This window comes from Stenella coeruleoalba (genome assembly GCF_951394435.1).
Source record: "Stenella coeruleoalba genome assembly, chromosome: 2".
NCBI classification, from domain to species: domain Eukaryota; kingdom Metazoa; phylum Chordata; class Mammalia; order Artiodactyla; family Delphinidae; genus Stenella; species Stenella coeruleoalba.
Genome location: NC_137147.1, coordinates 8,482,085 through 8,626,263, shown reverse-complemented (window position 1 = coordinate 8,626,263; position 144,179 = coordinate 8,482,085). Strand labels below are relative to the sequence as shown.

The 144,179-nt window shown below is 47.2% G+C and overlaps 1 protein-coding gene across 2 annotated transcripts; it reads left to right on the top strand.

Annotated features, from left to right (window-relative positions):
• Positions 1 to 79,659: 79,659 nt before the first annotated feature.
• On the top strand, positions 79,660 to 127,638 carry TUNAR (transmembrane neural differentiation associated intracellular calcium regulator). Of its 2 annotated transcripts, XM_079913471.1 has the most exons (3): positions 79,660 to 79,773; positions 80,049 to 80,366; positions 125,224 to 127,638. In XM_079913471.1, exons 2-3 carry the CDS (start codon positions 80,355 to 80,357, stop codon positions 125,407 to 125,409), a joined length of 198 nt encoding a protein of 65 aa, XP_079769597.1. In that variant the 5' UTR covers positions 79,660 to 79,773; positions 80,049 to 80,354; the 3' UTR covers positions 125,410 to 127,638. The 2 variants fall into 2 exon arrangements, with proteins under 2 accessions (XP_079769597.1, XP_079769598.1); XM_079913472.1 differs by lacking the exon at positions 80,049 to 80,366 and having other exon boundaries at positions 79,723 to 79,773.
• Positions 127,639 to 144,179: the final 16,541 nt, after the last annotated feature.

Sequence of the window (144,179 nt, the reverse complement as noted above, 5' to 3'; positions counted from 1 at the left end):
CCCCAATCCTCCTTGTTCCTGTAGCACTCTGTCCCACGTTAGACATCATTCATTCATTCACTTATACATTGACTCTCAGTGAGTCTCCTGAGCGCTTGGTCTGTGCCAGCCACTATGCTATACACTTTTCCTCTGTCATCTCATTTAATCCTTTCAACACTATGAACCTGGTATCGTAAATATCTGCATTTCACAGATGAGCAAACAGAGGCGCAGGGAAGCCAAAGTCACCCAGCTCGTATGTAGCAGAATCTGTGGATCATGTGGTCTCACCACGGATCCCAAGTTAGCCCCCTTGTCTAGCACCTCTTCTGCCAGATCCTGGGCTGCCTCAGGACAGGCACTGTCATTCAGGCACCCAACATTCATTCGACAAGTATCCACTGAGCACCTCCTGTGTGCCAGACCCCATGATGGTCACGGCAGCTCTGATGGGCTCCATATGGCCTGCCGCTCCTGTGGGGTGCCTGGCCCCGGGCTTGGCTTCCTAAAGGATGCTCTGAGGTTTCTTGCTGAATGGCATGGCTGGTAACACTATGTGAGAAGCAGAGTTCAAAGCTGATGATGGCTGCAGATATGAGGGTGATGCACAAGGGCCGTGCTGCCCATCTGTGGGCTCTGCAGACACTGGAAAGAGGAAGCTGATGGGGGCAGATGGGTGTTCAGAGACAGGGAGGCATGGTCTCATTGACAGGGCCGGGAAAACCAAGGTGAGGATGCAGGAAGACGAGCCTCACTGCTCCAGATTGGCCCAGCGTGGCTCCCTGAGGCCTGAATCCAGACTGCAAATCCCGCCTGCCACAGAAGTGGGTTTGAGACTGTGCACATGGCTGGCCCGAGTCAGCCGCCTGTCACCTCCTCTTAGAGCCCAGCCCTGTTCACAGAGTGAAGACCTGGGAGGCAGACGGTGGAGAGGCGGACATGGAACCAGGCTCCCTTCACCAAGCCCGGTTTTGTTTGTGCATCAGAGAAAGGAGTTACTGCCTGGCTGTTGTATCTTGCAGGTTGGTTCCTTCTAGAAGCTTCAGCTGAGGGCTCTAGAAATTGCTGCATGAGGCATTGGGCTCTGGGAGAAGCATGAGGGGGAGAAAAACAGGCCCCAGGGAAAAGACAGACCTGTGCGCGGCTTGCCCTGTCCCCAGGCAGGAAGGCCACATGCTGTTACTGATGGGTAAGCAGAGCACCAAGAGGACCCCAGGCAAGGAAGGACGGGCCCGCTGTGCTTAAGGAAAGCTTCCCAGAGAAGGTGAGATTTGAGCCGGACTCAGAAAGGGGGGGGAGGTTTGACAGACTGAGAAGGGAGTAGGTCATTTCAAATAGTGGTGCAGACGTTATTCTAATAAATTGATCTGATAGTGGCATAAAGCCCTCTGCTGCCCCCAGTCTTCCCCCGCTGGGTTTCCTCTCCCAGGGAATGGACCTGCCCCCGCCGACCAGCCACCCTTTTACCTCCAGAGTTAGCAAATCTTCAAGGCCTATCCAGTCCACCTTCTTCATGGCTTTCAAATTTTCTCCTTCTCTCCATTTACAGCACCACGGACAGCTCAGGCCGCCAGCGTTTCACCACCAGACCCCTGTCACAGCCTCTCAGCCCCACGCAGTCATCTTTGCTTTCCTCTGGGTTCTCTTAACACTTGGAGCTTATGTCTATTGTTGACTTTATCACATTGCATTTAGTAGTTTTCCACGTCTGGGAGCTCCTCGTCCCTTTATCTCAAGGGTAATATCTGGCACATAATAGATGCTCAGTAAGTATCTGTTGAAACCACTCGGTGTTGGCTTTCAATACTGGACATACGGTGACCCAGCTGAAAGTTAAGGCCACTAGCCAGGGGGTTTCTCCAATTCATCTGACTCCCAAAGGGTACAGACCTACCGCTTCCACTGGCCATTAAACTAGGCATTTCCATGACCAAAATGATGGGGCAGCAGCATTTTGAAAGGGGCTAGAGGAAGGCAACATCATCATGAACCCCAATTGCGGGTGAGAGAGAGTAAGTGATGATGATGATAGGTAGGGGCCTGGCTGGTACAGTGTCCTGGTGTAGGAATGCACAAGCCATAAGCATGCAGATTTCATTTACCTCCTAGAGACTCTGCTATTTTGCAAAACTGAAGAAGAACTAGCGGGGCTTGGGAGACTTAGCCAGCTTCCAAGACCTAAGAATAGCAGATGGCATGGTACCCTGAAAAGAACATGTAATTGGGACTCAGGAGACCCAGGTAGGGATTCTGGCTCTACTGTGAGCTGCCTATGTGGTCCCAGTTGCATCTATAGCCAGGTACTCACTCCAGCACACGCTCTTGCACTCGCTAAGGGATCCCCAAACATGCGGCTCAGACTTGCTTGGGAGAACTGCTTTCCTGTGGTTTCCTACACTCAGGCAGCAGTGGATGGGAGCAGCAGTGATGGTCAAGCTAGCCTGGGTCTGATATTTAAAAAGTAGTAAGCAGGTGATACAGCCTGCGGTTAGCACATTCCATCCACTCTCCACTCCGGCAGTTTCAGGCTCTCCACCTCCCACGCCCTGCACCAGACACACAGCATCCCTCAGCCTTCCCTACTCCCACACTGGCTCTCCATTTCTTCTGCTGTGACCTCCAAGGTTCCCCTGCTCCATCCTCATCCTGTTCTTGGTAAACTCAGAGCATTCTTCAAACAGATTCCATCAATGTTTTGGGGGAATGGCCTTGCGTTCTTGGTGGAGTCCAATGTGCACACCTCAAGCAGTGGAAAGTTTCACCTATATTGGGAGTTTGGTCCTCTGCCCCTCCTTTCTCCTGGGCGTGCTGTGCAAGCCCGTAGTAGGCCCAGGGAGCATTTGCCGCCTGGCTGAAAAGCAGCGATCCCTGCTGAGGCCAGACCCTGGGACAGAGCCAGGCCTGCCCAGTAATCACTCTGCATACATCCACATGGGGGGCAGCAGGTCCACCCCATCCCAGGGAGTTATTAAAATCTTGGGAAGAGGAGCAATTTTTGAATGTTTTGCAACACTCAGCGTTTACTTAATTTCACTTGGCAGGAGTCTCTGGTCTTTGGCTTAAGAGAGTCAAGCATTCTGAAAGCTTCCCCAAGACAGACTCTGAGAGGAGTGTGGGTCTCCTCGAATCCCTGCGGCTCCATCAGGATGCAAAGGGAGACCCAGGAGACTGCGCAGCTCTTTGGGATGAAAAAGAGAAACGGAGAGAGACAGACAGACAAAGAGACAGAGGAAGGCAGAGAGACTGATCGACTTAATTGCACCTTGGAATTGTTGTAAGAGAGCACAGCACCTGGAACTAAAGTGGGGTGTAAGTACTGGTCCCCTTACTCACTGGCCGTGAGACCTTGAGGTATGTTACTGACCCTTCTAATCCGTCAAATGGAAAAAGGATGATCTCCTTCAAGTGTTGCTGGCAGGATTCATTAAGAGAGGGTGGCACTTGGCAGACTAGAAACGGAACACTCAGAAGCTAGTCCAGCAGGCAGGTGGATGTCAGCATCGCTGATGGGGACTCAGGGCATCAGGCTGGATCCTGAGCCCAGAGACCGTCTTGGTCAGGACCGCAGGCAGACAGAGCGTTAAGGCAAGGAGATGAGATGAGGGATCAGAGGCCAATGACACAGGACAGTGGTCCCGGGTTGCTCGTGTCAGGGCAGAACCAGAGGTCAGGATTCATGGTTCTCATCATCCCCGCAGAGAACAGACCCTCAGGGCAGGCTCGATGCTGCTCCGTGGCAGCGCAGGGGCAAGCAGGGCTGAGACACAAAAGGGCGGTCGGAACAAGCCCCTCCCGGAGAACTGAAGACCCCACGGGCAGTGAGGGGCAAAGCACCGGGCTCCCAGGCTGTGATCCTTCTACCTCTCTGTGTCTCTGCGTCTGCCTCTTCCTCCCGGCTTCCTCTGCCACCCCGTCCTGGCTCAGGTCCCAGTGTCCGTCACATGGACCATTACAACTCCATCACTGGTCTCCCAGCCTGCAGCCTCAGCTGCCCCAGCTTCTTTGCAACAGCTCTCAGTGGATCATTTTAAAACACACATCTCAGTATATGCCCTACCAGGCTGAAAACCTTCGAACGTGTCTCCCCCCAGAGCAGTTTCCAAAGCGGTGTTCCAGGGCACCATAGCTCCTGAAGAATGGTGTTTCTTGGAACAAAGGTTCTGTGCCCAAATTATATTGGGAATTCTGGGCAGAGCAACACAAAGCGAGTGTCCACGCACCTGGACCTCTCAGAGCCCTTCCAGTACAAATGTTCCTGTGAAACTCCCAGAAAGCGGGAGTGACTCCCTGTTTCCAAGCTTGTTCGGAAACCTTCTTCCTCTTTCTTTGGTGGAAAAGGTGTTTCAGGGAGTACAGTGTGGGGAAAGGTGACCTAAAGAATGAAGTCCAAATTCGTCAGCCTCGCGTTGAGGATCTTCTGTGATTGGGCCTTAAGGTCACGGAGAATCAAGTGAATTGTCTCAAAATGGGTTTTTCTATAGCCATAAAAGCCTCCCTTGGGAACAGACGAACTGAAATTAAGCAAAAGTGATCTTACATCACAGCTTTTCAGAGTATTTGCAGGCGTGTGATCCTGGTAGCACACTCCCATAAATACTGATTTGACACACGCCCTTCGTTTTATAAAAAGGATGAAACCGAGGTTGAAACAGGAGCAGGACACACAGACGTGGCCTGGCCGTGTGCTAACAGGGGCAGCACTCTCTCCACTTCACCAGGGATGAGTGCATCCCTAGAGAAACAGGTTTTGGAGAGTCAGGGAGCAAGTTGTACCTGCTGGAGCGCTGACCGGGAAGATTAATGGGATAAACACAGGAAGCAAATACAGAGGAGCCTGAGGGGGTAGAGGCCATAGTGATTTTCACCGGCTGGTTAGACTGAACTGCAGGATTTCAAGAGGAGAGAATTATGGTCAAGGAATAACATCTCCTGTTGAGAAAGGATGGTGATAAAATGCTTCTGGGGAAGTCCAGCCAGCTCCAGAAAGCCCTCGTCTAGAATAGTTGAAGAATCAGCCACGTGTAAGGATTTTTTTTAAGCATTAGTGCCTTACTTCTGGTTTCCTGGAAGCGGAGCCCGAGGCAGGGCTTCCGGGACACACAGTATAATGAAGTAGATGTCTCAGGAGAAAGGGAATGAGGGAAAAGGAACAGCTCAGGGGAGGCAGCAAGGCTGTGTCCTCCACTGACGTCTAACTTCCGTCTGGTCCACGGGGAGCCCAGGGATGTGAATTGCACCACAGAGCTGGTCCCAGCTTGAAGCAAAGGCTGACTTTTATGCCGGAGTATCAGGGTGTTATCGGCCGCCCCACTCCAGGGAGTGAGGGGCTTGTGATACATCCTTCCAAAAGAAGCGGCTTCTTTCAGCTGAAGGCAGTTCTCCAGGGAGGGGGCAACTATGAGCACTCGGGGGGGGGACGGAGGCTCTGCAGAAGCAGAGGGGATCTGGTGGGATACACACAGCGGCATCCACTGTAATACACCTCCTACATGCTGCACACGGGGAAACTGAGGTCCAGGGAACGTCAATGACTTGCCAAAGATCACATTACTCAGTCTCTGAGGTTAGGGCCCTATTGTCAACATGTTCCACAGTTTCATCCATACATCCTTGAAGGCAGAGTGTGGCCTCTGGTAGAATCTGTCTTCTGTGTTTGCTCAGCGCAATGACTGTCGAACTTGTGGGCATGATATGAGACATATCTCTTTAAGCTGGTGGCATACTTCAGGGCCTCGACATTGCTGCGTCTGTAGTACAGACTGTAATGAACTGTCTTCTCTTTATGCTTGTGCCTAGGGGTAACTTTCTTGTAAAAGGGGCTAGTTTAAAAAACAAACAGACAGCAATATCCTCTCCAATATGTTTCCCTAAGGGATAAAAATGCATCCTCAAATGAATACGAATGTTGGAATCATAGAATTTAGAGCTAGGAAGGGAATCTCAGAGATCACCTAGGGAGTGGAGATGGGGGAGGAGCTCATTTTCAGCACCAGCAATGAAACACCACACTCTTTCTTCACCCACCTTTTCCTTTGGCAGGTGTTTACTGTAAGCCTGCAGGTCAGAAGCAGTTAATTCTTTCTCTCCATTCTAATAGTCAGACACATGTAGGCAATAAAATAATATCCAGGATATTCTGTAATATCACTTGCAGCCAATAAGAGCTTCTAAACCATGTGTGAGAATCTAAACTACCACCTGAGTTGATATCGTTCCATCCCAAAGCAAAGAAACTTGACATTTTAATTAACTTGTGTGGCCTGATCATGGGCAAATGTAGGTGGTATCTTGAAATATGGAAACAGCACTTGAATCTCAATTTCAACCTTCGAATATCTCTTGGAGTCTGAGGATGCCTAATTGGAACTCAGTGAATATTTTCATATTATAGATGGGGAAACTGAGGCCCAGGGTAGGGAAGTGATTTTCCCAAGGCTGCACAGTAAAGGAGACACAAAACTGAAACTCAAAGTCAGACATTTCCTCAGGACTCAGGGATAACCCACATGAAATGTTAGGGCCAATGGGGCTTCCCTGGTGGAGCAGCGGTTGAGAGTCCGCCTGCCGATGCAGGGGACATAGGTTCGTGCCCCGGTCCGGGAAGATCCCACATGCCGCGGAGCGGCTGGGCCCATGAGCCATGGCTGCTGAGCCTGCGCGTCCGGAGCCTGTGCTCCGCAACGGGAGAGGCCACAACAGTGAGAGACCCAAGTTAGGGCCAAGAAGATAATGAGTGAACTTGCGCATTGCAAACAGAAGAGTTCTCTACATAGGTAAGCGCTGGCCCTTCTGGAGTCCATCCTTTTGAAAGACTCCCTTGACAAGCAGAAAGACTTGAAAAGTCAGCAGGAACAGGGAGAAGCTCAGGACTTACAGTTTTTAATGAGGAGAATCAGGACGTTTTTCTGTGGCTTTTCTTGAAGGTGATCCCTATAACGTTGACGGACGATCCCTTCCCATTTTAATAGCAGTCTGGTGGTGATATCATAGCAAATAAATTTAAGTGACATGTGGAGTGCAGTTGCAGAATTTAAACTCTAACCAAGCACTGTATTTTTTTTTTCTGAAGATGTGACACAGAGCTGATTGACCTGCATTCTTGAGCCATATTTATAGGGCAAAAGCTTTCTTGGCAGCGACGCGAATCAGTTCGTGATCTTCAAGACTAATAGGATAAGCCAGCAAGAAAAGCTGGGTGTGTGTGACTCTCTACCTCTAGAAGGGCTGGAGTCATTATAGTTCTCCCTGGGTACCACTGAGTTCAATGCCACCCTGACTCAGGGTGCCCACCCAAGGTGCTGTTCCCATTAATGAGAGCTGCCGCCACAGGTGCCAAGACAGCTAGGATGATGTGGGGTCATTTGAAGGGCATTGCTGAACCCCTTTCTTTGAACCTCTCCTGCTGATTCTGAAATGCCTTTAGAGTGGCTCAGTTCAATTTTGTTCATTGACATCCAAGCTGGAAGGGAGCAGAGAGTATCTAAATTGACATTGTCATTCGACAAATGGAAAAACAGAGGCTCGTCCCAGGAGTGTGTCTCACCTGTGATCACAGCTAGTGACAGAGCCAGAGCTAGAACCTAGTTCTAGACCCTAGAACTGTTGGGTTTTCCTGGAGTTCTGATTTCACCATGTCCTGTAGTCGTCCCAGCTGAACAAAACTATAGTGGGTAGCATCAGGCTCTGCTGTGAATAACACAGCCACATATTCGTTCTTCAACAAATAACTTTACTGAGTATCTATTATATGTGAAGTACTCTTCTAAGCACTGGGAACATCGTGATGAACTAGATAAAGGCTTTGCTTTCATGAACTTCTAGGGAAAGAGATGCGCTGATAAACTAATAAACAAGTAAACAGATAATGTCAAGGAATTAGATAACCCTATAAGAAAAACAATAAAGCCATGTAAGCACTTAGAGGGAGAGAGATGATTCTAGGGACTATTCTGGAGAGACTGACCAGGAAAGCTCTCACTGTGGAGGTGACCTTTGAGCGGAGACAAAGTAATGAAACAAGTCATATGAAGAGCCCTCCAGGCCGAGTGGAGAGTAGGTGCAAAGGCCTTGGGGTGAGAATTAGCTTGATGCATTCAAGGAACAGAAAACAGATCAAAGTAACTAGAGTGAAAGGAATAAGATGAGAGTCTTAGGGCAAGATAGCTCAACTCAAATAATGTTAGTGGGAAAAAGTAAGGAAGCAGAGGTGGTAGCAGATCACTCCTGAGTGATTTTCATATAAACGGGAGCATAGAAGCAGGGGTGTGTCTAGAAGTGAATGTGGGGTCTAGAGAACTGTTCTTAATTTGTGAGATATTCCAGCATGGTTGTGTGCTGATGGGGACGGTCCAGTAGAGAAGGAAAGAGTGGTGACATAGGAGAGACAATGACGCTGGAAGAAACAAAGTCCTTGAGTAGGAAAGTGCTTGGAACCCTGGTGTGTGCTGGAAAGGACCACTGTTGATGAGTCCGGGACCAATTCTTCCACGATAACAGGATGAATGCAAACAGCTTGGTTGATTTTTGAGGTGGGAAGATTCAGTAGTTTTTTTCTTATTGCTCTTATGTTAGTTTCTCAGGGTAATAGTAGGTGAAACCCACCTCTACATATATACCCAAGAGAAATGAAAACATATGTCTACTCAAAAACTTGTACATGAATGTTCAAGCATTATTTATAAGAGCCAAAAAGTGAACCCAAATGTCCATTAACTGATGAATGGCAAAATGAAAAAATACCATGTGGTATATCCATATAAGGGACAATTTTTCAACAATAAAAAGAAATGAAGTATTGATACATGCCACAACATAGACGACCCTTGAAAATATTATGCTAAGTGAAAGAAGCCAGCCACCACCAGAGACCACAAGTTATATAATTTCACTTATATGAAATGTCCAGAATAAGCAAATCTATGGAGACAGAAAGTGGATTAGTGGTTGCCTAGGACTGAGATGGGGGTTGGAGGGGAAAGGGGAAGTGACTATAATAGGTATAAAGTTTCTTTTTGGGGTGATGAAAATGTTCTAAAATTGACTGTGGTGATGGTTGCACAACTCTGTGATTATACTAAAAACCATTGCATTTTAGACTTTAAATGGCTGGATTGTATGGTATGTGAATTATATCTCAATAAAGCTGTTAACAAAATAGGAGAAGAAAGCATCTGTTGTCTTAGTCTGCTCCAACTGCCATAACAAAATACCATAGACTGGGTGACCTAAACAAAAGCAATTTAGTTGTCACAGCTCTGGAGGCTGGGAAGTCCATGATCAAGGTGCCAGCTGATTTGATTCATGGTGAGACTCACTTCCTGGTGTGCAGACAGCCACCTTCTTGCTGTGTCCTCACATGGTCTTTCCTCAGTGCTGAGAGAGAGATTGAGCTCTGGTATCTCTTATTATAAGGGCACTAATCCAGTTATAAAGACCCCACCATCATCACCTCATCTAGCCCCAATGACCTCCCAAAGGTCCCATCTCCAAATCCCAAATGCCATCACACTGGGGGTTAGGGCATATGTGGATTTTGGTAGAGGACACATATTTTCAGTCTATAATGGCTGTGGATGGGGTAGGGTGTTGGAGACGAAGAAAAAGACGAGGAATGGGATCTCGGAAGGGGACCATGAGTTGGCTGTGGACATATAATAGGATCGCTGGACAGTTCCAAAGGCAGCCTTGAGGTTTGTGATCAAAATTTAAAGTGATAGGACTCAGCACAGTTAGTGTTTTGTTGTTAGTTTTCTTTTTTTTCCCCAGCTACGTTTTCTAATAATGTACAGGGATAGGCAGAGAGTTGAATTTAAGCAGGGTTGGAGTTTTAGCAGGAGAGGGTGAGCAGAGGGAACTGAGAATCCAAGGGAGTCATTATAGTGAGGAACCTTGAATTCTAAGGTGGGGAAGTAAGAGTAGGAGGACAGGAAGGGAACGGACAGTGAAAGATGGGAGGGGCAATGGGGTGGGGTCCTAGTGGGTCAGGGAGGTGCTGGAATGATGGTCTCAGAACAAGTGAGTGGGAAGAAGGGAGGTGGTGGGTGGTCCAAGCTTGGTGTGTTAGTGTGGGTTCTCCAGAGAAACAGAACCAATAGGAGATATACACATATATATCATAAAATATTATCATGAATAATAATAGAATATATATCTCAACATATCATATTACAATGAACTGGCTCATCGAGAAGTCTCAAGATCCACAGTCAGCAAGCTAGAGTCCCAGGACTGCTGATGGTGTAGTTCCAGTCCAAGTTCAAGTCTGAAGGCCCAGATGGAAGGCAGTCAGGCAGGCAAACTTCCCTCTTCCTCTCAGCAGGATCAGCTTTTTTTGTTCTTTACCAGCCATTCAATGAGTTGAATGAGGCCCACCCACACTGGGGAGGGCAATCTGCTTTACTCAATCTACCCATTCAATGCTAATCTCATCTAAAAAAGCCCTCATAGACACACCCAGAATCATGTTTGACCAAGTGTCTGGGATCCGCATGGCCCAGTCAAACTGATACACAAAGTTAACCATCATACATGGTATGCCTGAAATTGAGATTTGGGAATTGGAGCATTTGTTGGTACTGAAAAAACAGAGACATAAGACATGAGTTGGATTTTTGTTCTGTCTTCTGGGACAGTGCAGTCTGGTCGAGGAGAGGGAATAAGCATACAGATGATGCTAATTCAAGACCAAGGGTTCTAAGACTCACAAATCCACATAGTGTTATATTATGGACTGAATTGTATCCGCCCTCCAAAATTCATATGTTGAAGCCTTAATCCCCAGGGCCTCAGAATGTGATCATATTTGGAGGTGGGCGTTCAAAGATGTGATTAAGTCAAAATGAGGCCTTTAGAGTGGACCTTACTCCAATATGATTGGTGTCCTTATAAGAAGAGGAAATTTGGACACACAGAGAGACACCAGGGATGCGTGCGCACAGAGGAAAGGCCAAGTAAGGACAAAGAAGAAGAAAGCCATCTTCAAGCCAAGGGAAGAGACCTCAGAGGAAACCAACCCTGCCGACACCTTGATCTTGGACTTCCAGCCAAACTTCATAGCGAGAACTATGAGAAAATAAATTTCTGTTGTTTAATTTACCAGCCTGTGGTATTTTAGTCTGGCAGTCCTAGCAGACTGATACAGGGTACAAGGAGAAAGACATTTCATGTGGCTGGAGAATCAAGAAATTCTTCCTGAAGTCTTTCAAAAACCTATGAACAGAGTTGACTAAAGGAGATGTGGCTTCAGTGCTCGAAAGATTTGCAACCACGGTGCTGGCTGAGGGTCATGGGGCAGAAGAGCCTTTGAGACAGAGATGAGAAATTTCACAGGTGTGTGTGTGTGCATGTGTGTGTGCCTGTGCATTTGTGGGGCTGTGCATTACAAGAACAAAGGCAGGAGACAGGAGAGCATGGGGTGGGTCAGGGGGCAATGAGAGGTTGGGTTTGGTAGGGATGAATAAGAGGATTAGGCTGGGGTCACGTTGCGGATACTGCTCTGGTGTGTGCCCCTACTTCTTCAGGGCTTGATGAAGATAAGGGATGTGGGAGCCACTGTTTTCCCAGAAGTTACCTGGAGGAGAGGATGCACTGATGGGCGGTCATCTTAGTAGTGACAGTGAGTCTAGACCCCACCTGTGAGATACAGACAGGACAAGTCACTGGAGGCCGTTAGGAGCATCAACAAGGAAGGAGTCTGGCACCCCCAAAGGGCATGGGAAACTTAGCAGAGTTTGGCTCCCTGCAAAGAGGACTTGAGCTTGGGGGTGGTTCCTTAGGAAGGAGCAAAGTCGGGGAGATAAACTAATGGAACCAATATCTCCTGAGCAGATTCCGGGTCCCAAATACTCTATAGGTCCTTTGTGCCCACGATCTCAGCTCCTTCTCACAACGACCCAGTGAGAAGAGCGCCCTTACCCCTACCTTGCAGATGAGGAAACAGGCTCAGAGAGGGCAGTCACATGCCCAAGTTAGAGACTGAGCTATACAACCTAAATGTCCCTGCTTTGCTCCCCTACCCCACCCTGCCTCTGCAGTCATGTTTGCAAGGACAGATTGCCTGGCCAGTGGAGCCGCCTGCCCAGTTCGGGTTGACAAGTTTCTGCCCACCCCTGTGGTATGAACAGGCATTGTTCTCCCAGTCAGAGGACTTTCTCTACCATCTAGGTCTCCCTGGGTTCTCAAGGCCACAAGACCAGCAATCACAGATTCAAAGGAAGCATTTTGGTCCAGGGAAAGTCTCAGGGCTCAGAGACCTATAAGGTTAGGGTTAAGGTTAGGGTTAGGGTTAAAGTTAGGGGGATGTGACAAGTGTGCTCATAACGTTCTCTGAACGCTGGCAGAGGCTGACCTTTCAGAGCACGACTGATGAACTGGAGGATAATTCTTTGCAGCCAGGACCCGTCCAAGCAGAGACAAAGAACAAATTTCACGTGCCCTGCAGCCTGGCGCATCGCACTTTAACCTTCAGCGGCAGGAGGCCTGGGGGAAATTTCATTTATTGGTGCTTACGATGCACCCCGTGCTCTGCACATATCATCTTGTAGCTTAGAAGCACTAAGGTCAACTCAGCAGGAGGGCGAAAGCCTTGTCACATGGGCCAGCATGCGACACCCCCAGAGACCTGTTGGGTGGACAGAACGTGTGGCGGTTCTTCTGGCTTGTCCCCCATGACTGTGCTGAGAGCATCGCTGGGACAGTTTGCAGTCTGAGCGCCTGGCGAGGGACAGAACATCTGAGTTCCCCACGTCATCACTGCCACTGCCAAGCCTCTTGGATGGTTTCTGCTCTTCTGGCAATTTCAAGCCTTCTCCCCAAGGGCTCAGCGGCTGCCTCTCCTTGCTGCGAGCATTTCGACTGTGAATTCAGCACAAAATCAAAGGCTGTTCTGGATTTTTCTCCTTCCTTTACTAGGAAATGTTCTGTTTCATTAGAGCAGATTTGAGCCATTGGTCCTCCTCCACCAGGAGGATTTTGTGCGCACAGTGATCCCGCTGGGCCAACTCTCGAGATAGCCCTTATTTTCTGAGCTAGTGGTTCAGCGGGGGTGGATTCAAGGAAATGTATTAGTGTGGAACCGCGTCTATTAGTCTCCGTCTCTCAAATCAGTTGGCTTCTCTCCCGCTGGTCTAGATCACAGCCCTATTAACCTTCCAGATACGGCATCTAAGCCTCCTCTTCTCCATCCTTCCCTGTCACTCACCTGGAAAGGCTCAGTGAGCCTGGAGCAGGAAGGAGGGGAAAGGCTACTGCAGAAGTTGGGAGTAAATGTGTGAAGGGGTCCAGGGTACCAGGGGAAAGGGGAGGATAAAACTAGGACCAAGAAGGCTGAGGGGAGGGGCTGGAAGGTATCAGATGAACCAATTTTCTGAGAACCCGTTACAAGTCAGACACTGCCCTGAGCCTTTCAAGCTCAACATCCCAGGCAGGGAGATCCTTCTAAAACATAACTCTGACCTCACTACTTCGCTGCTTAAAACTCTTCGAGGGCACTTTGGAACCCATAGAATAAAGGTCCAAACTGCTTCTTATGCCACTGAAGATGCCCCAGCTCTGGACCCTGCCTAGTTTTTGACCATCCGCCCTTCCCTTCTTACTGCATGCCGTCATCCCTGATTGCACACGCAGACTGACACCGGCAGTTCCCCAGAGATCCTCTCGTGGCTCTGAGCATCCAGGAGATGCGGAGCCCTTTAGCCAGGATGCCCTTCCGTGTCTTCATCTGTCAGATAATGCCTACGTGCTCTTTAAGTGTCTCCTCCTGTGGGTGCATCCTCTCTTCTCCCCCAGGCTGGGACAATCGCTCTTTGGATTCTCACATGCCCCATCACAAGCCCCATCCTACACACATTCCCCACGTGATAATAATTTGTCTTCTCCACTTGGAGGTGAGCTCCTTGAGGGCTGGACCTGGGCCTTTCATCCCTGATCCCCAGAACCCTGCATGGTGCCGAGCCTGTGGCTGGCCCTCTGAAAATGCCTGTGTGTGGATGAATGGCTGGGTCCATTTGCAAATAGGTTGGCAGCATACCAAACTCCTTTCAAAAGCAGTGTCAGAAAGCTCCTGGTAACCAGTTGCTTTTTGGTTCCTATGGAGGTGGCTGGAGCGATGTGGACCATTTGAAGCCAAGGGGGTCATCAGAGGGCTTCAACGGGTATAGGCGTGAAGGGACCCACATTTCCAGCAAGTCCAGGAGAGGAAACAAGAAAACCACTGGAAGATCTGGCTTCTAAGCCATTCATGCCCAGGCAACTCAAAGGCAGCAGAACACTCCAGGCTAAGCCACTCTCAAGCCAGCATCAATAATCTAATGGCTACAGAACGGCTAGCTTGCCCTTCCTCACTTGTACAAGCCCAGGGCACCCCACGCCCCAGCATTTAGACTTTCATTCATTCACTTACCAACTCCTTCATTCCCTCAACACATAACCTACGAAGCACCAGCTCTGTGCCACGCTCTTTGCTAGTGTCTGGCAATTCAGAGATGGGCAGAGACAGTGGACTCTCTGAAGGATGTGGTAAGCAGGTGGTCCATCTGGCATGATGAATGCCACAGTGGATTAAAATACAGAGAAGGGCTCCTCTCTTGGTCAGGGGTTTATCCATCTCGGTTTCTCCATCTTGCAGTGGGGGCTTGGGGTGGGACATCTCTGGTATTCTATGCAATTCAAAGAAAACAGGGGCCTGAAATAGTCCTGGGGAGCCCAAGTTAAGGCCTTCTCAGGACTCAGAGAGAGGAGCTTGATCCGATCTGGCTGGAGCAGGCCGTGTTCCCTCCACGGAGCCCCAGGCCTTCTCAACAGCACCAGCCCGGTCCTTTCTCCCTTGGCTGGCTGAGGCAGCTGCTGGCCTCTGCCTAGTTTCCCGACAGGAGAGGGATGTAGAAGGGACCAGGGCTGAGAGGATCTCTGGCCTTCCTCGGCGGGGGCCTTCCCTATACTTACAATCTGGGCTTTGCAAGGTGGCCTTGTCTGCGTCTCGTTCCAAACATGGCCAAGGACTGGTTAATCTTCGGAGAGCACTGAGTGCTCAGCTGCAGCGAGGGCCATTTTTCACTCTGACACTATCACCCCCCAGCCTTTTGCTGTGTGAGCTCGTGCTTGCTGTCACTGCATCTGCTCTTCAGAACAGGGACCGCCGTTTGCAGTGGAAAGTCAGTCCTTCCGGGTTGCTGTACCTCCTGCCTCTGACCCAGGTAAAATCCCTCCCCCTGGCCTTTCCCCATCATAACTAGTACCAGCCAGTTGGACTTTTGAGATGGGTAAACTCCACCCTAATCCTCACTCAACACTCCCCTGCCTTCACTTGGGGTGTTCTGTCTCCTCTTTTCACCAGCCAGTCCTCGAGAGCAGGGAGCTGCATCTTCTCTTCTCTTGCCTTCCTGCTAAATTGAGTTCAGAAACAGCAGACATCCAAGGAAGACAGTAAATGTCACTTGATTGGCTGAGGTCAGAAGAGCTGGGAGACCTGAAATCAGAGATTGTGGAAAGGTCCTCAGTTTTTCCCACCAGTGAAGACTGGAACTTGCCCTTATGGGGGTGAGCTGGGGATGAGTCAGGGACAGGCAATGCGGCCTGGAGGCTGCTGCCTGTGGCATCAGAGAGAAACACAGGGAAACAGAGCCAACAGGAGATAGATAGATAGGTGGATTTATTATAAGAATTGGCTTATTTGATTATGGACCCGGACAAATCCCAAGATCGGCAGTGGCCAGCTGGAGACCCAGGAGGGCCAGTGGTGTAGTCCCAGTCTGAAGGCCAGCAGGCTGAAGACCCAGGAAGAGCTGATGTTTCAGTTCCCATTCGAAAGCAGGAAAAAGCTCATGTCCCAGCTCAAAGGCAGGAGGAGTTCCCTCTTACTCAGTCTTTTTCTGCTATTCATGCCTTCAAATGATTAGGTGAGGCCCACCCACACTGGGGAGGGCAATCTGCTTTGCTCAGACCGCTGATTCAAATGTTAATCTCATCCAGAAACACCCTCACCTGCACTCCTAGGATGATGTTTGGCCAAATATACAGGCACTTATGGCCCAGTCAAGGTGACACACGGAAGGAAGCATTACAGGGAGAATCTTGCACTGAACTTCGTTGTACTGCGTCTCACCACTTTACAGAGTGATTAGCCATTTGATGAGGAAAGCGTAGCCCCGGACTGTCAGCATTTGTATCCTGGATTTGTCACTTTCCCTCTGTGGGAACTGGGAAACTTTGTTTAACCTTCTGTGTCTAAGTTATCTCCTGAGTAAAGTGGAGCTATAAATAGAAACCACGTGGTGGTATTGTGAATATCGGAAGAGCTGTGACCATGTGAAGTTTGCTTAGGGCACTTAGCACAGTGTCTGGTGCATAACACATGCACAACAATTGTGAGCTATTACTATTGATGTTATTACAAACCTCTCTCCCCTCCCCTCCCCTCCTGACTGTGAGCTAACTCAGTACAGAGAAAAGTGCATGGGGTTTGGATCCAGGGAGACCAAAGCTGGCTCCCTTTCTTAGCAGCTGCACATCTTGAGAAAATCACTTATGTTCTCTGTGCCTCGTGTCCCTTGTCTGTAAATGGGGATTATGTGACCTCACTAGATTGTTTCAGGGATTAGAAAAGTGTGCATACAGTGTTCAGCCCATGTAAGACACTCAGCAGTCGCTGGTTCCTTCACCCCTGAATGGCAGAGACTACCCCATCTTTCCTCAGCGTCCCCAGAGAGCACCTACCATGTAGGAAACATTCACAAAATAGGTTGAAGGCAGTGGCTTTGCCACCTGAGAAGCATAACCCCACTTATCCCCAGAGATGCCCTCTAGAGATTGGGCACAACAGGCACCAAGCGTGGCATCGTATCCGCACAGTCTCTGGGAGGGCAGTCAGTGCCACAAGCATTTGGCAAGCTCTTGCTGGTGCCAGGTGGAAGTGAGCTGATGGAAGGCAGGACAGACAGCTGGTGGCAGAAGAGAGAGGCCATCTCTCAACTCTGGGGCAGATGGAAGTGGACAGACAGAATCAACTGTATTTGAGAATGATTCAGAACAAAGTGGAAGATTACTCCAGGTCCTCTAGCCCAGCTGCCTCCTGCCCTGGAGGAGAAGGTGTCCCAGGCGCTGGTGCCGTGACTCCGCACACTACGTCTATTGAGGCCCATGAACCATCACTCCACTGACTAATGGCCTTCTTTATGTCAACCTGGCGTCTTCAGTCTGTAAAGTACGTGCACCTCATCACAGTCCCAAAAGGTAGGCCAGACAGGGGTAATGGGTCCCATTTTTCAGAAGAGTAAACTGAGACTGAGAGAAGTGCAGGGATTTGCCCAGGGTCATACAGCTAGTAAGCAGCAGCTCTTCTCATTGTCAGGTTAGTGTTCTTTTCTCCATGAAGACAAAACTAGTGTCCTTTCCAAGTGTCCCTGGTGGCTGGCCAGGCAGAATGCGCAGCCTCACAGCTGTGTTTTGGGTTGGCAGACATCCCCAAGTGACTGGAGATGGAGGATTTCTTCAACAGCAAATTGAATCTAAGTCACTGTGACAGGAGCTGGGCATCTGACTCCAAGTCAGTCCAAGTTGTCAGGACGTATGTCTCACCCTCCAGGTCATTTCTTCCCAGCACTTGTCAGTCACTCTGTGCCAGGTCTCCTCCCTTCCCCCCCCTTCCCCCCGCTCCCCCCCCTTCCTCCTCTTTATTATCTGCCCCTTTTCTTCCATCTTATTCCATAATCTCTTTTCTTGATCGGATTGCAACACAAAGTTCATATTTTAATGGACTGGCCTTGGGATAATGTCACTGATATTTTTAAAAACCATTCAAGGGACTTGTGTTTTTTTTTTTTGGTCCCCTTTAGAGTCAGGGATTTTTAACCTGGTGCCACGCATAGTGGTTGGCTGTAAAAGCGACGGAGAATATGGGAAGTTATATTAAACATTTTTGTAGTTATGATTTTATGTGAATTGAGGACGGGGGTGCATAACACTCATCAAATTCTCAAAATGGTATAAACCCAGAAAGGCAAAGTCCTTTATTATGGCCTTATTGACTCTTACTTAACACACAACGATAGCAAAGTGGTTTGATGTGGCTTTCTGGTCCATAGTAAAATAGCGGCAACTAAGCCAGGAGGCAACCGCATACAGAGCCATGCTGGCGTCTAATGAAGAGGATTTTTTTTTGTTGTTGTTCAAGATGACTGCCTCTTTCCCATTACGGAGAAGCAAAAGCTCTTGGGCTGATGGCCTTTTCCCACTGTCACATCCCAGTTCTGTCTACACAAAGAACCATGATAAGTATGACCATTAGAAGATACCAACATGTGAGGCCAGTGGATTTAATTACTAGTGACTTGAATCAAGATTCAAAGTCATAAAGACTTGGGTTCAAATCTTGGCTCTACTACTTATTAGTTGTACAATTTGGGGCAAGTTTCTTCACTCTATGCCATTGTCCTTCCTTGAGTATAAAGTAGAGATGAGAAACTTAACTTATCCCTTGGTTATAATGATTTAATGAGATTTAATGAGATAACCTAAGCCCTGACATGTTAATTCCCTTCCTCACCCATGAAAACTTGTTTATCTAAAGGCCAGGCTTCAGGGTCCCTTGGCTTTCTGGTACAGAAATCTGAAAGCCTCAGGGAAAAGTCTGGGCATAAACAAAATAGTTGTTACAAAACTCAAGCATTAAACCCTACTCAGAATCTTATTGGGTCCCATTTTACCCACATGTCTAACTAGCTTGATTAGTTTTTCATTTATTTCATTAGAAGTTGAATTACAATTGGATTAATAAAGGAAAAATCTATTATATTCAGGTGTAAGATTGCTAAGAAAAGGCATAGAACAAAGATTAAAAACTAAATCTATACATAACAGTAGAGAGGAGCAGTGTATTCGTTTGCTAGGGCTGTCAAGGCTAAGTACTATAAACCGAGCATCTTAAACAACAGAAATGTACTGTCTCAGTTCTGGAGGCCGGAAGTCCAAGATCAAAGTGTTGGCAGGGTTGGTTCCTTCTGAGGGCTGAGGGAAGGATCTGTTCCATGCTTCTTGTCTAGCTTCTGGTGGTTTATTAGCAATCTTTGGCTGCAGAAGCACCATCCTGATCTCTACATTATCTCCACGTGGTGTTCTCCCTATGTATGTGTCTGTCTCTGAATTTCCCCCTTTTTATAAGGACACCAGTCATATTGGATTACAGGCTCTCCCTACTCCAGCCTGACCTCATCTTAACTAATTTCATCTGCAAAGACCCCTTTTCCAAATAAGGTCACATTCTGAAGTACTGGGGGGTTGGGACTTCAACATATGAATCGGGAGGGGGAGCACATATTCAACCATAACAGGCAGAATACGGGAGTTATTTAGTTTAAGGGCAAGCAGCCTCTATTCCTGAAAGAAATACTAGATTCAGCCCCCAAACGATAAATGGCACTCAGAATAACAATTCCTAAATCATTACAAAGAGATAGTTTTGTTCAGTAGCTTTTAGGAAAATTTCTATTAAAAATGTCTAATGTGGGGCTTCCCTGGTGGCGCAGTGGTTGAGAGTCCGCCTGCTGATGCAGGGGACACGGGTTCGTGCCCCGGTCCGGGAAGATCCCACATGCTGTGGAGTGGCTGGGTCCGTGAGCCATAGCCACTGAGTCTGTGCGTCTGGAGCCTGTGCTCCAGAGATGCTCCAACGGGAGATGCCACAACAGTGAGAGGCCCGCGTACCACAAAAAACAAAAAAAAATGTCTAATGTAAAAGAAGCTGGGGGCTCAAATCTCACTCCTGAGGACCCACTGCTCACCAGGCATGTGAGGGCTGCACAAATGTGGGCTATAGTTTGCATCTCAGGGGGATTCCCAGCATAAGCAGACGAGGGCCCAGAAGGGCACAGCATCAGCCTTGTGGTTTTAACCTCAAGCTTTAGGAGCACTTAGTCCGTGCACCTAAAGCCCCGAGTCCCAACAGGTCTCTGCTGAGCTGAGATTTCAGATAGGAAATGTGGTGAGCTCTTCTGGTAAGTACAGGTCTTCTGAACTAACCAGGGATGCAGGCCAGGCTCCAATCAGATGCTCGAAGGAGGTTGCCACAAGGTCGCTGGCTATCAGGAATCACTCCTCTCTAGGGAGTGTGTTAACATCGATGTTATGAATTGTTTATACTGTGCAGCAAGACACGAAACAAATAGCACCTGTTACCTGCCTCACCTGGCTTGGCATTTACCTAGGGATCGGAAGCAGTCTGGAGGAGTGGGCAGAGCCCTTGGATAATCAGAAAACCCAGGTCCTAGGCCCAGCCTTCTGACTTCCTAGCAGAGCGAGCTTGGCAAGTGCTTTAACTTCTCTAAGCGTCAGTTTTCTGATCTGCAAAACAGCGGTGATTTATACACAGGTGACTGTAAATATCAAATGGGACGATCGGTGTCCAAGTACCTTGAACACTTTAAGGTGTGAAATCCATGCACTGTGTAGAGCTGGTGAACCCCTCTCCCAGATTTCGCAGAGGGGCAGCTGCACCCATTCCCAGCTGTTGTAGGTGTCGACTGCTAACAGCGCAGACTTGGATCCTTTCTGGGGGATCCAAGGTCTGGCCCTGGTTGCTGAGAGCTGCTTTGCCTAGAAATGCCTAATATCTATAGCCAAATTCTGCAGGAGTGACCCAAGGCCAGTGACTGATTGATGTGGGGTGTAAGCGCCCAGCCCCTGCCCCTGCAGGACAGTCTCTGGGGTGCAGCTTAAGTACCAGAGTTCCCTGCGGGATCCAGTTGAGGCTAGACTCTCCCTAAACCACTTCTCCTCCTTCCACGTTCCACACTCCTCACCTCCTCTCAGGTTTCTCCTGAGAATATTCCCTCTTTAAATTACTCACACAAGGATCTGCATCTCCAGCTCCATCTCTAGGGACGCTGAGCTAAGGCAGGGTGCTGTGCAAGTGTCTCTGTGGTATTTCCATCTTGCCTTCTTTTCTCTTTCAGGGATGACACCATCCCGGTTTGACTCCAAGATCTTCGCACTTACTGCCTACTCTGCCCTGAACGCTCTTCCCACAGCTCACCAGCTGGCAGGCTCCTTGTCATTCAGCTGAAATGTCACCTGCGTGGAGATGCCTCCCTAGCTACCGATGTAAAGTGGCCATTTAAATTCCCCGCATTGCTCTCTGCGCACTCTGCCTCTTGTGCATCTCTTTGTTTATTATCTCATCCCTCTCCCTTCTCCTCTGGTAAGTGAGCTTTGGTTTTCATCTCTGCAACAGCACATTTGGGCTGAGCAGTCTCTGAGGGCCCCTCTTGTCCTGGCGTTCCACTTCCTATGTGCTGGGATCAAATACGAAGCAGTTAACATTCCAATAAAAACAGCAGATAGCATGACAGTTCCGTGGCCACCTGACCGTGATTCCCACCACAGACTCCTTCCCTCCCTGGGTCTGTTTCCTCACCCGAGGTAGGGCGAGGTGACCCTCTGCTCTCCGTCCTACATTCCCAATGACATTTAATATCTATTGTTTCTGGTACCCGGGGACACACTGCTCCTGCAGAATTGCTTCTGTCAAAGCTGCTTTGTTTTCTGTGCTCTCTTTAAAGCAGTAGCAGTTGGCTGACATGAAGGGGTGAAAATGCCTTTTTATTATTTTGGTGCGTATGCCTGGCTTCACTTTACCACCATTAGCCCTGTGTCCCTCAAACCTCGTCTGTTCCGGTCACAGATGCTGAAAAGAAACCTGTTTCTCCCTGTTATCCGCAGACTCATGGAACAAAAAAGATATATTCCCCATACCAGGAAGCTCAGTCCACAGGGAGACTCTCTAGTGAGTGTAATTAAAGCACATTGCATTCACCCATTCATTGCTGCGTTAATTCATACACTTATTCAGCAAATATTTAGTGAGAGCCTGTTATCTAGGCTCTGAGGACACAACAGTGAATGAAACAAAAACGCCCACCCTCGTGGAGCTTATGTTCTCATGGTACCTGCCGTCACAGAGGTATTTCAGGGTGCTCTCCAAAACAAGAGTGAGCAACTAGTTCTCTCCATCCAGATAGATCTTGGAAGTCTTTCCTGAGGAGACAACATTTGGGCTAGGTTTTGAAGAATGAATAGGAGTTCCCTGGGGAAGGCAGGGGTGGCAGGGCATTGTTGTGGCTGGGCTGGAAGGCCGGTGGCAGGGAGGGCTGGGGAGGAGGCCAGAGAGATAGGCAGGCAGGACCGGATCGTGAAGGCTTTGTGAATCACACCAAGTAGCTGCCATTGACCTTGAAGGTGATGGGGAACCACTGAAGGGTTCTGAGCAAGAGAGATACACGATTCAAGCTCTGTGGTAGCTGTCTGCAGTGTGGGCAAGTGTATTCATCTCCTACCGCAGCCGTAACACATCGCCACCAACTGGGTGACTGCAAACAACAGGAGTGTGTTCTGTCCCAGCTCTGGAGGCCAGAGACCCAAGATCACGGTGTTGGCAAGGTGGGCTCCTCCCGAAGGCTTGGAGAGTCTGTTCCATGCATCTCGCTAAGCTTTTGTAGGTCACTGGCAAACCTTAGCATGTCGTGGCTTGCAGCTGCATCACTCCCATCTCCACCTCCATCTATCTTCACTGTGTACGTCTCTCCCTGTGCCTCTCTGTCTTCACGTGGAATTCTCCTCTCTGTGACCCTTCTTTTCTTATAAGGACACCAGTCATACTGGATTAGGGCTCACCCAGTATGACTCATCTTAACTAATTTCAATAAGGTCACATTCTGAGGTACTGGGGGTTAGGACTTCAGCATATCTTTTTTGGGGGCGGGGGGACACAATTCAACCCAGAATGTTAAGCAACTTGCGTAAGAGCTGAGAGCCAGCATGAATATAAGCTGCAGGGGTGAGGGCCGGGGATACATGTGGTAGACACTCCACTTATAACTGCACCTGAGCAGGAGTGGATGAGGGGCTTGTGGGCAGGGATGTGGGTTTGAGGGGCAGGGATGTGGGTTTGAGGTGTTTCCGTAGCACTTTATATGGGACTGAAAACCATTAGTCGTCCATAACAATGAATGGGGGAAATAGAGGGTGGAGTTATGGGAGATTAAATCCCACCCTCTGGTCACCCCTGGGGGCCATAGCTGCCTCTCGCATGGATAGCTCCTCCCCTCTGAGAATGCAGGTGGCCACTGGGGGCAACTTGAAGAGCATCTCTGCACTTTTAGGTTCTAAACTATGTGTGATACGGGCCCAGGACAGGCACGCCCACTCCGATGACGCACGCTGAGGAAAGCCACACCCACTCGCATGGACCACACCTAATGGGGCCACCTGCTCCTCCTGAGCTGTGCCCCAGCAAAACCCAAGCAAACTGCAGCCCTGTGCACGGCTTAAAGATTCTCTGCTGACTACAGAGTGGGGCAGCACAGAGGCTTGGGGTCCCCACCTCCCCAGGGTCCCAGAGATCCGGGTTCACAGCCAGCTCAGCTGCCCCAAGTCCATCACTTACTCTCCTGTCCTGCTTCTTCCTCTTTGAAAGGAGATGATGCTACTGTGGTTGGTCTCTGGAGAGCAGGTGTGCAGACGCCCTCAGGAAGTCACAGCTCCTTCTCATTAGGAAGGTCAGCCTTGCCTGGCGCCTTCTGGAGGGGTTCCCACAGCACCCGCCAGCCGCATTCAACAGGTCCAGATGGCCCTCGCAACCAAACGCCTCTGTAGGGCTGCTTGTAGGGAGTGAATGAAACATCAGACACACGAAAGTGTTCTGTAAACCCCAAAGCACCTGCGGAATGTTTGCACTCACTGCGATCGTGAAAAGCGCTGGAAGCTGCAGCCTTCCCACTTTGTTGCATCCACATGCCATCCTGGCACTGGAAAAGAATATTAAATTGGCTTCAGAGTGGCAGACTTTTAAGAGTTTGTTTCTTCTCCCTTCGATCTCCTTTTTCATTACCAGGTGTTGCTCTGGCAATGAAATTGCAGCTTGCAAGCTACTGTATCGGGAGATGCCTCTGGAGAGACAATGGTGCTGGTTTAGGCTGAGAGCTCCTTTCACTTGGGAGGGAAGTGCTGGTTTAGAGCATGAATATTCTGGTGCCCCAGTGGCTCCCCGTTATGTGAAGCAACCTCTCTCCAGCGCCTTCCACGGCCAGGGGTCTACACTGACGTTTCTGCTCGTTTTCCTGTCACTCTGCCCTTCTGAATGGGAGTTTTGTAGGACAGACTTCCCTTTGAGGACCTACGTTGGGGTCCCTAGTTATTCCCTGATGCCCCACACAGCCCACACTCAACCATTTTGTTGGGACAATTCTGCCCCAGATCCAACAACCCTGGGAGACAAACAGGGTAAACTTAGGGCCCACCCTTCACAGGAGGAAGAACCTAAGGGTCCATCTGGTGAAAACTTCAGTTCCAAGGCAGGTTTCCACTGATAGAAATTGACGGATAGTTTTGCCACTACCAAAAGAAAGAGTACTGCAATAGTTTTTCCTGTATAAACGTCTACATTTTGTGTCATACTTAAATGGGTTTTTCTCCTCTCTGACATTATAAAAAAATCCCAGTACATTTATGGTATTCTTTTTTTAAATGTAAATCTTAGAGAATTTTACTTCGTTAGGAATGTAATTTTTCCCCCAGATGACCTTTCGGCAACTTCACACTGTTTATTGAAAAATTCATTTTGCACCACTGATTTAAAATGCAACTTTTATCGCATCCTAAATTCTTGTATGTCTTTTGACCTCTTTCTTTACATTCATCTGCTTTTCTAGTCATGTACCTGTACCACACTCTTTTAATGACCAATACAACTTTGAACCGACACAATGAATACAGAGAGTGAATAAATACATTTTTAATAAATCATGTACTTATTTGATGACTAGGACAACTAGGTAGCATTGTATTTTTGACTTTCAAGGCATTGGTTTGCTACATGTATATATTTCAGATACAGCATAAGTTTGTGACTATGGCATAAAAGTTAGCTTTTTTAAGTATCTCAAAAAATATATAAATGTTTCTCAGTCTCCATGATCCTCTGAGATGCCCTGCTGGAAGATGGCATGATGAGAGAACACAAGGGGCTGATGCCTGAGAAACAGCCCCTAAACACAAGCCCTGTGCAACTGAAAAATGTAGTCCAACGAATGTCAGGCTCCAACCAACATCCCTAGAGAAGGGATGGTTCCTACAGCTAGGACTTCATCTTCTTCATTGGTCCACCCTCGGCACTTAGTACTGGGTGTGGCACATAAGAGCTGCTCAATACATTTGTGTTGCTGAATATAATTCCTCCAGGGAAGAAGTAAATCAAGGATGAGAGATTAGGCAGGGCACCCCCTTAGCACTTTCACTAGGGAGGGAATTACTGGTAGAACTTCCTCCTTTTCTGAGGAAATGGGAGACGTGGTCCTGCCCCCTCTCCTTACTTCCAGGTGGTCTTTCTCACCTGACCTGAGGATTAAAGACAAGAGCCTAGTGATAAGTCCCAGTGTATTATGGGCAATTTTCTAGAGTGTATACGGGGAAAGTTAAAAGTAGGATGGGTTATCTATTTTATATGTAGTAGTGTGTATCTGTTAATCCCAAGCTCCTAATTTATCACTACCCACCCGCTTCCACTTTGGCAACCATAAGTTTGTTTTCTCTGTCCATGAGTCTATTTCTATAAGGGAAAAGAATCTGAAAAAGAATAGATAAATATATATGTATAACTGAATCACTTTGCTGTACACCTAAAACTAACACAACATTGTAAACCAGCTATACTTCAATTTTAAAAAAATAGGAAAAAAAACTAGGATGGGAACTGGTCTGAGTATGTTGCTCGCTGATGATCTCACCTGAGACAGGTAAAGCTTGGAGGTCACAAGATTTTGGGCAGTGGTACACAATGCTGAGAGGAAAAATGGGCTCTGGACTCAGAGGTGTCTGAGTTTGAAGTCACTTTTGGCCACTTACTAGCTACGTGACCTCGACCTCTGTCTCTTAACCTCTCTTAATCTTTGCTCCTTTGCAGGAAAAATTTTTATCAGTTCAATCTGCCTTCTCAGGTTATGGCTGAATGAAATAATCTCCTGTTTGTAAAAAGTTTACCTACTTAGCAGTCACTCAATAAATGCTTGTTCCACAGTTTAATGAAACAGACAAGAAATCTTTATCATTCAGGGACTGATTACAAAAAGCATGGGTTTGGAGTTGGATTGACCCCAATTTACACCATATCTGCCATTTATTCACAGTATCCATCAGGATGATTTGAATGATGTCCAACTACACTGAAAAAAAAAAAAAGGAAATCGATTATCTGACAAAACAGGAAGTCTAGGGGGAGGGCAGGCCTTGGGAGTGGTTGGTTTAACAGCCCAACAATGTCATCAGAAACCCAGCCTCTTTCATCTCTCTGAGGAGCGCTGGCTCCACCCTAACGGGGACTCCCTCATGCTGGCCAGACGGTTGCCAGCAGAAATTGGGGCCACATCTGGGCAACGGCATCACCTCAGGAGAACCCCACACGAGCAGCAAGCCCAATGGCATTGCCCTTGAATGTCACATGCTGCTTGGCTCAGAGATAATGGGACCTGGATCCTGGGATGTGGCCACCTTACCCCAAAGCATGTGGGGCCAGAGGGTTACTTGGGTAAGACTGTGGTTCTATTAGGAAGGACGAAGGTGGAAATGGATGCCCAAAAGTTTAATCAATTGTCACTGAAAGCAACTTTAACCTCCCTGAGATTGTTTCCTCGTTTCTTTAAAAAAAAAAAAAAAGTGAATCAATCCTACAATTCCTCATGGAGTCTTTGTAACGTCTACAAGAGATCGTATATATAAAGCACTTTGCCCTAGACCTAGGACGTAGAAGGTGTTGAATAAAAAAATCGGTATTTTTATTATTATTTAGGACACTGAATTATAACTCCCAGAGCACTTACAGCTCTTAATTTTCCACAGGGGGAAACTAAGGCTCACAGAGATCAAGTGTCCGTAGGCTGCACAGCTGGTAGGTTGCAGCTGACACCAGATTCCTAGACCCCTGGCTCTTGGTGCCATGATGCACGTCCTCCAGCTCCCTCTCCTTTCAAGGACCCCAGGACAGAGTGTGATGCCACCAAAGGGTAAGAGAGGGCTGCTGAAGAGGGCAGGGAAGACACAGGGTGCCATTTCCTATTTTACTCCCACAGAGGGCAAGGCAGAGGCAGGGACAGCCTGACTTAGCAGCCCTGAGCATCCCTGCCCCTGAAGTCCCAGGCCACCCAGAGCTGCTTACTCAGAAGCGCTGCCCACCCCTTCCAACGCCTGCCCAAGGAAGAAAACCTCCACATAAGCATCTCACTGCTGCCTCCTTGTTTTGCTCAGGAAGTGGCCCTCAGGGAGCAAACTCCAATAAACTACCTTCGGAAAGTGCATGCTGGTGACTGGGAGAGAGGCCACCACACCTCAGGAGGACATGCTGACACTGGGCTTCCTCTGGCAGTGACAGAACCAGCCAGACACTCCTGAGAGAGGAAGTTGATCTCATCTAATTAAAGATTCCCTTCTGAGGACTGGCTTCCTGTTTCGGGCCAAGCCTGCAATTTCAGAAACTTGACCCTTTCTTGATACATGCAACTCTTTCCATTATCCTTCATAATCCTAGCTGAGGTGTGCCACGTACAAACACTCAGGTGTGCAGGGTGGAAGAAGAACATGGGAACTCGAGTCTCAGACTTGAGATCAAATCTGCTACTTCCTAGCTGTGTGACTGCAGGCAAGTTATTTAACCTTCCTGAGCCTCAGTTTCCTTACCTCTACCATGAAGATAGTAAGTCTACCTATTTCAGATGTTGCTACAGATTGAATTGTGTCATCCACCCTGCACCCTGTACCGTGCCACAAATTCATATGTTGAAGCCCTAACCTCTAATGTGGTGGTATTTGGAGTTGAGGCCTTTGGGAGGTAATTACGATTAAATGAAGTCATGCGGGTGGGGCCCTTGTGATGGGATTCGTGCCCTTATAAGAAGAAACACCAGAGATATCTCTCTTTTATTCTCTCTCTTTATCTCTCTCTCTCTCTCTCTCCCTCCGTACCCCATGTGAGCACACAGTGAGAAGGAGGCTGTCTGCAAGCCAAGAAAAGAGCCTGCAACAGAACTTGATTTTGCTGCCACCTAATCTCAGAATTCCAGCCTCCAGAACTATGAGAAAATAAATATCAGCTGTTCAAACACTCAGTCTGTGCTATTTTGTTATGGCAGCCCTAGCAGACTGACAGGTATATGTTGTTTCATGTGGTGCCTATCATTTAGTAAATGGTAGATTTTTTTTTTTTAAAAAAGGAAGTTCAGTATTTAATCTCACAATTCCTATGTGTGTTAGGGATGGGAAAAATCTATTATCAATTCAACAGGTATTTACTAAATGCCTCCTATGGGCCAAGCATTATACTAGTGACTGGGACATTATGAGCAAACAAGTGTGGACCCTAATCTCATGGAGCTTACAGTCACATGGAGGAGACAGGCATTATTCAAATAAACACCAAGATGTGTATTTTATTAGACAAACACTTACACAGCTTTTGCTATGAGCCAGGTGTCTTTCTAAGTGTTTTCCAGATGTTAACTCATCTGATCCTCAGAAAAATTCCACGGAGCAGTTTTACTAATTCCCCCATTTTACAAATGGGAAAGTGAGGCACAGGTAGATTAAGTAATTTGCCCAAGGTCACCTGAATCATATAATAAACCATTCCCAAATTCAATGGCTTAAAGCAACCTAAAAATTTCGAGTTTCTCATGAGTTGTTGGCTGAATGTTGGCTCTGACCAAGCTGGGCTCAGCTAGGTGGTTCTGCCGTTGTCATTCATTCATGTGCCTATGACCAGCTATGGCTAGCTGGGCCTTGGCTCTGTTCTATGTCTCTCTCCTCTTCTGGGACCAGCAGGCCAGCCCAGGCAATATACTTACCACCATGGCAGAAGTGAAAGGAAGCAAGTCACAGGCAGGTGATAATCTGATGGGCCCATGTTACCAGGGATGGATGCCTCCAAAGCAATAGCAAGAGAGCTGCTGCCCCCTTTACCAGCTCCGTGGTTCCTGCCCACCTTCGGGGAGCTGTGGCTATTCACCCCTTCCTGTCCCACTTGAGGAGGGGACCCTGCGAGCCAAGCCCTCCTGCACCCAGTTCCAGCCACTCGACCTGGGGATCCACCAGCTCTCTAATCAGGGACACCTGGGCCTCACAGTGGTCTGGTCTTCGCAAGTTCATGGAGGAAAATGGCCAGGCTAGACCACCTTGTCGCTAGTGAAGGGAAACAACAGGAAAACCAAAGCATGGGCTTGGGCAGAGATCCCAGAAAAGTCATCCGTCTACCCATGCAGCCCTGTAAGTCATCCCACTATTATTATTGAACACCTCCTGCGTGAGGCCAGCTGTAGAGACACGTGTGCAAAGGGCTCTGTTCCCTGTCCCAGGAGCTCTTGATCAACAGGGTGTCATCCAAGCATTCATCCAGTCATTCATCAAACAAACACACCTGGCCCGTCTCTGCCGTGCTGAGGACTGAGCCGTCTGAGGCCACACGAGGCAGGAGTTAGAGCAGACTCTGGTATCACACAGGCTGGGTCATGGTTTCAGTTGTGCCACACAGTGCTCGACCTCACAGCGGTAAAATGAGGGCAATAACAGTGCCTGCAGCTGGAAGCCCAGAGGTAGTGGTTGGTTGCATGAACCCTTCATTCAGCTCCTTCCCCTCCATGAAGTGGAGTTTGCACATAGAGTACTGAGTCAGATGCCTTTATAAGGCACAGGGCTTCTTGACAAGTTTTGAAAGAAAGTGGTCAGTCCCCAGGTCAGAGTGTAAATCTTCCCTGTGCATTGAAGACAGCAGAGGCTGCAGAGTGGCCTCCCTAGCTTACCTGCCTGGTGGCTGGTAGAAATTTGGGGACCAAGATGGCAGAGGCCCGGCTTTCAGCCCCTGGAGCAGGAAAGCAGATATTCTTATTCCAAGCAGACTGTGTGGCCTTGTACAAGTTACTTAACCTCTCTGAGCCTCCACTTTTCATCACCTAAAGGAAGACAGCTATATGGGCCTCCCTGTGTAGCTGCGAAGACAAAAATAGAAGAGATGCTATATGGGGTGGGCCCTTGCCCCGTGCCTCCCACAAACAGGTGCTCAGCAATTCCTCCCTCCCTCTCTCTCCAGACATGAAGTCAGACCCACAGACTCTGCCCTGACACTCTGTTCCCCTCCTGGGTCCCTCCACTCTTCCTACCATGCCCCAGTTCTGAGCCTGCTTTCCCTGCTCCAGGCTCATTCCCTCCCACTCAGATGCAGGCTCTTGGCAGGGGCCCTTCATTTTGTAGATGCTGTAATGAGAGCCCTAATGGCCCCGCTGGCTCCCTGGAGAGGGAACATTCACCAAATAAGAAAACGTGTATTAAGGCTGGGCTGGCGCTCTCATCACTCACTGGCGTCATCTGCATGTCGCAAAGGGGCTTGGGCTCAGCTCACAGTCTTAATCAGAGACTGGGGAGGGAACAAAGCAGGCAGGGGCTTTGGGCAGCCATCTCAGAGAAGTTTAGCGTGCGGGGTGTTGATTAAAGAGCATCCCTGGGATCAACGCCCCTGGGAGGGAGGGAAAGGAAGCAGGAGTGGGCAGAGGAAGAAGGAGAGATGCGACGCAGGCCCACTGAGCACCTGTGCCCTTGAGCTAGGTGCTCGCTGCAGCTGAGGCAACACTGGGCGGGGGGGTGCTGGGGGCAGGCTGTCTGCAGGCAGCGCACCAGCATTTGGGCAACAAGTCCTTCCGTGAATGGGGTTCTGGGCATGGCACCTCCCAGCCCATGATCCCCCTGAGCACAGTAATAACAGTCTTCAACTTCTGTACACAGAACACGCAACATCTTAGAGTGAAGTGCTGCTACGGGTTGTTCAGGGCTACTCCAAGAACACCGGGTAAAATCTGTCCTTATCTCTGCGTGGCCAAAGGCACTGTTCAATATGGTAGCTTCTGCAACAAAGCTGGAGTTCTCCCCAAAGACAGATTCCAGTTCCACGCCCAGAGCCACCAAGAGCTGAGATATCAGGGGTGTTTCTCTCCGAAATTTTGGTTACCCAAGCCAAGTGGGGGGAGGGCTCTATCTACATGGACCCTCTCACTGCATTCCAGTGTGGGTTCTCTTGTCAGGCCGGCTTCCCCCTGGTGGTGGCAACTCCAGGCTTACACCCCATGTTTTAACTCGGGAAACGACAGAGGGTCTTTTTCCCCAGAGCGCACACACCTGTTAAGTTTCATTGGCTCTGATTGGTCTGGCCCCGGTCACGTGCTCATCCCTGAACCAGTCACGATGGGCAGGGCAGCATGCACTGCTCTGATTGGCCGGCCAGGCATGGTGCTAGGCCCTCCTTTGCAGTGGAGGATGGTGGACGGATGCCGATCCGAAAAGGTAAACCGCGGATTAAAAATGAGGAGGGGTGGTTTCCAAAGGATATTTTGGGGGGCCGACACCAAGAAAGGAGGGAATGGATGCTGAGGAGGCAGATACAAGAGGGTGCCACTCAGTGATTGAACGTTTTCCCCGTGAAGGCAGCCTCAGAACTAGGTGCTCTCCCGGCCCCCCGTTACCCAGGCGGGTCTTCTAGGGCCGCGTTCAGGCCCTGTGTGAGCCACCGCGGCTCTGGCTTATCCTCACCAGCATCAGTGTTCACCGTGGGCTTCTGGAAGTTCATGCTCTTTCCTGGGAATCCCAAACTTCAAACTACAGCTTGGCATTTCTGCTGTGTCTACGAGCTTTCGGTGAGGGGGTAGGTCACTGATTCTGTGGACTTGAGCCACTTTGAATTTCTAGTTTTCATCCGCAGGCGCACGCATCCCATGAGCCTGTCCTATAGGACTTGTGATTAAGGGAACCCAATCGTGCAGCCGGCAACAAAGCCATGTCCCACGCTCAAGCAAGTGCCTTCCCCTTCTGAGCCTTAGTTTCTTTACCTGAACGATTAAATGGATGGGCACTCTGTTCCATCAGTTCTGAGATTCCCTGAATTAATGGGCCTCCCGGCTTGAGAGGAAGGAAGCTCACGTTTAATAAATAGGGGCTATGTATCAGGGACTTTATGTCTACTATCGTATGCTTTTCACAATGGCCCTGGGAGAAAGGTATTTTATCTCCCATTTTGCAGCTAAGACTTAGAACAGTCTAAGCAACCTGCCTTGGGTTATAGAGCCAGCCTTCAACTTGGTGTGTCTGGCTCCAGCCAAGAGAGCACAGGCCCATTTGGAGATGGGGCTCTGTCAACTCTTTTCCCAAAACCTCTCTCTCCAGCCCTTCAGTCTTTTCCCACTAGAGAGAACTCTGGGAGGAGCTTCTAAGTGGGAGAGATTTATGCCTCCACCCCTCACAGACTGGCTCCTGTCTCTCTCTAGTGACAACCACATTCTTGGCTTTTCCATTTTCCTCCTTGAAAGCAGCCTTGTCATGTACGTTCTCTTGAACACACGCTCTTGCTCTCTAGCTCTCTTTCTCACAGTAGCACTAATCCAGCTCTTGGGCGTTGATAACTGTAAAACAGTTAATGGAAGTCATGGGAGGAGCTTAAGAAATCAGCTAGTGCCAGCCCCTCCTTTTAGTCTCTAAAAGCCAAGCGCTGGGGGGAGAGAGCCTTCCTTATCACACAGCAGGCAGGGGGTAAATGCTCATTGACCATTGATTGACTGTGGACTGGACCAACTGGTGTCTCCAAAAGCTGTCCTAACTCAATTCAGCCTATTGGAATACAGTTCAGTCAGGTGAGTAAGTGACAGGCCAGGGTCCACACAGCTGGGATGTCAGAGCAGGGACAGCAGGAGGTCTTCAAGCTCCTAGCACGTAGCGTTACATCAGAGGCTGCCCAAGAATCAGAATCAGAATCCTCACTCCTACCCTGACATCTTGGCATTTCAGCACAAGAATGTAATAGAAGAAATGCAGCCATAGACTCCTGGCTCAGAGAAGCAACAGTCAACCCCAAGAACACTCCAGTCTTTCTTCCCAGCATTCACAGTCATGTTCCTGAAGGGAACACAGGTCAAGGGGCTGTCTATCAGAAGGCCAATCAGTTTACCTCCCATTCCCAACTTTCCCTTCTGACCTAACTGGCTTTGCTCATTTCGTTTGCAAAAAGAAGTCACGTGACCCTGACCCCACAACAGCTGATTGGACCGATCATGGAAATGACTTAAGGATGGCTCATCACCTAGACTCCAATAAAAATAAGTTTAAAAAAACCCAAAAAGGATGGCTCATTTGTGGCCTGGGCTGAGCCAATTAGACCCTCATGAGAGGAACCATGTCACAGAGATCGGATGTGGTGGCCATTCACCAAGAAGGTATGGGGGAGTCTAGTTGTGTTGACATCTTGCCCAGTTGGAGTTGGCCTCTCGCCCAGCTGGGCAGAGATCATGAGTGACAGAAGATGGTCTGTGGAGAGGAGAGGAGAGGAGAAACGGGCTGAGAGAGAAGCCAAGCTGGGGGACCATGAAGCCCCAGGGAGAAGGAGCTGGAGGAAGCCAGAGGCCCCGCTGTGCTTCCTGCCGCTCTGTCCGATAAACATGGAAGGCGCTGAGTACATTCAGTGGCCCGTTATTGGGGCTGGTTGACTGCTTCTTACTGTAACCAAGCAGACTCTACCTGGGACAGCCTACCCTGCATGAGGCCAAGCCAGGCAATGGCAGAGACCCTCCCCATAACCAAACATTAGCTGGGCTCCTCTTCTTGACAGAGCCTCGACCTAGGTCTCTTGGGTCTGTCCTTGTCAAGTCCAGTTTTAACAGGAATCCTGCTAAGTCAGTTTAGAGAGAATCCCCCATCCTGGATAATTAATCACTCTGGCCTGTTTTCAGCAAGAATCTGACTAAGTTGGCTTAGTAGTTTAGTAAGAATCCCCATACCCTTGATGTTTCCTTTTGGTATTTTTCCATCCACTGACACCCCTCACTCCGCTCATTGGCTGTAAATCCCCCCTTGTCTTGCTGTGTCTGGAGTTGAGCCTGATCTCTCTCCCCCATAGCAGTATTGTGAATAAAATCTTCCCTACCTTTTAACAAGTGTCAGAATAAGTTTTTCTTTAACAGCAATAGTTGAGGGATGAAGGCCCTTCCCTCCTCACAGTCAATTACTAAATTGTCTTTTTTTTTTTTTTTCCGGTACGCGGGCCTCTCACTGTTGTGACCTCTCCCGCTGTGGAGCACAGGCTCCGGATGCGCAGGCTCAGCGGCCATGGCTCACGGGCCCAGCCGCTCCGCGGCATGTGGGATCTTCCCGGACCGGGGCACGAACCCGTATCCCCTGCATCAGCAGGCGGACTCTCAACCACTGCGCCACCAGGGAAGCCCACTAAATTGTCTTAGATGAGCTGTTTATGTGTCCGTCTCAGCTGTCACCAACATTACCTATAAGCAACAATAATGCAGAGAAAATTTTTTCCAAGTAAAATGACATACTTATTGTAGTATTTATGTACTTCTTGAAAATTTAGCATGTGCAAAACTGTACTATTGTTTTTAATAAGTTCCTACCTTTTCAGAATAGCATTTTTATTTTAGAATAGTTTTAGACTTACCAAAAAGTTACAATAATACAGAGAGTTTCTATATACCCCTTGCCCAGTTTCCCTTTTTATTAGCATCTTACATAACTGTGATATGTTTGTCACAAATAACCAATCTTGATACTTTAATATAAACTCAAGCCTATACAGATCTTCCTCAACTTACAATAGCGTTAGTCCTGATAAAATGATTGTAAATGGAAAATATCATAAGTTGGAAATATCATAGGTCAAAGATGCATTTCATACACTAACCTACTGAACACCATAGTTTAGCCCAGCCTACCTTAACATGCTCAGGACACTCACATTAGCCTACAGTTGGGCAGAATCATCTAACGCAAAGCCTAGTTTATAATAAAGTGTTGAATAGCTCATGGAATTTATCGAATACTGCACTGGAAGTGAAAAACAGAATGTTTGGGTACAGAATGGTTGTTAGTGTATCAGTTGCTTACCCTTGTGATCACGTGGCTGACTGGGAGCTGTGTTCACTGCCGCTACCCAGCATCATGAGAGAGGATTGTACCGCGTATCACAAGCCTGGGAAAAAAAATCAAAGTTCAAAATTTGAAGAATGGCTTCTACTGAAGGCATATTGCTTTCACACCAGTGTAAAGTCAAAAAATCGTAGGTGGCGCTATCGTAAGTCAGGTACTGACTGTCCTTCATCTCCTTAGTTTTTACCTAATGTCCTGATCCCATCCAGGACACTGCATTACATTTTGTCATCATGTCTCCTTAAGTTTCTCTGGTCTGTGACAGGTCCCCAGACTTTCCTTGTTTTTTTAAAATTAATTCATTTTTATTTTTGGCTGCGTTTGGTGTTTCTTGCTGTGTGCGGGCTTTCTCTTGTTGCGGTGAGTGGGAGCTACTCTTCATTACAGTGCGCGGGCTTCTCACTGTGGTGACTTTTCTTGTTGTGGAGCACGGGGTCTAGGGACACGGGCTTCAGTAGTTGTGGCTTGTGGGCTCTAGAGCTCAGGCTCAGTAGTTGTGGCGCGCGGGCTTAGTTGCTCTGTGGCGTGTGGGATCTTCCCGGACCAGGGCTCGAACACACGTCCCCTGCATTGACAGGTGGATTCTTAACCACTGCGCCTCCAGGGAAGTCCACTTCCCTTGTTTTTGATGACCTTGTTCGTTTGAGGAGTACTGGCTAGGTATTCCATAGAATATCCCTCATTTTGTGTTTTTCTAATGTCTTTCTCATAGTTAACCGGGATTGTTAGTTTGGGGGAAGACTACCACAGTGCTGAACTGCCATTCTTATCACATTTATAAGCGTTTCACGCTATCAGTATGATATCACTGTTGCTGTTGACCTTGATCACCAGGCTGAGGTCATGCTTGCCAGGTTTCTCCACTGTAAAGTTACTCTCCTTCCCCCCAGCACTTTCCATACTGTCATCTTTGGAAGGACGTTACTATGCACAGCCCGCCTTTAAAAGGTGGAGGATCTACATAAATTATTTGCATTTTTCTGCATGGAAGACTTGACTCTTCTCTCCCATTTATTTATTCAGTCATGTATTTATATCAGTATGGACCCATGGATATTGATTTTATACTTCGGGTTATAATCCAACACTCAGTATTTATTTTGTCGTTCAGATTGTTCCAGCTTTGCCCCTTTCGCTTGACTCCTGTGTCCCTTTGGCGTACCCCCCTCGTCGTGAGCTTTGTGAGCACGTCCTTACTTTGTGTCGCTGTAAGATGCTCCAGGCTCATCTTACATATGTCCAGCCCTAGTCCTAGCATCAGCCATTTCTCCAAGGAGCCCTGCTTACTTTTACTGGAGAATGGTATTAGAAACCATGATCTGGCTACTGTGTGCTGTCGGAATACCTGCTGCTTCAAGGTCCTCTTAGCTGGCAGATAAAGGAGATATACGTGTGTATACTAACCTGTGTATATACACATATCTATAAATATGAGTTCATTCTGATGGCTCCAACCCTAATCCATTCCACATGGATCATTCTAAGCTTTCTCCCCTTGTTTACCTCTAACTTCTGTCTCCAGCAGTCAGAAATCTGCCTCTTACCCTCTGCCGTTTGTTTCTTTAATTGTTCAATTCCAGTGTACCTGCATGGGAGTTGCAGAAATTCTAAGCCGTACCCCTGTGGGAAACAACTTTATCAATTAGAGCACTGTGCTAAGGACTTTATTTGTTTATTCATTCATTTTACAAACATCAGTTGAGCACCTGCTTTGTTCCAGAGATGTTCTAAAAATGAAAGACCCATGGTGACTAAGATAGCCAAGTCCCTGCCCAATGGAAGTCACATTGTAATCAAGTGCTGATTTACCAAATCTACCCCTGGCCAGGCACACGGTGGTAGCTGCTGAAAGCTTTTATAGTGAGGGGTGGCAGTGACATTAAAAGAGAATTCAGGTAGGCGCGGGAGTGGAATTGAGGGGCCAGCTGGGAGCCTACTGCAGTCTTCCTGGGATCCAAGGACACAGGACGGACACAAGACACATGTCAGAGGGATGACAAAGGCAGAACTGATGGGCATTGTAACCGATTGCATATGGGGCATCTGGGGGCAGGGAGGAGGCCCAGGTGCTGCTGAGGTCAATGCAGGAGTGGAATTAGGGTGAGGTGAGTGAGGCTGGTCATGCGAGGCAGGGTGGGATCCTGTCTTCATTTAAAGTTTTTAATATTTTGTTCATCTTGGGGTTTTGCATTATTTTGGATTTTTTAAATATTGTATTAAAATGGTATTTATCTTGATTAAGACTTTTTTCTAGCACCCCTTCATATTTTGCACCTAGTGCAAGGGAGCCACTTGCCTGGCCCGGGCCCTTGGCTGGTAAGAGTAGTCATCAAAATGGCCCAAGAGTAAACAGCACGTTGGAATTTCCAGGACACCTCCCCATACCTCTTCTCATTGAAGCTTCATGATTGCATTTTGAAGTAGGTATTATCAGCCCCGTTTTAGGAAACTGAGGTTTTGAGAATTTACATGAATGTGTCAAATTCGCATGGTTTATTAAGTAAAGATCCTCCAGTTTCAAGTTTCAGGCTCTTTGCATAGGAGGAGAAAGAACAATTTGCAGAGGAATGATAGTAAGTCCTGTTACAAAGTGTTTGCGTTTCAGGTAAATGCTGGCTATGAAAGTAAAGAATTCCTAATGAAAGTTTAAAAAAGAAATAGTGATCCTGGGAGAGAGGTTGAAACTGAACAGAGCTTCGGGTTCATGCTCATGGAGACTACATGACATGAGTGACAGATTCCTAAGAAGGGGAGAGTAGACAGAAAAGAGAAGGGGTTGCAGGTCCACCCCTTTGGGGAATCCAGAGTTTTAGGGCATAGAAAGTGGTCAGAGAGGAGCCTGGGACCCACAGGAGTGTGGTTCTTGGAAATCAGGAAAGGAGAGAATTTTAAGGAATTAAAATGAACAACCAGGGCACCACTGCCAAGAGGCAAAGAAGAAGAAGACATCAAAAAGTCCTTTGCAGGCTTCCCTGGTGGCACAGTGGTTAAGAATCTGCCTGCCAATGCAGGAGACACAGGTTCGAGCCCTGGCCCGGGAAGATCCCACATGCTGTGGAGCAATTAAGCCTGTGTGCCACAACTACTGAGCCTGAGCTCTAGAGCCCACGAGCCACAACTACTGAGCCCGCATGCCACAACTACTGAAGCCCACGCACCTAGAGCCCGTGCTCCACAACAAGAGAAGCCACCGCAATGAGAAGCCCGTGCACCGCTACGAAGAGTAGCCCCCGCTCGCTGCAACTAGAGAAAGCCCGCACGCAGCAACGAAGACCCAACACAGCCAAACATAAATAAATAGATACATTTATTTAAAAAAAAAAAAAGTCTTTTGCATTTCACTGTCCCATGAACAGGGAGACTCACCAGTACTTGGTCGTTATAAGATGACGCATAGCCTACTGCACCTTAACTACACAGTTGCACTAAGGGCCTTTTTTTCCCTCTCTGGTTTGGTTTGGCAGTCTGGTACCGTCCGGGACGCTCGGTTGAAACAATGCCGTGTGCTATGGACGTGCACACCCTGCAGAGCGGTTCCCACTTCCTTCACCCCGGTGTAATCACAGCTTCAGAGACACACAAATGTTCTCAGCTCAGACACAGCTCAGGGCTTGGCTTAAGACTGTTTACTACCCTCAAATTCAGATAGATTACACTCCTCCCCAAGTTCCTCCTCCAGTACTTCTGCTATACCAAAAACAAAAGAACCATTTCAAACTGCAATAAACACAACATGAAAATGAGTGCCCAAGTAACTTGTGGGCAATCATTTCAGAGAACCAAAGCCGCTTAGCATACCAATGCCGTGCTGTGCAGGGAGGTTTCCATGAGCAGAGTCACCCCAGGGGGCCCCATACTAATTTGGCCAAGAGAAGATGGGCGGGTTAAAGGAAACCACTAATGCGGGGAGACCTGAGCATTTCTCCTAAAGATTCTTCAAGAAAATAGCCCCGGTCTACAGATTGAGTTTATGAATTGATGTGAGATTCCCATTCACCAAGGGCACCAATAAGGTCTCATCCCATCAACGGTTCTGGTGAATGTTCGCTGATCCCCCCACTACTTTCCAAGCACGATGCTGGGTATTTTCACAACGTGTATCTCATTTAGTCACGGGTAGAAAATATAATCTTGTCTAATTTACAGATGAGTAAACTGAGTCTCTGAGTTGTCAAGTGGAAGAGGGATGCCATCCCAAATAGCCCTAAACAGAATTCCTTGTCCTCGTGTGGCCTCTCTCCGAATGGAGCTTCGTTTTATGTTATTTTTTAAAATTTCCTAGGTTTGGAGGGAGCAATAGAACAGGATGGAAAGGAGCTGAAGGGGGAGTTTGGAGAGCTGGATTCTGGCACATACATGAACTTGTTCCGTGCCCCTGGGTGGGGGGGGGGGGTCATTTCACATCCAGGTCCTCGTTTATCTTCCTCTGTAAAAATGAGAGGATGAGCTAATTGCATCACGATCCGGCCCTGCTCATGACCCTCCAAGAGCTGGCAGGATAGAGTGTAAGTTCCTTCGTACGTCTCTCCTCCCCACCTCCTACCCCGCCCTGACACGCGTGCCAGGTTCCCTTGATGTTCCCATGCCTTTGCACATGCTTTCGCTTCTGTTAGGGACCTTCCAGCTTTTCTAACAGTAAGCTCTTCTCTATCTGTGGAACTACAGGTCAAGTGTCCCCTCCCCCTACAGTTTTCTCTGACCCCCTCAAGGAAAGTCTAAGAGACCCCCTCCACCTTCTTGCATTGGTAAGGGTCCAGTTCACAGCGCATGCTCTCTCTCCCGCAGCGCTCTGAAATGTTGGGTCACTTCTCTACTGGGTCGTGGAAAAGAGGGGCTGCATCTGGGAATGCCTGGCATTCCCAACCTCAGGCACAGTGCCTAGCATGTAGTAGGTGCTTGCTGGATGGTGACAGAATGGATGCCTTTCCAAGCCAAACCTCATCTTATCTCCTAAGAGGGTGTGGATTTAACTGTGCTCCTGGCAGGGCAGAATATGCTAAAGCAAGCGATAACTGTACCTTTCCCATCCATTTCTGTCTTTCTGTGTCATTAACTTTCACATCGGTACTCTATCTCTCCGTCAGCTGACAAGCTGCCTTAGGAGCTTAAATGCATATCGATCATAGCTGAGAGTCCCTTCTGCAACGCAGAGCCCCAATTAGCCTGCATTAGAACATGGGAGGGCCTGATGCCTTTGTAGCTAAGAAGGTTATTTTAATATGGAGATCAAATCCCCTGGGAAGCCCAGCCACTCCGCCTCCCCTAAACGTCCACCCTGTTGGGAAACCACAGTGTCTAAAGTCACACCATTAACACCCTAAGATGAAGGAATTCTCTGTCAAATAGATATGTCATGTGGAGAAATATCAAAGCCATTAGCTATCCTTCTGAGGTATTTTGACTTATCCGATCATCCATCTGTGCGTTCATTTATTCATCTGTTTCTTCATTGAGGAGTTATTATAAACGGGTACAAATCCTTTTAACTTCACCCTGAAAAGATACAACTGTTTATTTCCTATACCTGGGGTTAGTAACTCATAGATACATAATAATGATAATAGTAATAGCAAATATTTACATAGTTCTTATTATGCACCAAGCACTCAATGTGTTAACAACTTTACTTGTATATGTTAATGTATTTGACCTTCACGATAACCCCCGTAGGTGTGTATCATGTTTTATCATCTTTATTTTGCAGATGAGAAAACTGAGGCAAGGGAACATTTTTTTTTACTATGTATTTTCTTTATTTTTTTGGCTGTATTGGGTCTTAGTTGTGGCATGCGGGACCTTTCACTGTGGCACGGGCTCTTCGTGTGGCACACGGGCTTCTCTCTAGTTGTGGCCTGCAGATTTTCTCTCTCTAGTTGTGGTACACGGGTTCCAGGGCACATGGGCTCTGTAGTTTGCGGCATGCAGGCTTAGTTGCCCTGCAGCATGTGGGATCTTAGTTCCCTGACCAGGGATCAAACCCATGTCCTCTGCATTGGAAGGCAGATTCTTTACCACTGGACCACCAGGGAAGTCCTGGCAAGGGAAGATTTTTAACTTGCCCAAGACCATACCTGTGGCACGTGGCAGAGCTAGGGTTAGACCAGAACATAATCCTAACCACTACCCTGGACTCTTACGGTGGGAAGCTGCCCTAATGGGCAGTCATTTCCCCAGGGATCTGGGCAGAGTGGAAGGAGCATGAGATGGGGAGACTGGACTCCTGGCTTCCCACTCAAAGCTGTGTTTCAGGCCAGGTGTATCACCTGGGCAAAGCACTTAGCCCTTTGGATAACTTTTTAAAAAACCAATCTATCAATATTTTAAAAAGGGAATTGGGTTAGGGTATGACTAACAAAGCCAGAAGGCTCTCTAACCTCTACAATTCTGCAAATTAGATTTTTTTTTTTCTCCCAAAGATACTATCAGGACTATTAAAGTGACTGAAGTTTAATGGCTGAAATCAACATCAGCAGAGGACAAACCGTGCTCTGGGCAGCCTGTTCTCAGAGGACCTGGCCTCTTATTTGCGGGCCTGTAAAGAAGATGTCGTCTGTGGCTGGGCCCCAATTAAAGCATTTCCAGGTGGCTGTGGGGAACAGAGGCCCCAAGGCCATGTCCTTGGATGAGCCTGCTGGGGTCACACATGCTCACTGTCACATGATGTCCCCGCATCCTTGTTCCCCAGCTCCAGTGGGTGGTGCTCACACTGGTTAGAATTGCAAGGGTGGCTGGAGCATCTCGCACAGGGCAGACGTGATGTGGCCAATGGAATTCCCAGCAGACACTAGGCACATGGAAGAATAACGCACATTTAGGTCCAGGGAGAAGCGGACTGGACACTGTCATTTTTCAGAACAAGTGGCCAGGTATCAGGGACTTTAGGTTTAAGTACAGGGTCTTCAGACATCCTAGCGCTGCCACAGAAAGGCTGTGTGTGAGAAGGAGGAAGGAATACAGACCTTCAAGACAGACATGTGGGTTTAAATCCAAATGCTGACTCTCACTGACTGCACATCCACGGGCAAGTTATTGGCCTCTGTGAGCCTCACTTTTCTCATCTGTAAAATGGGGAATTCTCTTCTCCCTTCTGGGTTGTGGTAATAATCACAAAGGATGTGAATCAAACTCCCAGCTCAGCTCACAGACGTTCCATCAAGTGCAACCATATGTCAGCAGCAGCGACCAAAAGTCACTCTGTTTGGCTGAAGTAGGTGATGTGGGAAGGAGAATAGGAAGATGTGGTTGAAAACAGAGCTGGGGGTACTTCGTCCATTCAGTATTTATTCATTCGTTCATTCTTTCTTTCTTTCATTCATCCATTCATTCATTCATTCAGTATATATTTTTCAGATACTGACTATGTGCCAGGTAGCATATGGACTAGGGCCAGGTTCATGTAGATGACAGATACAATCCTTGTCCCCAGACACTTTTTAAAAAAGAAACTTCTTCTTCATGCTAAGAAAATCCTTTTCTTTTTTTCTTTTAATAATATATTTTTTAATTTTTGGCTGTATGGCATGTGGGATCTCAGTTCCCCGGCCAGGGATTGAACCCGTGACCCTGGCATTGGAAACTTGGAGTCTTAACCACAGGACTGCCAGGGAAGTTCTAAGGAAATCCTTTTCTATTTTGCTAAGAGTTTTTAAAAAGTCATAAATAGCTATAGAACTTTATGGAATGCTTTTTCTCATCTTGTTGAGATGGAGATATATTTTCTCCTTTAACTTTTTTTTTTTTTTTCGGTACGCGGGCCTCTCACCGCTGTGGCCTCTCCCGTTGCGGAGCACAGGCTCAGCGGCCATGGCTCACGGGCCCAGCCGCTCGGCGGCATGTGGGATCTTCCCGGACCGGGGCACGAACCCGTGTCCCCTGCATCGGCAGGTGGACCCTCAACAACTGCGCCACCAGGGAAGACCATCCTTTAACTTTTTAAACTAAATTCTTAGACACAGAATCATTGGGTTAAAGAGGTTAAACGTTTACAGTGTTGAGACATTTTGCTAATTGTCCTTCGTAAGAGTTTGTTCTGTTTATCTGCTCCACCCCCATGATAGTAGATGGGCGTGCCAACTTCAACACACCCTCAGTACAAATTCACTCTTATTTTCATGTTCCTACCTGATAGTTGAAACGTGGGGTGTGTGTCAGTTTGGGTCCTCCAAGAAGCAGATGTCAAGATGGGATTACACATTCAAGAGAGTTATTGTGGGGGGAATGGGGAGGGGCCGTCAGATGCCAACTCAGGGCTGACTCCATGAAGGACAGAGGAAGAAAGGAGGGCTGGGAGGCAGAGTCTAAGATTCAAGAAAGTTCTTAGAAAGTTTCAGCCAGGCCGGTGGGGTCGTCAAGCCAGAGTCGCCCTCAGAGGAGTTTCCTTCACACTGGAAGGGGCTGCACTAGTACCTCTGCCAGCTACATTCACGGGTAGGCAAGAAGCCCTGGGAAGTGCGGCCTGGGGGCAGATGAAGTGGTGAATTCAGAGCACAGCCAGAGCTGTCTATCAGTTACCACTCCTCCCACCAGCAGGAGAGCCGAGTACACAGTTTTATGGCTGCCGCAGGCTGCTTATTTTATTCTTGATAATTTGCTGGAGTTTCCCTATAGATTATGCATATGAACCATTGTGAACATTGCAGATATTTCCCCCCGTTTATTGAATGTCTTATGATCTCTTGGGAGAGAGAAGGGAAGACTGTCATAAAGGAAAGAAATTCTAAATATTTAGACAGAAAAATCTAACCATTTTCTAAACAGCTTTTGGGTTATGTTTTTCTTTCTTTTCTTTCTTTTTTGGGGCATTCTTGGAAGGCTTTTCTCTCCACCACACACGTTTAAAAAATATTCACTCATCAATACAGACTAAGCCATACAGACTCAACTGAACTGAACTGCCAGTTTGCAGGAAACACAGTGCATGGAGGAACATGTCAGTGACACCAGGGGATGTAGCTGGCAGAATCCAGACTGTGGGAAACTGCAGGACCAGCGACCCTGACTCTTCATCAGAGAAATCGCAAGGATGGAGAAAAAAGAGTTGAAGGTGGGGAACTAGTGGGTTAGAAGAGACTCGAAAACACTGTCAAACAACCTCAATAAACGGACCCCTCCCTAAAAGTGGGACAAACAGGGAAGTTTGAAAACTGATTGAATATTTGCTATTAAGAAATTATTTTTTTAGAGTGATAATGGAACTGTGGTTATGTTTGAAGAAGAATGTTTCTGTCTTTTAGAACCAGAAGCAGAAATACTTTCACCTGAAGTGATGTGCAGTCTGGGATCTGTTTCAAAGTCACCCAAGGAGGACAGAAATGGCTGGGGCTACAAATGAAGTGGGATTGGTTATGACGACTCTTTCGAGTGGGTGGTACGTCCTTGGAGACTCACTGTACTATTCTTTCTATTTCTGTATGCATGTAAGCTTTTCCCATAATAAAAAGTTTAAAAATGTTATCTATCAGAAAAACACACATGTGCACCACATACACACACACACACACACACGGGGAAAAAGCAAGCAAGGACTCTGGAGTCAGAATTTCGGTGTTTAAACATCATTTTCACACTTATTAGCTGGGTGGCCCTTGGGGACTTATCTAACCTCTTTGTGCCTCTGTTTCTTATCAGCAAAATATGGAAACTATTATTCCCTATCTCGTAGGACTGACAGAAGGATTAAATGAGATAAGACATACGAAGCACTTTACGGAGAACCTGGCACATTGCATATCGATTCTACAAATGTTCATTGGATGCCTCAAATACACCAGACACTGTACCCAATGCAGGGATGAGCTAGTGTTGTTTTATTTTTATTGATACTATCACAGTAGTCATTTTGTGATTCTATCTCTTATATGTCTGTCTTTTTCCATCTGGAATTTATTTTGGTATAAGGAGGAACACTGGGAACTTTTTAAAGATGTTTTGCCAATTATCCATCTTATTCATTAAATATTCCTTTTTTCCTCCACTGAGATGAAACATTCTCGTACTAAATTCATATGTTTATTTCTGGACTCCCTGTATCCTTTGATACTCTTCTAATGATTTTTTTTTTTTTTTGTCTAGTAGCCTTTATAAGTCTGTTTTTAATTCTTGGCAAGTTTAAGGGAAGAAAAATAGTAATTTTTTAAATGTTTGGGGGTTTTTTCTAATTTAAGAAAGCATAGGGCTTCCCTGGTGGCGCAGTGGTTGAGAGTCCGCCTGCCAATGCAGGCGACACGGGTTCGTGCCCCGGTCCGGGAGGATCCCACATGCCGCGGAGCAGCTGGGCCCGTGAGCCATGGCCGCTGAGCCTGCGCGTCCAGAGCCTGTGCTCCGCAACGGGAGAGGCCACAACAGTGAGAGGCCCGCGTGCCGCAAAAAAAAAAAAAACAAAACAAAAAGAAAGCATAATATTTTCGTTTCTGTTTTACTTATCAGGGACTTTTGCCTTCTGTCCATCAGGTCCCTCCACAAAGGACAGAGCAGATTGTACAATGATCTGCCAAACTCAGGACAATGGGCGAACAGGGATTTCATCCTCATGGCTGATCGGTAGGCAGGAGGGGGAGGACCTGGCATCCTTTGGTGACACCAAGTCAGGGTGCCTGCAGTCAGATCCAGGGTCTGGGCCTCTGCGTCTTCGCCCAAGTTCCTTTCCGCTCTCTGACTGGAATAGTTAGGTCCACATCTTACGTTATTTAAAATATCAGGGCAGTACATCCCAGAGTTGTTTTAACCACTGTTTAAAAACCATGCAACTCTGGACATATATACACTACCAAACATAACATAGGTAGCTAGTGGGAAGCAGCCGCATAGCACAGGGAGATCAGCTCAGTGCTTTGTGTCCCCCTAGAGGGGTGGGATAGGGACGGTGGGAGGGAGGGAGACGCAAGAGGGAAGGGATATGGGGATATATGTATGCATATGGCTGATTCACTTTGTTGTACAACAGAAAGTAGCACAGCATTGTGAAGCAATTATACTCCAATAAAGATGTATTGAAAAAACAAAAAACAAAACCCATGCAGCTCTAATTTTTACGCACTTGGTGCTGAGGATCTAAAGTTTCTGTGTGTATTCATGATGAGCAATTTTTACCTTTTCTTGATAAAACCCTAGGAGTGGATGAAGTTGACATTTTTTGAGTGCCTATTGTAAGAAAGACACTTTATATGTGTTGACTGCCTTTTGCCCTCTTCTGCCTCCTTTGGATGGGCTCAACCTTTCTTGGTTACTGCAAGGGGGATGAGAGTAGTTGAGCCAGCGAAACACTGCAACTGCCCCAAACCACAGCAACCACACAAGCTCATAAGCCACGGAGACCATGAACTCTGCCTGCCCCAGCCCGAGACCCACTGCGGGGACAGAGTAAGCAGGCACAGGAGGCCATGCAAGTTTAGGAGCATGTAGCTTTTCTTTTCTTTTTTTCCAGTTTGAAACCATCCCACAGGAGAATGAACGGGCAAGTTCACGATGCTCTCAGACACGCAGTCCAACTCTCTCTCACTCTGAGGGCATGCGTGTACCAGTCTGTTTGTCTCTCAATGATCTCTCTTCCCCAAACAATGTCCTTTTTCATCTTCTATCAAATGCAGCTCAAGCTCTGCTCCAATGCCCGTTCCAAGGGGGATCTCCTGAGACCATGTGTTCCTCTCTGTCTCTGGCACTGTTTACTTCTTCGCATGACGATGGACTCCACACCAGGGTGGTTACCCACACACCTGGTCTTAAGCAGAGCCTTCAGTACCTTGGCTGACATCCCCTGAGTCCCTGGTTCCCGTCACTCACGAGGCCACAGGGATTTGAGCCTCCTCGTCTTCCTTTCTTGCCTAAGTTCCCTTCCGTCTTACTGACCACGATATCACCTCACCCCCAACTCAGCACTTGATCTTCCTGCCGCCATCACACACAAAGTGTTTCCAAACATACATGTTACGCATCACATGATTTTCCACCTTTTTGACTAACTGAACCCATTCGAACTAAATGTATTTCTCTCTTCCAGTTCAGTAGGTTTCTTTCCCGCTCAGAACTACCCAAGACGTGTGTATTGTTTCACTGAACCACCACTCACTTTGCAAGGTGCAAAGGGGAAAAAATGAGAGAGCTTAATTTAATTACCAGAGTCCCACATGATACACAGCAAAACCAGGATCCGAGGGTACAGATCTCTGACTCCGAATCTCATCCTCTTCTCCTCCAGGGCTCTGCCTCTCCTTCCTGCTGCCCCCGCCACTTACGTTCCCACAGGATGATGTAAAGTGTCCAGGATCAGGGTTTGGGAATTCAGAAACATGGCTTGAGGTTTACTCTTTATATTGGTGTCAGCTGGGTGAGGTGTTTTGAATCTTCTGAAAAATCCCAGGGAAATTTGATCAACGGAGCTTATCCTAAATATTACTATTCAGAGAAGTCCTTGAAATACTAAATATAATCCTGTAGCTGAAAAAATTCGCTCATTAAAGAGATTTTGAATTATGGACCAAGACGTCAGATAACAGATCTATAGGGAGTTGAATGTATGACAGGATTTCACCATATTTATTAATTCATTTCTTTAAGAAACAGAACAGAAGTGCACAATTATTTTCTCCTTATTATTCTTTTAGTAACTCTAGCTGAACAGGGACTGGGCAGATAAAGGCAAGTAGAATGCACCAGCCTGTGTTTGGGCTCATGAGGCATAGGAGAGCTTACATTTTGGGGAATATCCTTAGTATGTGACAGAAATTCATTAGGTAGATAAGACGAGCACAGTGATTTGATAGGGAAGAATGGTGTTTGTTTCTAGAAAACTGGGCACCAACCTCAATAACTCACTCTCTCCTGCTCATTGCTTTGGTACAAAGCTTAGTAAAATGCAGCCTAAGAGGTGAACACGTGCTTACCTTTAAGCTGGATTAGGGACCCAGGTATCAGAGAAGGCATCTAAGATGGGCACTGTGACAAACCAGCTCCAGGATCTGAGGCAGGTCCGCTCCTCTCAGTGTCCCCATGTAGTAGATTCCTGTGGCTGCCATAACAAATGGGTGACTCCAAACAAGAGAAGTATACTTCGTCCCAGTTCAGGAGGCCAGAAGCCCCAAATCAAGATGCCGACGGGGCTGGTTCCTTCTGACGGCTCTGGGGAGAACCTATGCTCTGCCGTTTCCCTCACTTCGTTGGTGTTGCCTGCAGTCCTGGGTGTTTCTGGACTTGTGGGCACATCGCTTCAGTCTCTGCCTTCACATGCCTTCTTCCCTGTTTCCGGGTCTCTGTGTGCAAATTTCCCTCTTCTTACGAGGACACTCATCTAATCCAGTTTGACCTCATCTTAACTTGATTATACCCACAAAGACCCTATCTCAAATAAGGTCACATTTACAGGTACCAAGGTTTAGGACTTGAACGTGTCTTTTGGGGGCTAGAATTCAACCCACACCATTCTTAATTGAAGGGATTGGAAGAAGTTTTATTGCAACAGAAGAGTTGTAGTCTGCCAAGTAGCTCAGCCATTTTAGCCTTGTATTATGTCTCCTCTTATAACAAAACATGCTTAGGAAGTGTCAGAATTGGAGAATGGGAGGCTTTCGAAAATCTGGAAGTGGGACTGTCTAGGTGCACACGTCACAGTGAAGTGTGAATGCTGGCAAGGGCAGCCGCGGAGCACTTACATTGTGACTTGGAGTTTGTTTAGCAGGAAATGTCATATTTGTACATAAGGTTTGAAGTGATATCCTAGTTGGCTAGTTTGAAATTAAAAAAAGGTTCATCATTTTGGCCCAAGTGCTAATGTTGACCTGATTATTTAAAAGCATTTTTAAATGGCATAAGATAAAGGTCAAATACCTCATAACTCTCTAACTTCTGCCAAATGGAGTTGGAAAAATTTGTAATTTCATAGCATGGCAGCAAAGGCCCAGGACACTCTAGCCAGGCCCCCTCCAACCTCCTGAGTCAAGGCTCCTTACCTCTCACCTCCCACTTCTGTCACAGCAAGACAGCCCTCATTGTTCGGGCTTCCTAGATGCGTCCCCCTCTTTGTGCTTTGTTCTTGCTCTTTTTCCTAGAATTCTATCCTCTCCCCATATGTTCCTTCCTCCACTGATCAACCTCCACTCCCTGACTGCAATGGATTGAATGTTTGTGTCCCTCCAAATCCACGTGTTGAAACTCTAACCTCAATGCAATGGGTTTTGGAGGTGAGGCTGTTGGACGGTCATTAAGTCATGAAGGTGGAGCCCTCATGATGGGGTCAGTGCCCTTAAAAGAGGAGACAGAAGAGGGCTCTCTCTCCCTCTTTCCACCACGTGAAGGTACAACAAAAAGTGGGCAGTCTACAACTGGAAGAGGCTCTCCCCAGAACCTGGCCACATTGGCACCCCAATCTAGACTTCCAGCCTCCAGAACTGGGAGAAATGAGTTTCTGTTGCTCAGAAGCCACCCAGTCTATAGAATTTTGTTATAGCCGCCACATCTGACTAATACACCATCTCGCCCATCTTTCAAGGAAGGCCACGTTCAAATGCTGCTGGTTTAGGCAAAAGCTGTTCTCTTACTGATTAGAATCCTGATGATGATAGTCTGGGGAGGTTGTTTGACAACCATCTGCTGTGACTGAGCCCCAGTTATGTGGCAGCCTCAGTGCTGGTAATGCAGTGACCCCAGAACCCACCGCCATCTCTGCCTGATGGAGCAGGAAGTCTCCCGAGGCTGAATGGGCTCTTATGATACATAAAAGCATTCTTTGACCTCTGAGTGTTAGAAAGAGGCAGTAAGAAAATCATTGATTTGAGCTGCACCTGTACTTTGAAATGTATTTAACACTGTGTTTACTGGAAAATTAACTTTAGTAAATTCCATATGACAGTTATTACATCGTATTTTCTCAGCTGCAAGATTGTATCTTTTCAAATGTTGATGGACCTGAAACCAGGCTGCAGCTTACAACTGACTTTGAAAAGAACCTGCCTTTTGTGAAAATGTTGTCTCTGCCTGTCTGGTGCTGTTACCTAACGTGAGTTATTTGACTTGGCAGTACCACGTAGAGTTGGATTTTATCTTAAATTGAATCCCTAATTGTCACTTGCAATGTCTTCAAAAAGATTACCTTCTGGTGCAATGTTAAAACAAAAGTTATTATGGGCAGAAAAGCCTGAGCGTAGAGCTCCAAGTGGTAAATTTACTGAGAGTGAAGTGAATATCTATGGCTGGAGGTCCCACGCTGCCTCATTGTCTTGAAAGCAACAATCAAGTGTTTACAGGATCTGGGAGGGAGAATGCAAATCTGCAACCTAAATGGCTCCAGTGTGTGTGTACATAATTTTGTATTTATTTTCCTTTTTCCAGCTTTGTGGGGAATTCCCTGGCGGTCCGGTGGTTAGGACTCCATACTCTCACTGCTGAGGGCTCGGGTTCAGTCGGGTTAGTTTTTCCGGTGGGAAAACTAAAATCCCACAAACTGCGTGGTGTGGCCAGAAAAAAAAAAATGTTTCTAGCTTTGTTGAGGCATAAATGATATACAGCTCATATTTAATGTCTACAATTTGATGAGTTTGGACATATGCATACACCCTGATACCATCACCACGGTCAAGGTTATAAACATATCTATCACCTCCAAAAGTTTCTTTGTGTCCCTTTGCTTTTGTATGTGTGCGGTGAACTGAGATCTACCCTCTTAACACATCTTTAGGTGCACAATACATATTGTTAGCTGTGGGCACTCTGGTGCACAGCAGGTCTCTAGAACGTCCTCATGTTACATATATCTGCAACTTTATACCCGCTGAGCAACTCCCCACTTTCCCCTCTTCCCATCCCCAGGCAGGTACCATTCTAGTCTCTGCTCCTAGGAGTCTGACTATTTTGGTACCACATGTAAGTGGAGTCACGCACTATCTGTCCTTCTGTGACTGGCTAATTTCACTTAACATAACGTCTTCCAATTTCACGCATGTTGCGGCAAAAGAATTTCCTTCTTCTTAAAGGCTGAATAATACTCCATGGTGCAGATGTGCCACATTTTCTTTATTCATTTATCTGTTGACGGACATTTGGGTTGTTTCTATATCATGGCTATTGTGAATAATTCTGAAATGAACATGAGAGCACAGATAGCTTTTCAAGATCTTGATTTCCATTCTTTTGGATATATACCCAGGAGTGGGATTGCTGAATCACGTGGTAGTTCTATTTTTAATTTATTTTTTTAAAGATTTAATGGTGCTGGTATCTGATTTTTCTTACTTTTATACTGTACTACATTTGTGCCCATGGTCATACACATCCAGCTCCCTGATAGATACTTTATTTTTTTTTAAAGAAGATGTTGGGGGTAGGAGTTTATTAATTAATTAATTTATTCTTGCTGTGTTGGGTCTTCGTTTCTGTGCGAGGGTTTTCTCTAGTTGTGGCAAGCGGGGGCCACTCTTCATCGTGGTGCGCGGGCCTCTCACTATCGCGGCCTCTCTTGTTGCGGAGCACAGGCTCCAGACGCGCAGGCTCAGTAGTTGTGGCGCACGGGCCTAGTTGCTCCGCGGCATGTGGGATCCTCCCAGACCAGGGCTCGAACCCGTGCCCCCCGCATTAGCAGGCAGATTCTCAACCCCTGCGCCACCAGGGAAGCCCCTATGTTTAATTTTTTGAGGAATCTCTATACTGTTGTTCACCACTTCCCCACCATCTTACATTTCTACCAACAGTGTACAAGGCTTCCAATTTCTCCACATCACCACTAGTGCTTATCTTTTATTTATTTTATTGTATTTTCTGATAACGGCCATTCTAACAGGTGTTATTTAGTGTCTCATTGTGGGTTTGATTTACATTTCCCTGATGATTAGTGACGTTGAGCAGATTCTCACATACCTTTTGGCCATTCATACGTGTCCTTTCCAGAAATGTCTGTAGATAAGTAAGTTTTCGTCTTGTTTTGAGACATGTAAAATGATGGCACAAGTCAGGCACAGAGTTAACTGTGTTAACTGACCAATCCCTTAGAACAGATTAGCAAACATGAAAGCTGGATTAGTGTGACTGACCCACCCTGATGCAGGCGGGTGACTTAGGAGTCACGAGCTGACTTCCACGAGAAGCTCTCTACCTTCCACCAACAGGAATTCAATTAAAGAAAAAAGCCAAAATGTTGAGCTAAACCAAATAGGAAATCCAGACAGAGCATCAGTGTTCTTCAATAAGCCTTGAACTATGCTGCCATTCTTAGGACGCTAAGAAGCCAGAGAAGTTATGGCTTTAGAAGTTATGGCACTAAAAGCATGTCTCCACGGTTCTCTGCAGTCAATGCCAATGGACCAAGGTGAGTGAAACTTCAGACTCTGACTACGGTAAGAGCTCTCAGCTTAAACTTAAACTGTGAAACTGAAGAAGAAAGGGGTATAAATGAGCAGATTGTCTTCTAGGTTTTCTTTCATTCACATTTAACATAAAGCTACTTTTTTTTTTTCTTCTAAAACAAAGCTGTTACTGCATTTGTGGATAGTTAATAATTTTTGAAACTCATAGAAGCAGAGACTAGAATGGTGGTTGCCAGGGGATGGGAGGAGGGGAAACAACCACGTTGTTCAATGGGTATACAGGATGAGTAAGTTCTAGGGATCTGCTGTGCAACATCATACCGCAGTTAACAATACGTATTGTGCACTTAAAGATTTGTTAAGAGGGTAGACCTAATAAGGTCTTGCCACAAGAAATTTTAAAAAGGGCACACGAGGAACTTTTGGAGAGGAGGGATGTTTATTACCTTGATTGTGGTGATGGTATCAGTGTGTGCATATGTCCAAACTCATCAAGTTTTATATGTTAAAAGTACACAATTTAATGTCATTTATACATCAATAAAGCTGATAAAAAAACAAATAAAAATCAAATTAAGGGGAATACAAGTCTGTTTGGTTACACTTTAAAATACCAACCTCTCCTAGTTGGGAACTGGTGCAGTTCTTGCCCTAGGGTAGCTGAGACTTTCTGGTCCTATCCAGACCCTCTTCTTGATGACTTTGGGTCTTCATTTTACATCTATCCTCATCAGAATCCCATGCTGACACACAGCTCTTACCACTTTCTGTTATCAGTGTTTACCACGTAGGGATTTACATTTGGATGACGCCATGGAAAACTCAAATAACAGTGACATAAACAATATAGGTTTATTGTTCTCACAAAAAGATACGTTCCAAAGTAGGGGGAGGCTGGTATTCGTTCAGGGCCCGTGACACTATGTTATTCTTAGCCTTTTTTTACATGGTTGCAAGGTGGGTGCAGCAGTTCCAGCCACCAGATCTGTGCTCCAGGCAGGAGCATGGAAGAAGAAAAAAGACATATGGGAGAAGAATTTTCTCCCTTTGAGGAGCATTCCTGGGAACACAACCGCAAAACTTTTATTTACTTCTCATAGGCTGGAAGAGTACAAAAGGTTGGGAATTGCAGGAATATTTTAAAGCTGGGTTCCTTGTTATATGCCATAAATCATAGATTTTTTAAATAAAGAAGTCAGAGAAAGAGGATATCAGTAGGCAACCGTAGTGTCATAGGACGTTCCTATGACAAAACAGAGAATGTTTTCTTCTTTTTATCTGTAATTGCTCAAAGAAGGTCACAATTTAGGATAGCGTCTTCCCTATTTGTGGTCCGCAGCTCTGTCTGGCCCCGTTCCTAGTCTGAGACTGAGCAAATTCATTGAATGAGAAAAGCACAAGTTAGTTTGTTTTCCCAACATGGAGCCTTTTCTGCACAGTACACTCTGATGTCACGGAAGCAAAGTTCATGTACCCCTGGGTTTGGCAGGAAAAGCACAACGTTAAAAGTGCTCCTTATTAGCTACAAAAAGAGTCATCCTTATTGCACAGAAATCAATGATTGAAAAACCCTTCCTAGGTTGCATTATCAAATATCCTTCCTGGCTGTGACACTTGAAGAATCTATCCTGCAACCCTCCCAATTTGGCTACACCTAGGATTGGATCGGCTACTCCATCAGAAACTGAAGTTGTACCATTTGATCATTAACATTCTCATCAGGTTTACACTGGTACGATCCCACGATGGGCTTCATCGTTTCCTCATATGGGCTCTTTTGCCCATGTGTCAGGATTTCTCTCTGCCCTGTGTGGTGATTCACACATGTCTGCATCCCCACTGGACTGTGGGCTGCTTGAGAGCCAAGATTTTGGTTCTCTCATCCCAGCATCCCTTCCACAGGCAACTTGTGATTCCTCAGTAATATCAGTTGAATAAAATGGACTCCTCTTGTGAAGTAGGTCCTTATCTATGCTGAGGGCTGTCAAAAGCCTCTCCTCTCTCCATCTCCCAGTGTCTGTCATTTCTGCCCATCATGGTGGCTAGTACAGCAATGCCAATAGAATAACAATCACCATGGACAGAGCCATAAACTAGGTATCTTGCACACCTTGCATCTAATTCTCCATCAAACTGGAGAAGCAGTGAAGGTTAGAGAGGAAGCTGATCCCCAGAGTAAAAAGAAGAAGTCCCTTGGCCAAGGTTGCAAAGTGACATCTATCATTTGAATCCAGATTTGACTCCAAAGCCATGTTTGACTGAACCCAGGATAGCGCAGCCTGCATTTTAGTGGGCTAGGTGTTGACTTGTAGAGTGTTGTGGCTGTTACAGAAGAAACGTGGACCTAAAGCTGGAAAATTAAAAGTCCGCAGTTGTTGAAATGCGCCCTTATCAACAAACTCACACCGTTGTCTAGAAAGAAACCTCTTGAATGCTCTAAAACCTCATGCAAAGATTTTCCTATGTCTCCAAAGCATAACAAATAAATATCATCCTATTTAACACACTAATAACATGTGTTCTCTGGTCAATACAAATACCCACCTGAGAAAGGCGGGCACATTCTAGCTCTAAGACCTGATTGTGGGCATCCACGTGGTACGATGTGAAAAGCATACACCTAGGCGTCAGAGAAGCTGGGCTCCATCCCTGGCAATGCTATGAATTTGCTGCACTGTCTTGGGCAAGATGGTTTCCTCTTGGGAGCCTCAGTTTAATTTGTAAAATGAGTGTGGTTAGGTGATTTATAAAGTCCCTTCCATTGCTACATTTTACATTTTATGGTTTCTATTTTGATGCCACTTGCTGACCTTCCACTTTCGTTGCATAAAAGATGCACATTCTTTTTTTTTTTTTTTTTGCGGTACGCGGGCCTCTCACCGCTGGGGCCCCTCCCATTGAGGAGCATAGGCTCCGGCCGCGCAGGCCCAGCGGCCATGGCTCACGGGCCCAGCCGCTCCGCGGCACGTGGGATCCTCCCGGACCGGGGCACGAACCCGTGTCCCCTGCATCGGCAGGTGGACTCTCAACCACTGCGCCACCAGGGAAGCCCAGGATGCACATTCTTATATTGAGCTACCGGGAGGGAAATTTCTCTTCTTTTTAAAGACATCTGCCCCACTCTCCCTCCCAGCTCACTTTCTTTTTGCACTGAGAAGCACAGTGAGACTCGAATGAGTATTTCCACAGTCCCTGGCACACTACTCCGTGCTCAGGTCGAGACAGATTCCTAGACGGCTTATTTCTAGATCAAAGCATTGAACTACAGCCCGGCCCTGGGACATAGCTCCAATTCCTGGAGTGCCACATGGACCTGTTGTCAAGGCCATCAACCTCTATAGAGCATCCCTCAGAGAAGGAATAATCTGAGGGATGACTGTCTAAGCGGATGCCCAGTATTTTACGATTCCGAAAGCACCTTGCCTCCAATATCTCTACTTATTTGTTACCCTTGAAAGGTAGAAAGATCACATGGATAACAGCAGGGCCGTTGGTTAAACAACATTCTTTGGGCATAGAGTTTCAAGAGGCAGAGTTTGGCTGGACCCAACTGTGGGACTCCTACTCTCCTGCTCCGTTCTCTGCCTGTAGTTATAGAAAATCACGTATGGTCCCGGGTAGCCCTCTCTGTTTCCTCATTGAGCCACATACCGAGAGAAAGCATAACACGGATTTCTCCTTGGAGCCTGGACCACCGGGAACCCTTGGGTGTAGACTGCCCATCTGGGGGTTCTGGGCACCTGTATATATGTGGCTGACCTGGCCCTACGCTGACCACTCACTCACACAACAGCAGAGTTGGGACAGAGCAGAGCCTGGGGGAATAGGCAGGGAAACTAGAGAGAAGAGACTTCTCTTCTGTGTCAGCCATAACTTACAAGGCGACCTGGAGCAAGCCCCTCCTCTCTTTGTACCTCAGTCTTTTAATCTGTATCCTTATCTGTATCAGTATCCTTATCTCTTATCTGTAAAACAAAGGGTTTGGAATCAACACTGGCCAAGCTCCCTTCAGCTCTGACACTCAGCGCTGTGATCTAATCCTTAGCTGGCTCTCACTGGGCATCGTGATCTTGGCCTTCAAGTCTCTGGGTCTCCTTTTTCCTCTCCACCATACACACATTGCAGTCATAATACTTGTTTCTGACTTCATGTTCAGTCTTCTCCCTTTTCTCTGCTCACAGCAGAACCTCTCCATTCTTTATCTGATACTTCAAGGGCAGGTAACAAAAACTCCCATGCAAACCATTTTTAATAATAAAATTGTATTAGTCTGGGTTCTCTAGAGAAATCGAACCAATAGGATATAAATATCAAGAAATTTACTGTAAGGAATTGGCTCACATGCTTAGGAGGCTGAGAAGTCTAAGATCTCCGATTGGCAAGCTGGAGTCCCAGGAAAGCCAGTGGTGTAAGTTCCAGTCTGAGTCCAAGTTCAAAGGCAGGAGGAGACGGATGACCCAGCTTGAATATCCACATCCCAGCTCGAAGACAGAGGGACCAAATTATCCCTTACTCAGGCCTCCAGTGGATTGGAGGATGCTGACACACAGAGGGGAGGGCCATCTGCTTTGCTCAGTTCACCAATTCAAACACTAATCTCTTCAGGAAGCACCTTTACAGACATACCCAGAAATCACGTTTAACCAAATATCTGGGCACCCTGATGCCCAGTCAGCTTGACACATAAATTAACCATTGCAGAAATGTAATTGGCTTGTGCATCTTAAAAGTCTAGCAGCTCAGGGGAGACAGCCAGGACTCTACGTCTCTCAGCATCTTCAGATTCCACTTGCTTGGAGTTTGCACCCTTCTCAGGATGCTTCTTTCTACATGGCTCCAAGGGGCTCTTTCTGGGGCTACATGCTTCCTTGTTCACCCAGAGCTGGAGTGTGGCAGGAAGGCAACTCTTTTAACATCTAATGGAATCAACACACGTATGCTCAGTCCGGAGGCAATGATATGGCCTGGGGGATGGATTATGCTAATAAGTTTGGACTTAAGCCCTGGGCGGCCCTAGGGCTGGACCTGAGCCTGCCTCACTGCAGCACGGGCTGTGCTGAGGAAGGGGTCATTAAGCGAAAACTGGGCGCAGGTACCAACAGAAGGCAATGGATACTGAGTGGCCCTAAACACCAATTGTTTGTTGCAACCATTCAGCTGAAGTGTTCCCTTGGGTGGTATACTAGTTTACGATGGCCACTAAATCAAATCACCACAACCTTGATGGCTTGAAACAATACAAATTGATTCTCTTACTGTCCTGGAGGCCACAGGTCTGAAGTCAGTTTCACCAGGCTGAAACCAGGGTACTGGCTGGCCTCCACTTCCCCCCAGACTCCCAGGGAGAATCCTTTTCCTTGCATTTTCCAGCTTCTAGAGCTGCATTCCTTGGCTCATGGCCCCTTCCTGCATCTTCAAAGCCAGCAGCACAGCATCTTCAGATCTCTCCCAGCTCCTGCGGCAACCCTTCCTTCTCCTCTCTCTCTTTCTTTTTTTTTTTTTTCTTTTGCGGTACGCGGGCCTCTCACTGTTGTGGCCTCTCCCGCTGCAGAGTACAGGCTCCGGACGCGCAGGCTCAGCGGCCATGGCTCACGGGCCCAGCCGCTCTGCGGCATGTGGGATCTTCCCGGACCGGGGCACGAACCCATGTCTCCTGCATCGGCAGGCGGACTCTCAACCACTGCGCCACCAGGGAAGCCCTCTCTCTTTCTTTTATCTGACCCTCTCACCTCCCTCTTATGAGGACCCTTGTAATGACATTGGGCCCATCCCCAAACCAGGATCATCTCCCCATCTCAAGATCCTTAGCATAATCACATCTGCAAAATCTCTTTTGCCATAGAGGTAACATTCACACGTTCTGGGGATCAGGACCTGATATCTTTGGGGGCCATTATTCAACCTACCAGAGGGGCCTCTCCTGCTGCCCTGGGCAGGATTAAGTGTACCCTTTTCTGTGCTTCCCAGGCCTTTATTCACACCTGCGCTTGGCATTTATCACAGTCTCATCATGGAATCCTGTATGTATTTACACGTCTGTCTCCCCCACTAGGCTATGAGCACCTTGATATTAGGAACACTTTATTTCCTGAAATCATGGCTGGCCCAGAGCAGGTTCCCAGTGAATGAATGAATGAACTTCTTCACTGGAGCAAATGTAATGCAAGTTGAAGGCACAAGGCCTGAGGCAACCTGGAACGGAGGATGACTTAGAGACAGCATAGGGTTAATGCCAGGACCCTAAATCCCAGTCCCAAATCTCCAGGCCCCTTCTGCTGCCTCCATACTGAGAGAGTTGGGTAAGCACATCTTGTTTCCTGAAGCTTATTTTTAAAATCCCTCAGTACTAGCAGAGCAACACTGTGGCTATAGATAGAAGCCATGGATTTCATGATCAGAGAAAATGAGTCCATCCTATTAAAAAAAACACACACACTATTTATAGCCCAAGGATTTCCACAGCCAAGCATACTCACTGCAAACCCCTGGCAGATCCTTCTCCCAGCCGTACAGGGCTCACGGAAACGTGGCAGGGGGAAAGTATGCTCTTCTAAATAGCATTTACTGTTGAAAAGCCACTTTCCCAGGGAGAGGGTCATGCAAAATGTATGAAACTGACAGGAGTCTTTTAGAAGACAAGAATCACATTGCTGGTTGTAGAGTAGCTCAGGCTTCTGACGAGACCAACAGTGGGTGAGGATGAAGAAATCATGCAAAGATATTCAAAAAGAAACAGACCGGGCAGGTCAGAAAACCAAGGACACAGCAGGCCGCTCTGAAACAGTATTAACAGCCAACCTGCTCTGAGCACTTACGTCACACCAGGCACTGTGTTAGGGTCTTAAACGCATTATTTCCTTTCATCATCTCAACAGAGCAGGGCATGATGGAACTGTTATTCCTGACCCATATTACAGATGAGTAAACCAAGGCACAGCGAAGTTGAGTAACTTATCTAAGGTTTGGGCTAGACCTGGGATTGGAGAGGGAGCCGGCACCCTCAAGCTCTGAACTGGATCGTCTGCATGATAGTTTGGGGAGCAGGGTGGTGGTGGGATGGAGAACCCTGTGCTCCTGCCTGAACTTTGGCTTTCAAGGCCCCCATGATCAAGTTCCATCCATACCTGCAGTGTGACCTCTTCCTTCTCTTTCTAACTTCTCTGTCCTTTCTCTCCTCTCACAGAATGCGTCATAGCAAGGTAGGTTGCCACCTTAACGGCTTACACTGGGCGGTGCTGTTCACCAACTCGCCAGCCAGCCTGGGATGCTGTGACCAATCAGGGTAGCAGTTGGCCAGAGGCAGCCAGGGCCGTCCTGCCAGGGCCACCCTGCAGTTTTGCTCTGATCCCACGTGGTGGCCTCTCTTTTTCCTAGTGAGATCCCTTCCTCATTGCTGCACCCCACCCATCCCACCCCCTCCTCAGAGGGCTTCTCTGATTACTCCAGCACTTGTCAGTTTTCTCCAATGGCCCCGTCTCCCTAGAGGGCCAGACTATTAAAATTGCTCCCATCATGAGACCCTAAACATCCTTGGAAAAAGCAGACGCTGCAGGAGCCAGCTGTCAGCACGCAGAGCATAGATGGTCACAGAGCTGGAGCCAGTTCGTAGTATCAAGGTGCTCATAGCCTAGTGGGAGAGACAGACCTGTAACTACACACAAGATTCCATGATGAGACTGTGATGAACACCAAGCATAGGTGTGAATAAAGGCCTGGAAAGCACAGAAAAATGTACACCTAATTCTGTCCAGCTCAAGTCTCAGGCATGACTGATGAAGAAATGCACCCAGCAGAAGGGAGCACGTGACTCTGGCCGGTAGTGGAGCTGCTGCACATCCGGATTTCCTGAGACTGAGTTTCATGGGTTGTTAGGATAATTCTGTTAATTCAGGGTCATGACCATGGGTGAGACTTGTTACCTTTTAACTTTCTTTTTTGTGACACGGGCGTGTAAAATAAGATTTTCTGATTCCTGCTCAGTGATATCCCCTCTCTCTCTTCTGCCCTTGCCCTTGTCCGTGTCACTAGGACAGTCCCCCTGACATCAGCAACGGTCTCCTCATTTGCCCCCTTTGCTCTGCCCTCTCCTTCCCCAGTGCAGTTCATTCTTAATTCTTCAGCCAGAGAGATCTTCCAAAATCTCAAGCTGGGTGATGTACTCTCTGCCCTTCCCCTCCTCCCGCACTGACCTTCCCGTGAGCCGCCCTCCTGGTCCTTCAGATACATCACAAACCTCCTCTGACGGTTCCTAAGGCCTTTCGTGGTGTACAAGGCCCTGCCCACTTCTCCAGTTTCTTCCTGCTGCTTCTTTACAGGGGCTTCTGCTCCAGCCAGAGCAAGTTACTTGTTGTTCCCTGGAGCCAGATGCTCTTCTGTGGTCCCGGAGTCTTTGCTCAAGGTCATGGGAGCTCCCTGGGGACAGAGAACATGTCTTATCATCTCCGTATTCCTTGATCTGTAGGAGATGCTTAACACCTGTTAATACAATGAGTGAAGAGTTTAATGGATGGGTGGATGGATGAATGCTGCTTTCTACCTCTGGCATCCACCTGCTACCTAATAATCCTTCAGGGCTTCCTTACCTTCAACCTCTCCTCTTTTGAGACGTCTCCCCTGGATCTCACCCCCCAGTCAAAGTTTGGTGCCATTTCATCAAGCCTCCTGTGAGCCCAGGTACTGCAGCACAGTGTGTATATTCTGTGTGTCTGCTACCCCCACAGGAGACCGCCCATGTTTTATATGTGAGTGTATCCCCAGTACATAGCATGACGTCCTAACCTTTAGTGACTAAATGAACTGAGTAACTGTCTGGCAAAATCAAAGAATGAAAAACCATAGTGACATATGCCCATGGCCATATGGAGAATTAGGGAAAAGAGGTGGAGCCAGGTCCTGGCGTTCAGGCTTCCAGCTCTCTGTTCGTTCTAACATTTCCCACTGGAGGAAAGAAGCTGGAAATTTTACTAGTTTTAGATTTTTTTCCAGGGCTCTGGAGTGAGTGCCACAAAGTAGACCAAGCAAGGTGTCATCCCCAAATAACCAAACCAGAATGTGTTTACCTGTGATGCCAAACTCAATCTCTCATCTGATTTCTTCTCTGGAAGAAAGGTACCCAGAGCATCATTAGTTTAACCTTGGATCCTGAATCATTAGTTCAGAAAACAGGCAATGATTTGCAACGACATGGATGGACCTGGAGGGTATTATGCTTAGTGAAATAAGTCAGACAGACAAAGATAAATACTATATGTTATCAGTTATATGTGGAATCTAAAAAATAAAACAAATGAATGGAATATAACAAAACAGAAACAGACTCACAGATGCAGAGAACAAACTAGTGGTTACCAGTGGGGAGAGAGAAGGGGGATTAAGATAGGGGTAGCGGATTAAGAGGTATGAACTACTACGTATAAAATAAATAAGCTATAAGGATATATTGTACAGCACAGGGAATACAGTTAATCTTTTATAATAACTTTAAATACAGTATAACCTATGTAAATATTGAATCACTATGTTGTACTCCTGAAAATTATTTTAAAAGTAATGAAAGAGGGCTTCCCCGGTGGCGCAGTGGTTGAGAGTCCGCCTGCCGATGCAGGGGACACGGGTTCGTGCCCCGGTCTGGGAAGATCCTACATGCCGCGGAGCGGCTGGGCCCGTGAGCCATGGCCGCTGAGCCTGCGCGTCCGCAGCCTGTGCTCCGCAACGGGAGAGGCCACAACAGTGAGAGGCCCGCGTACTGCAAAAAAAAAAAAAAAAAAAAAAAAGTAATGAAAGAATTTTTTAAAATAAAGAATAAAATTTAAAAGATAATAAAAGAATAAAAAATAATAAAAGAATTTTTTTAAAGACAAAATATATATTTCTTAAAAGAAGAAAAGAAAAAAAAAAGGAAAGAAAGCCGGCAATGGTGACTTGAGAGGAAGGCTGTCAGCAGTATGGAAGATAGGAACACATTTTAGAGCTGGGAGCAGCTGGGAGCCATGGGAAGAGTCCTAGAGATGAACCTGGATTGTATTCCCAACCCCACTAATTTACTGTGTGACCTTGAAGGAGTCACCTAGTCTCTCTGGGTCTTGACTCACCTCTCTGTAAAATGAGGATACCACAATATATTTACTCGAAAGCCATTTCCCAGTTCTGAAGTTCTATGGGTTAATGTCTATAGAGCTCATTTAGAAAGACACGAAGGACTCGGAGGTTAATAATGAAAACAGAACTTTTCCAGTAAAATGGTGAGTAGTAGGTTTTTTCCCCAAGTAGTCAACAATCAACAGCAAAGATAGTGAAAATAATATGAAAAAGAAACTTACTAGATTCAACATAGAATGAGTTCACTTACAAGTAATGTCCTAACCATAATCTACCCTGTTACCTACAGATCCCCTAGAAGCCCCCTACGTCTACTGATCCCTAGCCCTTCCTCTACCGGAAATATTCTTCCACCCATTTGGGGGAGGATGGGCAAGGGGACAGAGGCCTGACTCCATCTCTAGGGCCCAGGCCCAAATCCAGCCAACAGTAGATGTTCAATAAATACAGTGTGAAGAGATAAAAAGTGAAACTTACATTCCTAATCATCAGTTTCATTAATGATGAAATTCAATGACAGCCCTTCCCAATTACCTGAATATAAAATAGACCTCTTAGCCAATGCACTGGTATTCCATGGTTCTACCCCTTTACAATGAAAGGATTAAGTTGAGAATATCCCCTTTTGAGCGAAGGATTTAGATTTCCCAAGTGCTTTCACATTCATCATTAACTAACAATAAAATAGTAACTGGTACTTTTGTAGAGTCTTATGGTTTATATAAGACTTTCATATACATTCTCACATGTTCTGTGAGACAGCAGTTATTATCCCCATTTCACAGGTGAGGAAACCAAGGCTCAAAGAGGGGAAGTGACTTGCCCAAAGTCTCATGGACAGTCAGGGCTGAGCCAAGGCTGCAATCCAGTTGGTCTCCCCTCAACACCACCGTTGAAGTCCACCTGTACTCTCTTCTCTGACTCTTCCCCAACCTACTCTATTGCTGCCAATAAAAGCAAACTAGGGAGGTCTGCAAAGTTATGGGTTTACTTCCATCTTGCTTTTCTCTCTCTGTCTCTTTTTTCACCTCTTTTATTCTTTCTTCCACCTTCAAGGAGGGTATATCTTGCTGAAACATTGAAAATGATTTTAAGGTAGAGCGGGAAGAATGGAAGCGGGGTGGGGGGAAGGAGGGAGGGGAGAAGGAAGAGAGATAGGTCCTTGCCATACTGCCAAGTGTTCCACACAGATTTATTTAATTCTCTTAGGAAGCTTCTGAGGCAAGCTTATTATCCCCATTTTGCAGATGAACAAACTGAAACTTAGATAAATCTCTTGCCCAAGTTTACACTGCTCGTAAAAGATACAGCCACCAAATCTCATGGTCTTCTTGAGATTCCTTTCTACAGAGCTGACAACTGGCGAGAAAGAGATAGAATAAGAACTCAGGATATATGCAGATCATTTCTCCCCTTCAAAATTAAGTGAGGTTGAACCTGTCATATCAGATAACAGCAATATAGGCCAATAATTTCAATTTACTTAGGTACAATGAAAACAGCTAGCAATGGCTAGCTGCTTTTGCAAGATGTGGTTCTATTAAAAGCTTTTAATTTAATGCCACATGACATAGTAAAATAAGTACCCATTTTGCAAATTCTTTTATAATCTTTCACCTTCACGTCTGCCATTTTAAAGAGCTTTCTCCGTGAGTTACACTAACTTCTAATTAGCATCCTTTTGGAGTTTTACAACTTCTGATATCTTGCAGAAAACCAAAAGAAAAAGGAAAGAAAGCTACAAGATGTAATTTGGTGAAGAAAGCAAATTCGGTCCTTTCACAACATACAGAACTGATTAGTTTGGGTGACTCGGCTTGGAAAGGCATTCAATGCAAAACAAGGAACATTTGTTGAGATTCTGGTACTTGGCATGGGGAAGGGGCTGACAGAAAGATGAATAGCACAGTTCCTGACTTCAAGGAGTTCAACATCTGCTGGGGAAGATGGACCCAACCATTGCTAACTCAGATGTGAGCCTCACCCAGTGAGTTCTGTAACAGTCCTCTCCTAATTTCTTCTACTGAAGTCCAAAATTTTACCCTGTTGGCAGCTACCTTTTCTGTGTGTGTCAAATAGAAAAGGTATCGCTCTACATCTCTTAATAACAAATTCCACCACAATAATACTATTATTTCTAACAAGGGCAGCTAGCGTTTGTATAGTGCTTTAAAGTTTACAAAACACTTTCCTACTCAGCGTGCCTCAAAACCACAGAAGCAGAGATGTTTACGTCAGGCAGTATTTTTCAGTGGAAAGTATTTATGTTCCATTTTCTACAACTAGCAAATTTGAGAGATCGCCTTTTTCAAATATTGTAAAGAGAACCCCTTGTGGGCTATTTCCAGCTATGCCCAAATGCATGCTGACACCCTTCAAGTATTAAAAAGAGCCAGCAAAACATTTCAACTATTTTAACTATGTGAACCAAACCAGTGGGGAATGCACATGTCTCTGCAGAAACAAAGAACATTATTCAGCAAAAAAGACATGCATTCTGCATTAGGCTATAAAGTAATTTTTCCCCTAGAACATATTTTTAGATCAATGAACTGCAGGAATGCTGATTTCTTGCTGAAACAAATTGATTATCAAGAATTACTGTAACTATGTTAAAAAATAACAACGAATCTAAATTCCTTGTCTGACAAGCATTAAGGAAAATTATGTACTCAGAGCCATAAGTGAGATGTGATATATGATTCTCATACAAAGCAAAACTGTAAATCACATCAAAACGAATAATTTGACGCATCTAAGTTCTTACCTGGTATATCAGATATTTTTATTTCAGTACTTACTGCATGGATTCAGGAAACCATTGGCCAATCAAGGCTAAACTGCTGAGAGGGAACAGCATGTGTGAGCCACTGTCTGTGGTCCTGAATTACCCATCATTTCACCTTAGAGTCTGGTTTTCTCCTCCCTCTGGTAACGCCAGACGCAGAGTTGGGATTTAGAACCCTGCTCTGGCTCTGTCACTATATGACTAATTATGGGATAAGGGACAGATTACTCACTTGTTCTCTCTCAACCTTGATTTATTCAGAATGTAAAATGAACTAGTCGAACAAGAGGGCTCTAAGCTCCAACATCCTATGTTTTGGTGGCTTAAAATTGCCAAAATAATGAACAGGTGGCAGGCTTCTCAATTTAACTCAATATAACATTATTAAGGGTCATGTTTCATATTCCATGTACTGTGCTAGGCTCTAAAAATACAACGATATTTTAGTTAGAACCTTTTCATTTAAAACAGACAACAGCACACTTGGTTATGTGGGAAAATGGTAGTCATAATGCGGTAACTTGTAGGATTACAGCTGGGACTAAGGTAAAATTGGAATGAGGACTTGTAACACCTCAGGTCTTCTTTCTTTCTTCTTTCTGCTCTATTCCAAATGAGTTCTTCGACTCAGAATGTGTGCAACAGACAGAATTTAAGATGATTCTCAATTATACCAACTTCTGAACACTCATGACCTTGTATAATCTCCCCTTGAACGTGGGCAGGACTTGTGACCTGCTTCTAAATATCAGAATATGGCAAAGGTGATGGGATGTCACGGCTGAGATGATATTACATAGGACTGTAACATCTTTCTTGTTAGCATATTTTCCCTTGCTGGCTTGGGTGAAGTCAGGGGACATGTTGGGAAGCCTCATGTGTCAAGGAATTGAGGGCAACCTCGGCCAACAACCAGGGAGGAGCAGAAGGTGGCCTCTGGCCAACAACAGCCAACAAACTAAGACCCCAATCCTCTAGGCTACAATGACCCAAGTTCTGCAACAACCGTACAGACTTGGAAAGGGATTCTTCCCCATTTGAACTAGAGATGAGACTAGGGCACTGACAGACACCTTGATTATAGCTGTCAGATGAGATCCAGAAAATTTGTGCCCAGATTCACGAACCACAGGACCTCTGAAATAATAAACGTGTGCTCTTTTAATGTGCTTAGGTTTGCAGCATTTTGTTGTGCAATAGATAAATAACACAAGGGGCATGGCCCCTAAAATCCCCAGACCCACATCTCAAAATTTGGAAACTGAATGGATCTGAAGGGCAGTTTTTCACCTTCCTTGTTCAGAAATCCGAATGGAGGACTCTGAATAGCCCAGCTTGCATCAGGTTTCTACCCTACTCATTACCAGGGAGGTTGGAATCACTAGGAAGATAGCAGTCCCATTCTTACTAACTGAATTCAATAAAATATTTTCCTGAATAAGAGCGAGGGTGGTCAGGCAGAGCAGTAGCTGCCCACTGCAAAGGGTGAATAATATAAACATGGTATTTTCCCATAACTTAAAGGTAAATGTAGATGAGTTAATAGCCTATGAAAATGCAATAGTTTATGTGCTGCAGTTGAAGAAGTACACGTTAGAGAGGGGCCTTTCACACAAACTTGAGAGTCAGGAAAGAATTTCCAGGGAAAGTGATACCAACGTAGAACCTGAAAACTGAGGAGTAATCCATGTAAGTGAGGGGCAGGGAAGAATGTCTCAGACACACAGGGACTATGATGTGAAAAAGCCCAGGAGCCAGAGAAGGAAGGAAGTGTTTGGTGACTCCAAATATTTTTAATGCAGTCAGATCATAGCACGAAGGTTGTGGGGAAAGGGCCAAGAGGGAGGCTGAAAAAATCTGTCAGGGCTGGAAAATAAAGGCCTTGTATTGGTCAGGGTTCTTATCAGCAAGTCATAGACTCCACTCCCTTCATTATCTCACAGGGTTAAGACACCATGCGGTCAGAAACCACGTAGCCATGACTAATACCGAGCACACCAGCCAACGCCATGATTGCAAATACACACCACTCATCCCAGGCAGGATACCAGAAGCTGCCCCAGAGGAATCAGATTCTGCTCTGTCGTGCCTGATAGACACCATCTCCTGGGTGATGATGGAGCCTGATGCCTCATGGAATACTTCCACAGCCAGTTCTCATGGGCAGATGTGATTGGAAGAACCCAGGTCGCATGCTTGCATCCTAGCTGCTGTTGACGTTGTTTTTCATTCATCCATGGGAATGTGGGCCTCACGTGTGGGAACTGTCAAAGTGTAGACAGGTTTTCCAAAAGATATTAGACACCCATGAACGGTAGCTGTTCACAGTGGACCTTGTGACCAAACAAAGTGTTTTGCCATTGCCCTGGGGGATGTCATTGAAGGGGTTTAAGTAAGGGAGTGACATGGTTACTCCTCTAGTTTAGGAGGTTCCCTTGGCCTACAGCATGGAGGATGAGTTGGAAGCAAAAAGGCCAGGTGGGAACCTGTTGCAGTCATGCAGGTGAGGAAGTCTGAGTGCCTGAAATAAAGTTGGTATGACAGTAATGTAGAGAAGGACAGTGCTGGGTGGATTCTAGAAGGTATATTAAAAAGTGCTTTCTCTTACATAGATTAAAATAATAAATTCCCCTGCCCTTCCTTCCTCCACCTTAGCAACTCTAGAGGATCCTCTACTGTACGTAGGATCAAATTTGGATTTTTAAATGTGTTTTCCCAAGGAAACAATATTATAAGTGGTGGTCTATCTGGGAACTTATCATTTGTAACATTACTTCTTTGACAAATGGCTTCCAGATATCTATTTAGCATGGAATCTTTCTTCAAATGAAATCTAATACAAAATATGGGCAGTGGATTTTTAGTTATACATAGGACTTTCGGTTCAGAATTTTGCCTTCCATGTATCCCCAAAACATCAGCCTTGAGGAAGCTCTGCAGAGCCCTGGGGTTACAAGGTGCATGGTTTAAGGGTATGTTCCCCTTGAAAGTGTGCCTTACGAGTCCACCAAACAGCTTACATGAAAAGTGGTCTGCAATAGAACTACTTAAAAGTCACTACGTCTGTTGCTATCAATGCTAGAGGAATTCACCAGGAAAAAAGAGGAAAAGGAAGGCTGGAGTTTCCAGAGATGTTTTCTTGGAGGAAGGTGTGACTGGAGCAGAGCCTCCAAGGATAAGAAAAATCTGGTGAGGAGAACGAAGCAGCAGGAGAAGAAGCCTGGAGACTAGATGCCATCAAGGCAACTGGAACTATATGTGTAGGCATAGTGAGCAAACTCAAGGATGTCACCAGCAGCCTCACCTCCTGGTATCCACACCCTTGAATAATCCCTCCTCTTGAGTGAGGGCAGGGCCTGTGACTTGCTTTTAACCAACAGACTACAGCAAAGGGAGTGGGATGTCACCTCTGTGATTAGGTTACAGAAGATTGTGGTTTCCATCTCTCTAGCAGACTCTTTCTATTGCCTTCTCCACCTGCAAGTGTTGGTGAAGCCAGCTGAAATGTTGGAGGGGCCCATGTGACAAGGAATGAGGGTGGCCTTTGGCCAATGGGTGGCTAGGAGGTGAGGCCCTCCGTCCAGCTTCCCTCAGGGACCTAAATTCTGCCAACAACAGAACATTTTTGTCATAAATTGTAGCAATATTTGTTTGGCTCCATCTCCTAAAGTAAAGGAAATAAAGGCAAAGATAAACAAATGAGACCTAATTGAATTTAAAAGCTTCTTCACAGCAAAGGAAACCATCAACAAAACAAAAAGACAACCTACTGAATGGGAGAAAATATAGGCAAATGATATGACCAGTAAAAGGGATTAATATCCAACACATATAAACAGCTTGTACAACTCAACATCAAAACAACAAACAGGGCTTCCCTGGTGGCACGGTGGTTGAGAGTCCGCCTGCCGATGCAGGGGATGCGGGTTCGTGCCCCGGTCTGGGAGGATCCCACGTGCCGCGGAGCGGCTGGGTCCGTGAGCCATGGCTGCTGAGCCTGCGCGTCCGGAGCCTGTGCCCCGCAACAGGAGAGGCCACAACAGTGAGAGGCCCGCGTAACGCAAAAAAAAAAAAAAAAAAAAAAAAACAACAAACAACCTGGTTAAAAATGGGCAGAAGAACTGAATAGACATTTTTCGAAAAAGAAAATGCAGATGGCTAACGGGCTGAACATCACTAATCATCAGGGAAATGCAAATCAAAACCACAATGAGATATCACGTATACGAGTCAGAATGGCCATCATCAACAAGAACACAAATAACAAATGTTGGTGAGGATGTGGAGAAAAGGGAGCCCTCCTACACTGCTGGTGGGAATGTAAATTGGAGCAGCCACTGTGAAAAACAGTATGGAGGGTTCTCAAAAAACTAAGAATAGAACTACCCTTTGACCCAGTGACTCCATTCCTGGGTATTTATCTGAGAAAGCCAAAAACAATAATTCTAAAAGATACGTGGACCCCAATGTTCATAGCAGCGTTATTTACAATTGCCAAGATACGGAAGTAACCTGAGTGTCCATCGACAGAGGAATGGATAAAGAAGATGTGGTGTATGTATACAATGGAACACTACTCAGCCATAAAACAGAACAAAATTTTGCGATTTGCAACAACGTGGACGGACTTGGGGGGCATTATGCTAAGTGAAATAAGACAGAGAAAGACAAATACTGTATGACATCACTTATATGTGGAATCTAAAAAATACAACAAACTAGTGAATATAACAAAGAAGAAACAGACTCGTGGAAATAGAGAACAAACTAGTGGTTACCAGTGGGGGTGGGAAGGGGGATGGGGGAGTGGGAGGCTCAAGCTATTGGGTGGAAGACAGGCTCAAGGTTGTACTGTACAACATGGGGAATATAGCCAATATTTTGTAGTAACTGTAAATGGAAAGTAACCATAAATAAATAAATAAATAAATTCTGCCACAAACAATATGGAAAAAAGCCTGGAGTGGATATTTCCCCAGTTGAGCCTTCAGATGAGACCCCAGACCTGGTGGATACATGCTGCAGTTTTGTGAGACACCATGAAGCAGAGGACCCACTTAAGCCATGCCCATATTTCTGACCTCCCATCACTGTTAAATAATGTGTGTTTTAAGTCATGGAGTGTTGTGGTCATTTTTCACACAGCAATGGATAACTAATGCAGTGGCTTTAGGTATGTGGTTCATACCTCCGATCTTTGGCTTTCTTCTCTACGATGGAAGGTAATACATGAACCACCTCTCAGATTTGGTAGAAGGATTAAATCAAACAGTGGAGTGCCAGCATCCTACAAGCCTAGAGGTAGGTGTTCCGTCAGTGGTCGTCACGGCTGCCACCTCAACCACCACCAACCACACAAGAAGGAAAATAACCCTCGAGAAAGGTTTACAAGCTGTTCATGTTTGTCACTTAGTGAAAGAGTCAATGTGGCCCCATGAACTGCTCCCAGAAATTCATCTCCAGAATAAGGGCAAGAAAACCCCCCAAAAAACAAACCCTCTAGATGCCTTGAGCCTCTCAGTTCCTCAGGTTGGCCCTGCCTATACATGCTTCTCGATAATGCCGCACCAAAGAAATTCCTGGGTCCAGTCCTGTGGTTGGATTTGTGATACATACTAATTAGTTTATTTTATGTCAGGGGGAAGAAGGGCAATACTGTGCTAGTTTTTCAAAGCAGTGTTTCCCCAGGTTACTGTGGAAACAAAAATTTGCATTTTCTTTGTCACTCTTCCATCCTACTTAACCCCCAACGCAGATCGCAACCTTTGGATATTAGTCACTATCCAGTTGTAATACTTAAAATTAACAGGGTAAACATATATTCTGTACTGCTTTGCCAGAAAAACTTGGCTGATCCAACAGATTTTAACTCTGTAGGACAGATTTTGCTGTATTTGTGCTTTCTTTATCTTTTTTCTTTTTTTGTTCCGTCTTCCCCAGAGGAGTATTAACTCAGAGTCATCAGGAGAGACCCATCGCTGCCTGCTGCTTTCTGTACCATCATTTGCATCTCTCCTCCTTTATAACTTCTCCAGCCATTTGATGAAGCACATACACACACACACACACACACACACACACACACACACACACACACACACACAGAGGATGCCATTCACCTCTAAAATGACAGCAATTTAACTGTTGGAGAAATCATAAATGCATTTTCATTTTTACTGATTACACTTTCATCTACCTTTTCCATCCTACTCAAGCCAACCGCAGGACTTGCTCTTTTAATGTAGAAGCTGCTATGAAACACAGTTAGTGAGTGATCTTTGAAAGGACCTCAGAAGACTGGAGTGGGTTGGGATCGAACTGAGAGGTACCCTCCGGACTTGTATATTCAATGATTTCTAAAAATGTAATGGATTACAATGATGTTTTAACAAGGTTATTGATACTTAAACCTTAACAGTTTAGAAAACAACAGATAAGAGATAAAGGACATCTTTTCTTCGTTCAAAATTAGGTACAGGGATTAAGTGTTTGGAGTGGGTAAACTCTGAAAATAACGGTAGTTTAAAATACTAGCCATTTAGAAGGCAGAGAGGTAAGTCTTTCAGCCACTGCTTGTTTTGTTACTCGGAAAAGGGAGAAATTATTACCTGAGAGTTCTGCATTTATGTTCATTGCTGTGACAGAACACATTGCATTTTATTAGCTATAGGCTTTGGCTGGTCAAATATAAATATACTGTTACCATTAAATTAAAAACTTCTAACAATTTGAAATATTCATCAGCTAAGTTTACATTTGTAAAGATTAAAAATCTCGGGACCGTTGTTTCTTCATCTGTTAAATGGGGATAATGAGATGTAGTTGCAGCATTTCTGTGAATTTTAGGTTGAAATAATGTATGTGAAGGTGCCTGGCATAGTACAGAGGTTTGGTAAATGCTGGCAATGATGATAATGACGATGATGGTGGTGGTGGTGGTAGTGGTGATAGTAAACATGAGGAAGAAACTTCAGCAGAGATTTGTGTATCCTGATTATTCCTTTTGAAAGGTTTCTTAAATCAATGAAACATCTTTGGACACTTTCCTGAACGGGTTATTCACGTCATCACCCTAGCAATTCAGCATGCGTGTGTTTTATGAGATACCTTTTCATAAGCGATCGAAAGCCCCTCCCTCTTTATTCATTTAGACGTACCCTATTGCAAGGAAACCAGCTTCCTTGAACAAGACTTGGTTTGATGCAGAGTCTCAAAGAGGCCAAGTCAGCCTCTGGCCGATTTGTTGGAACAAATAAAAAGTCTGAGCAAGGATCTTGATAGGAAAGACAAGGTGGGAAACCTCCTGCCTTCTTTGTGGGCAAGAGATTCCTTCCTTGCACGTGACTGAGGTGACGTTGTGATGGTGTGTTTAACGTTAGCAGATGCCATGGCTAACCGGGTGTGTGTGGTGGAGCGGGGCAGGTTCAAGGTCTCTGATCATGGATCAGCTCTGTGGCATGTTATCTCTTAATGACCATGGCTTCCCATGATCCATTGCTCTGTGGCATGTTATCTCTTAATGACCATGGTCCATTGGAGGATATTTGTAAACTTTCAGAGCAGTTAACATTATGGATCGCTGAGACTAGGGAAGAAAGAATGACTTAAACAACCTTCACATTTTTAGTAATCTTATGGAAAGGTCTCTTTTATGGGAAGATCTCTCCAGAAGAACTAAATTACTACATTAATAGTAATCCTTGGAATAAGGTAACATGTGCTTGAATGTACACGGAGAGATTAATTTAACAATACTTTCCAATGTTACCTTGAGAGCGGCAACCAAGAATGCTGACACCAGGTAACTATCGATAAAATATCTAGGAATCATTTTATTTGTAATTAACTGGGGACCAGGCTATTACTATCTCGTTCCCTGCATTGCAAGTTGTCGTACACACACACACACACACACACACATCCCAATCAACCCTCACTCAGGAATTCAATGCCATTCAAGCTATGGCTAAGGGAGATGGTAAAAACAGGGTAAAGTTGAGGTTCATGGGCTCTGGGGCCTGGAACAGAGGTGAGGTTGGCCATGAGGCCTCAGCACTGAGATTAGACAATCCATGTCACAGACAACAGATGGGGAAGGCAAGACAAAGGAGTAGCCAGCTTAACGATGCCCGTGAAGGCACAGAACACTGACAGCCTTTTCCGTGGCACTTTTTTTTTTTTTTTTTTTTTTTTGCGGTACGCGGGCCTCTCACTGCTGTGGCCTCTCCCGTTGCGGAGCACAGGCTCCGGACGCGCAGGCTCAGCGGCCACGGCTCACGGGCCCAGCCGCTCCGCGGCACGTGGGATCTTCCCGGACCGGGGCACGAACCCGCGTCCCCTGCATCGGCAGGCGGACCCCCAACCACTGCGCCACCAGGGAAGCCCCCGTGGCAGTTCTTTTGTTTATCGACAGGTGGAAGGCCTCAGCATTCTCTGTGGTCTTTTAAAATTCTCCGTAAACACGAAGGTTCCCCCTAGCTGGAGAGCTAGGAAAACTTCGGTTCAAATGGGTTTTGAGTATGATTAAGTGTCTGAGAATGGATGCGTCAGAGCTTGAATAACATCTGAATTCTTCTCAGGAGAAAGCTCTTAGGGGTGTCTGTCTCTCAGCTGGAAATCCTGCCAAAGGCAAACCTACAACTAGATATCTTGATTATCTAACTGTCACCCGAAAACAAAACCAGCAGTAAGAAAAATGCGAAATGTAAATTTGTGTTTACTTTGAGACTCAGAGGAAGGAAGGCTTTAGGAAAATCAGTACCTGGAATTCACCGTGGTGTAAACTGGACCGGGCCAGTAAGGATCAGGGAAGCAGTCCTTCATGTGGACACTAGGAACAGTATTTAATCAATTTCGCCTTTGCCAATGCGCTTCATAAGGGGATTGTAATAAAGCACATTTCTCCTTTTCTGGTTGGAAAATCTTTGCTTCTGCACACAGGCTGTGGATTACTGCATGAGAAAATGTTTTCTTGTGTCCATCACGGTTTTGCAAGACAGCTGAGGCGGGGAAATTGACTCTGTTTATGTCCAACCTAGCTGAGGACAAGACAGTGAAATGGCCACAGACGTTTTTTCCCTCTAAAGAACACATTTTGCTTTTCTTTGCAATTCCACTTGGAAAGAAAACAAATTTCTGTTAATAGTGCTGTGCAGCAATGTTGCTCTGCTGGATAAACGCACCTGGCCGAGGAAGTCTCTCCCTGCCTTTGGGATCTATCAGATACTCATCACATTCTGGTCGAGCTAGCTGGGACCCAGGCCACCAGCTCTTCAAGGGCAGGTGCTCTGCCCAGTTCAAGGTCTGGCACTAAGTTTGCTGAATGACGTCCCCACTGACCCCAACAGAAGCCTAACAAAGGTAAATTAGCTCATTCCGTAGCGAATCCTTTTGAAACACAGAGGAACATCTTAGCCTCGTGGGTACATTGGTGGCCCAGAAACGATCCACGCCGTCATTCATCCATGAGTTTACATGTGAGTGCGTCTTCCTTGTAAGAGAGGCTTGGGTGTAAAAAGATTTCCTCCAGATGTTCACCCTTGAGATTGCCTGAATCTGTCCATCATCTACCTTATATTACACAGGCAGAGGAAGCCATTGCTCTTTTTGATGGACTTCAGGTCCAGTGATGAAACACTGTAGATCTGACCGAGGCTTCTCTGAAGATGGATTTATTTTTCAATAGTTGTGACTATGTGACCAGCAGGCACTGCAGAAATCTGAATAATTGTCATGAACTGCTGGATCCTTATGATCTCAAAGTTCACTCAAACTCTTAGCCACATCACTGCTTAATAGGACTTCAGCTTTTGCTGAATACCCCCAGTGATGGGGAGCTCACTCCCTCCCAAAGCACCTCACTTGATATCTGGGTTGCTCTGATGCCGGGGGTTGGCAAACTGTTCTGCAAAGAACCAGATAGTAAATTATTTAGGCTTAGTGGGCCATACACTCTCTGTAGCAAATACTCAAGTCTGCTCTTGTAGCGTGAAAGCACCATAGACGATACATGAATGAACGGGCAGGCTATGTTCCAATAAAACTTTGTTTACAGAAGTAGTCAGAGGGCCAGGTATTGATCTAAGTGTTATCCTTCCTTGTCCTGAAAACACCGTCTCCCCGGTGGCCTAGTTCAACGTTTTGGGGCCACACGTAGGAGCTAATGCAACCCTCTCCTATAAGGAAGTCCTTCATCTCTTTAAGGTGATGATACCCTCTTGCCAAGTTATCTGTTTCCTTTTCTCCCATGATCCCATCTCTCGTCAGTTGTCCTAATTCCAAGTCTCTCACCTCTTCTTTTTTTTTTTTTTGCGGTACGTGGGCCTCTCACTGCTGTGGCCTCTCCCATTGCGGAGCACAGGCCCTGGACACGCAGGCTCAGCGGCCATGGCTCACGGGCCCAGCCGCTCCGCGGCATATGGGATCCTCCCGGACTGGGGCACGAACCCGTGTCCCCTGCATCGGCAGGCGGACTCAACCACTGCGCCACCAGGGAAGCCCCTCTCACCTCTTCTTAAGTGTGGTTGGCTGAGTTACTTTATTTTGATAACCCCGTTAATATGGGTGTTGGAAAGGAAAGATTCAGACCTAAAGCCTCTTTTTCTAGGCAAAAACAGTGTTTCATTTTACCTGTCCTTTAAGACACCCTCTCCCCACTCCACAGGCCCTATCCTTTATCTCAGCCGCCCTGTTAGCACCAACGCTGCTTATCCCAGAGGCTGCAATCACCAGGACCAGACCACCCAGGCAGAAGCCCCAGGTTCCAGCCATGAGGTCTGCTAGGTATCAGCTTTGAGGCTGAGGGATCATCCCACCAAGGAAAACTTCCTCAATGCCCTGAATCCAGGGAAGAGCCCCTCTTCTGTGCGACCACATGGCCTGCAGGCAACACAGCACTTAGCCCCGGTCTTGCCACCCCACCCTGCTGACTGGTCTCTCTCCCCACTAGACTGTCAGTAAAATGAGGGCAGGGACCATGGTGTGTTCACTGCTGAATGCCTAGAGCCAACAGAGTGCTGGGCAAAGAGTAGATGCTCAATAAACATAATATTAAATGTAATATTATAATATTCAATGAATGAACACACAAATGAATGAATAAGTTGTAAAAAAATCCCGAGAATGGGTGAACGAGTCAGGCCTCCTGTGCATACAATGTACCCACGACACGTTGCCAAGCCCGCTCTCGCACTTAGTGACCCACGCAGTGGGCTCTGACCCTCGCAGTGGCCCTGCAAAGCACTGAGGTTGGCAGGCATCATGACCCCATTGCCCCCGTCAAGCACGGCCAGTAAACCTTTGCCTGGTGGCTGCCGGGAGGCTGGGTCCTCTCTCTGGCTCTCTGCCGCATTGTCCCTCCCCACTCACCACCCCATAGCCCCGGCTCAAAAGATGTCCTTGCTTGTGCCTTCAGGGAGGGGGCCAGCACTCAGAAACCGTGGTCTCCACAGCTCCTGTCCATCCTCTTGCTTTCCCGTCTTGGGTCTTAACTCCTGCCCACAGGAGCTGCTTATTCATAGCTCTGCGCATTTCCCCTATACAGTCCTCTCGATCAGTCCATTCCTGTTCATGTCCTCTCCACATACCCAACACCTACTCATGCCTGGAGACCCAACTCAAATGCCGCCTCCTCTGTGCAGCCAGCTGCAGTCCTGCAGACAGATGTCTGCACTTTTATGACTTCTGTCTATGCCTCCAAGAATAGTACTTGGTAATCCCGATAAGGCAGAGCTTATGAATTCAAAATAAAATTGAGGGTCTAATGATGATAACAATAGGTAGCTTTTATTGAGAGTTAACTCTTCCAGGAACAAATCCTGGTGACTTTATACACACATCTCATTTGTAATCCTAAATGTCAGGCAGACATTTTCTATAATATCATTGTCTCCATTTTTCTTTAGCCTGGCAGACAAAATAGAAAAATGGTTAGGAACATGGCCTTTGGGGTTAGGGAGACCAGGCTGCAACTCCCAAGTCCATTCATTTGCCAGCTATGTGACTTTAGGGAACCTATATATAACCTTTTTGAGCATCCCGCAGAGAGGGGTTAATGAAGTTAAAATTAGCACTTGTAGATAGAGCCCTCAGTACCTAGAATATCTGGGCAAGAGTTAAGCCCTCTATAAATGTCTCGAGGAGGACTCAGAGGACAGAGCGTTCATCTAATTCATCTTTGCACCCCTAGTGACTAGTATTGTGCCCAACTTCCAGTGAACAGTCCTTACAAATTTGAGGAGATGTCCCTCCACTGCCATGCAGATGGACATCCTGGAAAGATGTGGCCCTGGGGGTTCACGGGTTTCCTTAATCTCAACGCGCTCATACATTCCCCACCTGTATTCAGAAAAGCATGAGGAATAACAATATGATGCAGAGGGAGTCCCACCTGCTGCCCTCTTGCCCCGCCCCCATACACACACTGTAAAGGATGAACGTGCTGGCTTTGGCTTTGACGCAAGCCAATATTTTTCAAACCTTTGTGCACAGTGAATGAGATGTTTGGACTGTCAAATCACATTTCCTCACAGGCTGCCTTGTTTCCTGAAATAGTGGGGCCCAGATACTGGTTGTGCATGGAATACAAACTTTGGGATTTTGTTTATTGTGAGCACTGGGTTCCCTGACCAAATCAGATGTCCAATTATATCTGCATATGGGGAAATCTGGGCTGAAGAAAGAGCCGGCTGCCAGTATGGTGCCAGGAGGCAGTCCTTCTGGAGTTTCTGTGGACCAGCTGCCTGGCTGCCACCACCCATAAAAACTGGTTGGGCGACAGTGTTGCTCCCAATTTCACTAGAAAATGTTGGATCTCAACTGGCACATGGGCTGGGATGCAAAGTGGTTTTCTCAGAAAAGTGCTGCTGCCTTTGGGCCTCTGTTTCTTAAGATACAGGTTTCTGTTTGGATGGGTTTGCAGGGTTTTTCAGCAAGAGTTACTGACATCTGAATAATAACTATGGTAATCATCATCATCACCATCGGAGGAAGAATCCTGTCAATGGGCTAACAAAACCCGCTGGGGTCCTGGTATTTCCCAAAGCCCCTCAGGGATGGGATCTGCCCTGGTGAGACCCCCTGCTAGGATATGGGAACTTTCTTGGGCAAAGAGGTCCCCCTTCTCCTCTGTGGGGTCATCTTCTGCCTCTTTCTCCCCATATCCACACCAGAGAGGAAGAGAGGACAGTAGGGTGAGGAAGGGGTGTGGGCTTGGTCCAGGGGGTGAGGCGGCAGGAATGAGTGGTCTTCCCAGGAGTGGGGAAGTGAGGCTCTCTGCACCCAGCTGCTGAAGAGGGGCAGTGGTGGTGTGTGGGAGCTTGGAAATCAGGAGGCCTGGGCTCTGCTTGCTTTGAGGCTCCCAGTGGCAAGTCATCTCCCTCATCCAGAAAAGCGGTCCCTACCTGCGATGAGGACTTTCACAGACCCTTGCCCCACTTTCCTGGGCTTTGGGGTATATTTTGGGGAGGTCCTAGATCAGGAGACTGGCTGTAGCTTTACAACTAATACATGTTCACATTTGTGGGGCACCTTAGGTGCTAGCATTTAGCTACAGGCTTTGGGGATGAACGCGCTATTTACGGAAGATGTGAAGTAACTTAGGGCACATTCCATATACATATTGTGGGAAATTGGAGGGGCCCCAAATCCCCAAATGGGAAGGCATCCCGAGCCAGATTGAAGTGTCTACCCCCAATGTGAGCAACTGGATACAGGGGTGGGGTAGGGTGCGGTAGGGTGGGGAGGTGCCAACACTGGGGTTGGTTTGATTACAACGAAACTGCCCCCGACATCCTGGGCTTCCATGATGAAGAGACAGCGCAGGAGCAAAATGTCCAGGAAGGAGTGAGAGAGACCAGAGGAAGGAGGCTCCTCCGCCACCCGAGTCCTCGTGTCCCCAAGTACGTCACGTGGGTGGGAGTGTGTCACACACCCCCACGCGCCCACTGCCACATTCCTCACGCTCCTGCCCCCGGCCGGGCCCATATACGCGCGCCTGTAAGCGCCGGGCCTCCACGGGCCACGTCGCCGCCACCTGCTGCTGCATCCTTAGCGAAGGGGAAGGCGCATCTCCGCGCCTCCCACCCGATCTCCACCTCGGTGTGGGCCTTCCTCTCACCCCCATACTCCGGGGCTGTGTGTAGGACGTCTTCCCCGGGCCCCTCCCCAACGCAGAGGGGGAAGCAGAAGGAGGAGCTCCGGCTGCAGCCACCCGCCCTCCCCCACCTCCGGAGCTCCCCCTCCCCTCCCCTCCCCTCCCCTCCCCTCCCCTCGGCTGCCGCAGCCCCGCTAGTAGTGCGAGTCAGCGTGGGCTCCCCAGAGCGAGTCGCTAGGTAACAGGGCGGGCTCCGCAGACCCGGGGCCGGGGAAGCCCGGGCGTGTCGTCAGCAGCTGCGCTGCGGAGCGGGGTCCGGGGGCGCAGGGACCCTTCCCTGTCCGGGCCTGCTGACCAGGCTGGCCCGCCCCCTCCTCCCAGGACGCCTTAACCCGCGCGGTTCGCCGCCGCCGAGGTGCCCCTCCCTTGCAGGGACCCCGACGCAGCCAGCCCCTTCCTTCTTCCCGGCCGGTGCGCACAGCTCTGCGCGCGGCAGAGTGGGCGCCCCACTGTCGCGGTCGCCGTCGCCGCCGGTAAGCTGCTCTCGGGGGTCGGGGCTGGGGCGGGGAGGAGGGGGAGCGGGAAGACCGGGACAGCTCCCGCCACCACGGCCGCCGGACCAGCCAAGTGCTAAAGTTTCCGGGGCTCCGCGCCCCACTGGGCGGGCGCGCGGCGCGGGGCTCAGCGGTGCGGTAGGTGGGGCGGCGCGGTCCTGCTGGGTGCCTGCCACCCCTGGACCCGCGGGGCGCAGCTCTGCGCGCTCTCACGCTCTCTCTTCCTCTCTTCTCTTCCGCGCTGCCTCTCCGAGGTCCTCCTGCCGAGCCCCGGCGCGGGGCATGAGGAGCCCCGGGGCGCCGCCCGGAGACTACCCGGCTGCGCGCACACCTCGACAGCGGCGGACCGGGACATGAGCCGCGCGCGCGGGGTCCGGCGCCCGGCGGCCAGCCCCAGCTGGCAGCGGCCAGCGGATCGGCGCTGCCCGGGAGAATGAGGCAGGAGCCGGCGGCAGCCTTCTCTTTCTCCTCCTCTTCGCCTTCCTCCGGCTCAGGCACCCCGGGCCCGGGCCAGGCTGTGGCTCTGCTGCGTGCCCCGCGCGCCCCCCGCCCGCCTCCGGATGCGCTGCTCGGTAAGCCAGGCCCTCCGCCGCGGAAACAAAGCCCCTTCTCACGGCCCCAGAGGCTGCCTCCGAGCCCCCTGCTCGGCCCCCACCTACAGCCTGTGGGATTTCTTACTGAACCCCTGGATTCTCCTGTTCCCCAGACCCTGCCTAGAGGCCGAACTGCCCGGGCGCCTTCGAGACCTGGTGCTTTCCCGGGCCATCAGGGAGGCAGATGCGGGCTTGACACGCAGGCAGGAGGAGACCTGTTTGGTCTCGATAATGCTATATGCAACCTGGGTTCAGACGCTTCATTTGTGGAGGGAGACGACTCGTATATAGTGACCTCGAAACTGGTGTCCAGGCTGTGCTGGGTAGTGTGTCTCCAGACCACCAGAGGAAGTGCGTTCCCCTTATTCTCTGGCTCAGTTGAGGAAACTGAGGCCCAGGGAGGCTGAATGACTTAATCAAGGTCACAGGGCCAGGAAGCGCAAGCCAGGGAGACCAGGATTGGAAACCAGGGTGCTGTTTCCACCTCTCCCTCGAGCTGATCCTTTTGTAACAAACACACCTGTCCCATTTCTTCTACTAACTGCTTCCGTCTGGAGTTACTGCGTGTGTGTGAAAAGACTTGTGCTGATGAGTATCTGCTTGGATGAAATAGATTGCTGGTAGCATGTATTTTTAATTTTTTTGTCCATCCCTCCATCACATAGCTGCTCACCCTCATGTGAACTGTAAGTGCGTGGCCACTTCTGTTCAGGTAGGAGGAGGATATGTTCCCCTGGGTGCTCTCTTTCCTGGGATTCTGTTTCTCCCAGGCCTCTTCAAGGTTGGAAAGGGCAGAGTTCAGATCCTCCTGTGTGCCTCCTCTATGCTGTGTGTGCCCAGCACACGCTCGGTCTCAGAACCACGTCGTAGACCCTTCTGTGGTGTGAGGGCTAATCAAAGCTCGTGCCCCTGGTTGTGTACGTCTTAGAGATGGTTACTTAACAGGCTGATCCCAGATGGCCACTGTGTAGGAACCAGCCCTGCCCGAAATTTTATCTTGGTTCAAATTTGCCAACCTTCCATGTCAGCAGAACTTCCCACATCTCAATCCAGAAGAAAAGGAGGGGGGAGGTTAATGCAGACAGGAGGCCTTAGCTTGCCCCCAACTCTCTGGTTGTGTAGCTCTTAACTGTTTGCTTAAGTGCATTTAGGTCGACCCTGAAAGGGAAAGCCACGCGGAATCACTTGGTCCTGGTCCGAGGGGCTTGTTTACTCGCTTGAGTCACCAAGCGTTGAGCTTGGTGGTCTGCGGAACTCGGACAGTGTTGGTGTCAGTACAGGGAAAGGCCATCGGTTTCCCTGTCAGTGAAATGACGGGTCACACTGGATGAACTCTCAGATCCCTTCCAGTGAAGGGATTCTTCGAGTGGCAGAAGAGGGGGTTACAGGCCGGAGCTAGGGGGTGAGAGCTGATCAGACCCACACATTTGGAAAGATAGCTTGTTGATCAAATAGGTTGTTGATTTCCAAGAGGAGGATATGGTGCCCGAGGGAGCTGCAAAATTCAGGTTCCACCCAAAGGAGGTGAAGCCCGGGCAGTGCTTTAGCGGATTATTTATTGGGCTAAAGCATGGTGGCTATAAAATGTCCCAACGTGCCGGATTGGGTTCATGGGACAGGTTAGGCATTTCATTTGGAGAGATGACATTGACCCCTAAGAACTGATGAAATACAACGCATCAACTAGATGTCCAGCTGGCTCGAAAGTGACCAGCTGGTGAGCCTGCCTGTGCCTTTCAGAAAGAAACTGTCATAGCTGCATAGGTAAAACCTTCTCCGCCTAAACAATTAAAGCAAGTAAATAAAGTGATTTTTAGACTCTCCTCTCTCCATTGTTTGCTGATTATATCAGGGAAGGGTGGAGCCTGTCTCAGCAGGAATAGAGGGACTGTCACAAGAAAGGGGGGCCACTAGGAGGTTTAGACCCTGACTTGGTCTTTGCCTGTAATTACAGCTAAATTCATCAACTTGCCCTGTGGGCACTTAATGGGGTTGTTATAGATCTTTTAAAGATGTGGATCAATGAACCTTTTAAAGTGTTACTGAATCTCAAATGAAACGGGCACGGCCCACCTTTTTTTCCCAGAAGCTGTGCTCCCAGCGGGTCTTAGGACTGTTTGATATTTACGGAACCAAAGCAAAGCTTTCATTTTTGACAAGCTCATGGGGTCTGTGAATGGCGAGTAAGGCATCTTGTGTGGACATATCAATCTACCAGCATTGTGTGTTTTAGCTCCGCATGACTGACGGGTGAGGTTTTGAATAAAAATGAAGGCAGAGAAACAATCTTCATGAAGTTACTTTTGGAAATGATGATGTAATTATGAGAGAACAGTTTTTATGTCACATATCGTACTATTGCTACCCAGAGCCTGATTCCACAGAAAAATATGACTCCTGTTCCTCATAGTCAGTTTTTAATGCATCAGTTCTCTCTTATTTTTTGCTCTTTTTTACCCTCCTGGCGTGAAAGTGTGCAATTGAGAAAAAAAAGTCTCCCTTTTCGATTCTGTTTTGTCTTCAACCCACTTCTTTTCTGGAAGATTGCTAAACCTGACCTCTTCCACACCATATATAATGGTCTCACGTTCAGGTATATTCTAGGTGCCTCATGTTTCTCTTGGGAGAGCAGGAGGGGTATGCATCACAAATGAATGACAACAATGAGACGTTTCCCTGGTGGGCATCCCATTTCTAACTCGGGAGTCTAGACCAGGAAGTCTTTTGATCAGAGCTGACAAGCCCCACATTGTGAGAACCCACTTCGGATGCTGCAGCGTTTGTGCAGTGTTGAGGATGTACGCAGGTACCTATGGGGTGTGTTCCTTTTCTCTAAGAGGAACATCCTCCAGAGGCCAGGAGACCTGGGATTTATTCTTGCCTCTGCTGTGAATTGGCTTTGTGACCTTGGATAAGTCATCTCCATTCTTGGGGTCTTCATTTACATCTGTGCAATGAGTGTGTATGTTTGTATGTGTCCCTGTGTTCATGTGCATGTGTGTACATCAGTGCCAGGAGACCCCCTCCAACTCTAAGCCCGAAGAGTCCTCGGAATCTGGATGTAGCTGGTTATTAATAGCTCCAGAGTGCCCTGTACTTTGAGGTTACATAACATTTTCAATTAAATATCTGTATAAACAGTAAAGAACTGGTCATTGTAAAAAAGTGTATTGATTATCCTAAGCGGGGACTCTACCCTGTGTGATGAAAGAACTTTTCATCTTAAAGGCAATAATGCCAGCTTTCCCATCATGGCACCTTGCGGGTGGCATCTTGGCACACAACGGAGAGGGCTGAGCCAGGACCCTCTCTAGGGTCCATGCGGCGGGAGCCACTATGTAATTTGGGTCAACGGGGTAGGAGAAGTGTCACATCTAGCTTTATAGCTCGAGGTCCAGGGGACATGGAGGTTTCGCCGTAGTCTTAGGCTGTTCCTGGAAGGTAGGAGGGGAAGTATGTAATTACTGTTTGCAGTTGTTTTGAAAATGGAAAGTACTTTAATTAGAGCCTTGAATTCAGCTGAAGCTGAAAAATGGTGAGAAGTGCGTAGATTTGGCAGTGGTGTTTTTGCCGGGTTCTCTGGGCAGACTTACTTGTCACACTTTAAATAGTCTGTGGTCAGAGGTCAGGTTTCCTAGCGAAGCTGCAGTCATCGTCAGATAAAGAGGGTGGGAGAAAGGAACCACCAGTCCTTAAACATTTTGTCCCGCCGGCTCTGCAAAGTAGATCTTACGAACCCTTGTTCTAGATTCGGAGCCTGAGCTTGGAGAGCTGAAGCGCGTCGCTCGAAGTCGCACGGTTATTGAATGGCAGAAACAAGCACGATTTCAAGTGCGTTCTGCTGGGGTTGAAAGCATCCTTCCCTTACCTGCCACACTTCATGTCCACTGATGCTGCAGTGTGTCTGGAAATCGAACCCTGTCCTTCTTCCCCAAATTTTAAATAACAGTATGGCACAGAGAGGGCATGCCAAAGATTTGATGTATATGACATATGGGGGTGATGTCGTTCTTGAGAGACTCCTGAATCCAAAATGTTGGATTTCTTTGAACTCTATGTCGAATGTATTAGAGTTGAAAGATACTCAGAAATAAGCCAAGTGTTACCCTACCAGGGTTAGCGTTGGTAGTTCTTCGGGGGACGCTAAAATAACTCCTTAGGTGCCATGTCACCCTGGGTTCTATGGGAAGTGATCACAAGCTGGCACGTGGGATATTTTGGAAGGCGTTGCCAGCCTGCACCTCGCGAAAAGGGACGCAGAATAAAAGTTATGTAACAGAAGCTTTCGGAAAGAGCGTGACTCCTCTTCCAGCATGCCACGGGTTAATCCTTCCCCAGACAGCAAACTAGAGAAAGAAGTAGAAGGCGCAGATGCAGGAACTTAAAGGTTCACCTATAGCTCTTAAGAGTTTCCAGGACTTAGAGGAGGAATTGTCAGTTTCAAGAACTTTTCAAGCCCCCAAATAGAGATGCCGTAACAGCAGATACTTCGTGGAGCCTGCGGAAGTCCACCCACGCTAGCGTAGCTGCTGCCGTCTTTGCTGATAGCTCTACAAATCTGGATGACTATCATCCGTACCCAGGACAGAAGATTCCAGAATCCTGTCTGCAACACACAATTTACAGAGGGTAAAGGGAAGTCATTGAAATCACCCTTCCTTACATTCTAGTAAAGATACTAAGCTGGCTGTCTTCGCCAGCAGTTTAAATTCCTTCTAGCTCTGATGCTGGCCTTGCCCATGTCATAGGAGTGATGTCTTAACAAAAAGGACCTTCCCACCACCTCTTCTGGATTCCCGAATGGCTTCTGTGCCAAGAGCTTCGAGTTTCATGGAAGGTGATTAATGAGAAAAAGCAGACAGAATGAGTTGGAAAACTCGATTGTGATTCACCTGTCATCTGTAAAACACCAAAACATCTTAGCAACCAGCACAATTTTTCGATGTGGTGAATGAGAAATTACATTGCATGTCCCTAGTGAATGATAAATTACATTGCATGTCCCTAGTGAGACCTGTAGAGTTTGTACCCTTTGCTCCCAAGCCTTGAGAGAACAGATTCCTGGTAGCTTCAGTTCTGGGCCAGATTTTTAGTACCTTTGGCTAGTCAACGGCAGAGAATGCAGAAGTGGCCATACAGAGGCATCGGCAGTTAGGCAAGAAGGCCGTGAAGTCCCTGGCCTCTGATTTGTGATTCCTGTGAACACTTATTTGGGGCCTAGTAAGTAGAAATGATTTAACACCCATTTCCAGCATTGAGAAGCACAGAATTTTCCTAAATTTACTAAAGAATTTTATATGTTTCATGCCGTCTTTGTATGTGGCTTGTGACGAGTGTAAATGAGACTCTACGTGGGTTTGAAAGCCTGCACCCTTACAGGCCCTTCTGGTGGACGTCGAGGGCTCGCCTTAGCATTTGCTAGGCGGAACGCTTCTGCACTCGACATCACGGAAACCAGAATCACAGGTCAGGTGGGGTGTTCGGGAGGCTCTGTGTATTCTCACTTCAGTTTCTCAACAAACTGTGATGAGCCACTCTCTATGCCTCCTTTAGCATCCCCAAGCAGAAGCACACATAAGGAATGCCCAGGGCCTCCTGTCTTTCCATCATCCCAGGTTTTGAGCCTATGTCTGCTAATATAGTCTGGGATCCTGACCAAGACCGTTTCGTTCTGCCACAGATAAGCCACTCAAGTTACGTTGGCCTCTGTGTGACCCGCCCTGCCCCCCCAAAGATTCTTGCTTCCTTTTCATTCAGAAGATGGATGATAATGGCAGTCTTTTTTTTTTTTTTTTTTTGCGGTACGTGGGCCTCTCACTGTTGTGGCCTCTCCCGTTGCGGAGCACAGGCTCTGGCCGCGCAGGCTCAGCGGCCATGGCTCACGGGCCCAGCCGCTCCGCGGCATGTGGGATCTTCCTGGACCGGGGCACGAACCCGTGTCCCCTGCATCGGCAGGCAGACTCTCAACCACTGCGCCACCAGGGAAGCCCGGCAGTCATCTTTTAATGATCCTATTGACAAGTCTTCTGTTTTTAAATAAAGTGAATGTGCTTTGACAGCATCATGAATAAGCGGAAAGTGATTTATGAGTGCATGTAGTCCCAGTTCACTTGCTGAGAGGGCTTTATTGAAAACTTCTGAAAAAGTAAGCCCGGCTTTGCAGTGTTAAACATTAAAGGTAGAAGTGGAAGCCCGTGTTCTCCACCCAGAAAGCAGGATAGAAGAATACACTTGTTCTCTAGAAGGGACTGTTGAGACTTTTCTCAGTGTTACCGACAAGATCAACACCCATCCGAAAATGTCGTACAGGTGCTGAAGTTGTCATAAGCCTGCTCCAGGTATCCCTGTGGAATTGGAGAGCTGCTCTGTCCATCTCTCCAGGCATGATGCTATCTCCTCCACTGGGTGTGCCTCTCTGGTCCTGCCTGATCACTGGTGATCACTGGGGTCGTTCTTCCATCGGACAGGTGTTGATTGTCAACAGTAGAACAAAGATTCAGTGAACACCAGCTCTGTTCCAGGCACTGCAGGGCATTGGGGCTGCAGTGGTGGACCACAGACAGCTGCAGTGTATCCACACATGGCTTCTGTTCCTGTAGGCCTGGGACGGTACCACTGCCCTTTAGGGCCCATCCCAAATCTGCAGCGGAGCAAGGAGGCCAGTGAGGAGAGCCCAGCCTGGGAGTGAGGGGGCCTGCTTGTCAGCCCTGTCTCACCTGGGCACCTGGGGACAAGCCTCAGCCCCACTCTGGCCCTCCACTGGCTTCCCTCGGCTGTGAAGTGCAAGGACTGAGTCATGCAGGGTTTTTTCCCAAGAGGGATCCAGGTACCACTTCCGTGGAAGCATCCGGGGAGCTTGCTAAAATACAGATTCCTGGGCCTCGTGGCAGACCTATTGAGTCAGAACCTCAGAGGGTAGGGGCCTAGAATCTGTATTTTTAGCACCCTCCCAGTAATTCTTCTCTCAGGAGCAATAAAAATGCGAGAACCAGATTCTTCTAGGTAGTTAATCACTCGTCCCCTTCTTGCTCCAAAACACTCAGAATGTGGCGCCGCCTCCCATGCTGGCCACTCCCCCCACCTCCACCCAAGCCATTCTCTTTCTGCTTCCCTGCTGCCCTCTACAGTTTGCTTTCCAGTGGCCCCCAGAGGGAGCTTTCTAAAGGACCATGACCTTTTCTGCTCAGAGCTCAGAGCTCGCCAGTGTCCCTGAGAGCAATGGCCAACGACTTTGGGAAGGCCTCCAGGGCCCTGCACGATCTGGCCCTGGGTCCGACCTCCGCTCCTGCCATCTCCCCTTGCTTCTCCCCTTCTAGCCACACCGGCTTCGTGCCGTTCCTGAAACCCACACAGCTGCCCGAGAGCCCTGTCACTCTCCATGAGCCCATGGGACCTGGGGACTGACAAGGAAGGGGGCTCGGCCGGTGGGGAACAGCCCTGAGGAGGTGCTGTTCTCTGTCTCCCCACTGCTTTGAAACTCTCTACGGACGGATGCTCTCATGCTCACTGGGGCCAGTCTCAGCTTCCAGGCCCTCCACCAAGTACATGCTGTTTCAGGAGCAGCCCTTTAATTCAGAGCACCATATTATGGGGGGAGTCATCACTGGACGGGATCACTGAAGTGGGCCTGGAGATCTCTTTCAGAGGAATCTTCTAGAAAGACCCCGATCCCCTCCCTTAGGCTGGATGTTTCTTCAGCCACAGTTAACCCTGGGGGCCCTGCCGTCCCTCCTCTTCCGTCCACAAACATTCCCAGAGCGACAGCTATGTCCAGGCATCATTGCAGGCCTGCCGTACACGGGAGACGCAGCGGCTCTGGGGTCTGCTTGGTTTCGTCTCCAACTCTGGCTCTTGCTTTCATACGGATGGAACAGGGAGGCCTGGACCACAGTCTTCTGGCCTGTGTCTTCTCCCACCGGGGAAGAGGAGCTCTGGCCTGTTTTTCAGGAGTGGCTCTCCTGGGGCCTGGCTGAAGCAAACCGATCTCAGAAATATTGAGTGCGTGCTGGGTAGGAGGGAGAGATGGACCATCTCGTAAGATTCGCTTCCAAGGAGACCTGACCGCATAAGCTGGTATAGAGATTTAAGACATAAACCGTGTCTTAGACAAGTCAACACATGGCACTAGTTCAGGGTCCCTTGAAGCCAGCCTGCCTGGCAGTGTATCGTACGAAAAAGGCCATGAAAACCTCAGGCCCTGCTGTGTCCTGCACATGGTAGGTGCTTCTCCTTGAATCTCGTGGAAAGAACCATTTTCACTCTTAGCATCCATCTTACAGGTTCCTGCAGGGGACACATGGACCAGGCCGTCACTGAGAGGCCATCAGGTAGGATGGTGTGGGGATAAAGGGAAAAAAAGATGCTGTCTGTCTTCAATGGACCCCGAGACAGTCGGGGAAACGTGTAACGACCCTGTAGCTAATTAGAGTGGTTCACGTGCCCCGAGAAGGCAAAGGTGGGAACGATGGCTTTGGATGGGGGAGGGTGGGAGCATGAGTCTTGAGAGATGAGTAGGAATTTGTCAAGCAGAGATGAGGGCGAAAGGCATTCCGGGCAGGAGGGAGAGTGTGAGCACATGTGCAGAGGCCAGACCATCAGGGGTGGGTGAGCAGGTGGTGCGGGGCTGTAGCGTCGGGCTGCTGGAGCAGAGGTGCGCCAGTCCTGTCCCGGCGGGAGTGGGCCTGGAGTGCCGGGTTAAGGAGTGTGCCGTGTCGCGCAGGTGATGGAGCCGTGGGAAGTGCTTGCGTGAGGGTGTGGGCTTTAACAAGACAGCTGGTGGTCCTGCTTCCTGCTCGGCTGTATTATGGTGAAGGTGTGTAAAAGGTATACATGTATTAAAAGGTGTATGAAAATAAGGCATCGTCTGTGCAGGATGAGTGTGACTGTCTGGGGCATGACCTCCAGGCCCTGTTTCTCTGATTGCCCTGTGTCTACTGCTCTGTATCTGTTGAGTGATCCTCCAGGCCCCGCTGCCCAGACCCCAGCTCCACTGACCCTGTGGGGCTCGGAGGGGAAGCGAGGTGGCCATTGGCTGTAGCACTTGCTGCCCAGCCGTCGTGGACTCCGGCCAACGGGAAGTGGAGCAGGCAGTGTCCCAGCCTGATTCACTGAGCCGTGGGTCTCCCTGCACCTCTGCAAATGCATTCAGGCTGCTCCTGGCCTAAAAACAATGCTCCCAGACCTACAAACACAGCGGAGAGAATCCAGGGCATGCGTTCCCCGGCCAGCTTCCCTGAGCTTCCCCCAGCAACGGGCTCGGTGGGCGGGAAAGGGGTCAGTTTCAGGAAGCAAAGCCCATGCCATTCTGATCGTTAACTTTGAAATCAACATGCTCGGTGGGATGGGTGACTTCTGCAGAGCCAGTGGGGCAGACAAAGGAAGAGGGTCCCAGGGGTCCTGTACCTTCTCATTGCTAAGAGAAGGAGAGGGAGAGAAAAGGCGTGTTCCACAGGCCAGTGGGCAAATTCTTAGCTGTTTCTGGGGAGTTCGGCCCTGGAAAAGAGCCTTCTTTAGGACAGGCTGACTGCAAAATCATGCCAAGGGCAAAGCATCCTGGGCAGTTTGAAGAGCTGCCGCCTGCTGGGGGCCTCATCACCCCAGAATGTGGGCTCGGGGGAGGGATGCAGCGCCACCCTCCCAATGGCCCCATTTATAGATAAAAAATCGAGGCCCAGGGAGGCGAAGCAACTGGCCCAAGGTCACACAGTGGGATTGGAACCCAACAGGGCATCAAGTCATTCTGGAGTTGGTCATGATCTTTGAAGCTGGCCAGTGCCCAGTGTTGGCGCAAGTCCACGTGGAAATGGACAGTTTGTGCTCACACCGCTTTGTCCCCAACCAGTCGCAGAGGATGTGGCTTTCTCCTTGTTCCTTTGCCCTTCCTCTTGGAAGCCAGGCCCAGAGCCAGGGTCCTGGGCGACCAGAATTGGAGGGGGCTGGGAATACCCCTGGATCTCTGGCCCTTTCCTCACTTGCTCGTTTGTGAAGCTTGTGTGGGTGTTTGATGCAAGGAGAGAACAGTATCAGAGCAAATCAGAATGCTTCTCAGCGTCTGGCCATGGGAAGAACTGAGGCTGAGGTCCGTTTGGAGCTCAGGGTATCATGAAAAGCCCCACCAGTTATCCAGGAAAGCCTGCCACCCAGACTCTCCAAGCTCCTTGGATGTACCCGAGTCCAGCCCAAACCGCCATCGGCATCCTCATCGGTGTCTCTGTCTCCTCCCAGCTGTCTGTTCCTGCATCCCCAGCGCCAGGGACAGAGCTCGCTTAGCAGTAGGAGTGGCTCCAGGCCTCTTAGTGGCTGAGTCAGGGGTGCTACGTGGAAAGGGATCTGTTTGAGCTTCTGGAGCAACCCGGCTCTCCTGGCTGTGTTTCGCCTTATCAAGGAGGTTCTCCCGAATGCGTGAGAAGTTGATGGATGTCAGTCCTGCCGGCTGACTTCACAACAGTAAAACCTTCAAGGCTTCATTAGGCAGATATATAAGTACAGTTCCCGTTCGTGAACTGCGTCCATCACAGCCCTCAGGAACATGAAGGAATTGTTTGCAAACTTTCCCAGTTTATTACCCCCAAACTTGGTAAATGTATGTTTTAGATAAATAATCTTGCGAGGCCCGTATGTCATGGCAGCTTGGGACAGAGGTGATCTACCTGCTGGCAGGTTCCGTAGGTTTCATCACCTTATTTACACTTATTTATAATGGAAGAGTAGAGCAGAGCTAAAAAATACCATCCTCACGTGGAGGGAGGCTAAATGTTTTAGAAAATGTACGGGTGCCACGCAGGTGGGCAGTGTGAATATTCTGAAGACATTCAGAGTGTCTGACCTCAGTCCCTCTGTTTTTCTGGTCAAGGACCTAGCCCCTTCCAGATGGGAATGGCAGGTTCTTCAGTGAGATTTTGATTACTGTCACACCCTCTTCCGGGGGGCATGCGTGTTTTAGTTGAACCTGTTTTCAGAGTCAAACCATGGAGCATCTAACTCACTGTGCGATTCTTAGGCAATTTGCTTTAGCCTTTTTGGACCTTGTTTTCTCTTCTGTACAATGGCCGTAATAATAACAATTAGTGATAATCATAGCTTTTATATACTAGGTGCTTACTCTGGGTGGAGACTTTGTGCTAAATAAGTACTCTCCATGGGCTAGTTTATTGAATCTGAGCTCAATAAAGCAGTTACTTTTCTTATTCCCATTTTACAGATGGGGAAACTAAGGCTTAGAGAGTATTTATTGCTGCATACGAAACACCTCCAAGTAGTGGCTTCAAACACTAGTGATCCTTTAAGTCCAGGGGCCGCCTGGGCTCAGCTCGGTGGTTCTTGCTGAAGGCCTGTGAGATCACAGTCAGGTTGTGGCTGTGGCTGGAATCATCCAGAAGCTTCCTCACTTCCATGCCTGGTACCTGGCCCAGGAGGACGCACACAGCCTGGGGGTGTGGGGGGCTGTACCGCTGGGGCTCCTCGGATCTCTGTGTAGCCTCTGTCTCCAGCAAGGTGGGCCAGGCCAGCTGGACTTCCTGCATTGTGGCTCAGGGCTCCAGTGCACACGTCCCAAGAGGGAGGGAGGTGTGGGAGGGCCGTCTGTATCGCCTTTTATGGCCAAGCCTTGGAAATCACACAGCATCACTTCCGGCATATTCTGTCCCTTAGAAACAAATTACTAAGGCTGCCCACATGGGAGCCCACATTGATGGGAAGGGCGTTGCAGAATTTGGGGCATGTTTTAAGCCACCATGGAGAGCATAGGTGGCTTGTACAGGGGGTGGACTTTGGTAGGCGGCAGAGTAAGGGTGTGACCCAGGCGATAGGATCCTGAGCACATCCGGCCACCCCCCTGACATTTGTAAACACTGACCACCTTGCTCTGTGGGAAACCGGAGCTCCCTAAACCCCGGCACCCTCCTGTCCACCTTTCAGGTGTGCTCCCTGAAGAAGCCAGCAAAGCTGCTAAGAGCACGATGTCTGCTTTTCGGTTCAAAGAGGTGCTGGCGCAGGCCCTGTGTATGCCCCACCTCGCCTCCCCTTTCGTCCCCCTGCCTCCCTCCCCCGCACCCTGGCCTCTGCTCACTTTCTTGGACCCTGTAGCACGTTCGCCTCCGTGAACAGTTCTGCCTCAACAAGTATTAAAAGTTGTATCTCATGATTGAGTTGATATCAAGATGAATATTTTAATGTTATATATTAAAGCATTTTCTTCTAAGTGAAAGTTCATTTTTTTCCTTCTGATTTTAAAAGAAGTGGAAACGTTTCTATGAGTCTTGAGCCCTGTGCCCCCTGCATCTGATGGAAAAGTCAGGCCTGCCTGCACCTACCCTCCCTGCCCTCATTCCCTCCCCCTCCTCTCCTTCCCTCTCCTCCCTCCGCAGACACTACTTCTCTCTCTCTTTTGTTTTTAATGCACATTCTTTTTCAAAAGTTATTTGTTTTATTTATTTATTTTTGGCTGCGTTGGGTCTTTGTCGCTGCGCACAGGCTTTCTCTAGTTGTGGCGAGCAGGTACTGCTCTTCGTTGCGGTGCGCGGGCTTCTCATTGTGGTGGCTTCTCTTGTTGCGGAGCACGGGCTGTAGGCGCGCGGGCTTCAGTAGTTGTGGCGCACGGGCTTAGTTGCTCCGCGGCATGTGGGATCTTCCCGGACCAGGGCTGGGACCCGTGTCCCCTGCATTGGCAGGCGGATTCTTTTTTTTTTTTTAACATCTTTATTGGAGTATAATTGCTTTACAATGGTGTGTTAGTTTCTGCTGTGTAACAAAGTGAATCAGCTATACATATACATATATCCCCATATCTCCTCCCTCTTGCGTCTCCCTCCCACCCTCCCTATCCCACCCCTCTAGGTGGTCACAAAGCACCGAGCTGATCTCCCTGTGCTATGCGGCTGCTTCTCACTAGCTATCTATTTTACGTTTGGTAGTGTATACATGTCCATGCCACTCTCTCACTTTGTCCCAGCTTACCCTTCCCCCTCCCCGTGTCCTCAAGTCCATTCTCTACATCTGCATCTTTATTCCTGTCCTGCCCCTAGGTTCTTCAGAACCACTTTTTTTTTTTTTTTTTAGATTTCATATATATGTGTTAGCATACGGTAATTGTTTTTCTCTTTCTGACTTACTTCACTCTGTATGACGGACTCTAGGTCCATCCACCTCACTACAAATAACTCAGTTTTGTTCCTTTTTATGGCTGAGTAATATTCCATTGTATATATGTGCCGCATCTTCTTTATCCATTCATCTGTCAGTGGACACTTAGGTTGCTTCCGTGTCCTGGCTATTGTAAATAGAGCTGCAGTGAACATTGTGGTACATGACATTTTGAATTATGGTTTTCTCAGGGTATATGCCCAGTAGTGGGATTGCTGGGTCGTATGGTAGTTCTATTTGTAGTTTTTTAAGGAACCTCCATACTGTTCTCCATAGTGGCTGTATCAGTTTACATTCCCACCAACAGTGCAAGAGGGTTCCCTTTTCTCCACACCCTCTCCAGCATTTATTGTTTGTAGATTTGTTGATGATGGCCATTCTGACCAGTGTGAGGTGATATCTCATTGTGGTTTTGATTTCCCTTTTTCTAATGATTAGTGATTTGTATATCTTCTTTGGAGAAATGTCTGTTTAGGTCTTCTGGCAGGCAGATTCTTAACCACTGCACCACCAGGGAAGCCCTGGAGGTCCTGCATCTTGATTGGCACATGGAGTGGCAAGAATCAACACCTGCTCCCCAAGCAGGCTTATAATCATCCTTCCATCCATCCAGAGACTTTTCATTGAGTAGCTTCTGTGTGCCCACAGGTCCTACCTGGTGTCTGTCCTCATGGAACCCAGAGGGGCAGAAAGACAGAAAAGTCAACACGTGAATTATAATCACTAGGAGATTGTGGATAAGGAATCAGCATTTCATGAAAAGTAAAGCCAGAAGTGAAGTCTGGCTTCGCAAAGGAGAAATGGTCACAGAAAAATCATGATCAGCTGTCGGGACGTCTCCCTTGCCCGCTGTCTGGAGCCCCAGGTCTCACCATCTGGTCCCTCCCTCCTCCCCCCGTCTCTCAACTCTGTTTTTCCCTTCCTACTCCTCTGAGCACACGGCTCAGTAATGGTCACCCCAAAATGACAGCCTCAGCCCTGTGTCTGTGTGACCTCACAACTCACTCCATCTCCTTGGGGGCCTAGATTCCCAGGAGAAAAGCTAAGTGGCCTGGCTTGGGTGGGGTCTTCTGTTCTAAGCAGCTGTGGCTGGGTGGGTGGGGTCACGTGGGGAGAGCTGACTCTCTTCACCTGTAATTGGGAAGGTTCCCCAGGACGGGCGTGCGGGGGTGGCGTTTCACTACCCCATTTCCTGGTTTAGGGTTGCAGTTGCCAGCCTTCTGGTATACACAGGTGGGGAAATTTGTTTAATCGAGGAGTTGGCATGAGATTGTCAAATTCCAATCTGCCCTCTGTTACCACCATCATATGATAAATATTAAGAAAAAATAGGAAAACCCTACTTCTGGAATTTTCAAAGAGTAATTATTTTTCATTAATTCATTTATTTAAGTCTAATTAATTAACCAATCACCATGCATTGTTCTTGGTTTGTTTTCATTTTGCCTAAGAGAACTAAGACCTTGGTCATAGACCTGATCTGGTCTGTGGACCCATAGTAACAAAACACTGGTATGTGCTGGCACTGGGCTCAGAGCCTGCCGTGCACTATTTAATCCCCAGCCTCCCACTGCCTCCCCCTTGTGAGATGGAGAAAATGAAGCTCAGGGCGTTGTCCAGAGTGGCACAGACAGCAAGAGAAGGAGCGGGACTTGATTCCAGGTTGTTGACTCCTAAAAAAGGGTCCTTTCGGGTGAAGGAGATGGATGGGGTCCCATCTATAACAGAGGCAAGCCTGTGATACGGGTGAGCTAGCAGAATGAACGAGCTGCTCAGAGACTAACAGAGTGACTCTGGAAACTTCCCCAAAGAAGTGTTTACTCCTGAAGAACAAGAAGGAAGCATTGGCCAGAGGAGGGAAGGAGGCACCCCAGGCAGGGGATGGACACAGGAGTGTGGATGCAGGTCTGGCAGACTGGCCAGACTGTGCAGTCAGAGCCAGCCGAGCTTGGGGTGCAGGGAAGCGGCACCAGCCAGTCTGTGATGTAAAAAGACAGTCTGTTGGTAATGTGGAGGTTGAACCAACATTTGCAATTAGAAATCTGTGCTGGAAAACACTTTTAAATAAAGCAAATGTTTGGCATATGCAGAGAGATGCAAATGGACTGATTACCGAAAATGCATTCTGGTGTAACAGCTACACCAAGGTTTCGCCTCCCTGGGGGGCAGCCTTGAGAGTGACCTCGACTTTGAATGTTAATTCCCTTCTTGGAGAAAACCACCGCCTTTAGAACAATGTCCACCCTCTTCCCTGAGAGTCTTGTTGTAATTCATACAATGATTTTGTTTGTAAAGCCCATCACGGGCACGGTCGAATTTAGCAGCTCTGTGGGTGGGCGGGGCTTCATGGCCCCAAATGACAGATGAAGAAAAAGGCTTAGACTACCTTGGGAGCGTGCCTCGGGTCACACGGGTAGAGCGGGAATGTGGACCAAGGTCTCTGTACTGCCAAGTCTCGCCCCGATGGATGACTTCTTACCAAGTTCATAGCCCTGTGGTTATGCAGTACACCTGCAAGTGGGAGGGTTTTTCTCACCTGGGCTTTCCTTTGTCATGTGTCCTTGCTGAATGCTTAGTTTCCTGGGCTGCAGTAACAATAACACAAGCTGGTGGCTCAAAACAACAGAAGTGTAATCTGGAGGTCAGGAGTCCGAAATCAAGGTGTCAGCATGGCCAAGCTCCTTCTGAAGGTTGTAGGGGAAAACCTTGCCTCTTCCAGGCTTCTCGTGGTTGCTGGCAATCCTTGGTGTTCAATGGCTTATAGCTGCATCATTCCAACCTCTGCCTACCTCTTCACATGACGTTCTCCCTGTGTGTCCTGTTTCTCTGTATCCAGATGTCCCTTAGGACCCACCCTCATCCAGTATGGCCTTATCTTAACTTGCTTACATCTGCAGAGACCCAAAGAAGGTCACGGGTACCAGTGGTTAGGACTTGAACATATCTTTTGGGGGACACAGTTCAACCCATTCCATTGAGAGACTGCCTGGGTGGCGGGGTCTCTAGTGGACCATGTCATGTCCTCAACCAGAAGGTTCTATGAGTAGTCACTTCTCTCCGGCCCGTGGGGGGTCTTACCTGTCCCCTTCTCAGGTTGACTCAGCACATACCCTCAGGGAGCCCCTGGATCCCTCTGGCCGCTGTGCGAAAACTCAGCTGCTGCCCGCTTAGCGCCCGTGGGGGTGGGCCGTGCAGCTTTGGCACCTGTTTGGGATGCCGCCAGAGCCTGGACGCAGTGACTGGGTGGCAGCATGGGCATGTTACGTGTTTGGGGAGCATGGTCGCTCCCGGCTGGCTGTAGCATCCTTCCTTGGGGCTCCAGACAGCACCTGGCGCCTTGCTCGGTCTGGGTATCATACTGACTTCAGGGCGGCCGAGGGACAGCTGTGTTTGGGGAGGTGGCTCAGAGCTTAGACGTTCGAGCTCGTCTGGTTCTTTCCCCTGCCAGCTAACAGACATCTCCAGGGCAGGGACGTCTGGCCATCTCTGCTTTCCCTTCAGCACAGCTTTGGATGCATGGCAGCTGCCATGTATTTACAAATTCAGTCACCCTGTGGCAGGCATTTGGGGCCCCCGAGACACCCCAGGGCGAATCTCTTCACTCCATGTGCACTGCAGGGCTGCTGCGGCATTCGATGAGCCCGCGTATGTTCATTAAAACCACACACTCGAAAAATCTCAACTCTGGTTATGATCCAGGGGATGTTTAAGGAGGAAGTGGCAGGACTTGACTGAAGAGCAGAGCATAGTCAAAGGTGGCTCCTCTCGCAGGGATGGGTGGTAACGTGGCCCCGGTGGGAACAGATCATAGGAAAGGACGGTGGGTTTGGTCCCCTGTAGAAACTTCTTGCATTTGCAAGTGGAAACATGCAGATGAGTTATGCTCTAGATCTGTCAAGTCTGCAGCAACTGTGGTCCATGAGGTGGGAACATCATGTCACTAGAGGAGACCAGAGAGCGGAGCATAGGCAGGGACCCTTTAGAGAATTCTATAAGAGGCCTTCTGCCGAGAGCTAGAGGAGACCCAAGAGGAGAGGGCGGGCAGGGGTGAGGGCAGCACGGGAGTCTGGGCAGAAGCAGTCTGTCCTATTGGTAGCACAGAAGGCAGCCTGGGACATTTAGGTTTGTAGGATGGGAATTCAGGGTCTTAGGAAACGGGAACCTGGGGCAACCTGGGTGGGCGTGGGGTTGGCAAACCTGAAAATAGAGGCTGCCTGGCCGTTTAAGGAAAAAAGTTTGCTGCAGAGGAGAATCCGAGTGGCCCAGGGCCAGCAGGGCAAGGGTCATGCTCTACCGGCTCCTTATGGCTCTGATGGTTTGGATCTGTCCTCACCCTCCGTGTGGCCTTTATCCCCCACGTTGCCTGAACGCTCCCTGAGGGCAGGGAATGCTCCTGAAAGACCACCGCCTCCGCCAGCAGTCAGCAGAGTGCCAGATGCGTAGTCCGCGGGCGCAGTTGAGGAGACCCGTTGCCCGAGGCAACGTGCCGAGTGCTGAGTCCCCAGCCCCCGCTGCCTTGGAGGACATTTTTCCCAGGGAGCATGTGGAAATGCCTGGGCTCCCTCACTTTGCATTGGGATTCAGCTAGTCTGAGGTGTGGCCTGGGCAGCAGTACTGCTGAAAGCTCCCACGGACCCTGCCTCCAGGGCTGAGATGCGAGACCTGGACCGATCGTGGCTCCACTACCGGGCCCCGGCCCTGCCCTGCTGGGCCTGACTCATCGTTCAGCCCAAGGCCCAGCCTTGCAGACATGATGCTTGTGGTGGGACTAGCACAGTGCCTGGTCCACAGACACCCTGGCTCCTGCTGATTCAAAGCAGAGAGCCGATTTTGCCACGCACAGTCTGGGCAAACTCTGCTCAGGGGAAGCAGCAGGTTTCTGGAAGAGGGAAGAGGGGCAGCCAGTGCCGGGTGGTCCCAAGCTGGGTCAGTGGCCGTGGGCACTGGAGAAAGGGCCAGTGGGATGGGAGAGTGTTTCAGGGAAAAGAGCCCATCTCCTTGGACTTGGTGTCCTTTTGGGGTGAAGCAAATGCCATTTCGTCAGAGCTCCTCTCCTTGGGGACAAGACGATACAGTTCCCGCTAATGAGCTGTCGTTGAACACACGCTATGTGCCGCATCTGTGCAAGGGGTTGGGGACCACTAAATGAATTGGACAAATTAGACACTCATGCCTGTTGGAGCCCAGCAGACTCTGGGCTCCCCCGACCCCGTCTAACTCCGGGCAGCCGGAGAGCAGAGGAGGGAGAGAGGCGGTCCCGCTTTGAGACGATCGGGCTCGAGGCTGGAGGGGGACAGGCCTTGCGGGGCCTCTGGTGGCCTTTGTGCTCATCAAAACATTTTTTTTTCTTGGTATAAACTGTTCCCAGTCGACAGAGGAAGGAGGTTTGGAATCAGGCCCATGACCTTCTGCAGGTGCTGAGCTGTGGGTCTATATAGATTGTTAGGTTTTTACATTTTTTAAAAAATCCCTAAGGCCGTGCTGTGCCTGAAAGAACAAGCTTTTCCAACAGTTGACCTGCTTCTCTCTGCCTGTGGAGCTTCAAGAGGTCTAAAAAGAGGATCCTGCCTGCCGTCCCCCTCAGCAAGCCGCTGATGGGACTGCAAGGGTATACAGCCAAGGTCCAGAGGTCGCTACAGGCAGGATGGGAGGATCCAGGCACCCGAAGTGTCCTCATTCCGAGGCCTCTGTTGGAGTCGCTGGGGCGCTATGTGGCATCCCCACTGGGTGGACCATTCATCCACGCGTAACCCCTGCCCTGTAGCTCCTCTCTGCTGGTGCTGGGTTGGAGCCGAGGGCAGAGACGGATCAGGCAGACTCACCGCTCTAGGAGTCGGGTCAGACGGTGGTGTCTCTAGGGGATGTGACAAATGCTGTCGGCCAGGTAAGAGCAGGGAGTGTGGACCAGCACTGAAGCTGGAAGAGGCTCATCAGAGGGGCTTCCTGGGGAGGGAAAACTCTGAGCTGTGTTTTAGAGGAGGGGTAGCAATCAGCCTCGTGAAAGAGGGCAGTCCAGGCAGGAAGAACTGGGGAGGGGAGAGCTCTAGGCAAAACATGCAGGGACCTGACAAGGGCCAGTGGGAGGGGTGGGACGCCAGACCTGGGGCGGGAAAGACAGATGTGCAGGCAGGTTTGACCTGCTGGGAGAAGTGCTGGGAGCCCAGCCTGGCTCGGTGTCCACAGAGCTGGGCTCCAGCAGAGCACGCATGTGGACCTGTATTCGGTGCGTGTGTGTTAATGTGTGTGGGGGTCAGGGGAGTGGAGAGTTGCTGCAGGAAGAGGCAAGCCAAAATCCAGGCAGTGGGATGGTCACGTCAACCGGTCAACTATGCTTTACTGGGTGGCTGCCAACACAGGCTCACACGAGGTCCCAGGGGTCAACCCTCACCCCAGGGTCACAGTTCACTAAGCCTCCCAACATGTCCACAAAGTGGGAATTATCATCGCATGTTAGCAGTGATCTCAAATCCATACAAGGCACCCTCAGGGACTCAGCCTCTGCTCTTCCTGGCAGAGTTTTCTGGAATCTTCCCTCCCCGTTACCACTCTATGCCCTAAACCTTCAGAACTTCTTTCACATCCGTTTTTCCTTCCTTTGAGCCCTTACGCCTTCTCTTGTGTCCTCTGGAGCACTTTCTTGCTTTTGCCGCTGTTTCAATCTTGGCTAGGTACCACCTCGGGCAGCCCCTTCTCCCTGACCTTGGCCGCTCCCACCTCAGCCTGTGGTCCCACATCGCTGGCTTCTCTAGCGCACAGGGCTTTCCCATCACAGCATCCACCCCCAAGTGTCTTCTCCTTGCTAATCCTTGAATGCGTGCATCGTGCCTTGTGCACCTAGCGTGGTCCCTGGCCCCAGGTAGGTGCTTAGTAAACTATCTGTTAAATAAATTCATGAATCATTGAGAAAGCAAAAGCTCAGTGAGATTAGGAAATGTTCTCAAGGTCATGCTGCCAGTGAGGCATTCACATGCCAGTGACGCCATTCAAAGCCGGTCTTCTCTTTGGCTCCGCACGTGTGCAGGTCCCCCGGCACCACCCAGCCTCTGCTTCCCTAACTCAGAGTCCAGGCTCATGAAAGGAGGGAACTGGCACGAGCCAGGCAGAGTGTCAGGGCCTAAGTATTTGGGTTTCATGGGAGACTGAGGCAGAGCCGAGAAACAGAGATTGGACTGACGCATCTAATTCAGGGAAGTGTGCAGGCCTCACTCTGAGCCCACTGGAGGCTGTCTCGGGCGACAAGGTTCATTCCAGCCACATCTTTTGGGACGAGGTACCTCCTGCCCTGTTTGGTTCATAATAAAGCCGGGACTTTTGAGAAGGGGCTGGGGCAGGCTAGAGTCAAGCCAGGGCCTGCATCACCCCAACCTGAACTCCGGAGGCCATTCGAGCCTCCGCTGTTTCTCTTTTCATGAAAACAGAAAAACCTCTGCAGCATTTGCCTAGCTCTGCAAATAATGTAAGCACCAGAGCAGCTGTTTGAATCCCACTTGCAAATAGTTCTTTAAAGTCCCCAGGCCCCCCAAAGGTGTACAGACTTGTTTTGTGTCTGTATTATTTGAAAAAAAAAAAAAACTACTACTTTATGTCGATCTAATGCAGCAATAGAGAGCTCTACAGTTTGCAAACAGTTTAGGAGCGCAAAGAACAGAATCTCCTTCCAGGCTTCTCTCTGGGGAGTCTTCCTCACCAAAGCCCCCCTCCCATGTTTTCCGGGCCACCCGTTCGCTCCCAGCAGGAGCCTCCTTGTCCTGCTTATGAAACAGCCTCTAAAATAGTGCTTTACACTTCCTGCCCTGATTCGAGTTCACTTTTGCATTTGTTCCTTCAAATAGCTCTGCTTGGCATATCTCTTAATTTAACATGTGAAAAATTTAAAAAATCAATACACGTACATTGTAACAAATCAAATTGTGTGGGCAGGGGTACAGTAAAATACCTGATATATTTTGCGTGCTTATTTTGTGGCGAGCACTGTTCTGGGGATGCTCCTTATATAATCTCATTTAATCCTCACCTCGACCGTTCCCATTTCTGCGTGAGCCCGGATTCACATCCAGGCAGTGGATTCATCACCTTTGGGCCATAACTGTGGATGTCAGCTAAAGTGCAAAAGAAGGTTTGACTCCTCCCCTGACCATTCGTAACCTATTTTTATTAAAGTGCTTCAATCAGTTACTTTTTCATTTTTTAAATAAATGTCTTTGCCCATCATCCTTTCACAGTGCTTCTGTCTCTGCATTTTGGAAGATGAGGTTATCAGTGTCTTGCCATTTTTCCTACCTTCCCCCTCAGATTCAGAATCACGCACCTTATAGGGTTGATATTACATTGGGGTGTTTATATTTACCTCCTGTCCTATATTCTCTGCCATATGCTTTGCCGGTAGATTGACTTTAAAACTCAGACACAGCAGGCAGCATTGATACAATTATTGCTCTATCAGAAGTATCTGATGCTGGGTTAAACCACGTGCTGGGATAACATTTCTCCCTCCGGAGATCCGCGTCACAACCCCTGGATCACTCGAGGCAGAATGTCCCGTAACAGAGTCAAATGGATTCTCTTTGCTCGTACTCCATCCATTGCTTAAAATCATGCCATATTTTCGTTTGCTTCATGTTTGGATCATGACCTTATTATGAAGGATTTTGTTTTTTGTTTTTTCCTCCCCCCTGGAATTTCTAGTTGCCTTTTTTTTCCTTCTTGCTTTTATCTGCCTTTGTCATATCTTCGTTCTTTTCACACCACCTGTTCTGTTGAGCCCCTCCCAGTTTTTGGTTTTCGTTTTTATCCTCTCAGGACCCTCTCTGTTCCTAAACCAATCGGTGCTGCTTCCTCTGCACACCTGCTCCCTAGAGATCTTTCTGGGCTCCCCTTTGCTGCTCTCCTGGGTTGGAACCTCCTAAGAAAAGATACATGGAAAGTAGACTGTCTGAAAATGTCTGTGTCTTATACTCCCACTGAGGGCAGACTTCCAGGTTCAAAATGATTTTCCTAAAGAATCTTGAATTTTGAGAGCTTTCCACGTTGCCCATGAGAAATCTGATTCTAGGTTCCTTGTAGTTTTTTTTATTTTCCTCTTTTTTCTTTCCTGGCGGATTTTAGGACTTTTTCTTCATCCTTGGCGTTTATGCAGTACATGAGGATACCCTTCATTCGTTCATTCTTCTGGACAGTTAACAGATCCCTGTAATCTGAAGACTTGGTCCTTTAGCTCTGGGAGGTCCTAATATATTTGATTTTTTAAAAATCAATTTGTTTCCTTCCCACATTTCTGAACCCCTTCTTTGTTGGCGTTTAAACCTTCCAGAATGGGTCTAATAGGTACTTTCACCTTTTTTTCTCATATTTTCTTATTTCTTTGCCTTTCTCCTAGAAATGTATTCTAGATTTTGTTGGCTTCATTTTCCTGTCCATCTTTTTCAAAAATTATTTCTAAAAAACATTTTGGCCCTGATATTTTTAATTCTTAAGAGCTTTTCCTTATTCTCTGATTGCTCCTTTTCCTAGTAGGAAATCGGTTTTTGTTTTATAGCCATTAATATACTAAGTGGCAGGATAGTCATTAGAGCTTTTTGTTTGTTTATTTGCTTTAATCTGTGAGTTATTTCTCTCTCCTCTAAGGTCAGTTTTTTGCGTTTGTTTATCTGGATCTTTCTCTCGTGTCGCTCATTTGCTTATGTGCCTGTTTATCCGGAGTTGAGAAAAGTCTAGCAGCTGTTGTGAGTGTCTTCCTTGGCTAATAAGTGATCAGACTCAGGAAGATTGAATAACTGGCCAAGGTCACACAGGGAGGAAGGGCACAGCTGTTAAATCCCAACCTTCTGATTTCTGATCTGCTTTTCTCTGAAACGCTGCTTCTCAGTAGCCGGGCGTTACTTTCTTTTCATACATGGCTATCCACCCCACCCCGTAAAAAGGCCTAGATCTTTCATGTCTGGATACTGTGCCCTCTGGCTTCCATACATCTTGGGGGTTCTGGGACTCTCTCAATATCAGTTATTCTCTTCTGCTGCCTCTGACTGTGCTGATTGAATTTGTGCTTCTCAGATCACGCAGACTGATTTAGGGTTTGGAAAAATAGCAAATTTAGGGCGTCCATCCCAGTGCCCTATACCTACTAGGCCTTCAGTACCTGTTTTCCAAAAGACTCGATAGATTTTAGGTAGGTTTTAGGCCCAGACTCTTTCACTTTGCTGACCGTTGGAGCACTGGAATTTTCTGCTCATAGTCGGTTGTGGGAGAAAGGTGGCATCGGTGTGTCAGTAAGAGGACAGGAACTTTGATCCTCAAAGCCCTAGAAACACCAGTTCCAAAGAAAAAATTGCAAAAACATCAGCTTTTCTGTCACCTTCCCCTTTTGCAATTCAAGAGTTTTCTTTTCCATTTTTAAAAGGGCAAAGATAATGCTAGGTAGGGCAAGTAGAAGGACTGTAACAAATGACCCCAAAATGTACTGGTTCAGACACAATAGAAGTTTATTTCTCGTGCATAAATAGCCCGGTGGTGTGGGCGTGTCGGGTGAGTGGACAGCTCTCCTCCATGCAGTGATGCAGGGACCCAGCTTCCCCATCTTGGGTCTCCGCCATCCTCTAGGACCTTGTCGCCATCCAGGCTGGAGGAATGACAAAGAGAGCAGCTCGGCTGCTCGGCCTCCCAAAGCCCTGGCATACGTCACTTTGCTCACATCCCTTTGGCAAGACCTCAGTCACGTGACCACACCTACCTGCAAGGCAGATGGGAAATGAAGCCTGGCTGTGTGCCAGGGAAAAGTGGAACACGGATTTGGTAAGACAGTTAGCAGTCTCCACCAGAGAGGGTGTGGTGAGCCATCCTGGAGAGACCTGCCAGAGCCCCACCCATCTGTCTGGCAAGTGTTATTGCGTGCTCACGGTGTGCCAAGCACTGTGCTAGGTGCTGGCGATCCAGAAAGGAGTAAGACACGTTTCTCATTCTGCAAAGTGTAGCAGAAGAGGCTGAGGGTAGTCAAAGAGCATCAGTGAGATGCAGCGTGCTCTGTGCAATACCAGGGAAAGCAGTTGGCCCAGCTTCTTTGCAAAGGAGGAAGAGTTATTTCTGCTGGCAGATCCTGGTAGCTTCAATAGATGCCTGGCTTTCTGATCTCAATCTACTCTCTCATATATTTCTCGACTTAGACTTGAATAATGGGATGTAGGAGCTGGAAGCAATGCTGGAGATTGTCTGGTATCTTGCCCACCCCACCTAATTTAAAGATGGGGACAGTGAGACCTGCAAAGGGGGAGTGGCCTGCTTGAAGTCACATGGCTGGCCAGTGACAGGCTGGCCAGTGACAGACCCAGTGCACAGTCAACACTCTTCCCACATCCCACACAGGTGTAAACCCTCGTTTTTTTCTCCTTTTCTCTCATTTCCTTTGACTGGTGTCAGATTTCCCATCCACTTGTCTTTGTCCCCCAGTAGGAGGCCTGCTTGAATTCCTTCCAAGTTTCCAAGTTCCCTGTTTGTCAGGGAACATGCAGATCAGTCCTGGGCTGGTTGCTCCTCCCTGGTCCAGTGTCCTTTGCCCAAAGGTGGGGGCTGCAGAATCTACTCCCAGTCTCCCCCAAACCCCCAGAAAATACCCAGGCTCCTCCCTCTCAGGACAGGAGACCCTCGCATTGGGGATGCCACGTAGGGACCCGCATGTACCAGCCTGTGGAACAGCGCCCCCTAGAGGGACTCCTAGATCGCCCAGGGCTTTCTACCTGCATAGGGAAGAATTCGAAGAGGTTTATGACTCCAGATAAGGTGCAGAATTAGGAAAATGTGGAATAAAATTAACTACATGTATTTTAGTTCATTTACCCTCATCTTCTGCTATTGAGAACTTTCTCCTTTGAATGTTCTGACTTACAGAAACAGTAAAATCACTTAAAGGAAATTCACAACAGTCGTTCAGCTTCAGGGAGGTCCTCAAATCACGCGGGATCCGAGATGGAAGCACTTACTGGGAGATTTTCACTGTTCCTTGGTGGTTTTCATTTATTCAGCAAATGTATGTAAAGGCTTCTGTAAGCATAACACTGTGCTAATTGCAAGGGGTGAGGAAGGTACAGTCTGCCCTCAGCATGAGTCTCAGCCTCTGTGCCCAGTGTGAGTTGAATTTTGTTATTAGGTGAGGACAGCAGGACATGGCTGAGGATAGAGCAAGAGCCGGGGTCCAGAGGTACAGAAGAGCAAGGCCTCTTCCAGGGTAGCCAGGCCCCAGCGGACAGAGCCCAGGGCAGCGGAAGACTTTGCCGCTTGGAGGCTTGGGTTTCTTTTCTTCTTTTTTTTCTTTTTTTTTTAATTGGAGTATAGTTGATTTAAAATTTCATGTTAGTTTCTGGTGTACAGCAAAGTGATTCAGTTATACACATATATGTATATTCTTTTCCATTATGGTTTATTACAGGATATTGAATCTAGTTCCCTGAGTCATACAGTAGGACCTTGTTTATCTGTTTTATAGATGGTAGTTTGCATCTGCTCATCCCTAACTCCTGGTTTATCCCTCTCCCTCCTCCTCCCCTCCCCCTCCCCTCCCCTCCCCCCTCCTCCCCTCCCCTCCCCCTCCCCTCCCCTCCCCCCTCCTCCCCTCCCCTCCCCCTCCCCCTCCCCCTTTGGTAGCCCTAAGCTTGTTGGATGAAGACACAGTGGCTGCTGCGTGCACGGGGCTGTGCTGGGGAGTGAGCAGGTGGCCCGGACACGGTCAGCGCTTAATCTATGGTAGCTGTTACCATGCATGACAAGGTGGCTAAAGGTCCCAGGCAGTGCTAGTTTCAGAAGGGCGAGTGGTGCTGGATTTCTAAGTACTGTCAGCGTTAACAAATAGCGGCAGCAGAAGGGAAACACATGCCTTTAGAAAGGGCAAACCCACCTGGCCCCCATCCCCACTTTATGGACAAACGGGCTCGTGGAGGGAAGTCTGGCCCATTTATGTGCCATGAGACAGGACTGAGGGCACATGATTTACAAGTACCTTTAATTCCTTATTTTCCTTTTTTTTCTGGCCTTCTTTATCTCTTTTTTTAAGAACGTTTTTTCCCCAGCCTTTTATCTTCAGTGATCCTTTATTGATTCTCTCTTTTATTTTCTAACATAACATTTGAGATGAATAGGAAGCAATCCAAGGAATAGCTCCGGAAGGTGTGTGCTTAGCAGAGAAATGAGCATGAGCTATTGTCTGGCTGGTGGAAGAACTTTCTGACTGGCGCTGACAAGAGCGATTGCTCATGGGAGGCAGTGATTCCTGCAGCCCTGAGATGCTCCAACAGAAATCTGGGCAAAAACGTGGGGAAATTATTAGAGACGAGGGACTGAGTGTTCAGCGAGTGGTCAGATGGGAAGAACCTTAATGTTCCCATTCCCCCACCCCACCCCATGTGAATCAGGGGGAGAGGGCTCTGCTCACGCATTCAGACCTGTTTCCACAAACGTTTTCTGAGCATCTTCTGGGCGCCAAGCTCCATGGAGATGGTAGCGGAGATGTCAAGGGAGCCGGTGTGCTTGGACTGAGTCAGGAAATAGAAATTATGCAAATGAAGAATGTAGGAATTAATCCAATAGTTTTGGGCTCACGACAGTGTAAGGGTTGATGCCTCTGGCTCCCGCAGTCATGGACAAATCACTTACCTCCAGTGAGCCACAACTTCCTCTTCTGGAAAATGGGCACTTATGCATTTGTTTAAAACAACTTATTGAGTCTCTTCAGTACACTTGACATTGTTCTTGGCACTGGGGCTCCAGTGGAGGACAAGACTGCCCTCACGTGGCTAATCTTCAAAGTGAGGATGAGGAGAAACGAAAAATACTTTTCTTTCAAGTAGTGATCATTTCCTTGAGGAAAATGAAGTAAACATGTGAATGAAGAGTGAAGAGTGAGGACCTTTACAGACAGGGTGGCCAGGAAGACTTCTCTGGTGGCACGATATCTGAGCAAAACCTGAATACTATGAGAGCAAGTCAGCTCAAAAGTTTCGGCAAAGTGTGTTCTGATAGAGGGAAACAGCAAGTGCAAAGGCCCTGAGGTGGTATTTGCGAAAAAGGTGGCAGGTGCTAGTGTAGTTGGTACAGGAATGACTGAGAGGGAGCGTGGGAGGAATTTGGACAGGTAGGCAGGAGCTGCATTATGTATATTTTGGGGAGGATGACACCTGGTAGCAAAATCCATTTTTAAAAAATTCCAATTAGTTTTGGACAAGTACTGGATCAAAATTGTAACCCTGACTTCTCTCCGCATGTCAGTAGCAGTTTCTTCAAAAAACCTGTCATTCAGACGGATGCTATTTCCAGCCAGGACACGAGCACCATTGGAGAGATCCACATGCAGAGATGGGATTTGGGTATCTCGGTAGATGGTAGAACCCACCCAGCTGTCTGGTCGTGTCGAAAAAATCACATTATAATGCAAATGCTCCTGAGAAAGTGCAATGTGGATAGGTACAGCCCTCCAAAGAAAAATATTGATGAAATACAGGCTGTTGATCCGCAGCTGCCGGCAGAGCTGTTTGCTCAGCAAGACCTGAGCGCTAAGAAATCTCAATTACAGGCGCTGTTCTATGCTGTGCCCTTCAGAAACCGTGGGATCTCCCCAGAGGCCTTTAGAAATGAGGGCACCCAAGTGCCGGGATGGGGAGCCCACTTCTTAAAAGGACTTTCTGGCCACATCCCTTTCATAGTCTAGTTAAACTTCTGAGCTTGGACCCTGGGGCAAAGAATAGAGACTGATGCCTCCATACGGTCTGCAGGGAGGGGTCCACATTCCTCTGCAACCACTTCAGCTTCTTCTGTTTCTCATCTGATCAAGATCTTCAAGTTGGATTTCCTTAAAAGGATTGTCCTTTCCCTGGTGGGATCTTTGGGGGAGAAAAAGGAACATACATTTTCTCAGTAAATACCCTTTATTTGCAACCTTCACCCATAAAGTGTGGTGCTGGGGGAGGGAGAGAGGTGTGCTGGGCACCGAGGATGAGTTCTCATTTAATCCACGTGACACTTAGCAGGTACGTGTTATCATTGCGTTTTGTACACCAGGAAACTGAGGCTCAGAGATGAAAGGAGGGAGGCGGGGGGGCTTGTGGTCCTTTGCTAGGAAGCGATAGAACAGGGCACTTGGGAGCGTGGGCTTGGGGCCAGATGTGTGGGTTAAGTCCGGCTCTCTTACACCTGCCAGCCGTGAGACCTGCCTTGGGACGTCCCTTCCTCTCACTGGCCCGAATTTGCTCACTGATAAAACATGATGACAGCACCTCCTCCTCTTTGGTTGTTGTGAGGGTTAAAATTGTCAGTGGATGTAAAGTGCCCAGAACACTGCCTAGGCCTTAGGAAGGGCTCCGTCACCCCAGGCTCTGCTGACTGCCCTTACTGTGTCCAGGGTCCCTCAGCTACCAGGAGGTAAGAGATGATGGCTTAGCCAAGCAGGATTGTCCAGGTGAGAGGCAACCAGACTCGATCCCTAGAGACCTGCTAGGTCTCTGGATCTGTTTGAACTGAGGTGCACGGATTCCAGAATGAACGCCCTCCTCACACACGCAATGACACACATTGGACACAAATCACAGATGCAGTCAGCTTGGTCCATTATCCTCCTCACACGGTTCTCATCCGAATCCCCAGGGAATTATGATCCCATTTTACAGATGAGAAAATTGATGTCCATGATCTTTGCTCTTGCCCCAGAAGGCTCTGTCTGCCTGTTTATCAGATTCTGCTGGAATCACTTGCTGTTGCTTGAAGAAGAAAAGCCTCCTTTTCCTGAAGGATTGCAAACAAGAGCTTCTTTTAGCCAGTGTTACCTATTGCTGAATAACCAGCCTAAACTTTGTGGCTTGAAACAAAAGTTGTTACTATCTCTCGAGGCTCTGTGGGTGGAGTGGGCCTGGCTGGGCTGTTCCCACGTGGGGACTCTTGTGTTGGCATCACTTGGCTTTGAAGGCTCCTCCGCTCAGACATTTGGTACCTGGGCTGGCACAGCTGGGACCGTTAGGCCTCTGTCTCCTCATTCCTCTGCATGGACCAGGCTTGCGCTTCTTCACGGCAGGCAGTCCTAGGGTAGTTGAACTTCTCACAGGGCACCGGGCTTCCCCCAGAGTGGAGTGTTCCAAAGTCCAGGAAGTGGAAGCTGTCCATCTCTTAAGGCCGGACCCAGAAACTGGCACAGGGTCACTGCCACTGTGTGCTGTCACCCCAGGGGAGGGGACAAGGATGCCTGCCTGTCCAGGGGAGAGAGTCTCAGATGGCTTTGTGGTCATCTGTGACTCACCACAGCTGGCGAAGAGGGCTTTGGCAGACAGTGTAGGGTGTGAACGTGTTTGACAGCTCATTTTCACGTAACGTGGGTTCTGTGAGTTCCCTGACAATAGATCTGGGGCCCTGCCTGACACACCTGGAGACAGGCCGCTTGGCCTGGGTGGTTGGCTTAGGCCTGGACCCGCCTCTTTGGGGAGCTGGGGAAAGTCAATCTGGCAGATGCACTGAGGCCTGGTAAGCAGTTGACATTGGGGGTCTGTGGGACACTGGGCAGTGGGGCTCATGCCATAAGATGGGCAGTGCCAAGGGGCAGTTGGGCACAGGCAGGACTCAGGAAGGTGGTAGCCTGACCCCCCGGCCTCAGGAGCAGAGCTCCAGCCACCAGGCAGGTTCTAGAGCAAAACACTCTTTCCCTGGAGGATGGAGACGGACACGAAGGTCAGTGGCCCAGGCCCGGGGTCACCAAGCGGGCTTCTCAGACAGGAACTGGGAGCCTGTGCTCAGGCAGAAGCCTGGCCTTAAGAAGTGCAGCGCAGGGGTGTGCTGACCAGGCCTGGGGTCAGCCCGCAAATGTGGAATCCGAAGTGACCGGGGGAGTTCCCTGGCGGCCCAGTGGTTAGGACTTAGCGCTTTCACTGCTGAGGGCCTGGGTTCAATCCCTGGTCAGGGAACTAAGATCCCACAAGCCGTGTGGTCCGGCCAATAAAATAATAATAATAAAAGTAAAAATAAACAGGTAAAATTAATCATTTTTTTTTTAAAAAATAAAGTGACCAGAACCCAGGGCCCTGAGACTCACCCCTGAGAGATGGTAGCCCTGGGTCCTGGTTGCTACTGAGAAGCAGGGCGGGGAGGGTCTGCAGAGGGGTAGGGGAGCCGAGGGGCAGCCCAGTCTGGGAACCCTGCAGGGCCTGAGCCCTTCTCCCCAGGACTCCAGCCCTGGCTGAGGACGTTGGACAGAATGTTTCATAAGTTCCCTTCAATTCTGGAGCTCCTTGTAACCAAGGATGGACCCCTTAGCATCTCTGCCTCTCCCTCCAGCACCGAGTGATTTCCACTTCAGCAGATGGCTCAGTAGTTGTGGCGCACGGGCTTAGTTGCTCTGCAGCATGTGGGATCTTCCCTGATCAGGGCTTGAACCTGTGTCCCCTGCATTGGCAGGCGGACTCTTCACCACTGTGCCACCAGGGAAGCCCAAATATTTGTTTCTTGAAAGTCCAGATTTGTGTCCATCTCGAGTCAATTATTGATGTGGACTGGAGACAGAGGCTGATGTATTTAAGGTGATATAACTCACCGGGGGACAAGCTGGAACTCACATCCAGCTGCCCAGAGTGCCAGCCTCTCTCCCTACATCGTGCTGCTCTTAGGAATTGGAGGTGGGGTCTACTGTCAAGTAAGGTACACGGCCCAGCGGAAGTAGCAGGCAGGCGGGTGTGATGTTTCTGGTGGAGCTGTGTCTCATTTCCACTGATGGGTTTAAGCAGTCTCACCCCAGAGCTACCTGATGACGTGTTCCTCAGGGAAGTCTAGGCTGATATAATTAATTTTCCCCACAACTAAAAATGTATTCTCCTCTGAGCAAGAGAAATACTGATTAATTTACCCCTAAGTGTTTGTTAGTACAGGGAGCTGTTTTTCCTCTTTATATCAGTATTTAAACTTTTCATACCCCACACAGCCTCCCTTTCATCGGACTTCAAGGTGGAAAAGAAAATAAGCACATCGACTGAGGGCCCCCATATCTTATCATCTGGGCCCACTTCTCCTTGGTCACTTGGACAGGCTGAGCCCAGGGAGATTTGCCCAGGCTCTTCCCCAGGTAGGAGCAGGTAGGAAGCTGGTCCCGGTCTGTCCATTGCTCACTCTGAGTGCAAATGGTGTCGCCATTTGTAGATGGTGGACAAGAGAAGGAAGATTCCAGGAGCTGCTGGAGCAGGGGTGATCTCTCTGACCTGGCCTCAGGGCTGATGACCCCTCGCTCTCCCCACCATGCATCCCCCCATGCAAACATTAACCAGCCCCTGCCTGGAGAGTTGGGAAAGATGGCTTGCTCTTTTAACACAGGTTCTCCTCATGGCCTGTCTTTTTATAGTGAGGTCCAACTGGGTGTGCTGGGCTGGGCTGTCCCTGTCACCCATTCAGCTGTCTCTCCTGACTTTTCCTCCCCTAACCTGGAAGCTGGACCTCACCAGGCTACCTTGAGGTCCATCTTTTCATTCACTCACTTGCCGTCTCAATACACTGAGCGCCATTGGTATTCCAGGGCAGGCGCAAGGGCTGGGGGACCCGGAGATAAATCAGACCCAGGCCCATCCCCTGCCTAAGGAGCTCACAGATTAGTGGGGAAGGACCCAGAAAAAGGGATGGTTACAGAATAGGGTTGGATATTCTCAGACACAGTCTGCAGTGGGCCTCCCGACGTCAGGAAGGGGTCCTTGGAGATGCAGCCAAGTGAGCTGAGCCCGGAAGGATGAGTGGCGGTTGTCCAAGCCAGGAAGAGAGAGAGAGCGCGGATGCACTGCGGTTAAGGACACGGCAGGAGTTGGGGGGTGGGGACTGCCAGACCAGAGTGAGGGGCACGAGAAGGAGGCAGCAGGTGAGAAGGATGTCGGCGACTGGGCTTAATCCTGACTCAGTTTTTGATGAGTTCTTTGTTTTATTCACTGCAATATCCCTAGTACCTAGGGCAGTGCCTGGTAGGTTGTAGGTGTTCAGTAACTATTTTTAGTCTCAATTCCTTATCTCTTAAAGGGGACTAGCACTTATTTTTGTCTGTGCTGCTGCTGCTGTATCCCAATACTCCAGAATAGGGCCTGGCATATAGTAGGTGCTCAATAAAAATTTGTCGAGTGGCTGACAGGCTGGATGACAATAGAGAGCTTGGCCCATACCTTGTACTTACTAATTAGCAGGTGTGATTGGTATCACCATGGGTAGGTGGAGAAGTAGTTACTGGTCACATCATGACAGACCTCATGTGCAAAGCTAGATCCAGCAATATCTTGACAGTAAGGGACAACACTCTGCTTGTTAATAATAATAATGTAATAGGGAAGAATCTCTGTATTTTATTACAAGTTAATCACTAAAGAGATGCTGCCTATAAGCTTAAATTATACACAATGGCCCATTTCTGGGAACCCCGCCTCCCAGATAATGACCGTTAAGCTAAAATATCTTTGTTTAGCTCACAGGAAACCTCCTGACTAGGCTCACCTGTGAATGACTGCAGGAAGGAATACATTAACACATCTCCTTGGAAGGCTGACCGGAACCAGGAAATTTTTGCCTTTACTCCTTCCCCTTTTAGTATAAAAGAAGCCTAAATTCTAACTCAGGCAAGATGGTTCTTTGGGACAGGAGTCTGCCGGCTTTCTCAATAAAGTCGCTATTCCTTGCCCCAACAAATGGTCTCTCATTTATTAGCCTGTCATGTGGTGAGCAGTACAAGCTTGAACTCGGTAATAATAATAATAATAATTGCAAATCTTTGCTGAGCAGGTTAAATGCTTTACAAATGTTCTCTCTTCAATGGTTCTTCAGAACTCATGGGGTTACATTCACCAGGGATGTCCAGGCCGCCATCTCCCTTGAGTAGCATCTAATGAAACCCAGGCAGACCATTCTGTGGCCCCCTAGGCTGGGCATGGGCACATAGGGAAGAGTTTGTCCTTTGGAGAACTCTTGCCCAGATTCTGCAGAGGACCCTGCCTGGGTGTAAGTTTTCTGTCATTCGGAGAGTGGCTCCCAGCTGATTTCCTGAGGCCTCAGAAGGCAAGGATCGAGGCTTCACTGTGGAATGTTGGCAGAGCTGGTGTCTCCCTGGCCCAAACATTTCATCTTGGAGAGCAAGTTTCCAACTTTTACTTACTGTGGTCTGCTTTTAGGAGCTAAATGGGTTTTTTAATTTATTATGGAGTATCTCCTATATAAATAGCGTGTATGTATAATTGAGATAATAAGCATGAAATGAACATCCAAGTACCTGTTGCATGGTGTACTGAATAAATTCCAAAACTCTCTGAGTGGTTTACAAGAGCCCCTGTCTGGCCTCCTCTCCCCACCCCGCGGCGTCAGCTCTCACCACACTCACCATGATGCTTCATCGCCCAGACTCTGTGTGTAGCCTTCTGCACATTCACGTTATTTTTTGCACCTGCCAGTCTCCTAACACCTAGTTTTCTCCTACTACGGGCCGAGTTAGTCCTGCTAGCCTTTTCGGTCTCAGCTTAGCTCCTTCCCATCAAGTAAATCAGGACTCCCCCATTCTGTGGCCCCCGCTCCGCCCCCTGCCATGCCCTGGGCTCGCATCACAATAGTGACGCTGTGGTTTCCCCTCCTTGGGTCATGAGGTGCTTGAGGGCCAAAGGCTTTGTCTTTCACTGGGGCGTGCCCGTTGCTCTACGTGGATGCCCAGGGCATACTCATGGGAAGTCTGGCTTTCAGGTTCCCCAGGGGATGCTGTGTTTTCAGTGACCACTGAGGTCTCTTCTCCAGGGAAAATTCGTTGCTTCCTTAATGCTCGAGCGTCATCCAGTGGATTTGTCACCCAGCGTTTCTGAATTTCCAGGCAGAGGCTCATCCTTGTTAAATGGAATTGGAATGAAATGTCCTCACCCCACAATATCTAAATGTCCTAGAGACGCAGAAATTGGGAACTACAGCTGAGCCAGAGCCACTCCTGAGAAGGCAGTCAGCGAGTCATGGAAAGAATTTGGATGAAATCGTCTCTCCACTCCTGTCTTCAATGTGTGGTACCTTCCAGCATGTCAGGGAGCACAGATTTAGTCCCAAGACTGGCATTATTTTGAAAAATGAGTTTCTACTAGAATTAAAGGGTACCGAAGCCAATTCCATTCAGCCTGAATATCTCAGTTGTAATAGAAATGGTGTCAGAACCTTTATCATTTGTCTTCTCACACACACCCACGCCCATTTCCCAGCTGGAATTCCAGCTCCTTCCCTCCTTCCTTGCCTCCAGCAGAGAGATGCTGTCACAGAAGTGGCTGCTTGCCCACCAGCATCGAACGCTTTGTCCTTGTCACCTGGGTGGTAAGGTTCTGTAAGGGCTGTAGAAAGACAGAAGCGCTTGCAGTCTTCATGGTTTTATTTACGTATGTATGTGTTTTGAATATAAAAGGGAATATAAAAGTAAAATAATGTAATCAACTACATTACAGAAAATTTCCAAATATTCTTCCTCATGCATTTTTTCATGCACTTTTTCCTGTACTAGTGAGGTTTGAAAACTATTATTTATAATCCTAAGTAGACCTGAATTGTAATATCCTGTGTTTTCCTAGCCTGGGCATCTGCCTTTAGGCCACTTGGTCTTTTCATCATCGTTTTTAACTGCTGTGCAATGTTTCCGTGGGTCATAATCCTGTGGGTTTTTTAATTTCTTATTGACTATTGATCACCAAGTGGCAGTTGAAGGAAGGTCTGTGACTTTTTTTTTTTTTTTTTTTTTTTGCGGTACGCGGGCCTCTCACCGTTGTGGCCTCTCCTGCTGCGGAGCACAGGCTCCGAACACACAGGCTCAGCGGCCACGGCTCACGGGCCCAGCTGCTCTGCAGCATGTGGGATCTTCCCGGACCAGGGCACGAACCCGCGTCCCCTGCATCGGCAGGCGGACTCCCAACCACTGCACCACCAGGGAAGCCCAGGTCTGTGACTCTTAATAAAAGGCTCTGAGAAATTGGTGTAGAGAAGGAGACCCTACAAGTGAGTCGAGGGGACAGAGGGTGCCGGGACCCAGTGTGGGTCCCTAGGACTGCATCTCTCAGCCATGTTCTCCTCTGGCAAGGTCACTGGTCTGGTAGACCTAGAAGTCCTAGCTGGACTTCATGGCATCTTATAGAAAAGATGGAGAAATATGGGCAGGAGGAGAAGGCAAACAGCTGGTGAGGCTATGAATCACTTAGCACTAACCTGGAAACCTGGTCGAAAACTGGGAAGTGAGTCATCTAGGCAACAGCACGGAGGGTGTGCACATCCAGTTTTCGGATGGTCTGAAGCTGGCGGAGAATGACTGGTTGGGGAGAAGAGGTCGTCTAGGAGCCAAGGTGCTGAAATGTCATGCAGTCCAAACACTCCGTCCTGTCTTGGGTTCAAAACACTCACTTCCCTCCAACCGGAAGTGAGGTCCACGTGGCTTTGCAGCGTCACGACTCCACAGCACGGTGCGGTGGCCCCAAAGCCGGTGTGGTTCTGGGCAGCATTAATGGGTGTGCTGCCTCAGAAAGAGGAAGGAGATAGCTCTGGCCCATCTGGGCTGGGAACACCTTTCCTGGAGTAATGCTTTTCTTGTAAACGCTGTGATTTTAGGATGTGCCTTTCCAAGAGAAGGATCATGATTAAACAAGTGGGGGACGGGGGGGTGCTTAGCTGGAGAAAAGGGGGCTCGTTGGGGCATGAGCACGAGCCTCTCTCACCATCATCATCATCATTTGACCATAGTAGTTCCCAGTCCTGGAGCTAGGCAGTTCACGACCGTTCTATTTAATCCTACAAGCTAAGTATTACCTCCCCTTTACAGATAAGGAAACTGAGTCAGAGAGGTGAAGCAGCTTGCCCAAGTCACCCAGCTGGTAAACCACGGAGCCGAGATTGGATGTCAGATGTATTTGAGGCCAGAGTTATCATTTCTTCCCACTGCATATCAGCTTTTCAAAACCTGAGGTGTTGCCTTGCAAAAGATGACAAGGACTTATTTTTGCTGTTTCCTAGTGATGGAAGTAGTTTCACGGGGTGGGAGCTACAGCGAGAATATTTTATTCTAAAGCAAAGAAGAACTTTCCTGACTGAGCTGTCAGCAGGTAGAATAAGCTGTCCTGACAGGTGGTAAATTCCAGAGTGACAAGAGGGATTCAAGTCGAGGCCCAGTGAACACTTAGTGGAGTTCTTCTAGGGGGAATTCAAAGGTCAAATGAGGAAGCAAACAAAATAAACTTGAATGTCACTTCTGTACGAGTGAAGGGTCTTTGTTTGTAAACAGCAGGTGTTGGTAAGAAACGGGTTCTGCCTTAAGCAAAAACACACTATTTTTGCAGGGATTTGAGGTAATTCATGGGATGGAAGGAAATGGTGAACCCAGCTTTAAAAAATGAACTTATCTACACAACAGAAATAGAGTTACAGATGGAGCAAATAAACTTACGGATACTGGGGGGAAAAGGAGGGGAGGGATAAATTGGGAGATTGGGATTGACATATACAGTAAGTCCCCTTCATACGAACCTTCAAGTTGCGAACTTTCAAAGATGCGAATGTGCGTCCATGTGTCCAATACGTGAGTTAGTTCGTGTGTCTGGCGTACATTGTCACATGTGTGCATCCTCTACACGTGGTTGTGCTTTTGTGTACTTTACTGTACAGGACTATAGAGAGTACAGTAGTACAGTATCTTTATTTCAAGCCCAGGATGTCTGGAAGCAAGTATAAAAGCAGTGGTGATGTAGCTGATACCACTGTACTTTTCAAGGTACTGTACTGTAAGAATGTTTTCTTTTTTTGTGTGTTTGTTATGTATTATTTGTGTGAAAAGTATTATAAACCTATTACAGTACAGTACTGTATAGCCGATTGTGTTAGTTGGGTACCTAGGCTAACTTTGTTGGACTTACGAACAAATTGGACTTAACAAACGCGCTCTCGGAACGAAACTCGTTCGTTTGTAGGAGACTTACTATACACACTACTATATGTAAAATAACTAATAAGGACCTTCTGTATAGCACAGGGAACTCTACTCAATACTCTGTAATGCCCTATATGGGAATAGAATCTTAAAAAGAGTGGATATATGTATATGTATAACTGATTCACTTTGCTGTACAGCAGAAACTGACACAGCACTGTAAATCAACTCTACTCCAGTAAAAATTAAAAAAAAAAAAAAAAAGGCCAGAAGTCAGACTGGCTCCAGGCCCCCAGGAGGCAGCAGCTACTAGAATCTCATTCGGTGCCGTGGCCGCGATGATCAGCATCTAGGGTTGCCCCACCTTCTATCATCCCACCAAAGATTGAGTTCCAGAAAGAGCCTCACATGGGCTTAGCCTGGTTCCAGGCCCATGTCCTTGGTTCCTTGATTGACAGCGTTCACTGAGAGGTTAACTTTCCAGAGGGAAAGTGACACACTGATGCTGAAGGAAGGGCACGGGCGCTGGGCATGTGCACTGCACAGCGACCTGGGTCCCTGGCAGCCCTGAGCCGCTGTGTCTCCAGGAACCGCACTGAGGCCTGACTTCTGTTCAGGGCTCTCCCTGCTGGCCCTGCAGCCTCTACACCCAGGCCATACCCAGCACCCTAGACTCATGGAGCTGATTGTCCAAGACATACTAAATAGGCCAACTACTAAAAGCTCTCAAGTGTGTTTATCAGAAGCAGCCCAGCGGAGGACCAGTTTGCTGAGAGCCATGTCCAAAACCAAGTTGTCCATCGCTCCCTAGGGATGCTCTGTCTTTGCAGAGAGAGTGGCCCCCTTCCTGGCTACAGAGTACAGGGTTCCTCCTGGCACCTAGCATGACACTCAGTACCCCTAGTCTTTAGAACCCTGTGGATCTGTTTTTTAAAGTCATCTTAATAAATTATAAATTTGTTTTTATTATAAGCATTGTTTTATTAGTGAGTATTCAGTTGAAATAATTCTTTATTCATTAATTGATGTATTAATTATTGGAGAGATAACAAAAGCCTATTTAGAAAATATAAGGTATAAAGAACTATCACCCTTGTACCCACCACCCCACTTAAGAAATACTACCAGTACTTCACGGGTTCCTGGAGCACCCCGCCCTGATCCCATCCACTTCCCTTCTGCACTTAGTAGTAATTGCTCCCCTGGCTTTTGGGTTTATTATTCGCTCGCTTTTCTTTGTAATTTTATCACACTTATACCTCTAAATGACACATTGTTAGGTTTTCCTCGTTTCTGAACTTCATACAAATGGAAACATCCCTTATGTAGTCTTTGGCGACACGTGTTTTTCATGCAACACTGTATTCGTGATTCATTCTTGCAGGCTGCAGCATTTCATTCCTTTTCGCGCCATGTAGAATTCCGGTGTATGGATATACGACAGGCCACCATGGATGGACATTTTTGTGGTTTCCAGCATGTCGCTAACACTGACATTGCTGTCGGTCAACATGCTTGGCTGCATGCCCTGGGACAGCGGTGCAGGTGTATCCAGGTGTGTGCCCGCAGGTGGGATGGCGGTCACCAGGGTCTGAGTATGTTCATCTTTATAAGATGGTAGCATCCTGTTTTCCAGAGTGACAGAGACCAAGTTGTACTCCTGCAGCTGGTGTGTAAGAGTCCCTTTTGCTTTACAGCCTCGTGAGTATTGAGTGGTGATCTTGAAGTTTTTAGCTCTTGTCGATCTGTTGGCTGTTGGATGGTAACTCATTGTGTTTTAGTTTGCGTTTCTCTGCTTACTGAAGTTTAACTTCTTTGTGGTTATTTATTCTTTTGAGAAGTGCCTGGACATGGTTTTTGCCCAGTTTTCTACTGGAAGTGTATCATTTTCTTGCTGACTTGACACTAACAAGATATGTATGATATATATAGTGTATATAGCATACATATGATAGACACATAGTACATACCCACACACGCGTGTGCACACACACACACACGTATATTCCAGATTGTTGCTTAACTCTATTTTTATGACATTTTTTGATAAACAGAGGTATTAAATTTAATGTCCCTGAATTCATTAATATTTTCCTTTATCGTTTGAGATCTTATGTCTTTTTTTCCCTCTTTTATTACCATCATTTATTTAACCAATCCTTGTTGTGCATTATGTTTCTTTTTCTTTCAGTTTATTGTACAAATCAGTATGGCAAATATGCATGTGCATAGATCTTTTTTTTTTTAAAAACATCTCTATTGGAGTATAATTACTTTACAATGGTGTGTTCGTTTCTGCTTTACAACAAAGTGGATCAGCTATACATATACCCTGCTGGAATAATTGAGTATATGGAAAAATAAACAAAATCAAACCAGTATTTCACCAATTCCAGTTGGATTATAGACAGCCGTGAAAAGGAAAACTTAAGGACTTTTGTAAGACGACTCTTACAGGCTCCGCATGGGGAGCTTTTATGTCTTGTTAAGGTATCCTTCTCTACACCAAGGTCATAAAGATGTTCATTATATTGTCTTATAAAAGTTCTTAAGTTTTCCTTTTCATGGTTGTGTATAATCCAACTGGAATTGGTGAAATACTGGTTTGATTTTATTTAATTTTCCATATGGATACTCAATTATTCCAGCACTGTGTGTCCAAAGGCCCATTTTCCCCCAGTGATGAGCCGTGTCCAAGTGTGTGTGGCCCCATTTCCGTTCTTCTGGCGTATTTGTCTAAAGCTTAACTACTAAAGCTGTATAGTAATTTGTGATGTCTTATAAGGCAAGTTCCCCTACCTTACTCTTTTTTAGTAAATAATTTGGCTGTCATTATCTCTTTGCACTTTGATATACACTTTAGAATCAGCCTGCCAAGGGGCACCAAAGACCCTGTAGAAATTTTGACTGCAGTAAATCTATAGGAATCACCTTGGGAAGAACTCGTGTTTTCTGGATATTGAATCTCACACTCCTTGAAGATGTATAGCTACCTTTTCATGTAGATGTACCTTTATGTCTGTTTGTAAACTACTCTTAATTTTCTTTATAAACATTTTACACATTGTTATTAGATTTATTCCTAGATAATTTATATTTCAGCTGTTATTGCAGATGCTGTCTTTTTAAAATAAACATCTTTATTGAGATATAATCCACAAACCACAAAATTCACCTTTTCAAAGTGTACAGTTCAGTGGTTTTAGTATATTCACAGAGTTGGGCAACCATCACCAAAATCTTAAGTTTAGAACATTTTTATCACCCCCAAGAGAAACACCTTTCCCGTTAGCAGTTAATTCCCACTACCCCCTCCCTGCATATCCTGGCAGGAAGGAATGAGTGAGGGAATGGATGGATTTATACCTGTGGAGCAGGCCTCATGTCAGATATTGCCCGGCCCCAGTCTTTGCTTTCTGTTTTATTTTGGTTTTATTTTCCCCTCCCATCTCTATTACTGGTCTGGTTTCCAAGCTAATCTCCAGCCTCTTTCATTCTCCTCCACGCCCTGGCTAGATAACATTTCCCAAAGAAAGCAATGTTCCAACCACTTCTTTGCTAGGAAGCCCCCTGTAGCTCCCTTGGGAATCTATCTGCACTCCCAACACGGTTTCTCTGGGGAAATTCAGGGTGATAACTCAAGCACCTTGGAAGCAAACTCTGGGGATGCAACTCTTTTGTGAGTCGGAGAGGACCTCTTCTGGGCTCTTGGTTTGCTGCAGAGACCTCAGAAAGTAAACACAGTCGACCTCATTATTCTCTTCCACTTCCTCCTAAGTCAGAGCTATTTCGGGTTAACTCAGGGAAGAGGCTAAATTCAGCCTTGAAACCAAAGCAGCCTCCACGACCGGCACTTTGTTTTGCTTGAGTGACTGCAATGATGGGTCTTCGGTTTTAAGGGCAGCACTCATTGTATCTCTTTAGACCGACCTTGGTGATCTTTTCCCTGCCCTGCAAAGATGGGGTCGGGGGGGATGCCAGATTCCTCTTCAGTACCCCCTCATTCATTCAGCATGCTTTACCCAAATGCCTGGTCCCTGCCAAGCCCTGTGCTTAGAGGTGGAGATCCAAAAGCTTGCTCTCTCAGGGCCTGAAGTCTAGCTAAGGAAACTACAAGAAACAAGAGACCCATGAGACAGATAACTGGCGCTTGGGTAGATGTCTGCCCAGGGCAGAGGGGGGAGTGGATGTACCTATGCCTTCCTGTGACTCCATGCGAAGGCTAGGCCATGGAGTCACCAAAATAAAAGAAGGGACCAATGTAGCACTCACAAGCAAGCAGGCAGATACAAGCACTTTCACATGCATACCCTATATCCCAGCAGTTCTTCTCTTGGATGTATGCAGCCAATAGGAAATTGCACACACATAAATTTTACATCGAAAGGAAGCCTTGCAAACAAATATTGAACTCTAGTTAATACATGCATGCTGCAGTATCTTAGGGGAAGTGTAATTATATTTGAAGTCTACCTTGAAATATACCCCCCAAAAGATGGACGAGTAGATGCATGGATAAGTATCTGATTAAGCAAGTATAGTAACATGCTAGTGGTGAAATTGAGTTGTTGAGTGTATGGGTGCTCACTATAAATTCTTTTTAGACTTTGCTGTATGTTGAAAATTTTCATTTAAAACATTGGGGAAAATGCATACATGTGTTTGCCAACAGAAATGTACAAGAACGTTCATAGCAGCATAATGGCTTCAAACTGAAAACAACGCAATGCCCATCAGCAGTAAAATAAATGCAGAAACATGTGAGTCTGTTTATATAATGGGATACTGTTCACACTGAGAATGAGCCACAGCTACACACAACAGGGGTGAATCTGACCAACATAACCTTGGGGGGAAAAAGAGTCAAAAGAGGACGTGCTGTGTGGTTCTATTTCTATAAAATTCATAAACAGGCAAAACCAGCCTAGGATGTTAGAAGTCAGGATGATGGCTTTGAGAAGAAGGAAGAAAGAGATTGTGAGTGGAATAGGGGGCCATAGGGCCTCCTGGGGTACTGGAAGGTTCTGTTTCTTGATATTGGTGACAGCTAACAGACATGAACACTTATCAGGCTGTACACTTAAAGTCCGTGCACTTTTCTTTACGTGTATTATACATCATTAAAAACTGTACTAGGGAGAAAAAGAAAGAAAGCCAAACAGTTCCAGTTAGAAGGTTTGCCTAGCCAAAGCTTTTTTTTTTTTTTTAAGCAATTTTAATCAGAAATTACATCCTACATACAGGAGTTATTCCAAGAAGTTTCATTTCATTGTCTAGGACAGAGTGGACAGCTCTGAAAAGATGAAGTCGGCTCCAATCACTTCAGGGGGTTAGGAACCCCCTCTGAGCCTACCAAGTAAACCAAAGTTGTGAAGGAAGTGAAACTTCCCGTTAAGACGTTCATTTGTTCATTCATTCATTCCTGTTGCATTAATTCCCCTAGTCTTCACTGACTGTCTGTCTCTCTCCTCCACACAGACATCTATCCACGTACGCTGTGTTCCAAATCCAAACTTGATCCACAAGGCATGACCTGGCCCTTTCAGGGGTTCCCGTACCCAGAGGAAGAGACATGCAGACATTTCACCTTGCAACCATACTCCTCACCTTCCCGGACTCCTTTTCGTGATTCTTCTCACATATTTGTCCTGAGATATCCTCTGAGTCCTGAACTGATTACTCAGGGTTCTCCAGAGAAACAGAACCAATAAGAGATAGATAGATACACAGATAAGAGATAGATAGATACATAGATACATAGATAGCAGAAAGATGATAGATATATAGATAGATAATAGGTAGGTAGGTAGATAGATAACAGATAGAAGGATGATAGATGGATATATAGATAGTTGATAGATAGGTAGATAATAGATGATTGATAGATAGATAGATAGATGGGGGTTTATTATAAGAAATTGGCTTATGTCATTATGGAGGCCAGCAAGTCTCAGGATCTGCAGGGTGAGTCAGCAACCAGGAGACTCAGGAGAGCTGATGGTTTCATTTCAGTCTGAAGGCCTGCAGGCTCAAGACCTGGGAAGCACCTAGGTTTCAGTTTGGATTCGAAAGCAGGAAAAACCTGATGTCCCACCTCAAAGGAAGTCAGGCAGGAGGAGTTCCCTCTTACTCAGCCCTCTTCTGCTATTCAGGCCTTCAACTGATGAGATGAGGCCCACCCACACTGGGGAGGGCAATCTGCTTTACTCAGTCTACCAATTCAAATGTTCATCTCATCCAGAAACACCCTCACAGACACACCCAGAATCATGTTTGGCAAATGTCTTGGCACCCCAGTCAGATTGACATATAAAATTAACTGTCACAACTCTAGAGCATGAATAGCCTTCCAGCTCTAAAGACACAGCTCTCTATTGGAAGAGATGCAGCCAGGGGCCCTGGCCTGGTCTGTGTCACTTCCCATCAAACAGACAAGCTGTCGATACCTCACATACGTAGTTCATTTCTTACATATTGTTTGGATTAGTAATCAGTGGAAAAGAAGGCTTCAGCTGCCCACTAGGCCCCCTGGATGGCCACATTTATCATTTTAAAGAATAAAAAGAAAAGATTTTAGTTATTGCAAAATATATCATACATTCCGGAGAATCTCTGAAACAGTTGAAAGGATAAGGATAAAAATGAACCCCCGTGTACCCCCCCATCCAGCCTAAAAAATGGAAAATGACCCGTATATTGAAGGCCTTTGGCTCCTCCCAATGGCTTTCCACTCTGTCCTCACCTATACGAAGCCACTCTACTGAATTTTGTGTTAATCATTCTCTTGCTTTTTAAAAAACATCAAAGTATATGTCTCTAAGTATATAGGTTTGGTTTGGCCTGTTTTGAGCCTTTATGAATTGACATATGCTGTGTGTATTCTGTGCAGTATGCTTGTTCACACTACCTGAAGTGTTGGGGCCTCATCCACGCCGTCACGCGTAGCCTCAGTGCATATAATATTCTTTTTGGTGGACATGTCCATTGTAGGGGCCACGTTTTGGTCTCTTCGACTCTTGGTGCCTGTTTGGGTAACTTCCAGTCCTCTTCTGTCACGGATGAAGCTCACAGAAGTGATCCTGTCCCCGTCTCCAGGTGCACAGGTGCAGGGATTTCTCTAGGGTGGACATGTAGGAGATCAGGTGCTCAGCCCAGTTGTAGAATATATGTCTCTTCGCTTCTCTAGGTAATGCCAAGGAACTTTCCAGAATGATTATACCAATTTATGCTCCTGCTGGAGGTGATGCAGGTTCCTTATGATGTTCTCCCCACCTCCTTTCCATCCAGTCCGGTCTCAGTTAACCACCTTCCCTAGGTGCAGTCACCCCTGCTCACAGGGCAGCCGGCACTTAGAACACAGTGTGGCTGTGATGCCCTCCTACACACTTCGTGCATATGCCGGACAGCACTCCTCTAGGGTGGGATCCAATATGTGAACGTGTGTCAAATTGCCGTCGCTGTGGGAGAGCCCACATGTTTCAGTCAGACTACTGTGCAGCTGTCTGCTTCAAGGAAAAGGGCTAAATCAAAACCTCAGTGGAGTAGGTGGCGCCCAGGCTGGACTCCAGGGCTGATCTCTTTATGCCAGTGTCAGGACATTCATCCTTGAAATGGATCAGTCGTGCTCTGCCATTTCTCCACGGCCAAGAGCAATGGGTCCCAAGATTGGTTCCATGGAAGATTTTTCACCCCCACCTGAGATCTAGTCCCCAGACAGGAAATCACTGCCCTGCCCAATCTGCCTGGCTATGGAGAGGATGCTTACAAACCATCATCTTTTGTGCTGCCTCTTTCCAACTACAGGTTAGCCTGGGGAGGAAGATAAAGACGTTGGCAACCAAGATGGTAATCACGAGTGGAAATGATGAAGACAGAGGAGGCCAGGAGAAAGAGAGCAAAGAAGAGAGTGTCTTGGCGATGCTGGGAATTCTCGGGACCATTCTGAACCTCGTCGTCATCATATTTGTGTACATATACACCACTCTGTGAAAGGCCCAGAGGGTGCGCAGGCCTTGGGATGGCCAAAAGAGTCCTGTGTGTCGGCAGATCAGTGACAGGACACTGCGCAAACAAGCGGCTCTGACCTACACACACCGTTCAATCAGATGTACCTTCGAACTTGATAAAGGGTCACCAGAAGAAACCGATCCTGCTGCGAGGATCAGACACTGAAGCACAATGAATCCAGCAAAACTCATTCACACAGCAAGGAACTCAGCGTCGCCGGCAGGGGACCCGAAAGGACGCTTGGGAGACTCGCCTTTGACGTCGTCTGGGAGCGGATGGGTGCAGTGGTTCATTATCCCAGGTCGCTGACGGATGTCACATGTTCAAAAAGAGGAACAGGGAGGACGCAGCTCACAGTGGACGCAGCTCATGGTGTGTCTCCCAGGACACGCAGTTCCTCCTAACTCGATGAGCTGTTTGGTACAAAAAACCACAGGGACCATCCTTTGGCAAGCATCCCATTCATCAAAAGTGTCTATTTGATACTGGGAAGATAACTTATTTTTCTTTTTTCATTGGCTTGACGTGTGTATCTGTTCATATCGAGGTTTATAAATATATATTTTTAATAAACGTGCTCTATTTTTTAGCATGAACCAAATATTTGGGGAGGCGCTCCTGGATCCATAGAGCTTTCTTTGGTTCTACCTGCTTGAACCCCTAGACTGCAGACGTTCTGTTGTGTAATCACGCTAGTCCTCATTCTGTCATCTTGTATTGTTTACCTTCTCTCTCCCTCTAGCTCGTCTCAGTCTGGAGGACGTGTTTCCGTAATACCAGCCGTGATCTTGGTTGGCGCATGTTTTAAGATTGTCTGTTGAGCGGCTTTTTATTGTTGTATCGGAGATATAAAACGATCGTGGGCATGTGGACCTTGGATGTACCGTATCCTTACTGAGAATTATGCATGAACAAGGGCTGAGTGATAGATCAGCTTTAAACAATGTTTTACAAGGACTACCATGGAGGAAGAGCGCGGCTACATCTGCAGATCGACTGTAGGATGGAGTATCCAGCTTCTTATTGGCAGCATTCTTGTGACCATTTGTTGAGCACATTTGATTTTAATGGCCACATACTATGAAAGATGGGAAGGACAAGGGGGAAAGCTGAGCTTTAGGTGCATCATTCCTTCCTTCATGAGCCGCCTGGGATCCTTTTCAGAGTAGGTGGGGTGTAAAGGGCACATGGACTCCCCACTGTAGGAGCTCACCTGGGTGTTTCAGGCTGTGAGGACACCCCTGAGACAGGTGACTTTTACAAGGGCACTAGAAGGGGATGCAATGATCACCCTAGAAGACTGCTGCATTTCTTAAAGTTCCTGGTTTATACCCACATGAAGCTACTTCCTCCCTGGCAGGAACAGTTGAATCAATGTGAATTTGCCCTGTTCTGCTCCCTGAAATGGGCCTTTCACGGGCTGCAGCAGCACGGCCTTAAAAAAGGAGTGTTAGAATTCCTTCTGCTAGTGTCAGCCTTGCCCGTGGGCAAAAGAAGCAGCAGTCTGCCTAGTTGGATTCGAATGATGCCCAGGAGATCTCCACCCCCAGGTCTCTCCATCCCTCTGTTGTGGTGTCTGAAATTCTACTGTTAGAGAGTCATTTCTTGGACTCTGCTAGGGACCGGGCCCTTTTATAAAGCAAATGCCCTGAGCACCCGGCTCTCATCAGGTGTCTTCTCTTCCCCACCAGAAGAAACAAAGTTGATGTGCATTCAGGGAGTACATGTGCCAGGCGCTGCGCCAGATCCTGTATTCCTTTAAGTCACTGAATCTTCCCAGTAAGTGAGCTAGGGAGTCTTCATCCCACATTGTAGAAGAAGAAAGGAGAGCTCAGAGAGATTGGAAAACTTCCCTGAGATCAGGTGGCTTCTAGTGGTGAGTCAGGATGCAAACCCCCGGTCTGTCTGATTCCCTAGCCCAGTGAGGGTCGGTCAAATGCTGGGAAAAGAGGGAATAGAGAGGTGGGGATGGTCCAGGAAAGGGCCCTCGGGGGTCAGATGCAAACCGATGGCTTTGCTGAGGGCTCTGCACCCCTCCATCCCTCCCTCATAAAAATAAACAACGCCTGGGAACTCCTTGCACCCTGGCAGAATGTCCCACGTGTAAGGACGAGGGCCAAGAGGCTGGTTAGAAATATAATGGACTATCAGGGGAGGGGGCCGTCTCACAGGTTCTGTGTGGTTCTAGAAAGACTATGTAAGATTTCTTAACAGTGGACAGAGTAAACAATAAAGGTGCAATGGAAAAACAAAAACAAAAAAAAACTACCGACGTCCTTTTTCCCCCTGCAGCGTCCTGGTATTTTTAAAACTCCGTGTCATTCCTTTATCTATACATATTGTTGTTTTATTAAAAAAAAGCACACAAAACAACATGACTGTTCAACTGAAACTGTTCCGTTTGGACTGTAGAAGCCCTGGTGAGTTTCCAAGTGTACTCATTTGGACTTTATTGAGGGGAAGAACTGCCTTTCCAATCATCTCAACAGCTCCCCGATTTTTCTTCTAGATTGTCCTAATCCACAGCCTAGAAATAACGCTGCCCGTTCAGTGACTGCCAACCAACGTGGCGGCACTGTTCTCTTGCAGAGAGAGGCCTTCGTTTCTGCTCTAATTTAGGAAAGCCCGAGAACACGCACTGGGCGAACTCGCAGCTTCCCCCAGGATCCCGAGGCATCTTGAGGGGATGTGACAGGAAAGCAGCCCGTGGCCCTGGATCTTGAGTGTCTAAGCACGCCGAGCCCAGCCTTGGCACCAATAGCAACGACCTAAATGACACGAGGGCTGTATACTTCCCAGCCAGCATACGGGACCCTCACATCAACACCGTGAGGTATGCACGCCTACCCCCAGATTACAAGAGAAAGAGAAAGGGGCTCAAAACAGCGAATTGACTTTTCCAAGGTCGCACACCTGGAAACCAGTAGAATTAGACCTGGCTCCGCATCTGTGTGCCGTCTGTACCTTGTGTGGTCCAGACTGTGGGTCTGAGCCCTGCTGGAGCCGTCTGGCTAGTCCCAGCACACAGCTTCCCACCACGCCTGCCTCTCCTTTGTCACAAGGCAGCTGGCCTGGTCGGTGTGGCTGAATCGTTGCCTTTAACTTCTACCCCAGAAAGCCCAGGCTCTGGCAGGGGGGAGCCAGGCACGCATGGCAGTGTGCCCTGGTGGTTTGGGGCTGCGAGGTGCTTGCCGATGGCCAGAAACAGCCTGGGCTTGAATCCCATCTCTGCCTCATATGATCTAGGTGATGGCAGGCGATTCACACAGCTCTGTGAGCCTCGGTTTCCCTCAGCTATCAACGAGGGGTGCTAATAGCCCCCAACCCCATCAGGTAGGTATTTTAACCCCATTTAACTGATGGAAAAAGCGTGGCCTGGAAAGGTGAGTTGACGTAGCAAAGGCCTGGGGACCATGACGTCAGCGGCTCCAGAAGTTGCTGCCTTCACCTTGACAGCCAAAGAATGACACTTAAACCCCGAAATAAAGATCTCCAGGGGGCTGGGGACAGGATGCCTCAAAGACTTTGAAGTTCAGTGTGAGGGACCCGGACTGTGGGAAGGCAGAAGAGGGGCTTGAGGCCCCTGTGATTCTATAGGTTGGGGTGAGGACAGGACAGAGAGACCCTTTTTCTGTTTTTCTTTTTCTTTTCTTTTTAGTAACCAATAACCAACTGAGGCCCAGACAAGATCAAGTCCCAAAGTCACACAGCTCTGTAGTCCAGGGTTCTCAAAGGTAGCCTGGGAAAGGAAAATGCAGAGATTTACTTTCATGAAAAGGGCTGCTGGTTATTGGGTATTGCTGCTGGGTATTGGGTATTGGACCACAAAACCTTTCCCATTGCTTGTTCTGGGATTTCTATGCAAAGCAAATGGCCTCTCAGAGGATCCGGGGCTCTGCCCCTGCCTCGCCCTCAGAAATGTGACAACCTAACCCCAAAGAGCACAGCTTTGAGGTGCCCTTTCCTGCAGGGGGGCTGGAGAGAGGCCTTTTATGCCAACAACGAAAGGGGACTGACGGACAAGCAACTCAGAACTACTCTTCCTTTCTTCATAAATCACACATGCGTAGTTACAGCTGAAAAAATTGCAGTTAAAAAAACTCTACAGAATTAAAATAAAGTTCTGTAGAATTAAGAATCCCCAAATACCGCCACCTAGAGGCAACCACTGCTAGTGTTTAGCATAGAAATTATAGACGAGTTGGCCTGCGTATCTGTTTGGTGAGACCATTTTCCTTGAAGTTTTAAAATTCCATTGCCTTTAGGTAGGGCCACTCTTTAGGTCACTGTCCCCACGTTCCCTGTGACAGTGGACAGCTTCCCTCATTTCTGTTATTTGCTAGATCCAAAAACATTCTAGATGGCCATCCAGACATTTCCCTATAAAGAGTAGGGGAAATAAATATTTAAAAAAAATATTAAATATTACAATTCACACAAATGGCGCCATGCTGCAAACGTTGCCCGCATATATTTTTTCATTAACAATTGTGAATATGCGCCTATATTCATCGATCTATTTAGACAAACCACTTGTAAGGGCCGTTTGGTATTCTGTTGCTTAGATGTACCATCACGTATTTCCCCATTCTCTCACTGTTGGTGGTTTTTAGGTGGTTGTCAGTGTTTTCTACGAACTACTCAGCCTTGCTCTTTAAAATATCCCAAGCATTATATGTGGAATCTAAAACAATGGTACAAATGCACTTATTTACAAAACAGAGTCACAGATGTAGAAAACCAACTTATGCTTACCATGGGGGGAGGGATAAATTGGGAGATTGGGATTGACCTATATGCGCTACGGTATATAAAATAGATTACGAATAAGGACCTACCGTATAGCACAGGGAACTCTACTCAGTACTCTGTAATGACCTATATGGGAAAATAGTCTAAAAAAGAGTGGCTATATGTATATGTATAACTGATTCACTCTGCTGTAGAGCAGAAAGTAACATACCACTGTAAATCAACTATACTTCAAAAAAAAAAAAATCCCAAGCATTGCCCTTCCCTTGCCCAGCACCCCTTAGAGTGGTCTGAGGTGGTATCCCCACAAGTCATTGTTTCCCAGACTAAAATGAAGGTGGGGATCACCTGGATGCTTTTTTAAGAATGCATATTCTCGGGCCCCTCCCCCAGATCTCTGGTTAATAGCTCTGGCGTGGAGCCTGGCCTGGGGTCTTTTTAATGCGTCTCCCAGATGATCAGGCATGTTTGGAGATGTTGATCCAGGTGAACCCAGGATGACCATCTGGGCTCGGGCCTGATTCTGAGCCCCTGGGACTCTGGTGGCTGTGCTGGTCTCGTACAGGTCACTTCGTCTTTATTCCCCTGTGTTTCTTTATCTATAAAAAGCTGATCGTAACATCTGCCTCACAGGTCATCATGAAAGTCAACTGAGGGAAGGCCGATACAGCTCCCGGCCGAAAGCCGTGCACGTGGCTGGGTGGCAGAATCACGGGCGGATAGGCTGGCACGTCTGCTCGCTATTAGAACTCTGCGCTCAGTGCAGGGCAATAGCCTGTAGAAACCCTGAAGTTATAGATCTTATCAACAGTTCGCTTCATGCATCACACACTGCGTATGGGTACCATTTACTAAAGAAACGCTGGGCCAAAACTTTCTTTCATATTCCTTCTAACAAACACCTATGTATATCTAATCTAGGAACAATTCTTGTCTGTTTCTCTGTCTCTTTCTCTCCCACATTTCCCTCTCACCCTCCTTCTCTCTCTCTCCCTCTTCCCCTCCCTCCGTTCTTTCCTCCCTCTCTCTCTCCTCTAAACCCCAGTTTGCTTCCTTTCCCTCGCTGTTGCCATCACCCATGCCTAGACTTAGGGCTCTCTTTTTCCATCAACGGCCTGAAGAACACCAGAAAGCCCACCCATCTCGTGTTTCACTGTTTGTAATAGAAACAATCTCACTGGCCATCTGAGCGCTTTCCTAATAGCTGCTTCGGGAGCCCAGACTGGCTATTATAACGACACACATTAGGAAGAGAAAGTTCCAGAGGCCAGATTCTTGCTTTTTCTTCTGAGAAACTCTCCTAGAAGACCTTCTGGTGCCCATCCCCTAAAGGAAGGACTTCTATATGAGACGCCTCCAGAAAGATCCCCTTGGGGGCTGGAATACCCTCTGACATCATTACATAATGATTCTTTCCTCTCATGGGAAGCAGATGGAATGAACAGACTTAATATTTTCTGTTGTTTGTAAACAAGTTATACAAAACTGTGTATACTTTTCACAGAAGGGCTACATGCTGCCACGAGAAATAAGATCACATAATATATAATTTTTCACTACAAGATTCTTTGTTAAGAGATGTGCTTATTTACTCTATTTCTATTAGACAATAATGGGGAATGCAGAATGAGGTAAGAGTCATGATCGGATGTCTCTACAGCAAGGTAATAAATGATTAACACACCTCTCCCTATCTGGGACAGCAGCCTGCCAGGTATGCAGAGACTTGGCTCCAAAGCCTAGACGTTCAACTCTGTCACCTGCCCCTAATCACTGCAGGATAGCACAACCCGAAGTCCTGTACAGAGAGTCAAAGTGTCTCACCCCCAGCCAAGGGCAGGAAGCCAAAGAGTAACAGCTGAATAGTTCTAAGCACTGTAGCTAGTAAGCAATAAAAGGACAATGGTTTTCACTAGTATCTGTCTCATTGGGACTTAAAAGAATCAAAGTTAGATCAAGCAGAGGTGAGCCAGCCTGAATTCTGCCGAGATGCAAAGGTTGCTCCTCGAATCTCCCTGACCTGCAAGCTGACATCTTTCTCTTAATCAGGAAGACGCTTCTATCATGAAAGGCCAAAAGCACAGACTGATGATCCACTGGTGTGGACCAGCCACAAATTAAAGCTGCTGAGATGCTTACAGGTCACCGAACCTCTGGGACCTCCAGCCCAGGAAAGGTGGACTTCAGACATTTCCTCACAAACTTGTATATTCCAGAATAAACTTGTAGGTTCCACTGGCGTGTCCATACATGTTAGCTTAGCTAACCCCTCGATCAGTTCGCAGAGACTCGTATTTATAATTCTGAACAGGAATCGGGCAACACGCCCCAATGCGCTTGTCCTTCCCCTGGTTGTATCACCTTCTTGCCAGCTGAGTCCCTATTGTCCCAGCCTCTGAGGTCATTACCTGACAACGTTGGCCATGTTTTTTCCTTGGTAGCTTGTTTTCTGTTCTAAAGAGTCCACTTTAGTGTTTTTAGTTCTGAAGACTCTGCTGCAGAACTTTGGGTTCTAAAGCTCTAAAGATTCTGCCTCTGTATTAAAGAGACTTGAACTCAGCTTCAATGCAATATTCTGGTTTGATGTTGGCTTGGCCACCCGAGCTGGGTGGTAGTTCTTTCTTCCCACACTTTCTCCCAGAAAAGTCGGTGGGTGATTCCATTGCCTGTGGGTATTTGAGCAATAAGTGTGTGCACAAAGTCCATCACTCTCTCCTCACCAGGGACCACCATCTCGCTTTTTTTGAGGACCAGGATATCATCCAGAAATGGGGATGGGGCTCAAAGCCAGAAAATCCGTGTTCAAGCCCCAACTCTGCCACCGATTGACTATTGATCTTGGACCGGACCCTCAATATTTCTGAATGAATATTTCATTTTCATGTCATGAATTTAATAAATCTGGTCTCTCAGTGTAGGTGTGTAGATTACATTTTTATGTAATAGCATTTTGGGAAGTAAGGAAAGTAAGCTTCTATTAGCTATTAATAAGAGCAATTAAAAGGTGTGTGTTTAAAATCTTTTTCCACTAAGGAATAATAATAAGGATAAAAGAATCAGATTCAGTGGTGTTTCAGAATCCTTTCACTGACGAAATTGTGTGTAGCTTCACGTGGGATGATGGCAAAGGTCTATTTAATTGAAAAACTAAATATTAGGGACTTGGAAGTAACTCCATATTAAAATCTGAGCACAGTTTGAGCACAGGTTCAATTACTTCATCAGTAATTTGAAATTTTAGCTCTGTTTTCTACTCACAAAGAAAATGAAAAGAGAAATAATTATTAGGAAGACAAAGGTGTGTATGTGTGTGTGTGTGTTGTGAACAGTATGACAGGATGGGAAATTTTTTAAGTCCTCCATGTAGACAGAACTTGCCATGTATTTTAACCCCCTGCATGCCAGGTGATCCTCAGAAGAATCTCTGTGGAATGGATGCAGCAGCTGGAGACCAGACATCAGTCTCAATCAGGAACGAGTACATCCTTCCTGAACCCCCAAGCCAGTTCTCCTGTCCCCTCTGCTGGGTCTTTGCTTTTCCAGAAGACAGAGCCGTAGTCATGGCTGCTGAAGAGGTCACCATGAAGTTCTTTGTCTCTGCTACTCTCCTACAGTAGCTGGCATTTGTATTTCTGAGGTACGTCATTTCTGTGAGCCTCAATTTTCTCATCTATAAAATAGGATGCTACCTTGCAAAAATTCGGTAAGGTTTACAGACCATGCGTGTCCAGTGCCTAGCACGGTGCTTGGCATATAGAATGTGCTTACTGAGTGGAAGTTATTTTCCTTATTTCACCAAGACAAAAGAGTAAAGGGCTCCACTCAGTTCCTTTGAAGTCAGCCTTAGTAACCATCTCTTCTAACATGACATTCTAGACCCCTTTTGCGAAGTGATCTGGAAAGTGTAAGGAGTTGAAGAGTTCTGTTACTTACTAGTTGTATGGCCTTGAGACAAATTACTTGTCTGAGCACTTTTTTCTTAGAGGCAATGATATCTGAATAGCATCTCCAGGGATGGATTGTAACACACCAAGACTTATTCTTCCTCCTGAAGTTTAGAATACTTCCATTATACTTCAGATAATCCTAACTATGTCTCCAATAATTGGGATGCAAGGTGATTTGGGAGTCTCATTCTAGATCTTCCCTCCTGTTTCCTCTCCTCCTTCCAGAGCTGGTCTTTAGCTGGTAGACACCAGCATGGAGGTGCTCGCTGTCAGGGCTGACACCTGTTCTTATTGGTTGGAATTCCATTCTCATTAGCTAGTTCTTATGCCATACAGATGAGTAGATATTTTCAATAGCACTTTGCTTCCATCTGTTACCTTATGCCCAGCCTTCCTAGAAGGGGTCAGTACACTCCTTCATTTGCTGTATCTTCCACCACTATCCTTCAACCACCGTCAGCTCCCACCACTTCTCATGCTTCCTGCCACGTGGAAGAATCTTTGAGGCGAAAACTACTGCAGAAGTTCTTATGATTTGCCCAGTATTGCTTCCTAGCACAAGAGATACCAGTCATGGTACCATCCATTCCAAAATTCCCCTTCTAGCTGAGGCTGCCTCACAGTTAGTACTCTGCAGGAAAACAGTGCCAGACTCTTCTTAGCTCAGAGCTAGCCACCATTTGTCCAGGGATGGATGACTGAGCCAAGGGTGGCCATTCCATTGACAAGCCAAGGACCACAACATATGTAACCTGGCTCGAAAAGATGAACTGGGCCAATCCAATTTCTAAGCTATATACGTAGAAGTTTCCAGCAGGGATCTAGGTCAGAAGGATAAATATATTGACAGCTTTCATGATGTACAGATGGCTGGGAAAATGCACAGCCTGAAGGCTTGGAGTATAGTAAGCAGAAGAAGCAAATGAAGTATATGGACAGTGTGGTAGCTTGAATAATTGAGTCTAATTTTTTTATTCCTATACAGTAATAGTAACATATATTCTCCTCCCTCTTCCCACCTCCCATGGTTAATTCCCCAGCCTTTACTTTAGGTTTGGCTACATAAGTTGTTTTGGCTAAAGGAATGCTAGTGAACATGATATAGTAGCATCACATTCTGCATTTGGATTCTGCACTTGGGTTCTGTGCTTCTGCATTTGGGTTTTCCCTGTTGAGCTTCTAACATAATCATGAGAGAGTATATTCTGGGTATCTGCCGCCACTGCCACGTGAGTCTGAAAATGAGCCATCAGGATCAGAGTTTCCCCAGCCAACACACACCTGCAGCCTGAGCCACTTGTCAACCTGAAGACGTGTGAATGAGAAAGAAATTGTTATTGTTGTCTACCACTGAGATTCTATGGTTGTTTTTCAGCCATAGCTGACTAATACAGGCAAAGTGAGGTGAAAATACTATGGTAGGGAGAAACTTGTATTTCTGACACTTCCAAGTTTGAGTTTTCCTGAACTTGGCAGTGCCCCCATTCCTCCCCTTGGGTTTCTGTGGAGCTCTTTTCAGCTTGTGCAATAAACTTTTATTTTTATTCAAGAAAATAGTCTTCTAAAAAGACAGATTCAGTTTTGTGGAGTCTACAGTTTCTACAATTTGGGGCCCTCCTTAAGAAAAAGAATACAAAATTACAAATGCAAAATTAGATACTAAAGTGAACCTTTACTTATAATGATCAAAAACATCACAACAAATTACTGGATTTTAAACATCTGAGCAGACTTCTACGTTTGACCATGATGGAGTAACTTATACCAGATCATCCTTCTTACTGGAAACAACTAAAATATAGACAAACTATATGAAGCCACCGTTTTCAACATTATTAGCCAACAGGCACACAGGACTTTGATTCTTAGAGAAGGGAAACACATGAGATGAGCCCCTAGATCTTTCTGGTTTTCTGCCTGTAGGAATTATCTGGATAATAATATGGGAGGAAGAGCCTAAGCAGAGTATAGCAGTCTCACTGAGCTGAAGAGGCAGAAACGAGAATTTGGGAAAGCTGAGATACCTGTATTTTGCAGTACAGCATTTGGAGAAAGGGGAATTGCCCAGGGAAGGAGATCCAGAAATCTGTATAAGGGTCCCCTGTAGTCTTTGCCAGGTAATATGCCATAAATGGGAAGGGTGAGACTCTCTGCTACCTGACGGAGGGTCTGGCAACTACTGGGAGTTTGTGAGCTGAACAGAAACTCTGTATGTCAAACATAGCTGGGATATATAGGAATTCCAATTACCCAGAGTAGAGAGACTTTACTAAATATACCAGGCATTCCACTGAGGGCCAGAAAATCATGCCATAGGGTTAGACTGCTCTAACCCCCAAACGAAGCTTAAAAACGAGCCTACAAAAACAAATCATGCTGGTTTGCCAGTAAATTAACTGCCAGATAGAACAAAACATAACACCCTATAAAGGTGCATCAATTAAATAAATAAACAAATAAATAAATAAATATGGTGTTACAATGAAATTTAGACTCCCAACAATGTAGCATTCACAATTTCCAATATACAATAAAAGATTGCTACAAATACAAAACAAGAAAATATAACCCCCAAAAGAAACAGTCCCAGAGATAACAGAGATTTTGGAATTAGCAGAAAAAGTCTTCAAAATAGATGTTATGTAAATATGTTTCAGAATTTAAAGGAAAAGATGGAAGTAATGAGTGAACAGATGAGGCATCTCAGTAGAGAAGTAGAAGTTATATAAAACAGCCAATTGAAAAATGCAATTTCTAAAATAAAAAAAATTCACTGGATAGGGTTTACAGCAGTTTGGACATACATAAGATCACTAAACTTGAAAACAAGGCCATAGAAACTATAAAAGAAAAATGCCCAGCAATCACAGTAAGATCCTTTTTGATCCACCTCCTAGAGAAATGGAAATAAAAACAAAAATAAACAAATGGGACCTAATGAGACTTCAAAGCTTTTGCACAGCAAAGGAAACCATAAACAAGACCAAAAGACAACCCTCAGAATCGGAGAAAATATTTGCAAATGAATCAACGGACAAAGGATTAATCTCCAAAATATATAAACAGCTCATGCAGCTCAATAACAAAAAAACAAACAACCCAATCCCAAAATGGGCAGAAGACCTAAATAGACATTTCTCCAAAGAAGACATACAGATGACCAAGAAGCACATGAAAAGCTGCTCAGCATCACTAATTATTAGAGAAATGCAAATCAAAATTACAATGAAGTATCACCTCACACCAGTTAGAAGGGGTATCATCAGAAAATCTACAAACAACAAATGCTGGAGAGGGTGTGGAGAAAAGGGGACCCTCTTGCACTGTTGGTGGGAATGTAAATTGATACAGCCACTATGGAGAACAGTATGAAGGTTTCTTAAAAAACTAAAAACAGAATTACCATATGATCCAGCAATCCCACTACTGAGCATATACCCAGAGAAAACCATAATTCAGAAAGACACATGCACCCCAGTGTTCATTGCAGCACTATTTACAGTAGCCAGGTCATGGAAGCAACCTAAATGCCCATCGACAGACGAATGGATAAAGAAGATGTGGTACATATATACAATGGAATATTACTCAGCCATAAAAAGGAACGAAATTGGGTCATTTGTAGAGATGTGGATGGATCTAGGGAGTGTCATACAGAGTGAAGTAAGTCAGAAAGAGAGAAACAAATATCGTATATTAACGCATATATGTGGAACCTAGAAAAATGGTACAGATGAACCGCCCTGCAGGGCAGAAATTGAGACACAGATGTAGAGAACAAATGTATGGACACCAAGGGGGGAAACTGGCGGGGTGGTGGGGGTGGGGGGGTGATGAATTGAGTGATTGGAATTGACATGTGTACACTGATGTGTATGAAATGGATGCCTAATAAGAACCTGCCGTATAAAAATAAATAAATAAAATTATAAATAAATAAATAAAATACAAAAAAAAAAAACCAAAATAGTGTCTTAAAAGAAGAACAAAGTTTGAGGATTTACATCACTTAATTTCTTTTTTTTTTTTGCGGTATGCGGGTCTCTCACTGTTGTGGCCTCTCCCGCTGCGGAGCACAGGCTCCGTACACGCAGGCTCAGCGGCCATGGCTCACGGGCCCAGCCGCTCCGCGGCACGTGGGCTCCTCCCGGACCGGGGCGCGAACCCGTGTCCCCTGCATCGGCAGGCGGACTCTCAACCACTGCGCCACCAGGGAAGCCCCTCACTTAATTTCAAGACTCTCTCTGAAGCTACTATTACCAAGATGTTGTTGTATTTGGTGTAAAGAGCAACAGAGGGATGAATGGAAGAGCATAGAGAAGTCAGGAATAAACCCATACCTAATAGGGCAATTGATTATTTACAAAAGTTCTAGTGCGATTTAATGGGGAAATGAAAATCTTTTCAACAAATAGTGCTCAATCAATTGAATATCCATGTGGGGGGAAATTCTGAACCTTTACTCCCTGTCTCATACAAATTATACAAAATTAATTTGACATGAGTCAAAGACCAATGTAAAAGCTAAACCTATAAAGTTGCCTAAAGAAAACACAAGGGAATATCTCATCCTTGGGATAAGTGAAGATTTCCTAGATGGGACACAGAAAGCACTCATTAAAAAACAGTAAAGTGATAAATTAGACTTCATAAAATTCAAAACTTTTATTCATCAAAAGACACCATTAGAAAAATCGACACAGGCTGGAAGAAAATATTCATGATACATTTATCTGATAAAGGACTTAGAATACACAAATATCTTATGCAGTTCAATAATAAAAAGAAAGACAACCCAATTTTTTTAAATGAGCAAAAGACTTGAACAGAAATTTCACAAAGGAGAATGTACAAATGACCCATAATCACATAAAAATGTCCTTAATCATCAGGGAAATGAAATTTTTAAATGCCAACTAAACGCCCACATTTAGAATAAAGTTTTTGCATCTTGTGTCTTCTGAGTCTCCAAGATATTTGCTAGGCTCTTTAAGATGTCACCCACGGTGTAAGACTTGAGCAGTTTTATAATGTGCAGACATTCTCCTTACTCCTGCTCTAAAATCCAAGTTGTCATGTATGCTTAAAACCATCCAACTATGAGACTCTGGAAGCTTGAAGGCATCAGAAATTTTCCAGGTAAGCTTCTTCCTTGTATATTTCAAACCTTATTTCTCCTCCTCTGTTGACCACATATTTCTGGTGGTAGGTGCCGCAGATCATATTCATGTTAAGAATCCATCTCTGGCCTTGTACTTTTGGTCTTAATGCCAGTTAAGTCAGTTAAATGAGTGACAATTTTCCTGGAAGGTCTTCCTGCACTGGGTGAGCTAGTAACAGCTTAACTATATATGAAAGTCACTGAATGACATAAATTCATTCCACAAAACTAAAAATAAATGTGTCCCTAACTCAATGTCCCTTTAGCCAGATGCAGGTGTTGCCACTCCAGTGTCACCTGACACAGAGGAAGGTGTGATGGAGGGGAAATCAGATGGGAAAGAGACAGCAACATTAACCAACTGTGGTTAAAATATTTTACTTTGACCAAAACATATGACCCTGTGAACATGTTGCCAGTGACCCGCCCAGGGCCTTGTAAAAATCATGTTCAGCTCTGAGAGGCCCTGAAATGTTGGCTTTGTTAGTTAGGGGGGAATCTGCTACTGGATCTTGGACATCTACAATCTTGTTTGCTAAAACAGAACTCATTCTTCTGCACGGTGATTTTCTCTTAGTTGAGGTGATTCTAGAAAGGAGCTGTCATCTTCTTCCAGATCCTACCTCTCTGTACTCCCCCTTACTCTTGATTGGCTCATGGTGAGTCAATCATAGTAATTTCCCACATGGCCAGCATTGAATGGTCCAGGGATAATCACCAGAACCGACAATTAGACTAAAGATTAGGAGGAGCATCGCCCCTTGGATGGCAAGGCTGTGACAGCATCATCATGATTCTCATAATAGCTAACATTTACTGAACACTCAATAGTATTTGCAACACTTTATGGGGTAGTTTCTGATATCATCCACATCTTACGGTTGGGAAGACTGAGGCTTGGAGAGGTTAACAGGTCTGCTAATGGGACAGAGCTAATAAGTAGAAGAGCTTCAATTTAAGCCCAAGCAGATTGACATGCTTAACCACTGCTCTACGTTGCTCATTTGATTTCCGGCTATGAGAGGAAACTGGTCCAAGAGACTGAAGCTTACATGCAATAAGACACAAAGATGAGTAGGAGTCCCTCAGGCCCAGGTGCATCTCTTCCCTTCCTGGGCTGTGGTCCTTGGAACTGAAAAAGAAATTCGTTGTTCGTTGTTACTAGCAATCAAAAGGGCTCAACACAAGACAACAGCCCAGAATCTCCTCTCACACTCTGTCAGGGTCTGTGTACACCAGGATAGGAGCAACAAAAGATATAAACCTATTCTGAGATCCTGAGAACCCGAACATTACCTTCCCTCCCGACCATGCTTTACGTAACACATCTGATTACAAAATGCTGATTTCCGTCTTGCTTCGTGTCCTGTGTATCTTCCACAGCATCCAAACCCCTCACTGCGTAGTATGCAGGGACCCATGAATTTATAATCGTACATAGCAAGGGGGACCTTTGGCATCCTCTAGTTCACTCCTTGCTCTGTTTTACAATTGGGAAGACAGGCTCAAGCAGGGGAAGTAACTAGCCCAGAGTCATACTCTGAGGAGGTAGCATGACCAGATGAGAACTGCCTGCCTCCCTAAGGACACAGGTGGAAAGGCCAGACCTGGCACAGCTCCTACCTCACAGGCTGCTTTGGGCTACAGGCTGGCTGCCTCTGTAGAGGGTGTGGTTACCAGCTGGTGGGAAAAAGACACAACCTGTTTTCCTGATGTCACTTGGAAGTGTGGCACTCTTTCCTGCCAAGTAATGTGATATATTTGTTTTCTTTGTTCACAGCCAGCAGCTAGGCTGAGAATCCTTTATTCCCGGAGAATCCTTGTCCAAATGGAGAATATAGATTGGCTTCATAAATCTGGCATGCAGACTGTCACCTACGTAAAGAACTGGATTTGTTCCAAAACACAGATTTGTGCAAACTCTTCCAAACGTCCATCCATAGGCTATAACTCCAAAGTTTTTGGCACAATCGACCGCACAGTGCTGTGTAACTTGTCAAACTACAATGAAGATGGAACTAGTTGTGGACAACATGGGAGGGAAGGCTGGGGAAAAGCCAGCTGAATTCAAGGGACAGGGGCAAAGGAGCTATAACTTATCAGGAGATTGCATGGCACAGCGGTTAAGACCAAGGTCTTAGAGTTCACCTCTCTAGGTTCAAATCCTGTCTTTACTACTTACTAACCAGAAGACCTTGGCAAGTTACTCAACCTCTTTGCGCTTTAACGATCATCCTTGTGAAACGGGAGTGTTAACAACAGAGCCTGCTACATAGGATTGTTGTGAGAATTGAATGAGTTTCCATGGGTGTGAGTAACCAAGCACAGTGACTCACCGTTATTATCCAGGACCTGCTACGGCTCTGTGCAAATCACTGCGTGGTTCAATCTCAATCACACGCCCATGAAGTGCTTTTGAAGGCATCTTGGTAAGAAAACAGAGACTTGGGGATGAGGTACCCTTGCCCTCAATCCCATGAGCAGACCTTTTAAGTACCCATCACTCACTCTGATCCTTTCTAAGTTATCTTCGCTTTTCAAGCTGCTTAAAGTCAATTTCCATTTCCAACTTGCCCCTAGAGCTGCACAGAAATTATATAATAGGATGTCTAATAGCTTTGACTGAAACACCAAGATATAGCAGATATTAGATGTCGAAGTGGGTGTTGAGATAGCCCCTTGCTCACACTGAGGGTACAAAGGGGTCATGTCTGGAGCTTGGAGAAGGGCTTGCAGGAAGTGTTTCTTTGGAAAGGACTTGGAGGACAGGGAATGTCTCCCCCTTCACCTCGAAAGATGGCCTTCAAGGAGATGACTCAAAGAGTAATGAGGCTCTCCTGCAGGTTGGAAGCTGGTAACACCTGCCACAGTGTTTGACTCAGGATCCCTTAAATCTAAAGACGGGGCACTATGTGGAAGAACTTACTAGAAATGACTTTATTTGAGCCCCCTGATCCAGCCATACCTAATGACAGTATGCTTCTGATTTTCAGTGGCAAGAACTGATAAATTTCTTTCTTTAAGTCATTTTCAGTGGGTTTCTGTTTTCTTATTACTATATTATTATTATTATTCCGGATTCACAGCTGTATTCCTGGAAATGATGATATCTCCAATTCTGAGATGGGATCTGAGAATTTTTCAGAAATCCCCCAGGTTCTGTGCTGTCATTCCTGGGTACAGGAATGAAGGAATGCTCAGAAAATAAAGCCAGTTACCTGCCATGGCTTCTTCATGATCCGAGCTGCCCCGAACCAGGTCGTTTATAAGTGTCAATGCAAAGCTTCACTGTAAAGTGAAGCGACCTGGAATGGGATTCCAGGTTTCTTTTCTTCTGATTCGATGCAGCCAGATTTATTTTGCGCTGACTGTGTGCAGGGCGTTATACACCACACTGCAGGGTGGGTGGGAGTCCTAATAACGAATAAGATATAGCCCCCAATTCCCAACGGCTCTCTCTATGGTGGTAGAGTAAATCTGTATTGGGGCAGCCCGGGATGCAGGCCACAGAGGGAGGTGATGATTTGGGGACAGGAAGGGGAGGGCAAGGAGTGGGGGTATGGGGTGGGAAAGCGTTACAATCCCATTCAGGGAGAGAATAACAGTCACCATGGGCAGCCCTGGCCCTCTCATTCCCAGTCTTTACGGGCATGCCAAGGGTAGTGCTTCCTCATTGCCATCGCAGCAGAATTTCTTGCTACAGAAGTTCAAGAGCGCTCATTCCCTACGTGCAAGACAGCAGCTCTATGCTTGGTCTGTAACACAGCAAGAAGCCTCCAGCCCTGGGCACGAGAGCCGCTCCTTCGGGCCAGATTCTCCTCTTCCCAAGGCCCTTTGCCTATGCCCGCCTTCACCTGAAGCTCATCCGCCTCGCTTCTCCTACCTGTGCCCTCACCCATCAACCTGTATTTCTAGGCTGCATCATTTTATGTGCTTCTAAGAAAGAAAAGAATGCTGCCCGTTATTTATCACATACCATCATTTATAGGTGTACCCCCAAACCAGAGAAGTTATAATGTGGGGAAATGAATCACTTAGAATGGTTAAAAATGGGGCAAGTTAACACCCACTTAGCCCTCTGGCCCTGGTCTAGACATCACGTCCTCTGAGAAACCTGCCCTGCCCCCAACCCTTTATTGGGGGCCCTTCTTTGTGCAGACACAGCCCTCTGTGCTGATGCAACGATTAAGAGGAAGTCAGAACAGGCCCGGGATTAAATCTGTCTCCATTCCTTCTAACTCTGCGACCTGGGCTGATTGTTTAACCTCTCTGTGCCTCAGTTTCCTCATCTCTACTATTCAGGTAAGTAATGGTATCCAGCTCATAGAATGCCGAGATAAAGCATGTTGGGTGTTTCAAATCGTCATAAGCAATTGACAGATGCTAGACACGGTTACTGCGCTCTCTCTCCCAAGAGCCACGGCCAGTGACTGTGCTTGTCTTTGCACATTTTCCCCCAGTGCCTGTCACATCTTAGGCGCTTCATAGACGATCATACTGAGAGCTAACTGTTGCCAGGTGAGCATACGCGCCAGGTGCTTTCGGGGACATTGCTCCAACTGGGCTTCATAACAAACTTATGAGATTGGTGCTATTATTATCCCCACTTTACAGATAGAGAAATTGAGGCACAGAAAGGTGAAGAGAGTCACCAAAAGTCACATGGCTAATTCTTGATGGAATTGGATTTGAACCTGAGCCAATTGACCCCGGAGTACATGTTCATCAACGACCCTGCTCCTGGGCTGCAGAATGGGCTCGCCACTTACAGTCTCTTCGCCACCAATCCTGTCTTGGTCTCCACTCCAGGCTGTTCTCTTTGACACCCACCTCTGATCATGTTTTCTTGCTTCAACAGCCTCTGTTATTCTAAACCTTTGGCCTAGCATTCA